Source organism: Mustela putorius, unplaced genomic scaffold (genome assembly GCF_011764305.1).
Source record: "Mustela putorius furo isolate JIRA1106 unplaced genomic scaffold, ASM1176430v1.1 tig00003859_pilon_pilon_pilon, whole genome shotgun sequence".
Lineage (NCBI taxonomy): Eukaryota > Metazoa > Chordata > Mammalia > Carnivora > Mustelidae > Mustela > Mustela putorius.
The window spans coordinates 319,728-442,012 of record NW_025422011.1 but is presented as its reverse complement, the minus strand read 5'-3'; the positions used below and the strand labels follow the sequence as shown (position 1 = coordinate 442,012).

Sequence of the window (122,285 nt, the reverse complement as noted above, 5' to 3'; positions counted from 1 at the left end):
TCTGACCTTATCTTTCCATCTTCCCATCAGGAAACCATGTTCGGATTTTTCTTTCGGAGCATTCATTTCTTCCCAAGGGTTGTTTTTGGAAATGTCTTCTGTCCCCACCTGTCCGTGAGCGCAGGACCTTCCGTTAATGCATTGCTGTCTCCTCTCGCCCTTCCACAGCGCCCGGACGGAGTTTAGCAAGAAGGAAAGGCCCCGCGGTCCTCCACTAACCGCAGCTCCTGTGTGGCTCGTCGCAGAGTCAGAAACGTCCGAACTGTCTCTGCCGGGGCCGGGCAGAGAGTCACCTACCTAGGAGAGTCAATGCCTTGGCCTCTGGCTTAAATCAGGACACAAGACCTCTCACCCCGGTTAGCCTGCACGTCCTCCCGCTCATTACTCCCTACGCCGACACCCCGCAGCTTTGGGGAAACCGTAGTTAGGAGCTGCAAGTTTCAACCACTCTGCACAGAGAAGCAGAGATTCCGGGCAGCTGAGGAAACAGAAGGACTCGATCCCTACGGCGAAGCCGGCTGGCGGGAAAAGGTTTGATTTCCATCGCGGGGGGTCGGGTAGCTTTCTACAAAGCTTTCTATCGCCAGAAACAGCCAATCCTAAAGCCCGAGAGGACCTGAACACCAATTAAAAGTCAGAGGAGGCGGAGCCGAAGCCTTGATTGGTACCTGGTCTCCTGGGGAACCAGCGGAGGCCGGGCAGCGCGGATTCTGAAGAGGCTTCAAGTTGGGTGGCCTCGCGGTGGCGGCCATCTTTATTTCTGGCAGATCAGCTGACGGGCACAAGTTGGCCCAGCACGTAGGCTCCATCCCGTTTCCCTAGGGAGCCCCCGAGCTCCTCCCCTCTCGTGCCCCGCTCTTCGCGGGAGGGGCGGGGCGTCTCCGAGAGGGGCGGGGCCGGAGCTAGAAGCCAGATTGAAAGCGGTGAGGCTGTTTGGCGGGAAGTTGGCTTATTTCCCTGGTCCCCGCCTTGTTTCTCCCCAGGGGCTTCACAGTCTTCCTTCCACGATCTCGGCATAGGGCACAGTACCCTTTCGCACGGAGGACGCGATGGCTCCTAGGAAGCGCCCAGAAACCCAGAAGACCCCCGAGGTGGCTGTGCGCCCCAAGAGCAAGAGGAGCAGAAGCCCCTGGGAGCTGGAGCCCGAGGCCAAGAAGCTCTGTGTGAAGGGCCCTGGTACTGCCTGCGCCTGCTGCTTTAATAATTCCGCCTTTTGGGGTTCTCACGCAGGAGGCTGGAGTGGGGGATGGGTGCTACTGGTTTCTCCAGGCTGTCCCAAGTTTTGGATGCCTCGGGCTGTGCATTTTTCTGCAGGTCCTTTGACATCATAGAGCTTGGGCTTAACCCCCCTCAGGTGACGGGAAGAGGCAGAAGAGCTCCATTACATAAGACACAACGGACCTTCCAATTCCTTGTTTTTCCCAGGATTTTTACACACGAGGACTGCTTAAAATAACCCTACCTTGCCTGGTGGTGTGTGTGCTGAATTTCTATAGTCATGGTTGCTAGCTGTGTGTCCTTGGTTTCCTCTGTAAGAACCCTCAATTTCCTTCCTTAGAAAACTCAGTCTCTGAGGTTTATTGGGGCTTGAACCTGGGGCGATAAGGAGTGTGGGGGAACACAAAAGACTGGTGTAGGGGGTTGCTGCTGAAGTGCTTTATGTCCATAAAAAGAAGGAATGGGTTGTCAAGAGACCAGATTCATAGAGACCAGGTCCTCAAATACATCTTTATCCCTATTCTGAGTGGATCTACCTCTCCAAAAGCAGCTTAATTAATTTCCAGCCACCAGACCCTCTAGATCCGCTGGTTTCCAAAAGAGCAGATTGGACTTGGGGCCAACAACTCGTCACCTCTACATTATGTTAATGCAGGATTTAAAGATATTTTTTTCCTCAGTCACTTCTACTGTGCTCTCCTAAAACCCTTTTATTATGCATCATATGTGATTTTAAAATTGTCACCCAACCCTAGCATGAGTTTCCCAGCCCACTAGGAAGAGTTCTGCATAAACTTTATTCCTGTGTGTCTTTTTGGCTCCCTGCTCAGAAACCCTGCAAAGGGTCTGGTTTCCTATGATTTCATATTTCATTTCACTTCAAAATTACTATTTCGGAGAGTGTTTGGGGCAAGGGGCTGGATCCTTACTTTATTTCTTGTGCTGAGTGAGAGTGAGCAGACCCTGGAAAGATCTCAGGAGGTGATGGGAGAGACTGGCTATGCGGCATGAAAAAACAAGGCTTGCTTTCTGAGATTTCAGCAGGAAACTCTTGCGTGCGTGAGAAGAGAGAGGAAAATATGTGTCTGTTCTGCTTGGCAGGTTCTAGCAGAAGATTTGACTCAGGCTGCCTTTGGGCGGGGTTGGCTAGCCTGCAGGTCCCGCCACCAAGCAGCATCGTCAGGGCCCTCCACCACCATAAGCTAGGCAATGCCGTCTGGCCATCACTGCAGCAGGTGAGGTGTTTCCTGGCTGAAGTGCTCCAGGGGTTGCCTGGTACCTTTTCATTATGGGGATGTTCTAAGGTTAGATGCTGGGTTAGTTCAGCAGATTGGTCAGATCACCTCTGTGTTGGGGACTGACCTACTGGGCATTCAGCCAGGTAGAAGTCTTATGCCGTAAAGGTCTCATCTGGAATGCACTCTGCCCCCTTGCTTTCCAAGATGAGTTCATGCATGTTGCCTGCACAGAGCCAGGCAGTTAGTTTTCCTTTGGTGGCAGGACTTGACCCTAGAGCTCATCTATAGAGGAGGCAGAGATTGGCAATTTACCCAGGACTTGGGTTTTAATTCAACTTAATTCTTTTTTTTTTTTTTTTTTTTTCTTCCTCTGTGTCAGGGTCTCCAGCAGGCCTTTCTGCACTCTCTGGCTTCTTACCGGATATTCCAAAAGGCTGCCCCCTTTGACAGGAGGGCCACATCCTTGACATGGCACCCAACTCACCCCAGCACCCTGGCTGTGGGTTCCAAAGGGGGAGATATCATGCTCTGGAACTTTGGCATAAAGGACAAACCTACCTTCATTAAAGGGGTGAGCAGTTCCCTGTACCAGTCAGTAGTGCTGAAGAAGTGTTTGTGGAAGGAATGAAAAGTTATCGGGGAATGAGGAGATGATTGGGATCAGAAGGAACTGGGTATTTTCAAACGAGTAAATGGTAATGCTATTCAGATCTGCCTTGAGTGCCAGCCCTTAAAACATTAGAAGGTATAAAATATTGACTTAGGTATAAAGGCATAAAATATAACTTACAAGAGGGTGCTCTTGTAAGTTATCACACAGAACAGAATCTGAGCCCCTTCTTACCTCTTGGCCTTGTCTCCTACTACTGTCTTTCCCCACTTCCTAGGCTTTGAGCCACACTAGCTATTTCTATTCTAAAATGGGGTCTTTGAACTTGCTGTTCTCTTTGACGGGGGGTGCTCTTTCCCATGCTTTTCTCATGGCTGGCTCCCCCTTACCACTCAGGTCTTGGCTTCATGTACTTCTTCACACAGATGTCACTGACCACTCTGTCTAAAGGAGCCTCTGCTTCACTCATTCACTCTCTCTCCCCTTACCCTGCCTCACTCTCCCCACCCCCTGAACAATGTTTATCAGTATCCGAAATGTTTTACTTATTTGTATGTCTCTGCCCATACAAATGTCTTAGGAAAGTAAGTTCCACATTAAGAGGGACCTTGCCTTTCTGGTTCACTACCATATGCCTAGTGCCTAGAACAAGGTTTGGTCTCGAGTTGCCGCTTTATATTTGTTTTTTGTTTTGTTTTTGAGATTTTATTTATTTATTTGACAGAGAAAGATCACAAGCAGGCAGAGAGGCAGGCAGAGAGAGAGAGGAGGAAGCAGGCTCCCTGCTGAGCAGAGAACCCGATCTGGGGCTCGATCCCAGACCCTGAGATCATGACCCGAGCCAAAGGCAGAGGTTTAACCCACTGAGCCACCCAGGCACCGCTACTTTATGTTTGTTGAACGAATGAGGGCCTTGAAGTGTAACTGGGAAGATGGGATATGCATACAAGGTAATTGACACTACCGATGCTAAATGCTGCAGAACGTGAGAGAAGGAAGAACCCCTTTTGAGTTAGAGAGAAGGCTCCTGGGTGAGTAGGGAGTGGGGAAGAACAATAATTAGGTAAATGGAGAGAAAAAGGAAAGGCAGAGTGTGTTCGGGGCAGTTTGGCATAGCATTTTCTAGGCATGGTTAGTATTTATCATGAGTTGCTGAGGCAGGATGGTGCCGCCCCGCCACCAAAGAGAAGACCTTAGTTTGCCCAGCAGGGGGTTAACAGTGGAGGGCTGTACCGTCAAAAGTGGCTTTCTGTGTTTAGAGCAGAAGCCACAGACTCACATGCTTAAAGAAGCGAAACAGGAAAAAGAATGATAGGGGGTGGGGTCAGAGGTACACTGGAGACGATTAACGTGTAAGAATCTAGGTCCCTTGGAGCACCTGGGTGGCTCACTGGGTTAAAACCTCTGCTCAGGTCATGATCCCAGGCTCCTGGGATGGAGCCCCACATCCTGCTCTCTGCTCAGCAGGGAGCTTGCTTCCCCCCTCTCTCTCTGCCTGCCTCTCTGCCTACTTGTGATCTCTGTCAAATGAATAAATAAAATCTTAAAAAAGAATCTAAGTCCAATGATGATATCAGATCTGATTTATTCAAATGAAGCCTGAAGTCCTAATTTTGTTTTACATGAAATGTTCTGATTTTTAAAGATGGTGATGAAATACACCAAAAATGTACTCTCTTACCCATTTTTAAGTGTGCAGTTCATCGGCCTTATGCACATTGGAGTTCTTGTGTAGCTAGTCTCCAAATCCCATCTTGCAAAAGGGAAACTCTGTACCCACTAAACACTTAACTCCCCGTTCTTCCGTCTCCCCGTCCTTGGCAACCACCATTCTACTTTCTGTCTTGAAGCTTTTGACATGCTCACAAGTATCTTGCATAAGTGGAATCACACAATTTTTATCCTTTGGCTTATTTCACTTTGCATAATGTCCTCTAGCTTCATCTGTGTTGTAGCAGGTGTCAGAATTTCCTCTTTTAGACTGAATAATTCCCCACTTGATCCATCCATCTTGCTTCCGCATTCACCTGCTGATGGACACTTGGGTTGCTTCCACCTTTCGGCTCTTGGGAACAAGGCTGCTACGGACATGGGTATGCAAATATCTCTTCAAGTCCCCACTTTTCAGTTCTTTGGGGCATATCACCATAAATGGAACAGAAGAGCTAGATGAGGCCAAGGGTGAACCCAGGATGACTTTTCTTAAGTGCTTCCTCAAAGCAGCCCATCAGAAAAGGCCAGGTTAGACAGGCTTGGGATGAGATGCGTGTTCAAGAAAACAGGTGCTTGGGGCACCTGGGTGGCTCAGTGGGTTAAAAGCCTCTACCTTCAGCTCAGGTCATGGTCCCAGGGTCCTGGGATCAAGCCCCGCATCATCGCATCATCGGGCTCTCTGCTCAGTAGGGAGCCTGCTTCCTCCCCTCTCTCCGCCTACTTGTGATAAAATCTTTAAAAAAAAAAAAAAAGAAAAGAAAAGAAAAAGAAAACAGGTGCTTAAGGCTTAAGGCCAGAAGAAAGGCAGCCAGAGGAATGCTGTGAACAGACCTAGGCTTTCTGCCCCTCTGGTGAGACAGGTGACCACCAGAAGGGGCAGTTTTTAAGTTGAAGTCAAAACCCAGAGCTCAGACAGGAAGAGATTTTTGTTTTGTTTTCCCCTTGGAATCTAGGACATGGGAATAGACAAATTTAAGAAGTAGCCTAAGGGTGTCCTAGAGGAAAGCCTCCTGACCGAAAGGGGAATGACATCTGCTTTTAACTTGTGCCAGGCTGAGGCTGCTTTGGGTTTATACCAGTCTCTAGTATAATGTGACTTTAAGTGACATTTTCTCATGCATGGCAGAGATTGGCCTGAGCATCTGAACTTTGTGACTAGCAAGAGGCTAGATGGGAGCAGAAGAAGGATATGGTAGCCTGGAGACCTCTCTGTCTTTCTTCCTAGATACTAACAGAAAGTTGATTTGAGAACAGGGACTGAAGGAGCAGCAGTGTCTCATTTTGCTACTTCTTTTTTTCTTTTTAATTTTTTATTTTTTAAAAATTTTTAAAGTAGGCTCTGTGCCCAAGGTGGGGCCTGAACTCACAACCCCAAAATCAAGAGTCACATGCTCCACTAACGGAGCCAGCCAGGTGCCCCTCATTTTGTTACTTCTTTAGTCCTCTGACCTTGGCTCTGATCTTTCCATCTTTCCGGCCCTTGGCAAGGAAACACGTGTGACATTTTCAAAATGAAGATTACTTGGTTTTATTCTTCTTGTAAAATGATCGATGCTTCTCAGAATTTCAAATAATACAGAGAAAAGCATGAAGAATAAAAATTACTTGAAATCTCCATTTGGGACCTCTTTCTCTGTGTGTATGCACTATTATACACACCCAAACCTCTACTTAGATTTTTGCGTAAATATTCTACCCTAGAATCTGTTGTATTTTACTTATTATATCAGATATTCTAGTTTAAGGTCATGTACCAGGCAACCACTAACAACATCCTATAATTCCCTTTTGTGTTTTGTAATTCCTTTGGTATCAGGGTATTGCAGACCTCGTAAACAGAGTTAGGAGTATTCCTACCTCTTGTATTTTCTGGAATTCTTTGTGTAAATTGATACTATCTCTTCCTTAAAATTTTTGTAGTATTTTTAGGGCTGGAGTTTTCTTTGTTGGGGAGTTAACTATGTGTTCAATATCTTTCATAGCTATGGAGCATTTTAGGTCCTGTGTTTTTTGTGAATGAGCTTGGTAGTTTGTCTTTCAAGAAATTTGTCCATTTTATGGGGCGCCTGGGTGGCTCAGTGTTAAACCACTGCCTTCGGCTCAGGTCATAATCTCAGGGTCCTGGGATGGAGTCCCGCATCGGGCTCTCTGCTCAGCAGGGAGCCTGCTTCCCTTCCTCTCTCTCTGCCTGCTTCTCTGCCTACTTGTGATCTCTCTCTGTCAAATAAATAAATAAAATCTTTAAAAAAAAAAAAAAGAAGAAGAATCCTGATGCCTACCCAAGTCAAAATGGATTCTTTCTTTAAAAAAAAGAAAAAAGAAAAAAAAAGAAATTTGTCCATTTTACCTAAGTTGTTGAATTTAGTCACATGAATTTGTTCCTGGTATTTCCTTACTATCCTGTTAATGTCTACAGGATCTTTAGTGATACCTACCCTCACGTTCTTAATATGGGTTATTTGTGTCTTTTTTTCAGCCCCAAAGTTTCCTCATACCCCTTTGCAATCCACCCCTCCCTACCTTTGAAAATTTTTGATCTGCTTTCTAACCCTATTGGTTAATTTGCATTTTCTAGACTTTTCTATAAATGACATAGTACAATATAGACCCTTTTTTTTACCCTGGCTTTCAGTCAGTATAATTGTTTGAGATTCATCTATATTTTTACATGTATCAGTTGGGTTTTCTTTTTCTTTCTCAGTAGTGTTCCATTATATCAATGTACTGCAATTTATCCATTCACCTTCAGAAGGACATTTGGATTTTTTTCCAAATAAAAATAATGCTGTTATGAACATTTATGTACAAGCTTTGTTGGCTATATGTTTTCATTTTTCTTGAGTAGGTACCTAGTTGTGGAATGACTGTGTTGTAGGGTAGGTATCTTTTAAGGATTTTTTTAAATGAGAAGAAAAACTTTAATATTTACATATTTGCCATTTCCAGTGATTTTCATTCTTTTGTGTGATCTAGATTTCCTTTTGGTAATATTTTCCTTCTGCCTGGAGAATTTTCTTCAACATTTCTTATAATGTGGGTTGGTTGGTGATACCATTTTTTTCTTTTGTTAGTCTTTTTAATCTTTGCCAGTATAGATATCTTTGCCAGTATAGAATTCTAGGTTCACAGGCTTTTTTTTTTTTTAAGATTTTATTTATTTATTTGACAGAGAGATCACAAGTAGGCAGAGAGGCAGGCAGAGAGAGAGGGGGAAACAGGCTGAGCAGAGAGCTAGATTCGGGGCTCGATCCCAGGACCCTGGGATCATGACCTGAGACGAAGGCAGAGGCTTTAACCCACTGAGCCACCCAGGTGCCCCAGTTCATAGGCTTTTGTTTTTGTTTTCTTGCTTTTACTACTTTGGAGATGATTTCTGATGCAAAGTCTTCTCTCATTCTTATGTTCCTCTTTACATTTTTTTCCTTTCTTTTTTCCTTCTGGCTGCTTTAAAAATGATTGTAACTTATCTGGTGTATTTCTCTGCATATTTCTCCTCTTTGGGGTTCATTGTACCTCTTGGATCTCTGGGTTTGTCATCAAATTTGGAAAATTTGGGACACCTGGATGGCCCAGTGGGTTAAGCCTCTGCCTTTGGCTTGGGTCGTGATCTCAGGGTTCTGGGATGGAGCCCCTCATAGGGCTCTCTGCTCGGCGGGGAGCCTGCTTCCCTGTCTCTCTCTGCCTGCCTCTCTGCCTACTTGTGATCTCTCTCTGTCTGTGTCAAATAATTAAATAAAATCTTTTTTAAAAATTTGGAGAATTTTAGGTCATAATTTATTCAAATAGTTTTTCTCCCCCCACTTTTATTTTCTGGGATTCCAGTTCTATATATGTTAGGCTACTAGGTATTGTCCGTCCTACAGGTCATTCATAAACTGTTCATTTTTTAATACCCCCATTTAATTTTGCATAGATTCTATTGCTGTCTTACATATTTACGATCTTCTGCATTATCTAATCTGTATTAGATGTATTTTTTCCCAGATGTTGTATATCATCTCTAGAAGTTTGCTTTGGGCCTTCCTAAATATATTCTATTTCTTTTTTCATGTTCACTAATTCCTCTACTCTCTTGACCATAAGAGTACATTCGTGATAGTGGTTTTAATGTTTGTGCTAATTCTATCATCTGTGTCACTTCTGAGGGTGTTTCATGCTTCTTTGCATGCCTGGTAATTTCTCACTGGATACCAGACATTGTGAATGGTACATGGTGGGATATTGGATTGTGTTGTATGCTTTTAAGTAGTGTTGGGCTTTGTTCTGGGATGCAGTTACTTCTAAACAGTTTGATATCTTCCAGGCTTGCTTTTAAGCTTTGTTAATCCAGTTACTGTATTAGTTTACTATTGCCTCTGTAGCAAATTACCACAGGCTTGGTGTCTTAAAAGAACACAGTTTTATTTCTTACAGTTCTGGAGATCTGGAGGTCAGAAGTCTGAAATCATTTTTTCTGGATTTAAGGTCAAGGTGTTGGCAGGGCTAGTTCTTTCTCAAGGTTCCGAGGGGAGAATCTGTTTCCTTGTATGTTTCAGCCTCTTGTGACCGTCTGAATTGCTGTGCAATGGCTGCTTCTTCTGTCTTCAAAGTACATCACCCTGATTTTTTTGCTTCTGTCCTCCATTACCTTCTCTTCTGCCTCTGACTCCTCCTGGGTACCTCTTATAAAGACCATTTTGAGTTGGATTATATCTATCCCACCCAGATAATAATCCAAGGTAAACTTCCCATCTCAAGACCCGTAACCACATGTAAGGTCCCTTTTGTCATCTAGTGTATCTATTGTTCACAGGGTCCATGGCTTAGCACATGGACATCTTGGAGACCCCAGTGAGCATGGTTATACCCCAATGGTCATGGGTTTAAGGCAGCCCATAGATATAACCTGTTCTCACCCTGAGGCAATACCCTTCCGATGACTCAATTTTTTTAAAAAAAGATTTTATTTATTTATTTGACAGAGAGAGAGAAAGATCACAAGTAGGCAGAGAAGCAGGTAGACGGGGAGGGAGAAGCAGGCTTCCCACTGAGCAGAGAGCCAATGCAGGGCTCGATTCCAGAACCTTGAGATCATGACCCAAGTGGAAGGCAGAGGCTTAACCCACTGAGCCACCCAGGCACCCCAGGACTCGATATTTTGCATATTAAGTCTTCCCTTTCCTGACCTTGAGAATACAGACTGTTCTGAGGATTTCTCCCCTACTGATGTATGATGTTTCTCTCCGCCTCCTCCTCCAGACTTGGGTAGTTTCCTCAGACACACGGATACATTTAATACTCCCCCAAAGACTTGAAGGGACCCTTGCGAAACTCTCCAGAATGCTCCTTCTGTGTGTGTCTCTCCTCCCCAGATTTTTGCCACTAATTCTTGCTCTGTTGGCTTTCCTAAAATTCTGTCTCCTCAGCTCCGTGAGACTGCTGGGCCGTGTGGTTCCTCCCTGTCTTGCTTCCTGAAGACGCTCTCCAAACAGTCACGCTGGGGCAGTTGCAGGGCGCTCTTCCTTCTTTCCCTCCTGTCTTGTGCCGTCTGTTGTCCAATGTCTGAGAACCTTGTTCATGTATCGTGTCCATTTTTTTGGTGGTTTAATACAGGAGGATAGGACATCGTTGGAAGCAAAAATCCACACTTACTAATTTTAACAGTTTATCTGAAGATTTAAAATTTTTTTCCTACACAATCTTGTCCTCTACAAATAAGGAGAGTTTGGTTTCTCTCTTTACTGTTCCTATACTTCTTTTTTGCCCTATTCCATTGGCAAGACCTCTAGCACGTTGTTGGTATTAAATATAGCAGACATGCTTGTCTTGTTCTTGATCATAGAAGGCTTTTCTATTTGACCAGTAAGTATGATTTCTTCTTATTATTGTGATAAAATACACCTAAGATACGATGTACCATTTTAACCATTTTTAAGGATTTTTGTTGTAGTTTAGTGATCTCTACACTCAACATGGGGCCCCAAACCACAGCCCTGAGATCAGCAGTTGCATGTTCTTCCAACTAAGCCAGCCAGGCATCCCCGCATTTTAGCCATTTTAAGTGCACAATTAAGCACACTGTGCCACTATCACCACCAACTGTTTGCAAAACTTTTTCATTTCCCAAAATAAAACTCTGTACCCATTAAACAATGACTTTCTATTACCCTCCTCTAGATCCACTAATCTGCCTTCTGTCTCTATGAAGTTGACTATTCTAGGTACCTCGTATAAATGGAATCACATGATATTTGCCCTTTTGGGTCTGGCTTCTTTGATTTAGCGTAATGTTTTCAATTTTCATCCACGCTGCAACTTGCATAAGCACTTCATTCCTTTTTATAACTGAATAATGGGCAGTCATATGGATATGCCACATTTTATTTATCCATTCATCTGCTGATGGACGTTTGGGCTGTTTCCACCTTTTGCTCTTATGAATACAACGGCTGTGAATGTTCATGTACAAGTTTTTGCTTGAACACCTGTTTTCACTTCTCTTACGTACACACAGAGGAGCATGTTTGTGTGTTAAAACTTGTCTGTTTTTGAATATCCTCTATCAGACTATGGAAGTTCCCCCTTTTACTTCTAAATAAAGGAAGGTACCAGAAGTTCTTGGCATGAATGATAATCGAATTTCATCAAATACTTTTTTGTATCTCTTGAGATCAGCATATGATTTTTCCCCCTTTATTCTGCTAATGTGATGTTACACTGATTAATTTTTTTTTTAATTTTTATTTATTTGAGATAGAGCTCGAATGGTGGGGAGGGGCACAGGGAGAGGGAGAAGCAGGCTCCACGCTGAGCAGGGAGCCCTAGGCTAGGCTCCATCCCAGGACCTTGGGATCATGATCTGAGCCAAAGACACTTAACCAACTGAACCACCCACACACCCCTACACGAAGTGATTTTTTATGTTTATTTTAGTTTTATATTCAAATTAATAGTTTCAGATGTGCAATATAATGATTGTCAATAAGTTCCACATTTTCCCCTTCCCTCAGGCCTTGGCAACCACAATTACACTTTCTGTTTCTATGAGTCTGAACCACTTTGGATATCCCTAAGTTTTGATGGTCTTATTGTGGTTACCCAAAAGCATGTTCTTATAGGAAATACACAGTAGTGTGTTTGAGGACCATGGGACATCATGTTGGCAATTTATTTTCAATGATACCAAAAAAGTAGGTGTTTTTTTCCCCCCAGAAAAGCACTTCTTTGTGCAATTTTTGCAACTTTTCAACTAAGTTTTTTAAACAAAGTTTAAAAAAAAAAAAAAGGACTGATATTATTTCTTCCTTAAATGTTTAGTACATTCAGCAATGAAGCTATCAGGGTCTGGAATTTACTTTGCAAGAAAGTTTTTAGTTGTCACTGCAATGTCTTCTTTTTTAAAAAATATTTTATTTATTTATTTGACAGAGAGAGAGAGATCATAAGTAGGCAGAGAGGCAGGCAGAGAGAGAAGGGGGAAAGCAGGCTCCCTGCTGAGCAGAGACACCTCCCCCCCCACCATGCAGGGCTTGATCCCAGGACCCTGAGATCATGACCTGAGCTGAAGGCAGAGGCCTAACCCACTGAGCCACCCAGGCACCCCCCACAATGTCTTTAATAGGTCTCAGACCATTCTGATTTTCTCTTTCATGTTCTGTCAGTTTGGCAGGTTTGCATTTTTCTAATGAATTTGTCCATTTCATCCAAGTTTTAATATTTATTGGCATCAGATTAGTTATATCCTCTTATAATTTTTTAAAATGTCTAGGATTTATATTGATGTCCCTTTTTTGATCTGTTACATTGGTTATTGGTGACTTCTGTTTGATCAGTCTCAACAGAGGATTATCAATTTTATTAGTCTTGCGTTAAACTGATGTGGTTTTTTTTTTCTTTTTAAAGTAGGCTCCATGCCCAGTGTGGGGCTTGAACTCACAGCCCTGAGATCAAGAGTTGCATGCTCTTGCATGCTAGCCAGGCACCCCCAACTTTTGTTGGTTAATTCTCTCACAGTATATTTGTTGTCTCTTTCATTAATTTCTGTTCTTTTTTTTCTCCTTTTTTTTTTTTTTTTGAGATTTTACTTATTTATTTTGGAGAGGGAGAGTGAGAGAGCGCGCAGGGGGAGCAGAGGGAGAGGGACAAGCAGACTCCACGCTGAGCACAGAGCCTGACGTGGAGCTCAATCCCATGACCCTAGACGAAATCTAGAGTCAGATGCTTACCTGACTGAGCCACACAGGCAGCCCTCTCCTACTTTCTTTTCCTGTTACTTTCACAACTTCTTGAGATGGATGTTTTGAGGCATTGATTTTTAGCCTTCTTTTATTATGAATGCTTCTAGGAATATTTGTATACAAGTTTTCATGTGAACATACATATTCATTTCTCTTGGGTATATATGTAGGAGCAGAATTGCTGGGACCTACGGTAATTTTGAGTTTTTGAGGAACTGTCAAACCATTTTCCGCAATGACTACTCCATTTCACATTCCCATCAGCAATGTAGGAGGGCTCCAACTTCTCCATATCCTAAACAACACTTTTCCAGCTTTATTGAGATACAATTGACAAATAAAAAAATGCACATATTTAAAGCATATAGGGTGAATTTTAACATGGGTACATTGCAAATGATTACCACAGTTGAGGCACCTGGGTGGCTCAGTGGGTTAAGCCTCTGCCTTCCGCTCAAGTCACGATCCCAGGGTTCTGGGATTAAGCCCTCCATCGGGCTCTCTGCTCAGTGGGGAGCCTGCTTCCCCCTCCCTCTGCCTGCATCTCTGCCTACTTGTGATCTCTCTCTGTCAAATAAATAAATAAAATCTTAAAAAAAATGATTACCACAGTCAAGCTAGTTAATATTCATCACTTCACATATTACCTTGTGTGTCTGTCTGAGAACACTTAAGATCAACTCTTGGTAAATTTCACACACACAACACAGTATTATTAACTATGTCACCACGCTGTACATTAGGTCTCTGGAACTTATTCACCCTGCAAGATTGACACTTTGTACCCTTTGACCTACGTCTCCCCATCTCCTCCATCCCCAAGTCCCTGGCAACCACCATTCTACTCTGAGCTTTTATGAATTCCACATATGTAGACCCACATATAATTGAGATCGTGTAGTGTCTGTGTCTGATTTATTTCACTTAGCGGAACTTCCCCCTGGTCGTCACAAATGGCAGGATTCCCTTCTCTTTGAGGGCTCCATGATACTCCATCATACATACATACCACATTTTCTTTATCCCTTCATCTATCAGCAGACACTGAGGCGGTTTCCTTTCCTGGGCTATTGGGAGTAGCTATAGTGAACACAGGAAGGAAGATAACACGGTGAGAAGCTCGTTTCATTTCCTTGGACTCTATACCCACAAGTGAGACTCATGGACCATATGGTGTATTTTCTGAGGAACCTCCATACTGTTTTCCACAGGGCGCCATCCAATTTACATTCCCATCAACCTAGTTCAAGAGTACCTTTTTCTCCACAACCTCGCTAACACCTCTTATCTTTTGTTGTTTCCATAATAGCCATTCTAACAAGCATAAAGTGATAGCATTGTGGTTTTGATTTGCATTTCCCTGATGTCAGGATTAGTGATGTTGACTGCCTTTTCATATACCTGTTGGCCGTTTGTGTGTCTTCTTCGAGAAATGTTGGTTGAGGTCCTTAGACCAGTTTTTAATGAGGTTATTTGGGGGTTTTTTGCTTGTTTATTTGTTTTTTGCTACTGAGTTCCTCATATATTTTTGATATTAACTTCTTATTAGATCTAGTTTGCAAGTGTTTTCTCCCCTTTCAGGGGTTATCTTGTCACTGTCCATCTTTTTTATCATTGCCCTCAGAGGGGTGTGAAATAGTATCTAGTGGTGACTAACCGTGCTTAGCATCTGCTCATGTGCTCCTGGCCATTTGCATGTCTTTAAAAAAATGTCTGTTTAAATCCTTCGTCCATTTTTTGAGAGGGTTGGTGGGGAGGCACAAGTAGGGGAAGGGCAGAAAGACAGGGAGAAACAGACTCCCTGATGAGCAATGGAACCCAATGCAGGGCTCAATCCCAAGACCCGGGGATCGTGACCTGAGCTGAAGGCAGACACTTAACTAACTGAGCCACCCAGGCACCCCAGGTCTATTTTTTTTTTAAATAAATTAATCACAATTATTTTCAAGCCTGTATCTAATAACTCTAATATCTGGATCTCCTATGTCTTTCAAATGTTTTTTCCTTAGTTTTTGGTTATTTGGCCTTATCTTCTTCTTTTTTTTTTTTTTAAAGATTTTATTTATTTATTTATTTATTTGACAGAGAGAAATCACAAGTAGATGGAGAGGCAGGCAGAGAGAGACAGAGGGAAGCAGGCTCCCCGCTGAGCAGAGAGCCCAATTCGGGACTCGATCCCAGCACCCTGAGATCATGACCCGAGCCGAAGGCAGCGGCTTAACCCACTGAGCCACCCAGGCGCCCCATTGGCCTTATCTTCTGATATGCAGGGTGATTTTAGATTCAATGCCAAATATTACATATGGAAACTTACATATGGAAGTTTTGAGTGGTGATATTTTCCTCCAGAGACTTTTTTTTTCTTTCTGACATGCAGGTAGGATGGAACCAGATCATCTTCATCCAATGGTATCGAAATTATTTGAATCTGGGGGCGCCTGGGGGGCTCAGTCAGTTAAGTGTCTGTCTTTGGCTCAGGTCATGATCCTGGGTCCTGGGATCCAGCCCCACATCTGGTTCCCTGCTCAATGGGAAGCCTGCTTCTCCCTCTCTCACTACCTCTGCTTGTGTTCCCTCTCTCTTGCTCTCTGACAAATAAATGAATAAAATCTTTAAAAAAAAAAAAAGAAAGAAAGAAATGATTTGAATCTGGACTTTTCAGTCTTTTGTGAGCATCAGACTAGTTCCCGTTTGCTCTTATCTCTAGCATGTCAGGGATTCTAACTAAAAGCTGGATTTTACCCCCCAGACCTCTCCTCTTGCCCTGCGAGACTGGCAAAAACCTCAGCCCAGCCTCTCAGCCTTAGAGCCACGTACCGCTTTCCATTCAGCTTCTCTGCAGTTTGCTCCCTCTGCTTCCCAACCACATCTTTCTGGGCTGCATAGGCTTCAAGGGGAAAGGTGGCATCCAAAGTCAGGCCTACCTGCTGCTTCTCCTCTCTCTAGGATGTCAGTCTTCAAATCCCTGATGCTTTCATAGCGCTCATTGACTTCAAAAGCTTCTCTTCAGAGATACTGATTTTGTTTCCCTTTTCTAGTTCTCAACAGAAGGCTGATGAACTAGCCATCATCTCTGGTATTGGAAGTTTCCAGTGTATTTGGTTATCATACTTTGCCCTGGTTTTGTTCTTCCTTCTCAATGAAAGAGTTGGTCGTAACCATTAAGTCAGCCCTTACTAGAAAGAACACACATGTATTTTAGCTTAAAATGTTTATGTATGTGTTTACTACTGATGCTCTGACATAGGACCCGTCGTCCTTTTCTGGGCATCATGGTCTACTGATGAGGGCTCACCTGGTTTTACAGAAATCACCCCCATAATGTATTTTTTATAGGGTCTAGTTTCCCTTTCCCTAAAAGTGGGGACAAATTTTTTTTTTTTTTTTAAGATTTGTTTATTGGGGGTGCCTGGGTGGCTCAGTGGGTTAAGCTTCTGCCTTTGGCTCAGGTCATGATCCCAGGGTCCTGGGATCAAGTCCCATATCAGGCTTTCTGCTCAGCAGGGAGCCTGCTCCCCACTCCCCCACCTGATTCTGCCTACTTGTGATCTCTCTCTCTCTCTCTGTCAAATAAATAAATAAAAGCTTAAAAAAAAAGAGATTTATTTATTGGGGCACCTAGGAGCTCAGATGGTTAAACGTCTGCCTTTGGCTCATCAGGCTCCCTCCTCAGTGGGGAGTCTTGCATCTCCCTCTCCTTCTGTGTCTCCCCTCACTTAAAAAAAAATCTTTTAAGATTTTATTTACATTTGAGAGAGACAGAGAGACAGAGTATACGAGTGGGATAGAGAGAGAGAATTCCAAGCAGACTCCCCACTGATCACAGAGCCCATCACAGGGCTCAATCCCACAACCCATGAGATCATGACCTGAGCCGAAATCAAGAGTCAGACGCCTAACTGACTGAGCCACCCAAGGGCCCCGTGAAGACATAATTTAAAGGCAGTTGTGAAGCAATCTGATTGTAGATTCTTCTTCAAGTTTTATTATTTCCCATGCTATGTGTTTATAAGTATCGCAGCCATGCTTAATTTGACAACTATCATTTTTAACAACTCATTTTTCATCTGGTTTTTCCAAAGTGTTCAACACGACTCTCGTAGAAATAACAGCGTTCTTCCTTTTTTTGCACGTAGTTCTTCTGTTTAATTAACTTAACATGTTTAAATGTTTCACTGAAATGTTTAAAGTTTATCATTTTTATGAAATGGTTAATAAATGACATGTAATTAAGTTACATGTTTAATTAAATTACATAATTACAACAAAAAGTACAACGGGCATATACGGGTTTAAGAACAGACACCACGAAGCCCGGATGAGCACAAGACTCAGCTGTTGGGAGCAGAAGATGATCCCAGCAGCAAGGGTTGGGCGGACGACAGGCACTGGTTAGACTGCTTTGGACAGGGACGGAACGTGCCAGTGAGCATGCTGAGTGAGCTAAGCGGGCGCTGGGTCACAGGCCTTGGGGAGTCTGTGAGTCTGGGAGAGCAGCTGCAGAAGAGCTGGAGACATTGCTGACGTTAGCATGATCATTTTCATCACCAATGTCGGGGATGTCTGGAAAAATTAGGGAGGAACTCAGATCTGACTCCTGCCCTCCTAATCCAGGCCCTGTACAGAGCTGGGGCTCTTCTAAAGAGCTCCGGGCAATAGTAAGTAAGCTGTGGTGCGTCCACGTTTCGGAACGGCCAGCAGGAGAATGTGATGGGTGAGCGATGGGTACACACAGCAACCTGGCCGCGTCTCGGGGGCACCATGCTGAGTCAGATGAAAGGAACCAGTCGCAAAAGGATGCAAACTGTGGGAGTCACTTCTAGAACGTTCTGTTCAAGGCAAAGCCATAGCATAATGATGGAGAGCAGAGCCACGGTGGCCAGGCTGTTACAGGTGGGGCAGGGGTGTGACCACGCCAGGAGGGCACAAGCAAGTTTTTTGAGTGTTAGAACTGTTCTGTGTCCCAATTTGGGTGGTAGTTATTCAGATCTCTGTGTTCAAATTCATAGAACTGTATTCTGAAAACAACCAAATGTACCGTAAGTTAGTTGTTTTTTTTTTTTTTTAACAATTTACTTAAAACTAAAATCTTAAGTAAGAAAAGAGCATCTTGGAGCACATCACCATGTCCAGACCCTTCGGCTGGCCTGGACGCACCTGCTGCCCGCCTGGCTCTCTGGTCTGCAGAGCCCGTGCGCCCAGGCCTCGTCCTCCACCTGGGCCGACGTCACTCACTGGCTTTTCTCTTCCTTGTGTTAGATTGGAGCTGGAGGGAGCATCACTGGGCTGAAGTTTAACCCTCTTGATACCAACCAGTTTTTCACCTCCTCAATGGAGGGAACAACTAGGCTGCAAGACTTTAAAGGCAACACTGTCCGAGTTTTTGCCAGCTCAGACACCTGCAAGTGAGTAGCCTCACTAGGAGGGTAAGGGCATCTGGGCTCTCGGCGTAGTTCTGATGAGAGCACCCAGGTCTCGTGTGTGTTCCCCACACCTGGCACAGGGGAGACCTGCAGGGGGGAAGCCACATCCCACCCTTCCCGCTGAGACTTTCCATAGTTGCTCTTGCTGCTTTCCGGGTGTGTTACTGCTTCAGTGAGGGGTTCTAGAACCTCCGCTCTTCCCAGCAAGGGAAGGGCTTTGGCTCTTCTGTAAAGCATTCCTGTATTAGACTAGATCTTGATTCTCACTAGTTCACATGGCAATGGCCGGGAAGCCACTTAAAGGTTGGAGCAGGAAATAAGAATTTAAGATTTCATTCCTGTCATGTCACTGGGGTGTAATGATGCAACCAGTTCCTTGAAGGAAGCTGAAAGGGATACAGTCATGTCCACAGAGCCCAGGGGATGCCCCAAGAGCAAGTGACTAGAGAAATGACAAAATGCTTGTCACTTGGATTCCTAGCAGAGACATGACTCTTACTGTTCTCTAAAGAGTCCAGGGTGTGTGTGAGGGGGTCTAATGGCACTGGCCACTATCCTGGGTGGCCCCACACAGGTCAGGGCAGAGACGGGTAGACTCTGCTCCACATGATTCTTCCACGAGAAACCCTCCCTCTGAAAGACATTTGTAGGTTTGTGGGCACTGTAGCAAGGATTTGAGTGTTTGAGAGAAAAGAATATGAACCTGAGCTCTCCTGGCCAGGTTTTAGGATCCCTGAAGCAATCCCAACCCAATGCCTTCATCCTCAAGTAGTCAGAGAGACGAAAGAGCAGGACAGAGCTCCGAGGTTGTGTGTGCTTTTTCTCCCTAAGTGCTCAGAAGGGGGCAGAAGTTCCTTTCTCACCAGCCCTGCGGAAGAGAGCTGGGCAGTGCGTTTGGTTTGTCATCTCCTTTGGCCCAAAGGGTAGAGAAGGGAGAAGCAATAAACAAGTCCTCCTCAGAACCCAGGGCTCTAGGGGGAGGCTAGCCTGGGGACTTGCCTTATGGCTCTGAGCTGTGGCTGCTTCAAGGACTCTTACTGGCTGAGTCACTGGACACATTTCGGAGCCCCATCACCCCATCCCCTCTGATGGCTGGTAGACAAGTCTGAGGGCTCCTCTCTGGGAGTCTGTGGTGAGACCGTTATTCCTTCAACGAATCCTGGTGGGACAGCTGTGGTACATTAGACGCCAGAGCTACAACAGTGACAGAAGGGACCTTGCCTCTGTCCCCAGCAATCTTACAGCTCAGTTTCTCCCTCCAGCGTCTGGTTTTGCAGCCTGGATGTGTCTGCCAGAAGCAGAATGGTGGTCACGGGAGACAATGTGGGGCACGTGATCCTGCTGAACACGGACGGCAGGGAGGTGCGTTCTCTGGAGCCCAGGTCCTCCCGTTCTCTCCCTTACCCCCTGCCCCCATCCCTGGGCCTCCCTGCGCCCCATCTGAACCGAGCCCTTCTCTGCAGCTTTGGAATCTGAGAATGCACAAAAAGAAAGTGACCCACGTGGCCCTGAATCCATGCTGTGATTGGTTCCTGGCCACAGCCTCCGTAGACCAAACAGTGAAAATCTGGGACCTGCGCCAGGTTAGAGGGAAATCCAGCTTCCTCCACTCACTGCCGCATAGCCATCCTGTCAACGCAGGTGTGATATACCAGACTTCATCCTTCCTGCAGACTCTGCCTGTCCAACCGCTTCTGGGTTGTTTTTTTTTTCCCTCGACGCTTAGGAGCTGCTAGGTTAAACCTCTACCCTGAGAACATCAGCCAAGTAGATGTCTTGGAAACTTTGAGTCTAGCTGCCTCCAACAGCTGCTAAGTTTCTAGAATTTAAAAAAAAAAAATTTTTTTTTTATTTTTTAGAGAGAGTACAAGCAGGGGAGGAGCAAAGGGAGAGGGGCAAGTAGACTCCCCACCGAGCGAGGGCTCTGAAATTACTAACCCCGAGCCCAGGCGTCGGCAGCTTAACCCACTGAGCCACCCAGGTGCCCCAAGTTTCTAGAATGTTTTTGTTCACAGTCCAGAGTCACCTCTTCCCTTCCACCTCTGTCTAGAGTGGAGTGGGAGAGAGGGTACCCCTGCAGGAGAAGGTCTGTGACAGCCAGGATAACAAGGGCCTGGGGTTCCTTCATCTCCGGGGCTTTTCACTTGCCAGCTTGTTTCAGTCCTGATGGAGCCCAGCTCCTGACTACTGACCAGAAGAGTGAGCTCCGGGTTTACTCAGCCTCCCAGTGGGACTGCCCCCCGAGCCTGATCCCACACCCTCACCGCCACTTCCAGCACCTGACGCCCATCAAGGTAAGTGATGGAGGCAGGGAGCTGTGATCACGAGGATGGACCAGGTCTGCCCCAAGTAGGGAGAGGCCAGATCTAAAATCCCTAATCCCAGATCTCATCCTGCACCCACAGGAAGCTGCCTCCTCTCCCGGTGCTCTCTGCAACTTCTGTCCCCCTGCTGCAGTCCCATTGTGCTGGGTTTTCTTTGTCTCCCATAAACTCTTTTCCTGGATTGTTCAGCTCAGCCCACCTCCCTGCTCTTTTGCCGTCACCTCCAGTTACCTGCGTGTGCTGCTGGCCCCCGAAGCTGACCTCAGCCCCCAAGGCTGACAGTCTTTAAGTCTTCGGATTCCTTCCTGCCCACACCCCAGGCAGCTTCAACTCTGGTGGTTCCTCTGCTCTCCTGGTTTCTGTTCTTTTTCTAACAATGCAGTCCCTCTCTAGACCTCCAGGTTTCATGCCTGGACTTCTTTTGTTAACATAGCATGGGGTGGGGTGGGAGGCACCAGCTTCAGGTAGGCCAGCAGCCCTGGTTAGAGACCTTGGGTAAGCTGCTTGACTTTTGGATCTTGGTTTCCTCCTCTCTAAAAAGTGAGTATCAGTATCTGATGGACAGGGTTGTTGGGAGAATCCATATGCTTACAGCACATGTCTAGTGCCTGGGAAGTACAACGTCAGCAGTGATCATTTGATATTAAAGTGTCTCCCCATACCTCAGCTCAAATCCAAGCTCTTAAGAACAAGCGTTCTTCACTGGCTGGTTCTTTCTGATCCATGTGTCACCTCCCACTTTGTATCCAGCCAGGACAATTTCCAGCTTCCCAAGTGGGACTTGTGACTTATTTCCAAGCCATGGCATGTGCCACTCTGTCCTTCCTGCTAACCATGGCTTTCCGCCTCCAAAGCTTCCTTGTGATTTCTTTTTTTTTTTTTTTAAGATTTTATTTATTTGTCAGAGAGAGAGAGAAAGAGAGAGAGTGAGCACTGGCAGACGGAGGCGGAGGGAGAAGCAGGCTCCCTGCCGAGCAAGGAGCCCGATGCGGGACTCGATCCCAGGACGCTGGGATCATGACCTGAGCCGAAGGCAGTCGCCCAACCAACTGAGCCACCCAGGCGTCCCTTCCTTGTGATTTCTTAAGAAAACCCCATCTGATTCTGTCATTCTGACTAACTGCCGGATTTGTTTTGAGTAGAGTCAGCTGGGGAACATAGGTTTCCTTCCCTTTCTTGGCCACTAGCCATTTTCTGCTCAACTCTTCCATCATTTGTGTTGATGCAGGAGGGACAGCGGTGGGATTCCTTCAGAACTTGTGTCCTACGTGGTGTTGGTTACCGGAGACTTTTTGCTTGGTTGGAGGCTTACATCTTTGGTTAACGTCTGGGTCAAGCTGATGTTAAAACATTTATTGGTTGGTATGAGCAGGAAACAGGAAAGAGAGAGAAGGACTGAAGGTGTCCCAAGGTCCAGAGAGAGGCCAGCTTGAGTTAAAAATTTGGGAGGGTGGATGCACATGCACTTGAAAGCTGTTCTTGTAGTTTCGTGTGGGTCTTATCTCCATTATTAAATTGCTGGCAAGTGTATTAACAGTTGAGAGTGACAAAGAATACTTCTGATGTCCCTCTTGATCATACGCTGCATTTACTCTCATGACAACTCTCCATCTCCTAGGCAACCTGGCATCCTCGGTACAACCTCGTTGTCGTGGGCCGATACCCAGATCCTAATTTCAAAAGCTGTACCCCCCACGAATTAAGGACAATCGATGTGTTTGATGGAAACTCAGGGAAGATGATGTTTCAGCTCTATGACCCAGAATCTTCTGGTATCATTTCGGTGAGGTTTGGGCCCTCAAATATTGAGGGGAGGACCCAGGGCTCCAACCTACCTTAACTGACCAAAAATGACCAGAAATTAATTCTCATGTGTCCTTCTCCTAACACCTCACCTCCTCCTGATGCTTATGCCCTTGTCTCCACAGCTCAATGAGTTCAATCCCATGGGGGACACGTTGGCCTCTGTGATGGGTGAGTGAAGCAGGTTGTATCTCAGATTGGCCAAGCCCTACCCTGCTCCCCCAAGTTGAGTGCAGGCCCCTCTCAGCTTAACCAGCCACCCCAGTAAAGACTTCCAGGAGACAGCAGACTCTTTGGCCTAGGCCCTCCATGCCTCATGCTTTGACTTGGTCATGACAATGCCTGGCTGTTGTCCAGTTTCCTGGTATTTCCTGACCAAGTCCTAGGTGCCCTGAGCTAGCCCCAAGTTCTCAGAGATGGATCATGGAAGGTGCAAGTCAGACTGGTCTCACTCCTCCTAGGTTATCACATTCTCATTTGGAGCCAGGAGGAAGCTGGGATGCGGACATGAGACCCATTAATGAAGGTGTGGACCAAGCCAGAGCTTGGAGCCACCTGAGAACACATCCTGTGTGAAGAGGCGGCTGTGTGTTAAAGGGCCAAAGGTATCCAAGTCTTAGGGTTGGAGCAGGGACACTGTGGCATGGGATGCTGTGGGACTGGGACACTGGCATGTTAACTGCTTTGGACTTAGCTCCAGAAACTTCTCCGGGGTTGGTACCCCAGGTGCTCCAAGGGTCTCTGCTATATCCAGCCTGGAGCCAAGCTTCTCCTGGGGCCAAGGGACTTCTCTGTTCTTTGACGTGCAGTGACAGAGGGATCAGGTAGTGGTCCTCGGTTTGTGCTCACGATTGGCGTGGCTAATAAAACCATACCCAACTGAGCTTCTGAGTGGATCTTCCAACACTGACCTGGCCGAAGCGCTCCCTGGGGCCCCCAAAGGAAGAAAAGGCACAGAAACCGCACTAAGAGTCTAGAACTTTCATTCTCCGGAAGTCACCTTAGCCCTGTTCTGGGCCACAGTCACAAGCTGGCCAGCTCACAACCTGCATGGGCCTCTGGTCCGTGGAGACCCCAGCCTCGCTGAGAGGGATAGTAGTGTCAGGTCTGTGCCGCAACTCATGCCCCCTCCCTCTCCCTCTCCCCCTCCCCAGCACCAACACCCTCCTGCCCTGCTCCAGCTGCAGGCTGACAAGATGCCTGAAGCATTATGTCTGACTCTGTAACAGACATAATGGCTTCAGGGGGACAAAGGAAAACTTGGCTGGCTGGCCTCTGGGCGATCCGGTTCCTTAGTGGCCAGTGTCCATACCCCCGATGTTGTGCAGTTTTTCCCACTACAGTAAGCACTGAGAGGCAAGACTGTGTCCTCTGAGCCATTTGCCGAAGAGTCCAGGCTGGAAGAGAGAGCAAGGCTGGGTTTGGGGGGTGGGGCGTGAGGCAGAACAAGCACTAACTCCTTCAGTTTTTCAATCCCGGGTCCTGAGTGAAGCTCGACTACTTGTCTACACTTCTGGTCCTTAGGAAGCATGGTGGAGGCAAATCTTGTCTGGAGAAAGCCGAAGTCCAACACAGTACTTGGTGAACAGGGAGGCACGTGAATGCTGAGTGACAGGTGCCAAGGGCCAAGCCGAGTCCCACTTGTTCATCTAGGTTGGGGTCATCAGAGAGAGGCCAACCCAGGGTCTCCCGTCCACGGGTTGGGGAGCAGCAACAGTCAGGAGCAAGGGCCCAGCCCCCCTCCCCTAGGAGGCAGAGGGAAGGGGGCTGAGTGGTTGTCAGGCATGATCTTCCCCATCTGCGACGTGGCGGTAGCCAGGAGGCTGGGCCTGTATCCGGAACAAGACAGTGAGGAGCAGCACGATGAGGAGGAAGAGGATGGAGCCACAGACAGCCAAGGCCACGATCACCTCTGGGCGGGGGAGGGGAAGAGAAAGTGCTTATCAGTGTTCGTCAGACAAAAACCCGACTGACTACCAGACACCACGTGCTCTTACAATGGGACATACCAGGTTAGTGACAAGTGCTATAAAGAAAAACAAAGCAAAGAGAAAAGGATGGAAAGGTAATAGGTCAGTCATGGAAGGGCTCGCTGAGGAAGTGACAATTTGACCAGAGACCTGGACTCACTGAGACACTTGCATCTGAGAGAAAGGGTCTGAGGACAAGGGCGGAAGGGGTGGGTAGACGGAAAGCAAGTACAAAAGGCACTGATGTGGGAATACATTTGGCACCTTCTAGGATCAGCTGCGAAATAAGTATCACTACAGCAGAGTAAGTGAGGAACAAACAGATCAGAGCAGAGAATCAGACCAGAAGCCCCTGGAAGGCCATGGGGAAGGACCTGGATTTTGTTCTCAATGTCATAGGAGGCCACTGGAAGATTCTGAGAAGAGTAGTGATATGAACTGGTTTTATATATATATGTGTGTGTGTGTGTGTATACATATATATATGTATATATATATATATAGATATATATGTATATATATATTTGTATATATGTATATATATATACATATATATCTATATATATATATATTTGTGAGTGTGTGTCTGTGATTTTATTTGACAGGGAAAGAGAGGAGAGAGGCAGGGAGAGGGAGAAGCAGACTCCCCACTGAGCAGAGAGCCCAATGTGGGGCTCATGGGATCATGACTTGAGCCGATGGCAGATGCTTAACTGACTGAGCCACCCAGTTGCCCCAAGAGGATTTTTTTTTTTTTAATATTTTATTTATTTATTTGACAGACAGAAATCACAAGTAGGTAGAGAGACAGGGAGAAGCAGGCTCCCCACCAGAGCAGAGAGCCTGATGCGGGGCTCGATCCCAGGACTCTGAGACCATGACCTGAGCCGAAGGCAGAGGCCCAACCCAATGAGCCACCCAGGCGCCCCAAGAGGATGAATTTTAAAGGTCAAGCTGATAAGATCTAGCAGATCCTGCTAGTGACCCGGATGTGGGGTCTGAGAAAGATGGTATTCAAGAGGACTCACAGGGTCACCCTATGTAAGGAGGTAACGAATGTGGCATTCGCGAAGATGCGCGAACCTGGAGGAAGAGTGGATGTGGGGGTAAGAGTGTCTGGTGTCAGACACTGGTCTGCAGCTTGTCTGGTGTCGGCAGCTTGGAGAGACCTCAAGTCAGCAGCTGGATATGTGAGTCTGTAGCTCAGAGGAAAGGTCATGAATCTGAATCATAAAAGGATGGAACTCTGCACGGAGGTAGTATGTGAAGCCAGGAGGTTGGGTGGGATCACCTTGGGCGTGGGCACAGATTGGGGAAGGCCAAGATGAGACCTGGGCCATCCATTGTTCTGTGGGGAGAAAAAGCCAGTAAGGAAGCCACCTACAAGTCAGAAGAAAGCCAGAGAAGCCGAGGAAGTGTCTCAAGAAGAACAGTCGATTATATCATGCCCCTAAGAGATGAGAGAAGCTGAGAACTGATCAGGCTTTGATAAGAGGAGGCCATTGGTCCTTTACAAAAGTGGCTTCACTGCGGTAGAAGGTGACACACACTGTCTAGCGCCAGTCTGACAGGACAAGCACTGAGCAAACGGAACCAGAGTCTAGGCAAAGGATTCCACTTTCACAGGGAACAGAGACAGAGCACAGCTGCAGGAAGATGGGGCCCTCACGGGTCTTCGTTACACTTTCAAGATGGGACTGACCCAGGAAACAGGAAACACTGGGGCCCCACAAGTCCCTGTGGAAGTGACAAGAGATGGACCCGGAGCACCCGTGGGAGCTCGGCCTCTGGTAGTGGCTTATGCCAGCAAAGAAGCTGGAAGAACTGCTGGTGGGAGGACGAGCCCATGCTCTCCTGGACACCCTGTTTCCTCAGTGATATGAGAAGGGAGGGCATCGCCTGAGAATGAGGAGGAGGGAGAGGGTGAGGAATGGTCTCGGGGTGGGGAAGTGAACTGTCTAGCGACAAGAGTCAGAGGATTGGAGGTACAGCAGCTCTTTGGAGACCTGTGGGAAGGAACTGAAACCTGTTCTGGGATGTTCCTCGCAGAGGCAGGCAGCAGCTCACCTGTGTCCGCGGGCCCGCTTGCCAGCTGGCACTCCTGCTGCCAATCCTTGGGCACGACCGGCTCTGTGAGGTGCAGAAAGTCCTGCAGCGGGCAGCGGTGAGGGCAACCAGGCAGGACCAGAGGCCAGGGAGCCTTGTCACTCTCATTCCGGAAGTACATCTCCACCGAGAAATTCCTGAGGGTTGACAGGAGACGGAAGCTGCTCCGCAGGCCGGTACCCGAGCCCTGGGGCCGCCCACAGCCACCACACAAGTATCCTTCCAGAGGGCAGACTGGTGGCTGCACTCACCCGTTATCTTCCTGGTACAGTTCAAATATGTGGCAGGAGGCGTAGGGGGCCTGTTCCCCATTGTAGACGTCCAGTGCCATCTGCAGCGCGACCAGCGTGGTATCATGCTGTAAGACAGCGGAGCTCCCCTTCAGCACTGCTCCCCCGAGCCCCACCCCCAGGTGCTGGAGAGAGAGGAAATCCAGCTCCTTGCTTGACGACTGCACCCCGGGGACTACGGGAGCTCACCGCGGAGTAAACCAGCAGCTTAGGGAGCTGGGAGGAGGTTGCCATCAGGGTCAGGTTCTTCCGTATCTGAGCCAGCAGGACTCCTGAAGGAGAAGAGTCCCCAGTGTCAGTGGCACCAGCTTCCTCGTCTTCTGACCAGACCTATGTGTGGCCCTTCACCCTCTACTATCCTGGGTCTGATCACCGGCACAGGGAACTCTACTCAGGGGCATAGGAATCACGCAGAAAACTCTCTAGCACCTCTGTTGTCTAAGAGCTTTCGCATTTACAGAGGGAAGCAAGATAAAACAAGATACCGGTATTTCAACACAGACAGAGAGAGACCTGCCAATTTGTAAAGGAGCTGCAAGGCCCTGCCGGCGTCTGGACAATTACTCCCGGTTGGAGCAAATATAAACCTAAGCTTGCTTCAGGACGCACAAGATGGTGGCCGCACATGGGCGCCTGGCCTTGGGTGGGCTCGGGCAAGTGTGACAGCCAGCCCTCCCTTGGGGGCTCGGATCAGGAAACTGGCATGTGTATTACTCTCAGCCTTCTGGTCAAAGTGGCCCCTGGTGGTTCTCTGGAGGGGACAGAGGGTCTTCTGACACGGGTGACACTTAAGAATGTGAATGCTAGACAAGAAGCGCACAAACTCGACAGTGGCCTTTCTACAGGGACAAAGGAGCTAAGCATTCAGAAGACTGGGGAGACTTTGGGGGCTAACAGGAGGTCTGGTTTCGAAGGAGCAGAGAGCACTACAGCTGGAGAAGGAAGCGTGGGAGAAAGCCTCCAGAGCAGATTTTTAATGCAGTAGGGTCCTGAGGAGGGGAGTGACGCGCTGCCCGCCACTCACCCCCCTGAAGCCGGGCCTTCTCTGCCTGCTCGTAGATCCCGAAGAGGAAGCGGAAGCTGAAGTCCTTTAGTCGGCTCAGACGCTGCATGGTTCGGGGTGAGGCCCAGGGCGGCAGGACCAGCCCGTGTGTTTGCTGTGTATCGCAGCGGGCAGGTTAGCTTCCCAGGCCTAGGCCAGAGCCTCTCCGGGGACAGCTCTCCTCCCCAGCGGGAAGGTGCCTGTGTGTGTGTGAGGGAGGGAGAGGAGATGAGACATGAAGCTGAGGGACTGGAACCAGGACACATGGCGGACAGGACGCAGGAAAGGAAGCTCAGGCACGGAAAGCGTGACTCAGCAGAATGGAGCCGGGTACCATGAGAGTTCTGGGTGGAGAGGCCAAGAACTGCTGACACAGAATAAACCATTTCCCACTCTGAGGTTCTTTTTCACCCATAAGGGAAATTCCTTGGTTTCACAAGAAGCGGCTTGCCTGGACCTTCCCGGTGGGAATGGTATCCAGGCATGGTAGGCTACTTGTCCTGGTCACCTGGGCCTGCGGAGGTTTGAGGGAAGAAAGGCCATACCTGGGAACCTAAGTGGGCTCACCTCACAGAAGAGTGTGTCATAGACATTCCAGACAGTCTCCAGTGTCACGTCTGTAAGCCCGGTCTCGTTGGCCACCATATCCAGAAATTGCTATGAAAAATGGATCAAGGGGATCAGTACTGCCCTGGGGGAAAGGGCCAGTGTGGTGACCTCCGCCTGAGCCCCACTCACTGCATTCTGAACACTCTCATTCTGATACTCTGGTGTCTGTCGGGTCTCGTTCTGCAGCTGCTCGTAACGGGGACATGGGCCCAACGGGAACTTCAGCAGCTGTAGACCGAAGTGGGGGGCATGGAACAGAGGCAGAGAAGGAGTTGGGGATCACAGCCAGGCTCACGGCCAGAGTCGTCCCTCTCACCACCTCCAGGGAAGGGCTGGCCAGTCTTACCCTATCCTCAGCGATGGGCACAGTGTGGACGGGGATAGGTTGCCAAGAGATATTTGGGTTGAAACGCTGCATCCCGTTGGGAGGGAAGAGTCCAGCCAGGTTGGCCTCGGCACTCATGAGAGTGCGGTCAAAGTCTGTGCTTCGCACATAAACCTGCAATGACAACACCAGTCTCACCTATGGGGGTGGGGTGAGAGCTTTGGCCCCTCAGAGGGGCCGTGGCAGGAGAACCTGTCCTTGATGGTTACCCAGCAAATGGTGGCTGTCTCTGACCTTCCTTGTCCCTCTTCCCAGCAAAGGTCCAAACACTCAGCTAGGGGCTGGCTGTCCCCAGTCTGTGAAGAACTCCTGTGGAAATGGCTCTAGCTCAAATGCCCTCCCAGTCCCAAGTGCTTAGTCACTAAGGCTGTCAGTTCTGTCTGTCGGTCTGGTTTCCTAGTGATGCCTATCTCCCTATCAACATCACAGTCCTTGAAGGCAGAAACTGTCTCCAAAGACATACACCCCTTTATGAAGTGGCTTAGAGATCAGGGAGAGGAAATAAGGAACAGAGATAATTCCTTGTGCAAAGGGAGTAGGATGCAGTAGGGCAGGGTCTTCAGTGGGGCAGGGCAAGACCAGGACAGAGCTGCCCCTCAAGGGAACAATAACATCGAGATGCCCGTGGCCAACAGTGGTAACCAGAGGAACAGCCAACCCCCTCCCTGGGGTGGAGGGCCTCAAGGAGCTGGAACACTGGCCAGTCTTCCCTGACATGCCTTCTCTACACGTGATCCCTGCTCTTTATCTCTTGGCCCTGGGTGGTTTATCATGTCACCCTCACTACAGTCTAAGCTCTGGGAAGACGGATATCCTATCTGTGTGCTGCACCATTAATGCAGAGTGCTAGCACAGCACTCTGCCCTTAGTAGGTACTCGAGAAGCATCTTGGATGGGAAATCCAGGTTATTTCACAGAATCAGAAAAGATTTCGCTAGGCCCTTAACCCTGAGCTTGGATGCTTGATCTATTTTGGCCCTTTCCGAGTCAAAGAGGGGCAACTTGGCCTCTGGGACTGTGCTACACAGCTGAGATGCCTTGTCCTGTAGGTGTAACCGAAAATGCACGGAAGGAGGCCAGAGTGGCCCAGACTCCTTGAGGGCAGAGCATGAGAACAGCAGGTTCCCCTCCCCTTGTCCCTTGGGCTCCCAGCCTTACCTCTTGCCGGTGGTAAGAGGTGTTGAGAAAGCCTTGGTAGCGCTGCCGCAGAGCCTGGCCCAGCTCCCAGTGCTGTTGCATCCCTTCCTGCGGACAAATGCAAGGGTTGACAGGGAAGGGGCAGCTCACACATCCCACAGGGCTTAGGCAGTGTTGCTTTCCAAATCTACCCTGGCTGGAAGTAGGAGTGGGTCAATCTGATCACAGAAGTCATTTATTAAGTGGCCCATTGTGTATGGCACCTGTCCTGGGCACAGAGGAAAGTAAGGTTGAGAAATCTGGTCAAAGTCAGCAGCCACGTGGGAAATGACAATTCGGTGGGGCCTCCAAGATCTCTGGTCTGCTCTTGAGGTCACTCATGCTACAGCAAACCCGGAGTGTGGCCCTGGCCTTTGACCCACCTTGGTTAGCTGACCAAACCCCTGAGGCCACTCATCTTCCTGATAGGGGTCCTTGGGATATGTCTTCACTGGTGAACGGTCTCCATGTCGGTATAGCTGAGGAAAGAAAATAGTTTGCCTCCAGGTCAGAAGGTTCCACAATGGGGACACACGGCCCACCTTTGCCCTGCTGGGGAGGGAAGCCCTACTCCTTCTGTGAAGCCTTAATTCTGCCCACTGCAAAAGACCCCAGCTCGGAAGTCACTAACTTTGAACAGGTTCCAGAGATTCTAATTTGGCCAACACAACGCCAGGGGAGACTATAGGCAACGCCAAAGATATAGGTGAAAAAGGAAAAGATAAATGAAAGCAATGCAAGCAATGCAGGTGGTGGGAGAAATTGGGGGGAAATCACCAAAGGCTTAAGGGTGAGTCTCTTGACCGTTCGTTCTATCACATCCCTTTCCCAAGACAGACTCACCCAACCTATGCCCTGATACAGAACTACTTACACCCTGTCTGGCCCCCGAAAATAACTGGGGCTCCACTTCAATTCCAAACCGGGCCCCCGCCCCTTCAGGCCCGGGGTCTCCTCCGAAACCCGATCATGAGCCTGGAGAGACCCCGACACCAGCCCAAGCCCCGCCCCTCCCTCTCACAGCGGGCCTGTGCCCTTCCAGCTCTCGGCGAGCCCTTGGGACATCCCATCTCTCATTACCAAGGTAACGAAGCGCAGACTCCGGGCCTGGGTGGGGGGCATCACTATCAGATTCACGCCAAGAAGGAGCTGGAGAAGAGCCGCCCCGCTCCACGCAAACTGTCTGCCCGCCATCACCGTTATAGACTATGCTGCAGAAAGAGGGTGGAACCCGCTGCGTGGCACCTCCAGCTGCCGCCCGGACGCACCCGTCAGGACACACGCCGGAAGTGCCTTCGCCGCCATCTTGCTAAAGGAGGGGCAGAGATGGTGGGAGAAGGAGGAATTTGGGAGGGAATGCATGTAGGAAGCCCGCGATGCGGCCGCGGCGGAGGAGCGTGGGAGTGTAGTGCAACCTCGCGCGGTAGAAGATGCTGAGGACCTCGTCTTGGTAAAGAGAACCCCGACCTCCGGTTGGCCCCCGCCACGAGACCGAATAACAAGGTGGCGCCAGCCGGACATCGGCTGGGAGAGCGAGCGCCCCCTCGGGCCGGGGTGCAACTAGGCCTGAGCTCAGAGCCAGAGCCGCTGCAGACTTCAGGCAAGGGTTGGAAGTACAGGGCACCCCGCTCCACGCCTCTACCTTCTGGTGGAATTTGAGCCTTGGCCCTGGCTCTTTGTCCCGGGGAGGCTCCCTCTGATACAGGGCACAACGTGTCAACAGTGCTTTGGACTCCCTATGCCCTTGAGGTTGGTCCCAGTGTAGCCTACAGCTCGTCCCTTTGAGCAAAGCTCCAGGAGACCTCTCACTTTCCGTTACAGTTTTTGCTTCCTCCAAAACGAGTGGGTTGCACAGTATGTTCAGACTTTGAAAAACCAAAGCAGTGAATCCACAGGGGAGGAATTTCAGACCAATGGGGAGGTAGATATTATAGGGATAAGGGGAAGGAGCATAACATAAAGTGGGAGTAAGTGGAGTTTCCGCAGAATCAGGGACCCTCCAGGCATCGGCCATTAGGATCCGGGTGCAGCCAGTTTGGCTTCATGGCTTGGTGACTGAGCTGGGCGTGACTCACAGCTCCAGAATCACTAGACCCTTGGGGTGCTTTGATCAGATCTGCCCCCGGAAGTAAAATGACTAAAGATGGTTGGAAAAATAAAACCTGATCAGAACTATATGGGAGAAAGCAGGGTCATAATTTTGCCCTAGGACTTTGGATCCAATTACTTATGTATACCTTACAGAGTTATTATGGAGGAGTGAATAGAAATTGAGAACTGAAGTATGGGTAGTCAAATAGTTGTTAATCTTACTTAGTCACAAGGACCTTTCTGAATCAGATGAAAATTTACCACCCCCACCCCACCTTCTGGGAAAAATGTCCACACACACAAATGGAATTTTGCATATAATCTCTAGGGTTCATGAAAAATGTCAGTAGTTTCCATAAGTCAGCATCTCTGAATCCCCAATCTAACCTACTGCCCTTACTTAAAAGGATAAGGAAACAAAATCAGAGAGAAGAGCTTGTCCAAGGTCACAGAGTTTAGGAGAACGGATTAAAACTCAAGTTTTCTGATTCCCAATTAGTCTTGAATATGGACTGCTTCTTGCAGGCCACTCAAACTGCATTGCTAAACCATACTGAGTAGCCCCCAGATACTTTCAATAGAGATTTCTGACGAAACCTTTTCACATTGGTGGGGTTGAATGGCGGCACAGCTAATGGGCAAAATTCTGCATATTAGTGGGCATTCTTGAATGTTTCTTCTAATATATCCCTTACTCTTCTTGCAATGTAGCCAGACCTTTATGAATTCAGAATGTAAATAAATCTTGGGCTCACTAAATTTTGGCGAGTAGAACAAATTCATCTTTTGCTTTTCTTCCCACTTGCTAAAGTATGTCTGTATCCTTTGTGCCTGCAAGTATCCTATGTAGGAGGGATTGATGGAGCAGATATTTCATTTCTGTAGGGAAAAGAAATCCAGGAGGGGTGAAGTACATGGTGGAATCAAGAGCTAAGCCCTGGTTTCTTGACCCCCAGCTTCTGCATATTTTCTACCAGATGATTCTGTGGTCTCCATGCCTTGGTTCCTTAACTATAGATACAAAAAACTAGGCATGTAGATAGATAGATAGATAGATAGATACAGGGGCCTACCCCAGACCAAATAAATTAGAATCTCTGAAAATGAGACCAGGTTTGGAAGCCACTGTTCCACCCTGTGTTGTCAGAAGCAAACCTAAATCCAGGTGAGTTAACTATTTTTTCCATCTGGGGAGGCAGTTTTGTGTAATGGAGCGAGGTGTTTTGTGTTTGTTTGATGATGAGCTTGAGCTTTTGAGTCTGTTATACCTGTGTTCAGATTTGATATTGGCCCACTTGTTAGTGACTGTCTCCTAGGGTTATATACGAGGATAAATAAAATAACACATGTAAAGATAAACGTATGTAGTAATAGATGTTACTTTTTTCCTTTTCACCTGGTATATCATCTCTGAACTTATAGGCCTGAGAAGCAGAAATTCCTGCGTTCTTCTCTGTCTTGTGATTGGAGGTTGGGCAGAGGTTGTTTAAGTGCCCTGCAAGATGACCCCCACACTGCATCTTTCCAGAATGGTGAAGGAGGGAGCAAGAACCCGTTTCCCCAGTCTGTCCCTCCGGACCATACCTTGTGCCCTGCCACATGGGAATTCACGTACTTTAAGGGGAATTTTCAAGTTTCATGTATGACTGTGAACTCGTGAATGCTCCTCTTTTTTACCTTCAAGGTTCCCCTTGCTGCAAGGAAAAGCCTCTGGTTCTAGGTTCTAGGGGTTCACAAATAGGACCTGGAAGATCCCCAGAGGTTCTAGGATCCCCCAGGAGCCAAAGAAACCTAGGAAAGGCCCCACAGCACTGGGAGGCTTTGTGCCTAACACCTGTGAGCTGGTGGGACCATTCTGTGGGGGTGGGTCTGGCAGAGTGAGACATGTGACCCCAGCTGCTGATCATCTGACTACTTGCTCTGTTTGGGAGAGAAGTCCCAGCAGTTGGCCTGCAGAAACTCTGTGGAGATAGTGCCAGCAGGTTTTGTCTCCCATTTTCCTCGCCCTTTCCCTTTTCATGGGGTGGGGGGCAGGGGGAGGCGGCGCTCCTGAACCCCTGTAACCTTGAAGGGTTGGCTCTGGCAGTAAAGGGCTGCTGATGCTTCCTCCTTCTCCACTTGAGACAAAGCGAACTGATTCCTGCCTTGGAGGAAGATGGCGCCCTGTTCGTTGAGCAACTGGTGCTGACCTGGGTCAAGAGGGCTCCAGGTGGGGCTCGCGTGTGGTCACAGGGTCCTGGGCCGACTGAGGTGTCAGGAGAGGGAGCTAAGGATCAGGAGTGGATGCGAGAGGTGTTTTCCAGCCCCCAGAAGATAGGTCATCAAGGCCCAGAGCACGTGCCGTCCCACGTTCCTCATAACCAGGTGCTGCGGTGGCATCTCTGGCTGCACTTCTGGGGGTGTGGGAAGGTGGAGGAGGGAACTGGTTGGATGGTGTGGGTGCTGGGACAGGATGGCTGCAGTTTCCCAGGGGTTGGAGTCCCTGGTGTCTACTTTCCCAGGACAGCTGGGGCCTTGTGAAAATCGGGAAAGGAACACATGCAAGAGGAATGGAGAGCCTTGTGCTCGTGACTCAGAGATGCTCAGACAAGGCTGGTGGCCTTAGGAGGGGATGACCTTGTGAAAAGACGGAACAAGAGCTAAAACTGGAGGCAGAACTTTGAGATGGGGGGTGTCGGAGGGGCTTTTCTGAAATGCGAAAGTGAATACATGGGCAGATTTTGCAACACCAGGCAGCCTGCTGTCTTCTCAAGTCTCTGCTCTCCCACCCCCGCCTACTCGCCCACCCCACCCTGTGCTTCCTCCCATGTCTCACCACGCTCCTTCCCTGTTTCTGCTTTCCCTGTCCTTCTCCTGTCCTGTTCCTCCACACCCTCTGTCCACTCTTTCCCTTTTGCATCTCTTCCCTGGTGCCCTGTTCATCTGTTTCAGTCCCTCTGGCTGCCTGCCCTGGCCCTCTGTCCTTCTGTCCTTTAATGTGGGGCCCATGGGAACTGGAGTTCACAGCAAAACAGGAAGAGCCTGGGAGCAGGAAACTGGGAGCAGGGCAGCGGGTGAACAACCAGCAGTAACCTCAGCTCCTGGCCTCCCACATCTGGACTGAAGCATCCCCTGTCTCTCCCGCTGCAGCCCACCAGCCCTCGCTTCTTCCGTCTCAGTGCTCCACTGGCCACTGGACTCCGTGGGGTCCAGACAAGAGTATTCCTGGACTCTGACACAGGAGAAAGGAAGAGCACAGGGACTAGAGCAAGGACATCTGGATTCTGACCCCAGCTTGGTCACTGTGTGTGGTCTTGGCAGGGGCTTTGCCATGAGCTCAGGGCTCTCTGTGAAATGGTGCTCCTGTTACTTGCCCTCCCTCCTTCCTGGGAGCCCAAAAGAACCGAAAGAGATAGTGAGGGGTTTGTGTGTGGAAACAAGCACTGGAAGGTTAACAGTGCGCAGATTCGAGGCGATGGGAAGACCTGTAGATGAAAGGATCGAGGGGGAAGGAGAACTGCTGCTCTTTCTTGAACACCTACTGTGTCCCACCCCTTGAGCTGTGTGATACGTTGTGTACCTCTCATGACAACCGTATGTGGCAAACACCATTATTCTTACCATCCCTATTTTAAAGGTAGGGAAACAGGTTCAGAGATATGATGTAACTCATTTAATTAAGATCACAGTTAGAAAGAGGCAGAGGCAAAGCCAGGCCCAGAGCTCAGGTGCTGAAAGCTCAGGTGTAGAAGAGGATCATACTATTTTTTTTTTTGTTCACCTGTTCATTTAACAATCAGGAACGTAGTTCCTGTTCTGTTGCCTGCTTTGTGCGAGGCCCTGTTCCATGGGCGACAGGGGAGATAAAATCAATAAAACATGGTGTCTCCTCTCAGAGATGGATCTCACGTTCCAGGCCGCAGGGCAGGATGGCTATGGCTGTAGTCTCAGTAGATGCTGGATAGAACCTACCATCACTTCAGATGAACGATTCCCAGATGTGAGAACCTGCATACCGTCCCAGGTCCATCCTGGGCTGGCACCTGGGTCACCTGCCGTCTCTGCCTCCACCCCCATCCCAGCCCTGCCATTGCTCCTCTCTCTCCGGGTCTCTTCCCATCTTGGTGGCCCCCTGCAGGGTACCGCCACTCGGAGACTCCCTGGAAGGATGAGCACCGGTCTCTCCACCCCTGGAGTTATTATACTAATTTGGCTGAGGCCTGGGGCTAGTAGGGAGAGCTTTTGGCCCTTCCCAGAGGCAGGGGAGGAGGAGGGAGGCTGGGAAAGCAGGCTGAGGCTCAGTGTTGCAATTCCAGGCAGTGCCGGGACCTTTGCTCTACGAGGTGACTCTGGAGGCTGCCGGGATTGGGGTAGGGAGTGCCTGGGAGGCAGCCCTTCTGTAAGAGCGGCTAAGAGCCACTGGGGTGAGGAGAGGAAGGGGAGAGATGTGGAACTGGGCAGGTCTACAGAGAAATGGGACTGTCGTGGTTGGGGGCGGCGGGGGCAGGGGTGAGGCTGGACTGAGGGGGCGGGCGGTCGCGCTGGGGAGGAGTCAACATGGTGGGGAAGCTGCCCTGTGGGTGTGGGGGATGGCGGCTAGGGCTCTAGTCAGTCGTCTCCGGTCTGCCTAGCAGGAAGGAGAAGTGGCCCGACCCCTTGGCAGTCCCTCCCCTCAGCCTTTCCCCACATTACTTCCCCGGGGCTCCGGTCCCTCACTTGCTCAGCTCCGGCTCCCAGTGCAAGATCTCAGACAGGAGATTGCACCGCCCTCCCCTCCCAGCAAGGGGGCTCCAGAGACTGCCCCAGCCGGGAAGTCTGGTGGCCTGGGGATTCGGTGGGTCTGCTCCTCAGCACTGGCCTGGGGCTCTTTGTGTGAGTCTGGGAGGGAGCGCGTAGGGTCTACGCGGGTACCCTGGTATGGGTCTACAGGGTACCCTGTAGATCTTAGGGGTCTCTGGGGAGAAGTGAAGGATGATGATGGTGATGGCAGCCCAGGAAGCAAGAGGATTCTATTTGGGTCCAGAATAACTCCTGAGGGGTTCTGGGGGAGGGGATCCTGGCTGTGAAATGGAGCAACTCCTGGAGGTAGGAGGTTTGTGCTGGGACGCTGGAAAGTGACAGCAGTGAAGTTATCTAACAAGCAGTGAGTCTTACTGGGTGAGTGAGCCTCAATCCCATGCCCTAGTCCTGGCCAACTTTGGCTGTCCTCAGTGCTGGAGGAAGGGGAAGGGGCTCTGACAGAAGCTGGGCAGATGTGCCCAGACACTCTGTGATGGCCTGGAGGTGTCCCTCGGGGAGAAAAGGTGGCAAGGTGGGCACCTTAGCCAACAGCTCAGACTTTGGAGTCAGACCAGAGTTGGAATCTTGGCTCTACACCGTTGCCTAACTGTGTGGCTATAGGCAATTTACTTAATCTCTTTGAACCTCAGTTCCCTCGTCTATAAAATGGGTTTAAGAATGAAGTCATGACATCATAGGCGTATCTAGAGGAAGGCATATAAATCTTTAGCACAGCCCGATATATACATACAGAGCAAGTAAGTGTTGGCGGGTATATGAGTACTCGTAGGATCAGGAGGAGAAGGTTGATGAGGCCAGAGAGGGCCCCAGTTCTGAAGACAGTAACCTCGGTCATTCCTGCAGGACAGCCGCCTTGGTAATGTCCAGGGCTCCAGGAAGAGATGTCCCTGTGGCTGGAGGCCCCCGTGCCTGATGCTTCTCCTGGTAAGCGTCTTCACTCCAGCCCTCTCCTCTGAGCTCAGATCCCAGATCCTCTCCTCCCTTGGGAATCAGCCTCCTTCAGTACTTGCCTTCAGCTGTCCCCTGGAGAGCAGTCCAGAGTGGTTCTCGGTATTGCTTGCCTCCTTCTGCCCAGACTACCTCTGTGCTGGGTCTGGTGCTGGTCCTTCTCAAGGTGGGCTTGCCGCTGGGGAGAGCTGGCTTGTCTGGTGCCTACCAGCACTGGCTTTGATTCTGTCTGACCTCTGAAGTGGATGCATGTCAGCCCTTCAAGGGGACAAAGGTTAACATCCTCATCTAAGGTACTGAGGTGCAGGGGATTACAAGAGACTAGCCCTAGAGCCCACATAAACCCCAGGGTCCTGAAGCCTGAGCCAACATTTTGCTGCCCTCTAGGGGTAGAGAGAAATGAGCAGTTTCCCAGAAGGACACTAAGGAAGTGGATGGGAGGGACCTGAGACCCCCTTGTGCCTCTTTTTTGGGGCTCAGACTCTGCAGCGGAGCTGTGGGAGCCAGATGCACAAGATGCCAGCAGCCAGTCGCTGGGAGGCAACACCTGTATCCTCAGGGAGGAAGCCAGCACTCCCCAGTCCGGTGGGGGCTCTCTGGGGGCAGGGCTGGAGGCAGCAGAGCCTGCAGTCCTGCTCCCTGGGGTGGATACCCCTCCAGAGTCTACAGGTGAGGAGCTGTTGGATTTGGAGGAGGAAGGGGCCCCCTGGATCTGGGAGGGGTACCATAGGGCTGTTTACCTTGTGAGACCATGGTTAAGTCCAAAGGCTTTGGATTCTACTAGACCTGAATGATCTGAATGTGAATTTTGTCTCTGCCTTGGGCCTTCCTGAGCCTCAGTTTCCTTATCTGTAAGATGGAAATAATAATAGTACGTATCTGTTACATTTGGGAGGATCAGTGCATGTAAAGGGCTCAGGCAGTACCTAGGACAGAATAGCACTTGGCACATGAGAGCTACTTTGTCATAACAGACTAGACAGCATGCACCGAAGGGGATGAAGTTCACTGAGTGCTCAGCGCAGTGGCCAACTGGGCACCAGGGGCTTTCTTCTTGGAGAGGAACATGAAGTCTCTCCTCTGTTTCCAGAGCTCCGTCCACAAAAGCGGAAAAAGGGGCCAGCCCCCAAAATGCTGGGGAACGAGCTGTGCAGTGTGTGTGGGGACAAGGCGTCCGGTTTCCACTACAACGTGCTGAGCTGTGAGGGCTGCAAGGGGTTCTTCCGCCGCAGTGTCATCAAGGGGGCGCGCTATGTCTGCCACAGTGGGGGCCACTGCCCCATGGACACCTACATGCGTCGCAAATGTCAGGAGTGTCGTCTTCGAAAATGCCGCCAGGCTGGCATGCGGGAGGAGTGTGAGTGTCTGGGGACAGGAGTCGGGGGGGGGGGATGACGGGAAAGGGCTGCCGGGCTGTGAGAGTAGACAGGCAGCTGAGCCTACAGGGTCTTCCTACGCGGTCCCTAAGTATGAGTTAAAATCTCGTCCTTGACTTTACCCAGTGCTCTCTGCTTTTCTAGAGCCTCAAACTACCCCTCTGTCCCATCCTTGCTTCTTGTGTCCCCCTCTTCTCCCCTCGTCATGTCCAACCCTGTCCTTAGGTGTCTTGTCAGAAGAGCAGATCCGCCTGAAGAAACTGAAGCGGCTAGAGGAGGAGCAGGCTCAGGCCACGTCCATGCCCCCAAGGGTGTCCTCACCCCCGCAAGTCCTGCCCCAGCTCAGCCCCGAGCAGCGGGGCATGATTGAGAAGCTGGTGGCTGCCCAGCAGCAGTGTAACAGACGCTCTTTTTCTGACCGGCTTCGAGTCACGGTAACCGAGGGAACCGGGGAGAGGTGGCCGTGCCCAGAGCACCCACCGGCTTCTTGATCGCTGACTCAGTGTAGTTCGTTTTCTCCATCCTCGCCCTGCTGGGTAGCCTTGGCCCATGGCACCAGATCCCCAGAGCCGGGAGGCCCGTCAGCAGCGCTTTGCCCACTTCACCGAGCTGGCCATCGTCTCCGTGCAGGAGATCGTTGATTTTGCCAAACAGCTGCCTGGCTTCCTGCAGCTCAGCCGGGAGGACCAGATCGCCCTGCTGAAGACCTCTGCGATCGAGGTGGCTGGCAAGGCCGAGGGGTGAAGGGAGAAGCAGGGCGGGACTGTCTCCCACACTTCCAGACAGCCAGGTGGGGAGCGAAGGGGCCCCATGCCAAGACCAGCCGTCTGAGTCCCTGTTTGAGGTCTGCTACTTGCGTGCAGGTGATGCTTCTGGAGACATCTCGGAGGTACAACCCTGGGAGTGAGAGTATCACCTTCCTCAAGGATTTCAGTTATAACCGGGAAGACTTTGCCAAAGCAGGTAAGAACTGAGGTCAGAAAAGGATTGGGTTGGATGGAAAGACACTTTCTGTCACTGGGCTCATAGTGACTACAGAGACACAGGCCCAGGGTTTGGGGTTGCTGTATGCGGAAGGATCCATTTGTTTTTCCAAGACAGAAAGTTGGAGTGGTAATAGGCCTCTCTCAGCTGCTACAAAGAGACATCTGACCTCTGTTGCATTTGGCCAGTGGTTTTCCGTGTTTCAGGGAGCCCGAGGGGGTTGGGGCTCCTCTAAGTGTCCCCTTAGAGGAGGAACAGAGAGGTACAAGACGACCTTCATCCTCTCTATAGCCAAACAAGAAACCCCACTTAATGCTGTGCTTCTACATAATGTTTTGCTTGAAGAAACAATATCACAGCGAGGGAAAAAGCTCGAAAACTGCTGCAATGAGCCTTTTAGTAATTAGTGATGAACTTGGTTGTGCTCTTTAAGGATCGTGTGGACTGTTCCCCCTGCCCGCCACTCTTCTTCAGTTGCTTTTTCCAAAAAGCTAAAATACATGTTGGAACATGGCAATTTTAGGGCAGTTTTAGGATAAGAGTAACTACCCCCATCCTCGTGCTGTACCCTGGAGTGTTTTCTCCAAGAATTAGTGCACACACAGTGCTGCTCTTTGCTACTTGCTAGGGGGCTAAGCGGTATTGGCTTCCTCATATTCAGTTGCCGGTAACGTTTGTGTTATGGGAGTGGGGGTAGAAAAGCTTGGGAGGCTGAGAGGATTTGGGAGGGACTAGAACTTCGACTTAACAGGAGACTGAGGAGTTGAGCACCTGAGGGCGTGGGCCTGTGAACTAGGGCTGAAGCAGTGACTTCATTCTCGGAGTTAGTAGGTTCTGGTTTCCAGGGCAGAACTCATAGTCTTCTCCGGTTTCTGGTGACAGAGCAGCTCACGTGCCTCTTGTTCCAGCACAGGCCCGCCCATGAGCTTTCTAGGAAGGCCTCCCTTAAACCCTAGCTCTGTGGCCATCAGTTGCCCCAGGTGCTGCTGGCGTATGTAGGCACCTGATGGGGCAATTTGATGACTTTCTCAAGCTTTCAAAGCCAAGCCCAGCTCCCTTTATCTGCCTGGTCCCCAAATGCTTATTATCCCCATTCTTCCAAAGCATGGCCACTGCCTCCTTCCTAGAACCCTCTTTTCTTTTCTTTCTTCCTTTTTTTTTTTTTTTAAGATTTTATCTATTTATTTGGCAGACAAAGATCACAAGTAGGCAGAGAGGCAGGCAGAGAGAGAGAGAGAAAGGTGGAAGCAGTCTCCCTGCTAAGCAGAGAGCCCGATGCAGGGCTTGGTTCCAGGACTCTGGGATCATGATCTGAGCAAAAGGCATAGGCTTTAACCCACTGAGCCACCAAGGTCCTCCAGCACCCTGCTTTCTGAACGCTTCGCTCTTCCCCTGCCTGGGCGTTCCTTCAGCACTTGCAGACTCGTGCTGTCTGAATCGGCACCTAGTTATCGATACGTTGACGTGAGCAGTTTTGCTGCTGTCCTGTTTGCCTCTCATTTCCTTCTGTCAGGGAGGTCTTGGGGAGGAGGGGCAGGGGCGATCTTTTGTCAGGTCTCCGTCCGTCTCTGCGTCCACTGCTGTGTGTGCACGGGGTGGGCAGCTCAGGATGCAGACCGAGAGCAGCGGAGGCCCGTGCTCAGTGACCAGGAGTGGAGCTGGCAGGGTGCATGGCCCAGCTCCAGAACCTCCTCATCCTCTCTGTTCGAAGGGGCTGTTCAGCACATTTTGAGGCTCAACAACCCTCCAAGAAAGGCTTTATAAAATGGCTCTTGTCCATTCAGTGTCTCAACTGTCTCAACACACACTTGATAAACATCAGGGGAGAAGTACAGGAAGTGACTAATCAGGGAGCATCGCCTGGAAAAGTTAGCAGAAGGCTGCTGAGAGACAGCAGACAGACAGACACGGGCGGGGTGGGACGAGGAGACTTAGTGATGGGAGAAGTGTTCTTTAGGTGTCATGTCTGTAGGTCACGGTTTGTTGAACTTCACTCTCCTCAGCAAGAAGACTGGTTCTATGTTTTGAGTTTATTCATTCATTCATTTATTTAACAAATACTTATATAGTAGTTACCATTCTAAGGACCCAATGAGGTACTATTATTATCCCCATTTTACAGACGGAAAAACCAAGGCTCAGGGAACTTAAATAACTTACCCCAGGTCACACAGCCTAATAAATGGTCAAGCCGGGGCTCGGACCCAGGCAGTGTGATGCCACAGCCCCTGCCCTCGACCACGTTGTGGTCTTCCTGCTGGGACATGAAACATGAAATGTATCTCTGGTATTCAAATAAGTAAGGCCAGTTGCCAGTGATAAAGCTTTCTTTGTAAACAGAAAGAAGCTTTGCCTCTATTTCTAGAGAATTCCAGTGACAGCAGTATTATCATTGAATCCAGCACCTCCTGTGTGCCAAGCACAACCCTACATGTTTTGCCTGCTTTATGGTTTCACCATCACAGCAGTCTTATACGTTCAGATAGGATTCCCAGGTCACAGAGGAGGCTTAGAAAGTTAAGAAACTTGCCTAATGTTACCCAGCAGAGCCCCGGGAGACTTCTTAGTGATTTCCTAACAGTTCCCTTAAGTTGAGGAGCTGGAAGAGAGAAGGAAGTTCCTGCTGCCTTTGCCGTGTGCCCCTGCCTCCCTTCTTCCTCCCCAGGGCTGCAGGTGGAGTTCATCAACCCCATCTTCGAGTTCTCCAGAGCCATGAACGAACTGCAACTCAATGATGCCGAGTTTGCTTTGCTCATTGCCATCAGCATCTTTTCTGCAGGTGCGAGCAGGGGCAGGAGGGAAAAGGAGCAAGAGATTTGCACCAAGCAGAGCTGCAGGCCCCATAGGGCAGGAATTGTGGGAGTGGAAGCCCTTGCTGTGCTACTTTGGGAGAGGCTGGGTGGGGTATGTCCCTATTTGGGGGGTTGTGATTTGGGGTATAAAACTAAGACCCTGGCCAGACCTGCTCCTCAACTCTGTTGGTGACCTATAGACCGGCCCAACGTGCAGGACCAGCTCCAGGTAGAGAGGCTGCAACACACATATGTGGAGGCCCTGCATGCCTACGTCTCCATCCACCATCCCCATGTGAGTCTCCCCTCCCCTCTTTTCCTCTTCCCCAGAGGCTCATCCCCTGACACACCTACTTTCCCTTCGAGAATCCTTCCCTGACGACATCTTGCACAGACAATTTGCTGCCTCTTCCACAATTCCCCTACCCTTGCCCCCTTCCCTGGGGAGAGGCAGAAACTGTACTTTGTCCCCTCCTTCCCCCAGGACCGACTGATGTTCCCACGGATGCTAATGAAACTGGTGAGCCTCCGGACACTGAGCAGTGTCCATTCAGAGCAAGTGTTTGCACTGCGCCTGCAGGACAAAAAGCTTCCTCCGCTGCTCTCTGAGATCTGGGATGTGCACGAATGACTGCTCTTCCCCCCCCCCCACCCCCATATCTTCTGTTTTCTGGGCTGGAAGGCTGATGCGCCCGGCTGCTTCCTAGAGGGGAAGCAGACTGAGAAGGGCAAACATTCCTCAGAGCTGGGCAAAGGAGTTCCTCGAGTGACATTAAAGGAAAGTCAAAGGGTTGGGAGTTTGGCTGCTGGGCAGTGGAGGGTCCTGCTGAAACTGCTCCATCTGAAGCCTGTACTGCCCCAACCAAATGGATGGGCCTGGGGGCCGCTTTGCACAAGGTTCTCCCAGGCCCTGCCCGTCCTGCTTCCACCACTTCCTGTGTTCCCCACAGGGCCCCCAGAGAAATTCTCCGTCGTCACTCTGTGGCTTGGCCATAAATGCCTCGGGGATGCCTCACTGATAGGCCTGGCGCTCTTTGTACAGAAAGACCAAAAGGAAGATAGGATGAGCGAAACCATTTCTGGGTTGGGGGTGGGGGCCCGGCCGCAGAGGAGGAAACCGTCGGTTAAGATCTGCTTCCAGACGCAGAGGAGGGAGACAAGTCACAAGTGACAGCCTTGGCCGTGAGAGGGGACCTCCTCTTACTAGTCCCATGAGGGTGAATGAAATGCTGACGGTTAGATGCCCTTTTCGTTTCATGATCCAGGTGGGATCGGGTTGTCTTTCTGAGGAGGAGCTTGGGTGAATTTTCAGAACTAACACCCCAGCCATGTACCTGTCTTCACACGCGCCTCCATAATGCCTCGGGTTTTCCGTTGGTACCTTAAAAAATAAATAAATAAATAAAAATTAAAAATAAAAAAAAAAAAAGGAGGGCACAACAGTCCGTGCTCTAGGGCCCCAGGCTCTATGGAATGGGGAGGCTGCCCCGTTGCCGTTCGGGCCTGTCAGAAGGGCTGGACTCCATTTCCCAGCGGACACCGCGGCTCCGTTCACGCCTCCCCCCCCTTCGCACGGCGCGCTCCCGTGTAGGTGAGACGGCGGCCGCGCCTTCCGGCATCGGTCCCCCCCGCCGTCCCTGAATTGGTAGGCTCCACCTCCGGGGCAGCCGGCTTTGCAGCCCTGGCTGCTGGGCACTTCCAAACCGCTAGCGGGGGGAGGGAGGGTGAGACGTGGGGGACGCTCAGAGAGTCTTGGGAGCAGTGTTATCTTGAGAAGTCGCCTCTAGATTAATCCACATCTCGTCGAGATAGGCTCTATTACCATGTAAAATTAAAATCTCTTCGTGCAACCTAGACAAAATGTATTCCTTTGAGTCCTCCCCGTGGCGCGCTTGGCACTGGGCTGGCCCAGCGTTCCCCGTCGCCCTCCCACTCCCACAAGGATAGGTGTGTGCGTAGCCGCCTTTCTCCCGAGGTTAGCTCCACCCTTCACCCTGGGCTTGGTGCAGCCCTGTCCCCCCGCCCGGTGGTGCGTGGTACAGCCCCCGGCCCCCTCAACCTCTCCCTCCCTCACTGGCTCCGAGTGGTACGCGCCCCCCGGTGCAGACACGGAACTGGCGCGCGCTCGAAGCTGCGCCGGAGCCGGCGAGCTTCCGACACTCCGCTGCCGGGGGCCGTCTGGCTGGGCCCGGCCGGTTCCCCTAGGATCGGGAGGTAGGAAGGTCCGGGCCACAGGGGGTCCTGGGAGGGTATTTGGGACGGGGCACCCCGGGGGAGACGGACTTTGAGAGGAAACAGGGGCTCTAGGGGAAAGCCACCTTTGGAGAGGCCCTAAAGGAGATGGGGGGCGTGGGGTCTGGAGGGGGACGGCGGGGGGTCCGGAGGGAAGGAGGCGGGGCTAGAAGGGAGGGCACGCTCGGAGCCGCGGAAGAGGTGCGGGCTGCAGGACTGGGCTCAGCTGGCGGTGGCTGGACTCGATTCCGGCCCGGCTGGCGGGTGGCGCTGGTCGGAGCGTGGGCGGGGGAGAACTGTCCAGCAGGTGAGGGGGCGGGCAGAGCTGTCTTGCCGGGGACGGAGCCGGGATAACCACCTGGCGCGCGCGCGCCGTGTGCACCTTATATTTGATCACGGGTTGGAGATCATGTTTGGGTTTTTTTGAAAAAAGAAAAAAAAATTTTTTTTTGGTGTTTCAAAACTGGCTTGTTAGAGAATCGAGATACCATTTCATCTTTTTGCAACTGCTTCCCTCCTCATCCTCGCGCATCTTTAAATTCTTCCTCTTCCTGTCCTCGCCTCTTTTCCAACCCTGCCTATTGCCTGCCTTATTGCTCTCGTTCTCCCCCACGCTGACCGGTCTGTGCTGATGCGCTAGCAAGGTCACTGCCTGGGTAGGAGGGGAGAGAGCTTTCTGTTGTGCTCACGTCAGCAAAGATGTCATCTCGCTCTCCGGTTCCTGTGGTTTTACTATGACATTCTGCCCCCAAAACGAGGGACTAATCCAAAGCGTTGCTAAACCTGGCCATTTGTAGGCTGAAAAGACATAGAGAACTTAACGTCTGTGGATTCTAAATCTGCGTCTGGATGGAGTGGATGGGGAAGCAGATAGGTACGCGTTTGATGCCTTTGGAACATAAGAGCTGAGAACCAGGGACTCCCTATTAGTAAATATGGTTGAGGCAAAAGGCAGAGTCTGAGTCTGGTTGATATGAAGACAGGATGTGAGTTATAGGTGATGTTAGTCTTTATGGGAAGGGGAGAGAATGTGGAGGAAAGCCTATCTTTGCAATCGGAATAACCAGAGGTAGTGGCTGTTGGTGAGATATGAAGTGTGGCTAAAAATCTATCCTATCACTAGGGCTGCAATAGTCACAAGATCTCAGGGTCCTTGTAGTTCCGGAGGGAGATGGACATGGTAGAGCATGATAATGACTTGAGCTTTATCAAATGATTCTAAGTGGCAGGGCTAAGATCCCACCAAAGCTAGAGGCCTGATGCCCTAATATATTAGTAGAAGACACTTCACATGTGATTGTTGAAATTTTGGCAGGAAAGGGCTCTTGGTTTTCAGTGTAAACATAGATTTCAAGGCTTCGCCTTGAGCTCTGGCCCCATAAATTGTTTTATTTTAAGATACATCGGCTCTCGCCCTAAGCAATTTTCATATAATTAAAGAATAACACTTTTTACACATGTCCCTTTTCATTTTTCTATTTCCCCTCCTTTTCTTACTCTGCTTGCAAAGACCAGAGATCAACTTTATAACAGTGCCCCACCTTCTGCAGTTTGCTCACGATTCCATGGCACTGGAGAGAACCAAAGGACTTTTTGGGTGGTAATGATAACCTAGAAATGGGCATATGGCATGCGTAAACTCGGGTTGGGTTGCATGGAAAGAAGAGATCTCTCTCAAAATCCAGAGCTTAGAACAAAGTATAATCTAAAAATAGATGGGGAGACGATAATGTAATAATTAGCAGGTGCTGTCAGTGGAAGAAGTGTCTTTAGATTCAAGGAGAATGAATTGTTATGGGCCCTGGACCACTCTGGAGTAGCAGCTGCTAGCACTCTGTGGTCACGGAGCAGGGGAGGGGCTGTGGCTATGCTATAAATAGTCCTGGTCGCTATAGAGACAATACTGAATCCTATTACCTGCAGCTCCTCTATTGGGAGCAAGAGAAGGGAGGGAGCAGTATTTTGAGGATTCAAGAGTATTGCAGAGCAGTCTATTTATTATTAAGCAGGGAAGACAAAGATAGAATTCATTATCTAAATCAAATAGAACCTTAAGCATACAGGGATTATTCATGTCTGGGTGTGGGAGTGCATGGGAGTTGCGTGTGTGTATGTAGTGTAATGGGAATATCTGTGTGTGTAGCAAAGGAGGTCTTAGTGTGACCTGTGTAGAGTATAGAAGTAGAATCCTGTATGCACTGAAGATAACCTTATAGTGGAGTGAAACATTTTGCTTAGAGAAGTGTATGGAGATCCAATAAATATGACATAAATTATAATTAAGACCATGTAAGCTTTTCCCGCTTTTTGGACTATGGTTTACGGTTCCTCTGAGCACCTCTCCCTGTTCTTGCAGGAATTCTGTTATTTCTGCATCTAATTCTTCATTTGTGTAAGAGGTACAAGGACAAAGTCTCATCTGTGTGCATTGTATCCCTGATTCTAGTCCTGGGACTAGAATAAAGACTATGATTCAGCACCAAGGGCAGAGCTAGTAGCGGTAACCCGTGGGACCCTTTCTTGCTTGAAGAGGAAAGGAAAAAATGGTTTAGGGAAGCAATTGGGACATAGATTTCCTTCATCTGAGAGTGCACAGGGTAGAGAAGCCCTCTGTTGTTATTGTCTGAGTGCATGAAGTATACGGTTTTTATGGTAGTTTCACATGAAGCTGAATGCAGAATGTTAGAACAGAAAATAATTAGGTTTTCATCCAGAGGTAGGAGTACAGATTAGTGCTGATTAGAGTCTGGTTGGATCCTCATACCCTGGAGCTGTCCTAAAAGTGACTTCGTTTTTGTTATCATACTGACTGAATCCAGATGAGACTAACGGGGTCTGTTTTTTCAGAAACAGAGCATCAGGAGTGAGGCTGGAAATGAGCTGCTTTGTAGGGATGGGGGAGGTGAGCCATTATTTATCCTACTTCTTGACATTTGGCTCTGTGAGTTCATCAGCTTTGATCAAGCTCTGGACTAGGAAAAGTGTCATGTTCTCTCATCTTTAGGATTAAAACAGAAGCCCTTCTGACCTCTGACCCTGGCTGGAATAAAGCTGAGGCAGATGAGTCCCTTGGGCACAGCAGTGGATTTTATCAGTACTTTTTTCCTATTGGACTTGAATTTTCAGATAACATCAGAATTCCTCCTGGGAACATTGACTCCTTGTGTGGTGCCTTGAAGTTTCTCTGAGATGAACTGGTGAATTTGGAACCATGGTGCAAAAGAAGAAGCTCTGTCCTCGGTTACTTGATTATCTAGTGATCGTAGGGGCCAGGTAACTAAGAAGAGACTGGTTTTCGTCTTGTCACATGCAGTGACCACAACACGTGTAATTACTTGCCTTCCTGACACCCACATTGTTTTGCATTCCTCACTCTTCCCCTGTTATTTTACCGTGACAGGTGCACTGGCGCCAGTTGTGGAAACAGCAGTCAGGTGGATTGAGAGTTTTGGCCCAGAGGAACAGAGACAGAGCAAAATTGCTCTTATCTAGCATCCCTGTGTTCTTGGGCAAATGTACCCTGTATACCTCAGTTTCCCAATTTTGTAAAAAAGAAAAGTAGGCTGTGCTCTTTACCTACGTACTCTCTGTTGGTAGTTCGTTAGCTAATACACCTTTTAAAGTGGTAATCATCTGAAGGCATTAGTAATAATTCTGTTGCTGCAGTTTTCTTTGCATTTCAAGATTGGTATCTTCATGACAGTACAGATCTCATTTAGCCTACCGGCTCAATGCTGTCAGCCACACCCATGTTTTCCAGCAGTTAGGTTACTTTATCCAAAATAGTATTTTGAGTTTCATTTCTGGACCATGGTGAACATCTGAAATGGCATCCTCTCCCTTCAGGCTGCTGAACTCGTCTTTATGTTCTGCAGGCACCCGAGCAGTGATAGTGTGGCCCAGACTCCTGAATTACTACGGCGGTACCCCTTGGAGGACCACTCCGAGTTTCCCCTGCCCCCAGATGTAGTGTTCTTCTGCCAGCCTGAGGGCTGTCTGAGTGTGCGTCAGCGGCGCATGAGTCTGCGGGATGACACTTCTTTCGTCTTCACCCTCACTGACAAGGACACTGGAGTCACTCGTTATGGCATCTGTGTTAACTTCTACCGCTCCTTCCAGAAGCGTATGCCTAAAGAAAAGGGGGAAGGTGGGGCAGGGTCACGTGGGAAGGAAGGACCCCGTGCCACTTGTGCATCAGAAGAGGTTGGCACTGAGACCTCAGAGACCGGCCTGTCCTTGCAACCCCCCAGTGCTGACCCCGCCCCCGATGTGAATCAGTCTCCTCGGGTCAAACCCCGGGCCAAGGCAGGGAGCCGTTCACGCAATAGTACTCTGACATCCCTGTGTGTGCTCAGCCACTATCCCTTCTTCTCCACCTTCCGAGAATGTCTGTACACCCTCAAACGTCTTGTGGACTGCTGCAGCGAGCGGCTGCTGGGCAAGAAACTGGGCATCCCTCGAGGCATACAAAGGTACAGTCTGCTGCTGACACTCAGAAGAGAGGGAAGCAGTTAGAGATGAGTCGGTCTGTGAGGGGCAGGAAATTTCCTCTGAAGCCTGAGGTCCTTCGTATGGCTAGAATGAAGTGATGTCTTAGACCATTTTGTACGTTTAAGAATAAATTTTTGTTAAAAGAAAGAAATCGGTCAATCATTAAAAAACATAGCCTGCGGTCCTTCATACACCTCTTTAAGCATATTGTATTAGTCCTGTCTAAGGAAAAAGTGCTACAGAGTTAGACTGCCTAACATAATAATGTTTGGAGTTCGATGTTTCATGCAGGCAGGAATATAGGTCCTCCTATGTATACATTTTTACATTTGTTCTCTTGGATATACCCTCCAGCCCTAGCTGAGCCCAAAGATAGGGCTTTTCCGATATCATTTTTACTGTGTGGCTACTGTATTGTGTTGCAGTAGGGTATCAGCTCCTGGTGCTTATGTGTCTGTTTCCTGCTGTCTGCTCCTCAGGGACACTATGTGGCGCATCTTTACTGGATCATTGCTAGTGGAGGAGAAGTCAAGTGCCCTTCTTCATGACCTTCGAGAGATTGAGGCCTGGATCTATCGATTGCTTCGTTCCCCAGTGCCCGTCTCTGGGCAGAAGCGAGTAGACATTGAGGTCCTACCCCAGGAGCTCCAACAAGCTCTGACCTTTGCTCTTCCAGACCCTTCTCGATTCACCCTGGTGGATTTCCCACTGCACCTTCCCTTGGAACTTCTGGGTGTGGATGCCTGTCTTCAGGTGCTAACCTGCATCCTCTTAGAGCACAAGGTGAGAGAGCCAGCTTTCTAGACCTTTAAGGACAGGGCCTACATCTTTTTCATCTTTTTGTCCCTAGAAGGTAACATATGCCAGGTATACAGGAGGCACCCTCTAGTTGTGGGCTGGATTAAGGTACTCTCAGTGGAATGTATTCAGAGGGTCTGCCACTCAGTTGAATTATCCTTAACTAGACTGACCTAATTCTCCGGAAATATCAGTAGTTCTGTTCCGAACCAGGAAGGTAAGGCATGGGGCAGAGATCACTGTGAAAGCTGTGTTCGTGGAGCCCTGTGCGTGGTGAGATGGAAATTAAATGGTAGCGCTGGAAACTGTTTTCTCATCCCTGTTATTCTTGCTGTTGAACCATCCTTGTGGGATGGCTTGCGGCAGGTGGTGCTACAGTCCCGAGACTACAATGCCCTCTCCATGTCTGTGATGGCATTTGTGGCGATGATCTACCCACTGGAGTATATGTTTCCTGTAATCCCACTGCTGCCCACCTGCATGGCATCGGCAGAACAGGTGAGTGCAGGTGCTTTCTGGCTTTGTTACCTCTACTTTCCAGCTCTGTCCAGCTCTGAGGGAGATCAGTGCTGAGAAGTTGTAAATCAGTACTCCTCTTTCTTCCCTTATAATAACTTACAGGTCCGTAAACCATGACCTAACTTGAACTGATTTGATGTCAAAACTTGTGTTATTTTTGGTTTTTACTTTCAAAGTAAATGTTGGGACGCCTGGGTGGCTCAGTCGGTTAAGCATTTGCCTTCTGCTCAGGTCATGATCCCAGGGTCCTGGGATCGAGCCCCATGTCAGGCTCCCCGCTCAGTGGGGAGCCTGCTTCTCCCTCTGCCTGCCATTCCTCCCTGCTCAAGCCCCCCCGCCCATGAATAAATGAAAATTTTTTTAAAAATGTAAATGCTAATAATTATAGGTTTCTGGCTACACTGTTGTAGGTGTTATATAATGTACAGAATATATACTATTACCTCTCTAAAATCTGAAAACTTGTGAATACAGAAACACACCTACCCTCAAGAGTTTTGGAAAAGAGATTATGGATCTGGATTTCCTTATCTAAAAAGATTCTGATTCTTTAAGTGATTGAAATAGATTTAGTTTTTGTTTCGTACCCTCTTTTTTCTTCCCACAGCTGCTGTTGGCTCCAACTCCATACATCATCGGGGTCCCTGCCAGCTTCTTCCTCTACAAGCTGGACTTCAAAATGCCTGATGACGTATGGCTGGTGGATCTGGACAGCAATAGGGTGAGGTTCTTGGCCGAGGGACTATAGATTCTAGAAGAGGATTGTGTTTTCTTTTTCTAGATCCTTCCCAGGAAGGTCCTCAGTTAGGTGATTTCTCTTGTGTGACTCATTGAAACAATTCTTTTAAATGCTTAGCTTTTGCTTTATTGGCTTAATACGCCCTGGTTAGAACTCAAAGGAGTGTCAGATTTAGTTTTGCCGGAGTGAAGTGCTGCCCTGCATCTGGGAGCAGTAAGGCGGTTGTGATCATGGGAACACGACATACAGTGTAGCTCACCTGATGGTTCTCCTGGGCTATGGTTTCTAGTGAGAAAGTGTCTTTCAATGCAGACTTAAAATGCATATTAATATTCTGTGGCACGAGTACATTCAGACTTCAGCAGTAACCCTTATATGTGTTCGTTGTAAAACTTTAAAAATCCAAATAAGTATAAATAAATAAAAACCACAGCACTAGCATGTAGAGATAGTCACTAGTAACACCGAGGTGTATTTCTTTTTATTTACGTATGTGTGTATTTTAAATATATGTCTATATATGATATACATACTCACATATGGGTGAAAATACCGTGTATACAACTTACTATTTTTGTTACCTCCTCTATGTAAGAGTAACTCCTGAGTAATTAATTCCAAGGTCATGCCTTTTTTTGTTTTTCTGGTGCAGGTGATTGCCCCCACCAATGCAGAGGTGCTCCCAACCCTGCCAGAGCCAGAATCATTAGAGCTGAAGAAGCATCTGAAGCAGGTGGGTGAAGAGAGAAGAAAAGGAAGGGAGCAGTGGCTACTCTAGGGCGGCCTGGAGGCTGTAGCTGTTCTAAGAGCCACTTTCCTTTCAGAGGTCAAGTGGATTAGATTTTCTTAGCTAAGAAGAGGTGTGTCCCATTTCTGGGTATCAGGATGAATCTCAAAAAGGGCTTTTAGATTTTTTTTTTTAAAGATTTATTTAGTTTGAGAGAAAGTGTGCATGGGGAGGGGGAGGAGCACAGGAAGAGAATCTCAAGCAAACTCCCCAGTGATTTCAGCGCCTAATGTGGGACTCGATCTCACAACCCTGTGATCATGGCCTGAGCCGAAACCAAGAGTTGGACATTCAGCCCACTGAGCCACACAGACGCCCCTCATATCTGCCATTCTTTATGGCCTTAGGGCATTCTGTCTGTCTTGTAAGGAAGGAGCTAGTCATTTGGACAATCTGACTCCTTTCATATTTTCCTTTTGAATTGATCCCTAGGTCCCCGTAAATGCTTTCTTCAAAAATTCCTCTCTTGAGTAATCCTTTCAATAAATTTTTCATTGATTGCTTTTCTTCCTCTTCTGCATGCCGAGCACAGTACCTGAAGGTAACATATGGCAGGGCCCCATTTCTTCTTCCTCTTGTATGTGTTATGTAGGACCACCAGTAGACAGCTCCATATTTCTTTATAGGAATCCTTGTTCTCATTTGAAGGGTCTTTAGGAACCTCTATGTTGTCTTAGCTGTTCAGCAGTACCTCTAGATATCTGTCTGGGCTCAAATGGGTCATTCTGTAGCATCCCTCTCCCTCTCACTTGCTTCATCCCCACTGAAGTAATACAGTGTCTTGTTACTGCCGGGACTGGTGAAGATTGCAAGTTGAGACAGTTCTCTGCCTGCCTTTGCTGTGTTTTCGTTCTTGATGATTGCTTTAGTATGGCTAATAAGATGGAGAGGTTGATATGTAGAATTGTACTTCAAATGTTTATAGGAATTAAGATCCCTGGGCTCATTACTCCTATGTTCTTACCCCTGCTACTTGAAATGTGATTCACGGACCAGGAGCATTACCATTGCCTGTGGTTGTTAAAAGTGCGGAATCACCCCAGATATATTGAACCAGAATCTGCATTTTTAACAATATTCCCAGGTGACTCCTGTGCTCGTTAATATTTAAGAAGCATTGCTGGTCTAGACTGAAAAACATTTCATGACTAAAATAAATTTGGAAACTATTGCCCTGGGTTCCATATTTGATTAAGTTGCCTTGAGCCAGGTTGGCTTAAACTGAAAGCCTGGGGGCGCCTGGGTGGCTCAGTGGGTTAAAGCCTCTGCCTTCGGCTCAGGTCGTGATCTCAGGGTCCTGGGATCGAGCCCCGCATCGGGCTCTCTGATCATCAGGGAGCCTGCTTGCTCCTCTCTCTCTCCCTGCCTCTCTGCCTGCTTGTGATCTCTGTCTGTCAAATAAATAAAAAAATCTTTAAAAAAAAAAAAACAAAAAAACAAAAAAAAAACTGAAAGCCTGTATAATTCAGATTATCTTCTGAAGGTTAAAGTATTTGGATTCTTATGTCAAAGACTCTTTCCTAGGAGATGACTGCCTAGCTACCCAGGAATCTGCTGCGCTCCATAGGGGATTTCCTCTTGTTCCACAGGCCCTTGCCAGCATGAGTCTCAACACCCAGCCCATCCTCAATCTGGAAAAATTCCACGAAGGCCAAGAGATCCCCCTTCTCTTGGGAAGGCCTTCTAACGACCTGCAGTCCACACCTTCCACTGAATTCAACCCACTCATCTATGGCAATGATGTGGATTCTGTGGATGTTGCAACGAGGTACGACCAAGTTGACTGGATAATCACGTGCTCTTCAACTGGGTTCTGCTCTATCAGTAGCTGCATGTGCCACCTTAGTGAAAGCAAAGAGAAGTTCTGGTTCCTCATACTCTCAGGCCTTTTAGACCTTGAGTGCAGAGAGATCAATGCTTGTTTAAGATCCTTCTCCCTGTGAAGTGCTGGCTTGGGGAGGTGGTCTGAGACCTCAGACTGCAGTCGTCCTTACGGTGCAGGGTGCGGGACTCGGATCATCTCACCATCCCCTTCTTCCCCAGAGTGGCCATGGTCCGTTTCTTCAACTCCCCCAACGTGCTGCAGGGCTTCCAGATGCACACACGTACCCTGCGTCTCTTCCCTCGGCCCGTGGTAGCTTTTCAAGCTGGCTCCTTTCTAGCCTCACGTCCCCGGCAGACTCCTTTTGCAGAGAAGCTGGCCAGAACTCAGGCCGTGGAGTACTTCGGAGAATGGATCCTGAACCCCACCAACTACGCCTTCCAGCGAATCCACAACAGTGAGCACACCTGCCCCACCTTCTGCCTTTGTCCCCTGATGGCCCTTCCCTTTGCCTTTTCTTTGGGGCAGCTTTGACCTGCCCCTTCCATTCCCATTTGGCTTCAGACTTTTTCCTTTCTTTCTTTTATGCTCTTCTTGTTTTATTTTTTTCCTCCTTGTTGCTAACTCTGTTCTTTCTCTTTGGGTAGACATGTTTGATCCAGCCCTGATTGGTGACAAGCCGAAGTGGTATGCCCATCAGCTACAGCCCATCCATTATCGAGTCTATGATAGCAACTCGCAGCTGGCCGAGGCACTGAGCGTGCCCCCAGAGCGCGACTCTGACTCTGAGCCCACTGATGACAGGTGAGCGGCAGAACCGATTTTTAAGGTACAAAGGAGGCGCTCACTGGCCTTTATTGAGCACAGTGGCAAAGCCTTGTGGGACTTAGATTTTGGTCTTTGAAGCTGTGGTTATATTTTTATTAATTGTTTTGTGTTAGCTTACTTATTTTATCTTGTTTCCTGGCCTCGAGTTAAGAGCACTCCTCTTTTTTTTTTTCCCCAGGGTTTTTTTTTTTTTTTTTTTTAAGATTTATTTATTCATTTGAGAGAGAGAGAGAAAGAGCACATGGAGGGGCAGAGGGAGAGGAGGAGAAGCAGACTCTGCAGTTAGCAGAGTGGGGCTTGATCCCCGACCCAGAAATCATGACCTGAGCCAGAAATCAAGAGTTGGACCCTTAACCAACTGAGCCACCCAGGAACCCCCCCCTTTTAAAAAGTTTTAAATTTTAATTTCATTGTAGTTAACATATAGCATTATATTAGTTTCAGGTGTACAATACAGTGATTCAGCAATTCAACACATTAGTCAGTGCTTATTGTGATAAATGTACTCTAATTCTCATCACCTGTTCCACCCCCCACCCGCCTCCCCTCCAGTAGCCATCAGCTTGTTCTGTATTAAGAATTTCTTTCTGGGGAGCCTGGGTGGCTCAGTGGGTTAAAGCCTTTGCCTTTGGCTCAGGTCATGCATGATCTCAGGGTCTTGGGATCTAGCCGGGCATCAGACTCCCTGCTCAGCGGGGAGCCTGCTTCCTCCTCTCTCTGTCTTTCTCTGCCTGCCTCTCTGTCTACTTGTGATCTATCAAATAAATAAATAAAAACCTTTAAAAAAAGATTCTAAGAATTCCTTTCTTGGTTTGTCTTTTTTTTTTTTTCCTTTGTTTGATTGCTTTGTTTCTTAAATTCTGCATATGGGTGAAATCATATGGTATTTTTCTTTCCCTGACTTATTTCACTTAGTATTATACTCTGGTTCTATCCATGTTGTTGCAGATGGCAAGATTTCATTCTTTTTTATGGCTGAGTAATACTCCTGTGTGTGTGTGTGTGTGTGTGTGTGTGTGTATGAGAGTCCTTGCTTTTTTATTTTTCCTAATGCTGATCACTGATTCTTTTTCTCTTCCCTTTCCTTCCATTGTATTTTTATTTTTGTTTCTATTTTTGGGCTCTTCACTCTGCAGTGGCAGCGATAGTATGGATTATGATGACTCAAGCTCTTCTTACTCCTCCCTTGGTGACTTTGTCAGTGAAATGATGAAGTGTGACATCAATGGTGATACTCCCAGTAAGTGTACTTGGGGACACTGGCTCGCTCCGGGCAGTGTTTGGGGCTCTGGGACCGTGCGGTCTATACCTGCCCCCTTGGGTTTCGGCAGATGTGGATCCGTTGACGCATGCAGCGCTGGGGGATGCCAGCGAGGTGAAGATCGATGAGCTGCAGAACCAGAAGGAATCTGAGGAAGTGGGCCCGGAAAGCGAGAACTCTCAGGAAAACCCGCCGCTGCGCTCCAGCTCCAGCATCACCGCCAGCAGTAGCCCCAGCACCGTCATCCATGGAGCTAATGCTGTGCGTGGCAACTTGGAAGGGTGGATGAGTGCGAGCTGTTACTGGGCACGTGGGCTGCACCTCTGTCAGAAAGTCGAGGCGGAAGCTGTTAATTTGCCGCTTCACATTCTTCCTCGCGTAGAGCCTAGGAGACACAGAAGGAGCTCATTGGGCTTTGTTCAGGACTTAGCTAAGATTCCCCCTTTGCATAGTTTGTGGGCACAGACACCAGGGGTGTCACAGAGATCTTCTCTCTCTCATTCCCTTAGGTTAGGAGATGGGAACCTGATAGGCCTGGCTTGGCCCTGCTAATCTGAGAATACAGGAAGGTATTGCTGGGCACCAGGTGACTAGTTTTTATTTAATGTGCCCTTTAGGAACCTGCCGATTCAACGGAGGTGGACGATAAGGCAGCAGTAGGCGTCTCCAAGCCCCTCTCTGCCGTGCCTTCCAGCATGGGCAAATCGAACACGGACAGGCGCCAGACAGAAATCGGAGAGGGGTCAGTGCGCCGGCGAACCTATGACAATCCATACTTCGAGCCCCAGTATGGCCTTCCCCCTGAGGAAGATGATGATGAGCAGGGGGAAAGTTACACTCCCCGATTCAGCCAACATGTCAATGGCAATCGGTGAGAGCCTGGGGATTCCTTCTAGATGGGTGACTGAAGGACCGCACTGCAGTGGACCCCGGGTGAGGGTTAATCAGATAGTTGGAGAAGTCCAAATGCTCTGGTTGCCCTCCATCCCAGGCTGGTGCTTTGATCTAGGCATATACGAGTTGTGGGAAGGGAGCCATGATGGCAGTGCAGGCCAGGCCCACACTCCCAAGACTAGGTACCCTTGCCTGGGGCTCACAGGTGCCACTGTGCATTCAAGGGCTCAAAAGCTGCTGCGGCCCAACAGCTTGAAACTGGCAAGCGACTCTGAGGCAGAGTCCGACTCTCACGCAAGTTCACCCACCTCCACCATCTCCAACAACAGCACCGAGGGCTTCGGGGGCATCATGTCTTTTGCCAGTAAGTGCCTTCAGCTCTCCTGTCTCTGTCCCGTTTGGTCTGCAATAGAGCCTGGCCATGGTGGGTGCTGCTTAGAACCTCAGGTGTAGGGCTGGACTGTTGGTATCGAGCCTCAGTCCAGCTTGTTCGGATGACAATGAATAAGGTATTTTCCAGGGAAGACAGTAAAGGACAGGGACAGATTAGTCTCTCTCCCCGGAGGTTTCAGTCTATCTCAGGTAAGATAGCAGTCAACTGAGAGTCGTTGTATTAAACGTCATATATTTTGTGGAAATACAATGGTCAAATTGGATTTGGGTTCTGTATCTAATACCTTTTTTGCCTGGTGAAGGACTTTTTCCATGAACACACTTGGAAATCTGTATGAGGAATGTATATGAGGTTGACTTTTGTGCCTAGAGAATATGGCCGGAAATGCGGGGTGGTGTCAGTTAAAGATTAAGGACAGACCAGGGACCGGAGATAGCCAGCATCAGGAATAATTATGACTGAGTTTTTTCAGAAGCCAGGTAAGGGCAGCGTCAACATCTGACCAAAAGTGCATAAAGTCAGCTTTCACACCGAGCTAGCGGTTGGTGAGAGACTTGGCTGTTACCAGGGGAGGTGGTCAGAGAAAGTTGTTACTGGATTTTGAACAATCCTGGCAGCTGCCCCTTTGGTTGCTCTAAATTACAGACTTGGTCTTTTCTGTGGTAGATCAGAGGTACCGGGGCTGTGCTTGAAAAGGAAGAAGATGGAGCTGATGGTGCAGTCATCAGCTTTGATTCTCTGTGCTCCTAACTCATCGCTCTCACACCCTCCCCTTGACAGGCAGCCTATATCGAAACCACAGTACGAGCTTCAGTCTTTCAAACCTCACACTGCCCACCAAAGGTGCGCGGGAGAAGACCACACCCTTCCCCAGTCTGAAAGGTAACTGCAGCCCTCCTTCCGCCGAACCAGGATTCTCCGGGAGATATCTCAGGCCTACGGGTGCTTGTCAGGAACCCTGTGTATGATGGCTCATTTGATCTGGCTGTGGCCCCTCATACTGCTTCTCATGGCTTTCACTGCACATGATGGGCTCTGACTGGTTTTCAGATGGGAATGGTCTCTGTAGCTGGAGAGGAGGCTCTGCTGTGTCATTTAGGATACCAGCGGCTGTGCCATAACTGCTTCTGGGGCGATCCATAAGGGGTCATGAGCTGCCACCAATCATCTGCCGGCTTCTTGCTGCATGAGCAGAGGAGGGCTCTGTCCCAGCGAGCTGGCCCGCCGGGGGATGGTTGCGAGAGCCTGGCACTGTTTACAGAGCCAAGAAGCCTCTCAGTTTGACTTCACGTCGATGGGCCCTGTGGGTGGGCCAGGTAGTACTGGTTGGCTTCTAAGAGCAGTTATGACCTTATTTGATTTTCGTTTGTGAGCTCGGAGGGTCTGAAGGGCTCTTCGGAATTTACTCTCTTGACGTTTGTTTGTTTTCTCTAGCTATTGGGCTGAAGTATTTAATTACAGTAGAGAGCATAGTGAGACGAGCTCCATATATATTTTAACTGACTTCTCTCCCCAGTGATTAAAAACTCCGGCAATCAAAGGAGTGTACTCTGATGGGGATGGGAACATAGGGTAGGTGGGCAAAGAGACGTGATAGCTAGAGGTGTAGGGGGCTAACTAGCACTGTGGCACGAATCCACACACAACTCAGTAGCTTAGGAAGAGGGTTAGTCACTGGCTTCATGTGATGTAGTTGGGGAGGAAAGCGGTTGAAATGCCTTCATCGCATGCGGACGCCTTACTCATCTGCTGCCCCTCTCGCTCCCATCTGCCTCCGGCCTCACACCCCCACCCCACTTCCCATGACAGCATCTGCAAGATGGGTCTCCTCTCTCGGCCTACTGGCAGGCCCTCTGGACCCCTGTGCGAGATGTTTCATGAAAACCAGCAGTCCCTCTTTCATGCATGTGCCTGTTCAGTACTTGAAGGTCCCTCGTGTCATTTACCCTGCCCCTGGCTTTTAGAGACCATAGCCCTAAGGACGGTCTTTCCTAGACCCTTGGTGGTTTCCTGATCTCTTGGCTTCCAGCTCTGAGGTGCCTGAGAACTACGGTTATGTGCACTAAGCTTTGGGAGAATCCTCAGGTGGTCTGACATACAGCTCCATTGAGGGGAACAGGGGTTGTGGTATCACGGTGCACCTACTAACTGTGTATTTTGTGTCCCAGTATTTGGGCTAAATACTCTAATGGAGATTGTTACTGAAGCCGGCCCCGGGAGTGGTGAAGGTGGGTCTTGCCCGTGAGCTGTGCATGATCTTTTTTTTTTTCCTAGCATCTTTCGTGCCTGCCTGAGGGCCATCCTCTGCACGGAGCAAGCAGTGTCCCATGAGTGACCTGCCTTGCCCCTCCCCCGTGATGCCCGTGCTTGCCCGTGGGGCGCTGCTGGTGCATGTGGAGTGGCCTGAGTCTCCATCCCCACCTCCTCCACATTGCCATGGCTGGTTTCGACCTATGTGTGATGGCCCGGGGCCACCCTCGCCCAGCCCTTCTGGGGAGTGGGTGTGGAACGTGGCTCCCCAGGGCGGTGCTGACACAGGCAGCGGGACCACAGTAGTGATGTCTGTCATTCCTACCTTCCTGGCTATAGGAAACAGGAGGGCCTTAGTGGACCAGAAGTCATCTGTTATTAAACACAGCCCAACAGTGAAAAGAGAGCCTCCATCACCTCAGGGTCGATCCAGCAATTCTAGGTAATAAATGGCTGGGCTGTTTCCAAAGTTCTGCGATAGAGGTAGCGATTCCTGTGCCGCCCTCTAGGGTTGCTCAGGAGTGGGAGAGCACCTCCCAGCTGGGCAGACGAAGTCAGGTCTTGCGCGCACTGCCCTTTCTGACTGACTCCCCGCGCGAAGGTAGTAGCCCACGCCGGCGAGGAGAATGGAACCGCAGTGCTGGGTACGCAGGGGGGTGGGGGGGACAGGGGGTGCAGGGGACTTGGACGTCCGATGACTTGGTTTGTGTTCCGCCCCTGGAGGCAAGCATCTAGTCTGGCGAAGGCCAGTGGGTCAGGGTTGGGGAGTGCTCCGCACAGAAGCTGATGACCGCAGAGGTGGTGTGTGGACCCCATAGTGAGAACCAGCAGTTCCTGAAGGAGGTGGTCCACAGCGTGCTGGATGGCCAGGGCGTTGGCTGGCTCAACATGAAAAAGGTGCGTCGGCTACTGGAGAGCGAGCAGCTGCGAGTCTTTGTCCTGAGCAAGCTGAACCGCTCAGTGCAGTCAGAGGACGATGCCCGGCAGGATGCCATCCCTGACGTGGTCAGTGTCTGGGAGCGAGGGGCGCTGGCATCAGTGGGAAGAAGGACCTGGACACCGAAGGCAGTTTTGCCAACACTAGGCCCTGGCTTATCGTTGCAGGAGGTCAGTCGGAAGGTATACAAGGGGATGCTAGACCTGCTCAAGTGCACGGTGCTCAGCCTGGAGCAGTCCTACGCCCACGCGGGTCTGGGGGGTATGGCCAGCATCTTTGGGCTTCTGGAGATTGCCCAGACCCACTACTATAGCAAAGGTAGGGATCCCACTGGCTGGGCCAGTGCCATCCACAGCTCTCCCACTGATTACGAGGAAAGGGAACTCATTCTTTTACAAGTTCCTCAGGGTCAAGCTTGCTTCCTATCAGGCTTTGGGATTTATTTTTTTAATGCACGTTTGTCTATAGTGGGTACTTTCCAGTCACGAAAAATAAGACATCCACTTTTCTTTCCTTGCATTTTTTCTGTTCTCCATCCTCCTGTAGACTTTCTTCTCCCACCTCACTCCCATAGCTCGATTCCCACTCACTGTGTCTGTTTCGACCTCTTCCTCTATTTGATCTTTTCCTAGAACCAGACAAGCGGAAGAAAAGTCCAACAGAGAGTGTAAATACCCCAGTCGGCAAGGATCCTGGCCTGTCCGGGCGGGGGGACCCAAAGGCCATGGCACAGCTGAGAGTTCCCCAGCTGGGACCTCGGGCACCAAGTGCTGCAGGAAAGGGTCCCAGAGAACTAGACACCAGAAGTTTAAAGGAAGAAAATTTTGTAGCATCTGTTGGTATGTATCACTGTGTTTGGTGTGGTGGAGGGAGGGTTGTGGCTTCTTAAATACCTCTCCCTCCTTTCAATTCATCCGGAATCCTGCCTTTCTTTCCCCCATGCTTTGCTTTCTAGAGAGGGAGACAGGTCTGCGTCCATTTCTGATGGTGTTTCTTTGCACTTCTTTATCCCTTACGCCACCTTTACTCGCCTCCCCGCCCAACCTACATCTTAAAGGAAGGAAGGAGGTTTTGCTTAGAAGGCCAGTGAGGCCTTCTAAGTAAAGGGAGTCTGAGCTCTGTGTCTGGTGCCTCTTTTTATTTATGTCTGAATTTCTTCATAGTGGAGAGCCATGTGAGCTCCTGGAAGCTGTAAGGAAGTTTATAGATACATCTTTGGTCTATAAAATTATGATTATCTGGGCCAGTTTACCTCCATCCAGCCATGACACTACCCTCAAATTTGCTTCGCTGGGGGGTGTCCAGCAACCCTGTTTCCCTGGGCTCTAGACCTCAAGGTATAGATTTCTGAATCCGCTTTTCTTTAACCCTCTCCTTCCTGGACTTGATAAAGAGCTTGTTTGTGTGGAGTGTTTCTCCATTCCCGCTAAGGCCGTTCTTTAGTGAGCTCTCTGGGTGGCACCTGCATTTGATTCTCTCTGTACTTGACCTTGAGTCATCTAGGTTGTGCGTCTTTCTTTGTCTGATTCTGTTTCTGCGGGCAGGATGCTTCTAACGGGTCCTTCTTTGCCATACCATTAGCAGTTGTTTTGTGTTCCCATAAATGAGGATGAGGCACCAGTTTCCTTCGTTGGGGAGCTCCCCTTCTCTAAGCCATTAGAACAGTGTCCTAGAGGCCGTCACCCCTGCCTTCCTCCTGTCTGATGCCACGTTTTAGAAAAGGCCCCCAAGCACAAGTCTGAAGGCCTGGGGTTTTAGTCCCATATCTGTTTCCAGCTGGGAATGAGACTTTGGGAAAACCACTTCCTCTCTCCGGGTCTCTACCTCCTCATCTGGGAAACTAGTAGGAGATCTGATTAAGTAGATATACTCAGGTTCTTCCAGGAAAAGAATCTATCATCAGTATTCTCTCTTCTTTACCCCAACAAAGATGCTATTCTTGAGTATTTCACGTTCTCTGTCCTTTACTGGAAGCGTTTTTCCCCATGACTGGCTAAGAATGGGTCACTTGGCAGGGCAGATGCTGATTCTGAGGGTGAATCAGATTTTTTTGGTAGAGGCAAGGAGGGATGCTGACTGCCTGCCTGAGTGGCCTCTGTCCAGTCCAGCAAATCACACAGATTGGTACTCATGCTTCTGAACCCCTTTGGCTGCTTGAGGTGATCATCTGTCTTGTCTGAAATCTTTTAAAATTGTCGTTGCCCAGCTCATTTGGCAGAGATAGCAGGGCACGATGGAAGTTTAAACTGGTCCTAAGTGACGTGATCTTGAGCAAAGTACTCCAGCCTCCAGAGGCGTCAGTTTCCTCACGCCAAGATGGAGGAGCGTGAGCGAAGGCAGCGCCTTCTCCAGTGTTCCGCAGGGTTCTTCCTACCACTTTCGGGTTCAGGCTAGGAATTTAGAGTCTTTAGTTCATGAGTGGGGATGGAAGGCACTAGATCTCTTGATTTTTAACCCCCCCCCAACAAAGATCTCTTTTTATCTCTTGATTTGTAATCCTGTGCCTGAGACTGAATCAGCTTGGGTGGGTGGGTTTCCATTCTGTCTGACCAGCCTCTGACTCTGTCTGTCTTTCTCTCCTGCTTACATTGCATCTGGGGTAGAATTGTGGAACAAGCACCAGGAAGTGAAAAAGCAAAAAGCTTTGGAAAAACAGAGTAAGGAACAAATGCCCCTTCCTGTTCCCAAATCTCCCATACCTGCCAACTCCCCAGGCCCAGTTGGGGCAGGCTCCCTTTGTCAGCCCACCCCCCCCCCCAAATTTGCTCTTGGGAGGTATTTGGAATGAAAGCAGGTAGGTGGTATGGGACTCACAGGTATGTGACTCGTAGGCTGTTCTTCCCCCCATCCTCCTAGCAATCAGGCTGTAATCAGGGCATCTACTGCGTAAGAACATGGTTTGCTATTGCTCCGGAGTTGGTGGGGAGAATGTTTGCCTATTTCAGTGCCCCTCATTGGCTGGTATCTCCCTCACCCGTTAGAAGGCCTGTGGGCACAGTTGGCAGAGATGGTTGCTGTCCCTCCATGTTGAGTCTGTAGCTTCCCAGCTCTCTCTGGCGGCTTGCCTAGGCACGCTTTCTTGCTTTCTGTCATTCTGTCCTTCTGCCATACCACTGTGGGTGGGTGGGGAAAAAATGAGGGTGGTTTTTATCTCAAATGTAGAGAAATGTAGGGTTGGGGTAGTCAGTATCCACGGAAACAGCTGGTGTTTCTGTATCTCGCTGGGCCTGTCCTTTTCTAGCTCCTTTCGACACATTTGTTGGGGAAGCACTGAGTGGCCTGGGGACCCTTAATTGGTTTCACACACCAGTGAAGCTCCGATCTGAGTATGGGGGAATGTGGTTTAGACATTTACTTGTGGAGCTTTCTGTTTTAGAATGATTTGCTGAGAATTTTCTCAGGTTGTGGAGATGGCTGCAGAACCCCTTGAGGCCAGGTTTCATTTGTCCTACTTGGTTCTTAAGGGCATCTGGGGACTTCTTCCAGTGGGGCCTGATGTGGGGGCAGTCCCTGGAAAGGTGACTGGGACATGCTGAGGTGTGTGACCTGGCTGTGTGCTGTCCCACTCCCTTCACCAGCCTGCCCCTTGCCTTTGTGTATGGAGTGACAGAGGTTTTCCCCTACCCAGGGCCCGAAGTCATCAAATCCGTCTTTGAGACAGAGGAGAAAAAGTCCCAGATCAGTGCGGACAGTGGCGTGAGCCTGACATCTGGTTCCCAGGTTTGTGACAACCTTTTTGGGAATTGTGAGCATTAAATTTGCAATCTCAGAATACTTCAAGTTAAAAAAAAAAAAAAATGCATGCCCAGTGATGGGAGAATGATGAAATAAGTGTAGTACATACACGGAATATTACGTTAGTATCTACTGAAGACTGTGTTTTCAAAAATCTAGTGACACAGGAAAATGTTTTACAAGGCTATGTGCAGTATGATTCCTATTTTATTTTTAAAATGTTTGTAGAGACGACTGAAAGGAAGTATACTAAAACCTTACCAGTGATTCATGTTAGTGGTAGGTTTATGGCTTATTTCTATTTCCTCATTCTTTCGTGTATTTTCTATAGTGAGCATGTATTTCTTTAGTGTTTATTATTTTTCATCAATGCAAGTCATGTATATTTTATATTGAGGAAAAAAATAAACGTCTCATGACCTGTTTAGGGATGACTATAGTAGGTTGGGGTTGAGGAGAAGGAAGACAGTACAGTATTTCTTAGGAAAACTGAGAGTGGGTGGGACACCTCCTCTAATGTGTCCGAGTCCCCGTGTCGTTTCAGAGGACTGATCCAGACTCTGTCATTGGTGTGAGTCCAGCCGTTATGATCCGAAGCTCAAGTCAGGACTCTGAAGTTAGCACCGTGGTAGGGGAACACCACACTGGCATCGTGTGGGTGGGGTGTGAGTCCCCCTTTGGGAAAGGCGGGTGATTTCTCGTTTGGAGGCTCTTAGTCTCATGTCAGCTTGGTTCTCACGGTGAGATGCTCACCTGGCATAGGTCTGTGTGTGCACGATCAGACCCTGAGATTTCACCCAGGGCTTCTCATCTCACAAAGAAGGTACTACCAGAGGCTCTCTGACACACCTTTGAAGTGCAGTGCTTTGCTTGTTTTTGGTTTTGTTTTGTTTTGTTTTTGTTTTGTTTTTGATGGCAGTAGAGAGCTCTAACAGCTGGGCATTTCTGGGAGCCCTTTGCTGGGGAATATCCCTTATTACCTTTCTTTCCTTTCCAGGTGAGTAATAGCTCTGGAGAGACCCTTGGAGCAGACAGTGACCTGAGCAGCAACGCGGGTGATGGTCCAGGCGGTGAGGGCAGCGCCCACTTGGCCAGCTCTCGGGGCACCTTGTCTGATAGTGAAATTGAGACCAACTCTGCTACCAGCACCATCTTTGTAAGTTTTGTTTATTAACAAAAGGAGGTCATTTCTTTCATGGGAGGGAGAGTGGGTTAGAAAAGAATGAAACATTAGGGACAATTAGAAGGAAAAGAGGAAGTAAGGAATGGATTATCCCCATGTATTTGGCTTCAAAGAAAATGTTTTTAAGGCTTTTTTCACAGTTATTTTACTTTACGATCTGGGGCTTTAAGGACCCTTTCTTGGATCACTGATGAGTTGGACTCCCCTCCCAGGCACATTAGGGCTTCAAATCCTATGTAGCAATTATTCCCATATTTACAGTTAGACCAGGAGGTAGGTGTCTTCGTGGCAATGTCAGGGCAATGACACCTCTCATTTTGTGTCATTCTGCCAAAAGTGTGGTTTTATTCTGGTCACTACTCTATTTATATAGCACTTTTTTTTTCTTTTTTAGACATTTATTTGACAGAGAGAAAGAGGACAAGCAGGGAGAGAGGGAAAAGCAGGCTCCCTACTGAGTAGGGAGCCCAATGCAAGGCTCAGTCGCAGGACCCTGGGATCATGACCTGAGCCGAAGGCTGACGCTTAACTGATTAAGCCACTCAGGCGCCCCTTTTTATATAGCACTTTAAAATAGCATTTTAGGGGCGCCTGGGTGGTTCAGTGGGTTAAGCCTCTACCTTCGGCTCGGGTCATGATCCCAGGGGCCTGGGATCGAGTCCCGCATGGGGCTCTCTGCTCAGCAGGGAGCCTGCTTCTCCTCATCTCTCTCTCTGTCTGTCTCTCTGCCTATTTGTGATCTCTCTGTCAAATAAATAAATAAAATCTTTAAAAAAAAATAAATAAAATAAAATAGCATTTTAGGGGCGCCTGGGTGGCTCAGTGGGTTAAGCCTCTGCCTTCGGCTCAGGTCATGATCCTGAGGTCTTGGGATTGAGCCCTGCATCACGCTCTCTGCTCAGCAGGGAGCCTGCTTCCTCCTCTCTCTCTGCCTGCCTGTCAAATAACTAAAATCTTAAATAAAATAAAATGAAATAGCATTTTAGGGATGCCTGGGTAGCTCAGTCGGTTAAGAGGCTGCCTTCAGCTTATGTCATGATCCCAAAGTCCTGGGATTGAGTCCTGCATCAGGCTCCTTGCTCAGCGGGGAGCCTGCTTCTCCCTCCACCTCTGCCTGCCACTCTGCCTGCCTGTGCTCTCTCTCTTTCTGACAAATAAATAAATAAAATCTTTTTAAAAATAAATAAATAAAATAGCATTTTATTTTCTCATATTTCTAACAGTTATTTGATATTTTCATTCATTAATAAATATTTATTAAGTGATTCACTAAGTGCTATATTCTGTAAAGAAAGAGAGTGAATAAGATATTCTCACTCTCAAGAAGTTTGGAGTTGAGCATGTTGCTGTATTCATCTCTTCTGACAGGTGAGGGGAACAAAGCCTTAGGAAAAAAAGAGCTCTCCCTACATCCTACCAAAAGGCAGTGATCAGTTGGAATTAAAGTAATTCTGTTTAGTCCTTGCCTTTAGACACACTGCATTTTGGTGTATGCGAGGCTCTTGAGGCAGCATTAAGCACTCTGATACACTTATCACCTTATTAGAGTTGAAAATGAATATCCTTTTTTGTTAAATTTTTTAGGGGCTCCTCGGTGGCTCAGTGGGTTAGGCCTCTGCCTTCGGCTTAGGTCATGATAATCAGGGTCCTGGGATTGAGCCCAGAGAGCCTGCTTTCCCCTCTCTCTCTGCCTGCCTCTCTGCCTACTTGTGATCTCTGTCAAATAAATAAAATCTTTAAAATAATAATAATTTATTTAAAAATTTTTATTTGAGTTAAAGAGAGATTGTGAGCAGGGGTAGGGAGAAGCAGACTCTCCTCTGAGCAAGGAGCCCCATGGAAGGTTTGATCCCAGGACTCTGTGATCCTGACCTGAACTGAAGGCCGACACTTAACCTACTGAGCCACTCAGGAGCCCTGAGAATGGTATTCCATATAGGAGCTTAAAGGTCCTTATCGTTGGTTTGTGGGGAGAAGGGAGGATGAAATTTAAATGAAATGAAGTATTTAACACCAGTGATCATTCCCACCCTCAGGGCTTTCCGAGTATGTGTTTCTAATAGGGCAAATGACATCCCTGAGCAAAGGTAGAAAATGGGACTGAGAGTCATCAGAGCCATTTGAATTAATGGCCTTAACTCTCCTTGAGTCTAAATAGAAATAGACCTTTAAAATGAGAGTATTTTGAATCCTTCTAGTGTGCCTCCATTCTGGATGTTAAAATAGACATTATGGGATAGAGGTCTTGCAAGAAGCCATTCAGCTGTGTGTGGCCTTTCCTGGCACCTTCCTGGGACAAATTCATGCTTGTTCTGTGCTGATGGGCAAGGGCTGTTTTTGTACAGTTTGGTTTGCCAAGAGCAATTATCTAAATTTCTTGGCTCAAAAAAAGAAGGCTGTTTTAGCAAGAAATAAGTTATATTAAGTCAGTATGGTCCATTGAACAAAGAATTGGGCTATGAACCCAGCCTGGCGTGTAGACACACTAATTAGGTGTTGCCTCATAACCTTTGATCAGTCGCTTCTCTGCTCATGCTATTGCATGAATTGTGAAATGGGCATGAAATTTGCCTCTTACCCACTTGAAATCTTTTTTGAATGAATAGAGAGTCTAATATTGCAGAAACGGCAGGTAAAGTTAGTGATTTTTCTAAGGGACAGATATTTCTAAGAGATGGTAGGAAGGAGGAAATTAACATTTATCCCATCCAGCCATGTACCAGGCATTTATATGTATTTTCTAATTTAATTCCCATAATGGTCCTACAAGGTAGATATATTCTACCCTTCCTTTGACAGGTGAGGAAAACAAGACTCAGAGAAGCTAAATTTTACGTGTCAGGTCACACAGCTAGTAAGAGGCAGGGATCTGAATCTTGGTCAGTCTGTCTTCAGAACCAGTGTTCTCTTCTGTTGCATCATGCTGCTACAGAGGATTCGCTTCTTATTTATTCATTTTAAAGATCAAAGAGTCTTACAGAGACTCTAGGGTAAAGACAAGGAAAATGAAAATGTGATTGCATGTTGTAGGAGGCAACAGCCCAAAACAGCATTATGAGATTGACATCTGGTCCAATCCTTGAGGCGAGCATCGAGCACAAGCAGGACTGCTTGAGTGCATGTTGCTAGCAGAGGTTAATGGGTGTGTGGGCCTCTTAATGCGCTGTGTGGTTCACGTTGCCCTGACCATTGGTACCTCGGGCAGCTAACCTGTCACCTCTTTGTAGGGGAAAGCCCACAGCTTGAAGCCAAGTGTCAAGGAGAAGCTGGTGGGCAGCCCAGTTCGCTCGTCTGAGGATGTAAGCCAGCGAGTCTATCTCTACGAGGGACTCCTAGGTGAGACACAGACTGGGAAGGCCTCTTGCACTGGAAGAAAGCCGGACTCAGCTGGGGATGAGGGTAGCGCTGAACATGTAGCTGCTTAGCTCTGGGCTGATCTCAGTGCTGATGTTAGAGGGTGTGTTATATCTGCAGAAGGTGACTTACTGGGTCTGGAAAAGGCAGTAGGTGAACACTGGAAGAGACTAGATTTTGGTTTTAATCAACAGCCTCTGTCTTTCTGTCTGTCTGTCTTTCCTTTCTTGCAACCATGGTTCTTCCTGCTCACAAATTGGCAGGAAGGGACAAAGGATCGATGTGGGACCAGTTAGAGGATGCGGCTATGGAGACCTTTTCTATAAGTAACCACCTTTCTTTGTGTGCTGTGTTCATCCCTCCTCCTTGGGAGGGGCTGGGCCTCACTTGGAGGAGCTGGGGCTGGTGGCAGGAATGTTAGTTTTTGGGTGGAGAGGCTCACATTTGCTTTGTCCTAGAATTTGTCCTTTTTATCTAGAGCTTACTCTTTCCTTTGGTTTGGCAGCTGTATTCTTTATATGTTAATGTTAAATAAGCCCCTAGAAAAATTCTGTTCCACACAGGCAAAGAACGTTCTACTTTATGGGACCAAATGCAGTTCTGGGAAGACGCGTTCTTAGATGCTGTGATGTTGGAGAGAGAAGGAATGGGTATGGACCAGGGTCCCCAGGAAATGATCGACAGGTATGAGACTTAGTGAATGCTTGAAAAATGCAAATTCAGCCTCTTCCAAGTTAGTTCTGTGGTCTCTTGCCTAAGAGCTGACTTTGCTGGTCTCCTGCTCAGGTACCTGTCCCTGGGAGAGCATGACCGGAAGCGCCTGGAGGATGATGAAGATCGTTTGTTGGCCACGCTTTTGCACAACCTCATCTCTTACATGCTACTGATGAAGGTAATGTCGACTTTGCTTGTGCCCAGCTACTGCTGATGCTGGAAGGACAAGGCCTGCTCCTATGACCTAAATTCTGGAGCAGTTGGGAAGCTGTCAGAGCATCTTACTAGGTCTCTCTTCCTGATTGAAAGTGTGAGGTCTCGGGGAGCCTGGGTTGCTCTGTTGTTAAGCGTCTGCTTTTGGCTCGGGTCATGATCCCAGGGTCCTGGGACCGAGCCGCACATCAGACTCCCTGCTCAGTGGGAAGCCTGCTTCTCCCTCTCCAGCTCCCCTACTTTTGTTCCCTCTCTCTCTATCTCTGTCATAAATAAATAAAATCTTTTATTTATTTATTTATTTTTTTGACAGGCAGATCACAAGTAGGCAGAGACAGGCAGAGAGAGGAGGAAGCAGGCTCCCCACCGAGCAGAGAGCCTGATGTGGGGCTCGATCCCAGGACTCTGGGATCATGACCTGAGCCGAAGGCAGAGGCTTTAACCCACTGAGCTACCCAGGCACCCCAATAAATAAGATCTTTAAAAAAAAAAAAAGAAAAGAAAAAGAAAGTGTGAGGTTGCTACAGCTCACACATGCTCTGTTTGTCTAAAGCTGCCAGGCTGTTGTACTGAGGAATGTTGTAAAGGTGATTGGTGATTCTATTCCATTTGTTCATTTTGAATTGTATTTTCTTATTTATTTATTTATTTATTTTAAAAATTATTTTATTTATTAATTTGACAGAGAGAGAGAGATCACAAGCAGGTAGAGAGACAGAGAGAGGGGGAAGCAGGCTCCCCGCTGAACAGAGAGCACAACGCAGGACTTGATCCCAGGATCCTGGGATCATGACCTGCGCCGAAAGGAGAGGCTTTAACTCACTGAGCCACCCAGGCGCCCCTTATTTTCTTATTTAAAAAGATTTTTTTGGAAGGCTCCTGGGTGGCTTAGTCAGTTAAGCATCTGCCTTCAGCTCAGGTCATGATCCCGGAGTACCAGGATCCAGCCTCACTTTGGGCTCCCTGCTCAGCAGGGGGCCTGCTTCTCCCTCTGCCCCTCGCCTTGCTATGCTCTCTCTCTCTAGCTCTTTCTCTCTCTCAAATAAATAAATAAAATATTTTTTAAAAAATAAATAAAAAATAAAATTTTAAGTAATCTCTGTGCCTAGCATAGGACTGGGACTCACAAGCCCAAGATTAAGAGTGGCACACTTGGGAGGTCTGGGTGGCACCATCAGCTGAGCATCCAACTCTTGGTTTCAGCTCAGGTGATCTTGGGGTCATGGGGTTGAGCCCTGTGTCTGATTCTGCACTCAGCGTGGAGTCTTCGTGGGACTTTCTCCCTCTCCCTCTGCCCCTCCCCACCTGTCTATCTCTCTCTCTCTCTCTCTCTTTCTCTCAAATAAACAGGGGCACCTGGGTGGTATTGTCAGTTGAGCATCTGACTCTTGGTTTTGGCTCAGGTCGTGATCCTCAGGGTCAAGGGATCGAGTCCCACATCGCGCTCCCCACTCAGCAGAAAGTCTGCTTCTGTCCCTTTCTCTCTCCCTCTGCCCACCTTCCCCACCCCGGCCCTCACTCACACATGCTTGTGTGCTCCCTCTCAAAAATAAATGAATACATCTTTAAAATAAATAAATAGCTCTTTTTAAAAAGAGAGTTGTACACTCTACCAACTGAGCCAGCCAGGCACCCTGTTTATTTTGAGTTTTATTTTCATTATTTATTTATTTTTAAAGATTTTATTTATTTATGTGAGCAGAGGGAGAGGGCATGAGCCAGGGGTGAGGGAGAAGGAGACTCCCCACCGAGCAGGGAGCCTGACATTGGGTTCAATCCCAGGACCCTGGGATCATGACCTAAGCTGAAGGCAGATGCTTAACTGACTGAGCCACCCAGGCACCCCCTATTTTGAATTTTAAATTGGCTTCCTTTGCTAAGTAGTTTTAGGATGCCAGTAGAACTCCATACAGAATACGATGAATTTAAAAAATAGTTTCTAAAATCTTCGGATAGTCAGAATTCATTTTTCAGCACTAGCCCTTTATCATATAGAATTTTCCATAGGTGTAAAAAGAGCTACTCGTTAAAAATTAATGGCACGTTCTGGGTTGACTTGGTTGTACTTGTTATAGCTGTGGAAGAACTATGTTATCAAACAGAAGAGTCCTGCTTTGAAAGGGAAGCATAAGTTTGGGGTTGATGGGTAGAAGAGAGTTGTTTTGCGAGTGAGTCCCTAGGTTTCTTCTCTTTCTCCTCTCTAAACATGCAGGGTTTAGTTGATCCGACACAGAAAACACCTGACAGGCTGACTTAGTTTGTTTCATCTCTCTTCTCTGGTGAACTCCAGGGGTCCCGGTGAACTCTGGTTGGGAAAGGGTGATGATCCTGAACCCCGGGAACATGTCTCTGCTACAGCCGAGCCAGAATGTTGCTCCTCTAAAGTCTCGTTTCTGAACTATACTCCAAGGAGCCCCACGAGTTCTTATGGCCCTGTCAGGGCTCAGTGTTACAGTTGGGGATAGGGAGGAAGTGTCTCCTTGAACCCCAGTCCATTTGAACCAGACCTGCTCTAAAAGCTACTTATCTACAGCAGCCACCCAGAGACAGCCAGGGTTTTCCTTCCCAGCCTGTTGGCAGAACAGTTGAATGTTTTCTCTCATATTCAGTGATGTAGACTCAGAATTGTCTCACATGGTACGAAACTTGCTTGTACAGTCCCCTCTATGTCATGTCTATGTCTATGTCATGTCTATGTCTATGTCAGTTGCAAAGAGAGCAGAGCCCTCATTAAGATCCCATTCGGCTTCGCAGGTAAATAAGAATGACATCCGAAAGAAGGTGAGGCGCCTAATGGGCAAGTCGCATATTGGGCTTGTGTACAGCCAGCAAATCAACGAAGTGCTTGATCAGCTGGCGAACCTGGTAAGCATGTCTGGGCTGTCCCCTAGGCTCCCCTCCCCCTGGCACTTGTCACCTTCCAGGCTAGAGCCTTGTCACCTAATGCAGAGGCTTCCCCACGGGTCACTTGTTGGTGTGCATATTTTTAAGACCCCCAGTTTTGAAAATAGGGCTTTGAGTCTAGATGAGGTGTTAGTCCCTCTGTTCTGTGACAGGATTCTCTGTACTGAACCATCCTGCACAACCACTTCTGCGTGTGGTCTGTGGACTCCTAAGGATCCATGAGCTGAAAACTATTTCCATAATAGTACTAAAATCTTTGCTTTTTTGTCCTGGGTTGACATTTGCACTGATGGTACAAAAGCAGTGATAGCTAAAACTGCTGGTAACTTTCACACAGTGAAGGCAGTGGCAGTAAGCCGTGCTGGGAGCCATGGGGCAGGGGGCACTCTCAGTTTAAAAAAGAGAAAGAAGAATAGTTGCACTTATGAATGTTCTCAATGAAAGCATTCAAATCATTAATTTTACTAATCTGATCATTGATGATACATCTTTTTAATATTTTATGTGACCAAATGAGAAATATACAGGAAGTATTGTGCTGCAGAGCAAAATATGATTGTTTCAAGAAAAAGTGATTGTAACAGTTTGAGTTGCAAGGTGAACTGTCAGCTTCATTCATGGGACATAATTTTCACTAGGAGGATTGACTAACTTTGGTTGTTCAGACTTTTAAGCTTGAAGCTTCCTGATATTTAAAGGCTTTTGTAACAAGATTGATGATATTAATCAGTGTGATTTTTTGATACTCTGTAATGAAATGTGTCAATATTTAGTAGAGCTACATTACTCCTTAAACCCATAGTTTTTGAAAGGCCATTATGTGGTGTTACAAATTCAAGTGTGAGTAAAGATCCAATCAAAATGCAAGGTAGACAAAAGGATTTCATGCCACAAAGTATGAAATGTTCATTGATGGGTTTTCAGATTTCATATTGCAACTATGACAAACTGTTACTTCTCAAGTTTTGTTATAATTACCAAAGAAAAATGATCATATTTATCTGGAAAAGCTATTAAAATACTCCTCCCTTTTCCAAATATATGTCTGTGAGACCAGATTTTCTTTATATAACTCAACCAAACCAACATAACACAGTGGATTGAATGCAGAAGCAGAAATGAGAATCCAGATATTTTTTAAAGACAAACATATGCAAAAATGTGGAACAATGCCAGTCTTCTCATTTTTTTGCTTGTTTTGGGAAATAACGTTATTTTAAAAAAATTACTTATATTACCATGTAATGGGTGTACTAATAGAATTCTTAATGACTTCAAAATTAATATTTACTTTTTTCAGTTTTAACTTCTAACATGGTAAATATCCATAAATATAACTCACAGAAACCTAAGCTCTCCGGAGTCATGAATAATATTTAAGAGGTATGGGAGTCCCAAGGCCAAAAAGTTTGAGAACGCATCCCTCCCTCGTGGCCTGTGGCCAGCAGATGGCACTGTGCTCAGTAAGCTGATAGGAATTTACTCGCTGAAGTGGGGGATGGGGCCGGAATTCTTGGTCCAGAGAGCTCTGTGAGAGAGATTTACCGATGTCCTTAACAGATCTCTCTTTCCTCAGAATGGACGTGATCTCGCTATCCGGTCCAGTGGCAGCCGGCACATGAAGAAGCAAACATTTGTGGTACATGCAGGGACAGACACAAATGGAGATATCTTCTTCATGGAGGTAAATGCTAGTTCCTATGTCTCACAGGAACATTTGAGAGTCACAGGGAAGAACTCCTAGACCGGATACTGGAATATTTCTCCCACTTAATCTCATTCATCTTCATGATCCAGTTATCATTAAATCGTCAGGCTCTTATGCAAGTAATATAATGGATAATTCACCTTCATTTCTTTTACATATGTGTTGAATAGATAATGTAGTCACATTGTCGGTAAGTCAGCTTGAAACAGTAGGCATTAGGAGTCTCGCTCTCTTTCTTATCCCTTTCCTTTCAATTTCCCCTCCCCTTCACCACTTCCTTCTGTAGGTAACCACTTCTGTGGTTTCCTTTGTATCTTTCAGTGGTATTTTATACAAACACACAAAAAAATATAAAGTTAAGTTCCTTTTCTTTTTTCTCATAGAAAGGTAATACATCATATCCACTGATCTGTACCTTGCTTTTCTCATTGAACATATCCTGAAGATCTCTATGTCAGTACAAAAAGAAAGTTCTTTTTTTTTTTTGATTGAAGAAGAGCTGACGTACAATGTTGAATTAGTTTCAAGTGTACAGCATAGTGATTTGGTGATTCTGTACATTGTGCAGTGCTCACCATGATAAGTGTGGTCCCCATCTGTCACCATACGTCTCAATGATGTCATCTGCTGTTTTCCCTGTGGCTCTCATTCTTTTTACGGCTGTGTCATGTTCCATGGTGTGGTTGTACCGTAGTTGACTCACCGGTCAGTATATACGTGCCCTTGGTTTTCTTCACGTCCGTGCTGTCGCTCACCGTGCTGTCGTGCGCGAGGCCGCACCTGCTTCCCTCCACACACGCACAGGCGCTGGAAGAGCTCGCAGAGGCTGTCACCGCACCAAAGGGAAAAATGCATAGATGGCTTTGGCTGATAGGACTCTGAAGTAGCTCTTAACATCTAACAGTTCCCCTTCCACTCTGCCATTTCTTTCATTGAAGAAAGTGCCGCACGGAGTACCTCACGTTCTAGACTTTCTGCTGGTTGCATCTCTTTAGTGTTATTAACACGTTTCTTCATCACTGGTATTTTTTATAAACACTAGTAGTTTTTCTAGGGGTCAGGTGAGTTTCAGATTCAGTATTCTGGCAAGAATACTTCATGGGTGGTGTGCATACTGCCTGTTGCCCAACTTGCTCACCTCTCTCTCTTCGAGATCAGTGGGTGTAGGTACGGGCTGCCTGACCTGTTCCCTGTGAAGTTCCTCATCAGTCCTTTGAATCTGCCTATGGGTTTTGCCATGCAGAATTGTTTTACTTTTTTTTTTAACCCCTCCCCCCAGCCCTTGGCAGAATCTTTTTACTTTTACGTAGTTGAATTAGTTAGTCTTTTTTTTTTAATAGCTTTGGATTTTGAGTCATAGGTAGAAAAACCCTTCCTTATTCCAAGATTGTAAAGGAAATTGGCTTTGGTTTCTAATTCTAGAATTAATTTTTAATTTTTAATTCTAAAATACTGGTTATTTTTAATTCTAAAATGAATGAAGGAACCAAGTATAACTCCTATATAAAGTAGTAAAATTAAATAATTTTACAAGTATTCTGTTTCCTTTTGGTTTATTTGAGTTTGATTTTTACACCCACAGCTTTCTGAATGAGTGGTTTATCAAGTATGGGGCAGATGTTCTGCCCTGAAGCCGACACACACGTGTTGGTGTAGCTGAGAAGAGAGTCATGTTCATGTCACTGTGAAGTTTTAGAATTTGGTTAGGTCTCTCCTCGAGCTGAGGACTAACGGGATATCTGTACCATAAAGAGGTGGCAGCTGATTCTCACCCTTTCCTTTTATTTTATTATTATTTTTAAAAAGATTTTATTTATTTGACAGACACAGTGATAGAGGGAACACAAGTCAGGGGGGTGGGAGAGGGAGAAGCAGTCTTCCCACTGAGCAGGGAGCCTGACACGGGGCTCAATCCCAGGACCCTGGGATCATGACCTGAGCCAAAACCAAGAGTCGGACGCTCAACCAACTGAGCCCCCCAGGTGCCCCTCACATGAGAATTTCTATAGACTTCTTAATTTCATAGATTCTTAATGTGAAATTTCTGGATCAAACTTATACAGATTTTAAATTTTTATAGATTCAGCCAAACACCATTGGAAAGACTATACCAGTTTCTATCTCCACCAACAGCATAGATGAGTCAGGTACATTGTTACTGTCATCTCTCTAGCCTGAGAAAACTAGAATCGAACTAGGACTAGATTTCTAGTTTCTACTCAGCTATTATATGACCTTGTTCTTCATAAGGCTTTTGAGCCTCTGTAACTTCTACATAGTAGACTAAACCTGGTAGTTTTTCATATTCCTTTTTCATTCACTTTAAATTATGGAGCACATACTATAGGCCAAGGTACTGTGGGTATGTGGTTGTAGCAGTGAGTAAGCGAGACATGGTTTCTGTTGCCCGTATGGGGTTGACAAGCCATTGGGGAAGTCAGCTAAGGAAACGAAGTGTCAGGAAGTATGATGAACGTTATGGGAGAAGATGCAGAGGGGCAGGCAGTGCAGGAATACATAGCAGAGGATCTAGGAGTAGTGGATGACCCCTTGGAAATGACCTTGGAGCTTACATTTAAAAGAAGTATGAATTACCAGCTGGAGTCGGGGAGGGGGACAGTTCCACGGGTATTTGAGGTGAAATGGACAGAACTTAGTGTAGTGAGAAGGAAAAAAGGAGTCTCACATCACTCCTTCATTTTTGGCTTGGACCGCTGGGTGAATGGCGACAGGGAACTCGGAAGGAGGATCTGCCCAGCAGAAAATGCTGACTTCAGATTTGGGCGTGATGAGAGCAAGGTGCTGCCTGTGAGCCATCCAGATAGAGGTTCAGGAACTCAGGAAAATGGGTCACATGTGGAGAAAGATTTGAGAACCATCAATGGGGTTGTGATAATCATTGTTACATTTTTTATATTATAATTATAATGTTATAGCATCTAATTATAGGGACTTCCTATGTGCCCAGCTTTGTTTGAAGAATTCTATGCACATTGACTTATTTAATCTCCATATGAGGAAATGCAGATGAGGCCAGCTTGTCCAAGGTGACCCAGCTAAGTAACGGGAAGCGGGGAACCTAATGCAGTCTGATCTGAGAGGGAGAATGTTGAATAAGAAGAGAACGTGAAGGGGGCACCTGCGTGGCTCTTGATTTTGGCTCGAGTCATGAGATCGAGCCGACATCGGGCTCCACGCCAGATGTGGAGCTTGTTTAAGATTCTTTCCCTTTCCCTCTGCCCCTCCCCACCCTGACTCACTCTCACTTGCATGCACGGACACACACTCTCTCTCAAAATAAATTAATTAGTTAATTAGTTAATTAAATACTTAGAGTATTAAAAAGAGAATGTGAAGGAGAAGTTTGCCTTTTAATTTATACCTCCCTGTATTATATTTTTTGCAATAAGCATTGCCCATGCGTCACTTAGGTGATTAATTGTTTAAAAGATTTGTGCAGAACTAAGGCTAAACCAGTATTAGAAAATCATTGATTCCCTTTTTCCCTCCTTGCTTAAGCCTGCTGTAGTCTCCTGCCTTTGCGCGTCCACAGAGATCATTCCTCAGGGTGGCACGTGGCGGCATGAGATCCTCTTAAGTTGAGAGCATATAAGAGGTGACAGACGTGGGTTGAAGTGAAAGTTGAAGCACCGATTGCGCCTCCTTCCCTGCCCACAGGCTCCTCTCCATGATTCCTTTTGTTTCAGTAACCTTTCTAGCAGACAGTACGTCCGGCAGGTCAATGTCTGTGTCCCTACAAAGGAAGACGGTAAGCAGGAGGCCGAGAAGCTGACCGTGGGGTTGCTCCCAGGACCAGCCGTCCTATCCTTTCCCCCCAGAGACAGGGCCGTGCAGCCTGGGCTGACGGAGAGTCCAGGCGACAAGGCCCGCTGAGGCTCCCCATGGCCTCCGCAGGTGTGCGATGACTGCGTGGTCCTGCGGAGTAACATCGGGACGGTGTACGAACGCTGGTGGTACGAGAAGCTCATCAACATGACCTACTGCCCCAAGACCAAGGTGCTGTGCCTGTGGCGCAGAAATGGCTCTGAGACTCAGCTCAACAAGTTCTATACCAAGAAGGTACCCAGGAGCTCCATCCGGACGGGGGTGGGTGCTGAGGGCGAAGCGTCGAGCTTCTTGCAAGGAAGTTGAAGTTCCACGATCCATGTCGAGAGCCCCCTTTATGTCTGGCTGTCATGTGGGATGCGGCAGGCTGTCCCCGTGGCCTGGCCCTGGCTGACGGTAGAGAGTGGAGCAGGGGGACCCTGGGAGGCCCAGATGACGGGATGTTCTGTCCCCCGTGCCGCAGTGTCGGGAACTGTACTACTGCGTGAAGGACAGCATGGAGAGAGCCGCGGCCCGACAGCAGAGCATCAAACCCGGTGAGAAGACAGTGACTCCCCGAGCAAGGGCCTTCTGCTTGGTTCTGTCCGTCCTGAGGGTCAGAGGCCTAACCAGGAGCTCAGGCCCGGGGTCCCCGCCCCAGTTAGCTGACGACCTCCTCCCCCACCGCAGGCCCTGAACTGGGTGGCGAGTTCCCTGTGCAGGACATGAAGACTGGTGAGGGCGGCTTGCTGCAGGTCACCCTAGAAGGGATCAATCTCAAGTTCATGCACAGCCAGGTAGGTGGGAGGGGCAGCAGCGGCTGCCTGGCCCTGTTCTTCCATCCGCAGAAAGGCTCAGTGCCCAGGTCCCAGTGCTTTCCCAGTGAGCCTCGGGGCCTTCGGGGTTAGTGGGAGGTTGGGAGCAGCTGGACCAGAGACAGAAATCAGAGGGAGGGCGCAGTGACGTTGGCCACCACCCAGAAGGTGCAGGAGGAGCCTCCGTGGGAGGTGGGGAAAGAGAGGGAGCCTTGGTGGCTAGGCTGCCTCCGTCCATTAGACCCAGCACAGTGTGAGTGGGAGCGTCTCACTTGGCCCTTCTTCGCACAGTGTCTGCCTTGTTCCCTTGTTCCCAGGGTGTGCTTCTGCTTGGTGGTTTTGCTTTGAGAGTCTAGACCAGCTGATCTCCTCACGTGTTTCCGGTGTGCACGAAGCTAGTGTGCGTGCGCGTGCGTGCGTGTGCGCGTGTGGAGCTTGTGTCTGTCTTACCTGGAGTATGTGTGTTTATTTGCCCATTTCTCCTGCTGATTCTTCTTCCTATTCTTTCCGTTCCTCTGAGTGTCCCCACTCTGTCCCCTGCTCCACAGGCCCCATTCCCCTTCTTTTGGCTGCGGAGCACTTCAGAGTCCATCTTTCTCTCATTGTGATCCCACCATAGGAGCTGACTTTTTTTTTTCTCTTGGTCTTTTAACACAGTGTTACTTTTTCTCTCAGTGGACAGTCCTTAAGCTAATTCCTTTCTGAGGCCAGCGCGTCATCCCAGGTCCGTTCCCAGTTCTGTCTCTTCACACAAGTGCCTTCCCTACCCCTTCCCTGACATCCTGGTTCCTCCCCTTGAGGCTGTGAGCCAGGTCGGAGTGTGCGAGCACCACAGCCCCGGGCCAGGCTGCACACACTCGGGGGAGGTGGCCCTCTGGACTCCGTGGCTTTCTTCCTCCCCTTGCCATTGTAGTTTCTTCTTTCAGGAACCCAAGCGGGCAGCTTTGGTGTGATGGGAAACAGCTGCTCAGGCAGTCTATTTCCAGCAGTATATTTCCTGCCTGTGACTTTAATATATTAAATAGCATACCTGAGACCTTAGGGTCAGCCCAAGGAGAGGTTTAGTGAAGCTCTTTCCTGGAGCACGAAGGTGCCGGCACTTCTTGGGGAACAGGCTTCTGACCGCCTTTTAGTGCTGTGGCTTCCCCTGATGCCTCACCTTCCGAAGAGGAGGTCTTATTAAACAGCGGCCAGCCCCCTCCTGGGTCCCCCCCCACCCAGACCGACCCAGTGTCTAACCAGTCCATGGATAGGTACAAGCTGCTGGTCTGTAGTTTAAGGCTTTGCCCTAGAAGAGAGATCCTGCTGAGAGGGGGAGTCAGGCCCTGACTGATCACAGGAGAACGGCCGTGGGGTCTGTTGGAGTTGAGGACGCATTGGCCTCTGGTGGAGTTCTCCAGGGCGGGGTCACAAACGGATCTTCCGGGTCAGGATGTGCTTGGACTCAGAGCCCAGCTTCGTTACTCGTGAGCAGATAGATTGCTTGATCCTGTGTCCTTCTCTGTAAAACGAGGGTCGTGCTGCACACTGGGCCGCATGGATGTGAGGCTCGCAGATAGGATTGTAGAACTCGCAGTCGGTGCTCCCAAGCGATAGCCATTGTTCTCTGCCGCGTACCTCTTGGGAGAGCCTGGATTTTGTTTCAAGGATGATATCAACACCTCCCACCCCGAGGACAGTCCGAGGGGAGCTTTGCGCCCGTGCCAGCCCTCTGCGCCGGAGGAGGATGCATGGAAGGGTAGAGAGCTGATGGGCTGACGGGGGAGACCCCCGGGGCACCGTGTCCTCCAGGCGCTGCCCTGGGCAGAGGGTATGGGCGGGCAGCCCAGGACAGCAGAGGGGCCTTCGGGTGGGGTCTGACCATTAAAACTAACACCTTCATTTCTCTCCCATGCTTTCTCCTCCGGCCAGGAGCGGAAGGTACATGCCCTTTCTGCTGTCTTCGCTTCTTAGCGCTTTGAGTTGTGTGTGTGTGGATTCTGCGGCCCTCCCTCTGGGAACTAGGTCTTCTGTGCCGGGGGGGCGGGGCTGTAGCTGGGGGAGCGGGCAGCCTGGGCAGGGGGAGAGCCTCCGGGCCTGACCCCGCCCTCCCTCCCTCTCTTGCAGGTTTTCATAGAGCTGAATCACATTAAAAAGTGCAATACAGTCCGAGGCGTCTTTGTCCTGGAGGAATTTGGTAATTACACTATTTTGCTCTTAGGTCTGGACTCACATGGCAGTAACTCAAACCTCGGCGCTCCAGAGGAGGGACTAGAGGCAGAGAGAAGAAGCGCCTCTGCAGAGAGGTCAGGAGGCTTAGGAGTGACAGGGAAGCAAAGGGAAGCCACGAGGTGCCAGGGGAAGGAGGAAGAAAGAAGAGAGAGACAGTGGCTGCTAGGGAAGGGGTCGCAGAAGAGCAAGTGGCCTTAGATGGGTTTAGAGCTCAGAAACGCTCCAGTGGTGCCTCCCCCTTCTCGGCCAGCTGGTGGTCAGAAAGTTCTGGGGCAGAGCAGACGGGCAGTTTTCAAGCTCTGCTGTGTTCATGTCGCCTGCTGAGCTCCTCCTAGCAGCCCAGGGCTCCCTCCAGCCACCCCAGTGCCCCCCTGGCATCCACCTGGCCTCCATGCTGGAAGAGGGACGTGCGGGGGCCGGGTAGCCACTCTAGAGGGCAGGGAAGCCCCATGGGCCTCCGAGGCAGGCAGGGCAGCTGTCGCCGGAGGCTGGGAGCCGGCCTCCCCGCAGCCAGGCGCTGCTGCTGAGCGGTGGTGCTGTAGTGGGTTCTCACCCTGGGGCTTTGAGTTCCTGCTGTGTTTGTGCTTCATTCTTTTGTGCCCCTCATCGCTGCTATGAAAACCTTCGTTCTCCAGCAGGTAAAGTGACCTCGGCTCGTGCTGCCTCCCACAGGACCCTGCCTGGGCCCCGCCGTGGGTGGGATGGGCCCCTTCAAGCAAACTAGCTGCTCACTCGCCAGTCTGTCCCATCCCTTTTCTCCTCACCCTCCTCCTCCCGGCCTCCCTCCCCCCTTGTGCTGGCTTACTGGTTCTGAGTTTCCCCCCTGTGTGCTCCCTTCCCTGTTCTGCCAGAGAGATGTTTGGGGGAATCTTTCAACTCAGGAGAAGGACCTGGGCTTCTTGCTCTACCTATGATGAGTTTATCCCCTGGTAACCCTGGGTCCCCCCACAAGTTCTACCTCCCAGGGTCAGTAAAAAGGTGTGGCCAACTCTCATCCTACCTTTTCTGGCCCCCAGGGGGACACCACGCCCCTCTGCTCCTACCTCCAGGGGCCATCAGGATGGCTGAGCCCCGGGGGGGGGCCTTCCTCCTTCCTCTGGCCAAGCAGAACCCCTGCATGGCCAGGGCAGGGGTGACTTAGTCTTGCATTCTGGGCTGTGGACATGTGTGTATTTTGCCTGATGGTCCTTGTCACCTCCCTCCCCGGGTGCTGTACTCGCCTGTCTTCTGCTCGGTGTGTCTGCTCCAGAGCCCTCTGACGCTCTCCCTCACACAGGCAGGCCTGGGCCTCTCCTGCCACTCAGGGAAGGACGCTTACAAGTCTGCTGGGTGTTAGGGTCATGCCACTTCCCCGTCCAGCCTCAGGACGCTCTGCGTAGGGGCTGGGGGTACAGGGAACCATGCTGAACACAAACAGAGTGTTGGGCTGGGAACGGGGAGGAGTTCTTGGGCGTCTCAGGTGATGGCACAGGCTAGAGACGACTCTCTTCACCCGGCCGACACGGGGGGACACCCCACAGCAGCTCCTCGGGGCCGTGGTGAAAGGCCAGCCTGCTCCCGTGCTGAGGCTCTCACAGAAGTGGCTAGAGTTGCAGCCATCGAGCAGGGAGCCACGACAGAGCGCACAGGCCTGGCCGAGGAGTCTGGGGCCGTGTCCTCTCACCCGGCAGCGGCTGGGCAGGAGCTGTCCGAGCAGAAGCCGCTGCAGCCATTGGGACAGGCCACCGTGGGGAAGGGGACCCCGGTACCGGGCGCTGCCGCCTGGGGGAGCCTGGCACTATCGCTCTTAGTTTTGAACTTTCTGTTTTGTCTCTTGCCCGTCCGGTTTTAGTTCCTGAAATTAAAGAAGTGGTGAGCCACAAGTACAAGACACCAATGGTGAGTGTGCCCCCCAAGTCCGGCAGGCCGGTCTGCACAGGGCTCCCCGGGGACCTTCCCACAGGAGTGGGGCGGGCCCGCCGAGGGCACGGGGGCAGGCCGACCAGGGATGGCTGGAGAGCTGAGCTTGGTCTAGATGCCGCAGGTTCAGCTGAAGCCAAAACGAGTCTTCAGCTCTGGGAGAGACCCACGCACACAGATGCCCTGTCCCACCGGCCAGCCGCGAGGGCAGTTTCCTGCTGGGCGCATCTCCCCACGTGGTGATGTCGGGAGTCTCAGGAATCTGATCGGTCTGGTTTTCCTCTCCCCTCTAGGCCCATGAGATCTGCTACTCTGTGTTGTGTCTCTTCTCATACGTGGCTGCAGTCCGCAGCAGGGAGGAAGACCTCAGGACCCCGCCCCGGCCCGTCTCGAGCTGATGGGAGGGGTTGAGAGCCCCCCAGTCCAGGGGATGCCCTTGCGTCTTCTGTTCGCAAGGACACAATGCTGCGCGTGTGTTCTCTGCAAGCCCCTAGCCGTGGCTTAGTTGGTTCACAGTTGTGTGTCTCAGCGTGTCTTAGTGTCTGTCACAGGGCTCCGCTGGTTTCCTCTACCTGCTCCCTCTCCATTCCCTGGAGACCAGTCTACTCTTCCCTCAGGGCTCAAGAGTGATGTCTGTCTGTCTTTTGGGCCAGTGGCTTCTAAACACTCTGAGTAGAGTAGGAGCCCACCGTTGCGTGTCCCTGAGAGTTGTGTTGTGGTTCCTCATCCTTGGCATTCTTAACCCTCCAGGGCAGGGCTCTGGCTCTCCGTCCTCCGGGATCCGGCATGATTGGGTGCTGGGCGAAGTCCCACTTGGTACCGAGGGAGGGAAGCTTGAGGCCTGTCTGCCCAGACAAGCGGTGGGCAGGGAAAGGCAGGGAGAGTCACGGGGTGGCAGAGTGAGTGGCAGCCTCCCTCGTCCTTACGCCTTTCCCAGGCTGGTGGGGGCAGGGAGCGAGGGCTCCTTTTTGCTGAGCAGCAGTTTCCCTAAGGTCGGCCTTGCCTTTGGCCTGAGAGAGCAGAGTGGTTGGGCTTGGAGAGGCCCAGCGACCACTGGCTGCCAGGCCCAGGAAGCCGGGTGGGATGGGGCCAAAGTCAGTGAACACAGCCAGTGTCTGCAGGCGGCGTCTCCTGGCACCGGGTGTGGGCAAGAGATGGTTGTACATAGTTCAGTGCTACATTATTTATAGAAAATGTACAGATGTGTGAATGTGAAATAAATATCCTCAGCTCTCCTTGGGCCCCTGACTGCCTTGTATTTAACGATGCCTCCTCTCAGCCCGGGCCTGAGGAGGTCTGTCCATGGACTCCAGAAAGGCCACTCAGGCCTCGAAGGAGAGAGATGAGACCATGCCCCTCTGAGTCCTGATATGCGGAAGCCCCAGCCTCGCACCCCACTGACCCAGCAGGGCCCCTCACTCGGAGAGGTTAGGAGAGGGGCTTCCTGCCCTCTGCCCCCTCGCCCTGCAGGGAGCGGCTGTGCTAAGAAGTGGCCACTGGAGAAAGCAGCCAAATGGGGCTAAGACACCTGAGCAGAGTCCCGTAGCTGTGAAGGAGAACCAAGGCTCCCCTGGCCCTTCATGGGCAGGGTCAAGCTGGGCTATGACTTGGCCAGGGAGTCCCACAGGGCCTGGAGCCCCGGGCTCTGAGCTCTTGGCCAACAGTGCCTTGGGCTGAGTAGAACTCTGACAGGAGCAACCCTAGGACCAGCCTTCCTGGAATTCTTTTTTCTATGCCCTTGGGAAACTTCTGACACTCTCTAGGCAAGAAGACCAACCGCTGTTTTTGAGCGAGCAGTGCAGGGGGTGAGGGGAGGAGGAGACTCTGAAGCAGGCTCCACCTCCAGCGCAGAGCCCCACGTGGAGCTCCATCTCACCACCCAGAGGTCCTGACCTGAGCCAAAATCAAGAGTCAGGTGCTTAACTGACTGAGCCACCCAGGCGCCCCAGACTATCCACATTCTGTTAGGGCATCTCAGACCCCTTGGCCTCCCCTTCCCAAAAGTAAACTGGTGATTGGATTTAGGCTTCCAGCAGGGAGGAGCAGAGGAAGGCCCTGGTTCCCAGTATCTCATGCTGGACAGGACCACCCTCTCCTACTGGGAAACAGGTGTGGGAGGGTCATGGGCTTGTTGTGCACTGGGACCCCAGGGCAGCCTGGGGCAGCTCCTCTCCAGGCCGTATGGGCACAGAGCCACGCTGAAGTTCAGCTCCGCCCCACATCCAGGCTGCTGTGAGCACAGGTCAGCAGGTCAAAGACCATACAGAGCACAAGGTACCAGGCAGGAGCGCCCTGGGTTACTGCTCTGTTGCTAATGCACTTTCGTCACTGCCCCTTCCTTTCCTCATTGGAAGAACATACGCGGGGGGGATGATGGAGGTTTCTTCTAGTGTTCTATGAATTTGGGATTCCCCTCTCAGCCTCCTTTAACTCATCTGGGGGACAGAACACCTGCCCCAGTTTGCTCAGAAGGTCAAGTGTATTTCCCTGTGCTTTTTGTGAAAACCAACACTTCGGACAAGAGCCAGCTGTGACTGCACTCATCTTTTATTGTCCTTATCCACTGAGAAGATGTGGCAGGCCAGAAAGGCCTGTCCCCAACCACCATTTCCTGAGCCCACCAACTTTTTTCCAAAGACCTGAGAACTTCCGGGGGGAGCTCAGGCGGTTCGGTCTGTGCAGAGCACCCCCTGCTCATCTTCCTGGCGCCGCCCCAGTGACGCTCTCCCAGCCCAGCCCCGGATACACACTCGTGCACACACAGCCAACAGTGGGAAGGCAGCTTGGGCAGCGTCCTTCCAGGCTCCCGGGACACCGGCCGGCATCCCTTGGCGCCTGCAAGACAGGTTCCCTTATGAATGTGCTGGACTGAGCCCTGTGAGAGGCGCTTCCATTTCCCGATGGCTGCCCCCAAACCAAGGGCCGGGGCTTGGCCTCTGACTCGGGCCGGGGCCTTGGGGTGACTTGGGAGTACGTACCTGGCCTCTGGGGAGCCAGTCGGTCACTGAGGCACTGCAGGGGAGAAGGAGGCCGCGCCACATGAGTGTTTCCCCTTCCAGTACCTTCCATGTCCCCCCAGCCTCCCAAGGGAGCAGCTGTGGCAGCAGAAGCCAGTGCCCATGTTGGACGCAATGGGGTCACTGCTCTTTCAGCCAGAGCAGCTGCGGGGGCCAGGCCAGCAGAGTCCCAGCTGGTTCCCTGCCTGCTCCGCCACCCTGGGCCCTGGTCCCGCAGGCTCCTCACCTCGTACTTCTAGGCGGCACTCACACTGTGCCTCGCCTTGTAAGTTGGTGGCCCTACAGACATAGATGCCCCCGTCGAAGGGGCAGGGCTTTCTAATCTCCAGCGTCAACACTCCCTGCTTGCTGAACATGCGGAAGCGGGCGTCCTCCCCCAGATCCAGGCCATTCTTGAACCAGGAAATCTTGGGCTATAATCAGGTCAAGGGAGGAAGGCAGACCATCTCAGGTTGACGGGAGGCCTGGAGAGAACCTGTTTCTATTCTACGGGCTCCCACTAGGGTCCACATGATGCCCAAGCAGGGAATGACCAGGGAGCCAATGGAGACTGCCAAGGCCCTCTTCAGGGAGAGGAGCCTCGCTGTGAGCCCCCGTGAGACAGAATTCAGGGAAAGGTTGGGGCGAGGACCAGTGGAGGTTGGAGCCTCTGAACCCTGCCTCCTGAGTCTGCCTGGCTCAGGGCCCCAAGCTCTCTACCTTGGGGCTACCCCGGACGGCACAGCAGAGGATAGCGTTGTAGCCGGCGATGACTGAGCGGTTCACCAGGGGGCGGGTGAAGCTCGGGGCCTCAGAGAAGTCCAGGGCCTTATAGTTGGGTGGCTCATACGTGATGCCTGTTGGTGATAGGACTTTGTACCGAGAGTGTCACGCCACACTAGGCCCCCTCCCTGCTCCCACCCTTCCCCCTGCCCCGGATCCTCCTAGGAGTGAGAGTAAAGGTACAGCACCTGGTTTGGGGATAAAGACAGGCTCCTTAGTGGTGGCGGCTTTGTCACTGGGTCCCACCATATTATGGCTGAAGACCCGGAAGTAGTAGCCGTTGCCAATGATGAGCTCTGAAACCACGCAGTGAGTGCGGCGGTAATGTTCCAAGACAGTGAACCATTCCTGGGGGTGTGGAGGAAAGGGAGGCTCTTGGGGGCCTGGCCCTACTACCCGTCAGGGGCCTCTTTTGGGGGCCCCTGGTGTCTGCACCCCACCTGTGGCAGGAACCAGGTCAAACAGGGAGGATGAGCAGCAGACCCTTTCTAAGATCAGGGGAGGGAGTCTGAGTGGCCCTAGGGAGGGTCTATATGGGGCGCCCAGAAACCCAGGCTCACCATGGTCTTCTTGTCGGCTTTCTGTACTGTGTAACCCCAGATCTCTGTGTTGCCATCATCCTGGGGTGGTTTCCACTCCAAAGCCACGTTGAAACCCCACGCTTCCACGACCCGAATGTCCTGGGGAGGGCTTGGCTTGTCTGCAGGAGAGAGTCCAGCTGGAAGGTGCCATCTGCTGGGGGGGCTCCCCCCACCCCAGAGGAGGGGGCCCAGCGCCACGCACCAACAATCTGCAGGACCAGCGTGGCCTTGTCCTCCATGTTCTCGATTCGCAGCGTCACCTGGTAGGTTCCAGAGTGGGCACGGCAGGCAGCCCGGATGAACAGGATGGTGTCTGTGGCGCTGTTGCGGATGCTGACCTCCTCACCTGCCAGGGGCTGCCCCTCTTTGGTCCAGGTCACCTGAGGCCGGGGCTTGCCCTGTGGAGAGGGACAGCTCACCCCCGAGCCTGGCACGACTGGGTGACATTTCAGGGTCTGGTCAGCCCCGAGACACGTCTCCCCGCTAGGCATAGATGACACACGGCGGGGGCACAGGGAGGGTGGCCGGCCCTACCTGGAAAGGAATGAGGAGATTCACAGGCTCCCCAACCTTCCTCTGGATGGTCTGGCGCAGGTGCCTGGGCAACTGGAGCCGTGGCCGCTCTGTGGGTACCGAGTGGGTGGCTTAGCAAGGGGAAAGCCCCGCCCCAGGAGCGCCACAGCTCCTCCCTTCACGGAGGCGGGGCCAGGAGGCTGCTGAGGTGGCCCTGCCCCTAGCTCCCCAAGCCTAGCCCCAGAGGGTCTACAAAATCCCTGCTTCCACCGCGGCCTCACCACACCCTATAAGAGGCAGGGATCGGAGAGGGTGAGCTAGTGGTTCAGGGTCACACAGCTAGCAAGTCACAGGCCAGAATGCAAACGCAGGATCTTGGTCTCTACCCTATCCCCCAGGCTGTTTGCACCCCAGGCTGCTGCCTCTTTCCAATCTTTACGTGATTGAGCCTTTGCTGGGAATAGAGGAATGAGAAGTGGATCCCAGAGGGGTTAATCTGATACCGAGTCAGGGGCACAGGGACAATACCCGTTGAACTGAGAGGCTCATACAACAGAGCTCAAGGACAATGGTGTGGTGGCCTACATGTTCCTGTCCCAGAACCCGTGCCAGAAAACCGCAGGGAGCCCTCTCCGAATATTTGCCCTGGGCCTGGGACATGAAGAAAGGCTCTCCTGTCCCCTCCTCCCGGCAGGGGCTCTCCGGATGTGCCCCCCCTTCCGCCGACCCCAAGGGCCAGGCCGTCCGTGGCAGGTCTGTCCCGTGACTGCACAGGGGCCACTCACGCAGTATCTCCTGCACCGTCACGGCCTCCTTGGTGGCCACGGGCGCTCCGGGCCCGGCCATGTTGTGGGCGCGCACACGGAAGAGCAGCCGCGCGCCGGTGGGCAGGTCCTTCACCAGCATCGAGGTGCGCTCCGTCAGCCCCTGCAGGGCGGCCGTCCACTCCGAGCCTGGTCGGGGAGCAGCGTCGTCGGCGTCCGCAGCCCCCGCACCCCCGCTCCCGCCCCACCCCAGGCTGTCTGGGACCCAGCGCGGGGGCGATGGGCCTGGAGGCTGGGCCAGGGGCGGTGCGGCCCGGGGCACTCACAGCCCTCGCGGCAGTACTCCACGCTGTAGCCGTCCAGGCCGCCCGCTCCCACGCGCTCCGGCGGCCGCCACTTGAGGGAGACGGTGGTGTCCGACACGTCCTCCACCGCCAGGTGGGTGGGCTCGCTCGGGGGGCCTAGGCACAGGGGGAGTCCGAGAGGAGCCCCACTGGGCCTGCACCACCAGGAAGACCGAAGGGCCGTGATCCAGCCCCCCAAGTGACCACTGGTCCCACGGGGGCGCTCCCCCCACCCCGTGCTGTCTGGGTTCCAAGCCCTGCCAGAAAGAGCTCTGCTCCGGGAAAAGACCTGTCTCTGCACAGGCTTAAAGACATAAGCAGAGGCAGCAGGCCCAAGAGAGCTGTAAATCGGAAAAGATACCCCAGAGAAGGAACATGCTTACAAGGAGCCACTTCCTTAGACAATGGAGGAAATGCTACAAATTGTAGCATTTCGGGAAAAACTGGGAATTTCCTGGCACTGTGAGGTTAGATGAGTCCACTAAGAGTTAAGCAAACTGGAAGTCAGTCCCTGAAGGGAAAGGCCTGCAGCTTGCTTCCCCATAGGCATCACCCTCCCTCCCTGGTTAAAGGGAGCAAGGAAGAGGGGTCCACTGAAATTTATTGAGCACCTGTTGTATGCCATCCTAGCAGCAGTTCCATGAAGTAGATATTGTCATCATTCCCATTTTATAGATGTGGAAAGTGAGGCCTGAGGGGCACCAGCAGTCAGAGTAGTGTGAGTCTCGGCTCCACCCCTACCTACCAGCTAGGTGACCGTGAGCAAGTCATTTAACTGTTGGGAACCCCACTTTCTCCATCTGTGAAACGAAGATGCTTAGCCCCAACTGAGGCTTAAAGGGGACCCTGATGTGGTCTCGTATGGTGGCCGCCCACAGAGCAGCCTGACCAGGGAGGGCGTAGGCCATGCCAGGCCAGGCAGCCTCACCAATCGGCATGAAGGGCTGGGAGGCTGGGCTGGGCCTGGACATGCCGATGGCGTTGACCGCGTAGACTCTCATCTCATACACGACGCCCTCGATCATGCGCCGGGCCTCGTGGCTGAGCTCTCGCAGCAGGTCAAAGTTCAGCCGCATCCACCGGTAGCTCTTCTTCTTCTTGCGCTCCAGGATGTAGCCTGAGGAGGGCCAGGCAGGAGCTCTGGTCTGGAGCCTGGACACCCCCGCAACCTGGCCCTCGGCTCTAGCCCTATGCCCTCCACTCACCCAGGATGGGCTGGCCTCCGTCGTAGGCAGGGGGCTCCCACTGCACCGTGCAGGAGTCCTCACCCACGTTGCTGATCTTGGGGGCCGCAGGGGCATCTGGCACATCTGGGGGGGGGGTGGACCCACATCAGCCCTTCCCCAGTCCTAGGGCCAGCGCTGCTAGTTCCCTCACCACCCCAACCAACAGCTAGTGCCTGCCTCCTCTGCCCCATGGACATTTCTAGAATGCAGCTCTGATCATGTCACCAGCCTGTGATTGATGCTTTATGGTTCCCCACTGCCCATGTTCACCCTGTGTCCTAATCCCAGTCCTCTCAACAGAGCTGAGAGCACGCCCTATGATGTTTGTCAAAGGCGTAACTGAGTGATGGATGGGTGCTCCCTGCTTGCCCCTCTGTCTTCCCCTCTTGGCCCTGGGCCAGCCAGCCTCACCGATGACCTTGACTGTGAGATTGACCTGGTCCTCGCCCACAGGGTTCTTCACCGTGACAGTGTAAACACCCTCGTCTTCCTTCTCTGCCCCCTCGACAGTGAAGATGCTGCGGTCCTTGGTGGTCTCCACGCGGACCCGGCCCTCGGTCTCACACAGCAGCTGGGGGGGGAGGGGAACTTGGGGAAAAGGGCCCCAGTCGGACCCCGCAGGCTTTGACAGCGTCTGCAATGGCTGGAGGTGGGAACAGAGCTCAGAGCAGGGTCCGGGGAGCAAATGCGGCCTGAGCGGAAACCACTCATGTGAGCGCCTAGTCCAAAAACCTCGATGTGGGGCCCGCGGGGGGCAAAGCACTGGGGCGAGGCTCTTGGGCTCTAGCTCCAGCTTTGCCGTGGAACTTCAGGTGATCACCGGGACGCCTGGGTGGCTCAGTTGGTTAAGCAGCTGCCTTCGGCTCAGGTCATGATCCCAGCGTCCTGGGATCAAGTCCCACATCTGGCTCCTTGCTCGGCAGGGAGCCTGCTTCTCCCTCTGACTCTGCCTTCCACTCTGTCTGCCTGTGCTCGCTCTCACTCACTCTCTCTCTGACAAATAAATAAATAAAATCTTAAAAAAAAAAAAAAAGGAACTTCAGGTGATCACCTATTCTCTCTGTTCCTCGGTTTTATTATCTGCTGAATGGGAATAACGTGACCTTACAGAGCTGAGGGTCCTGAAAGAACTCAGGTAGGTGGAGGAGCTGACTGTGTTGGAAAAGCCGGCCTGAGTGGTGCCCAGGCAGCTAGTCTTACAGGGAAACCCACTCCCTGGTCGGGAAGAAGTACAAAGTGAAGGTCAGCCCTGAAGACGGGAGCCAGGGAACAGGAGCCAGGGAACAGGAGGGTGCCCCAGCAATGTTAAGGGGACTTGTGCCTGATTGCAGCATGAGGGTCCCCCAGAGACCATGCCCGGGCAGGAGCACAGCTGGCCAGATGTGGTGCCTTCACGGAGACCTCACTGAAGGGTGGAAACCGTGTGGGCAGAAAACGACAGAAGGTCAACAAGCCTGAGCCCACCATCAGCCGCACTCACCTTCTTGTCAAACACCCACTCGTCACTGGCACCAGCATCCCCTGTGGCGTCAGGGGCTGGCCCTGCCGGGACCTTGTTTTTCTGGGAACAGAGCAGGAGGGAAGCGGTGGGGCTGACCTGGCCTGGAGGGACTCCCTGCCCAGCAGCCCTTCTGTCTCCCCTTGCCCACCCCCATTCTGCTGCCCACCTCGCCCACCTCCCTCCAGGGACCAGCTAGCTGTAGGCCCTGCCTATGTGGGTGGGGAACAGACGCCAACATCCTTTGGTCCCACGCACCCATTTGGCAGCTGGGGAAGTACAGGAGGGAGTACCTGTGGGATGCTCTTCTGCCAAATCACAGTGGGAGCCGGGTCCCCGGAGATAGGGACATCCAGGCGTAGCTTGTTCCCAGCCACAACCACAATGGTGTCTGGTTTGCGGCCCGGGCAGTCCAGGTGGATCTTGGGAGGTTCTGGGGGAGGGGATGATGGTGTAGGTCAGAGAAAGCCCCCTGAAAGTGGGGGATCCTGGAAGGAGCATGTGTCCCTAGTTGTTGATTCTCAGTCACTCTGAGGTATAATTTACACACAATAAAATGCCATCATTTGAGCATACATCTCGACGGGTTTTGACAAATGTGTACACCTGAGCCTCAGTCAAGATGTAGAACGTTTCCACCCCCCCCCCAGGAAGTTCCCGGGAAGGTCTGTAACCTCAGGTCGCCTGCTGTAGCATTTCTTACACTGTGTTCAGAGGGAACACCAATGTCCCGCCAGAAGAAAGAAAAAAGATGTTTCTGCGGCCCAGTCAAGTAGGAAACCCTGGATTAGACAAAGCTAAGCACATTTTTTTACCACGGGACTTTCTAGAGCCTTTGACATGCTGGCACACCTTCTAAATCAGCAAGAGGCTGAGTAAGGGTTCAGTGTTTCCCAAACTTACTTCACCAGGGAATCCTGTTAAGATGGAGTAACCTAGTCCGTGAACTTAATTTGGAAAGCACTGACCTCGAGCATGCCTCAACCTCGGACTGTTCTGACATTAGGATTCTAAATGCCTGATGGGTGTTTAATCTACAAGCGGGAGGGGTATGTCTAAAAGCAGAAAAGATTTGGAGCATCTGGGCGCTCAGCGCACTAAGCATGTGACTCTTGCTTTCGGCTCAGGTCATGATGTCATGGTGGAGATGGAGCCCTGAGTCGGGCTCCAGACATAGAGCCTGCTTGAGATTCTCTCTCCCCCTCTCCCTCTGCCCCTCCACCCTCTAAAATATAATAATAATAATAATAATAATAATAAAATAAAGGTAGAAAGACTTAATAATGAAGTCTCACATCTTTTTTTCTCCTTTCCTGCCCCTATGGAGGAGGCCCTTTCAGGATTCCCACTTCGTTTTATTATTATTTTTTTTTTTCAGGATTCCCACTTTAGAGATGAGGAAACAGGTTTCTAGAGATTATAACTGGCCCATGGTTATGAGTGGTAGGGCTGGGCTGGGTCTTGGGGTCCTCACTCCACGTTCCTCACTCTTCCTGCTGTCTGGGACGGGAGGGGGACATGTGCGGAGGGGGCCCAGGGAAGAGGTCCCGACACTCACCTTGCCTGGGCACGAAGTCGATCTTGACCTCTGTGAGAGAAAGAAGAGCAAGTGGCACGGGGCGGGGAGCGAAGGCAGAGCCCAGCCACAGGGCCCCCACCCCGGCCAGGTGCCAGCTCACCCATGAAATGGAGCTTGGCCGACAGGTTGCAGGCAAAGCCCTCAGGCACAAAGCTGTAGTCAGCCTCGTCCGCAGGTGTGACGTCATCAATGGTCAGTTTGTGGACCCTGCCGAGAAGTGGGGGCTCAGGGGACCCCCCCCCAGGCCACCCACCCCCCAGCAGCCTCACCATAGTCAGGGCGCCAAGGGCCCCTGGCCCACCCTTGGCTCAGTGGTGGTCTGGTATTTTAAATGCTTTCTTTCTCTATTTTTGACTTTCTAGTCCCTCACGTGTTTTCAGAGGTGAACAATACACAAGTGCCCCTTGGCTGGGCCCTTGCAGACTGAGCAGGGGCTGGTCTCACTAATCTCTGTGAACTTGGGCCCAGCACGGGCCAACCCAGATGCTCGAGGCATGAGTAAGAGAGTGGGAGAGAGTGAGGGCCCCTGGCCAGGGCTGGCGTCCAGGTGGCCTCCTGCCCTGCCCTGGTCATGAGCTGGGGGCCGGAGGCCGGGGCGCTCCCAGCCTGTCTCTCTCACCACTTCCCTGTCTGTCCGTTGCCTCGGCAAGACTCCCTTCTGTATGCTTCTGTCTCTCTGTCTCTTTACTGCAGTCTCTGTCCTGGGTCTGCGTGTCTGCCATTCTGTCCTTCTGTCTCTCTGTTTCTAGCTCTCTCCGTGTCTCTGTTTTTCCCTGTCTCTCTATGTGTCTCTCTCTCAGTCACTGTCTCTGTCTGCTCTTCTCTCTGTCTGTCTCGGTTTCTCCCTGTCTCTCTGTCTCTGTCTCTCATCCCCCTCCGCGATGGGGCTGAGCCCCCACACTCACCGCCCGATGTGGGACACCTTGATGCGGCTGTCGGGGACCAGCTCCTTCCCGTTCTTCAGCCACACGCCCCGCACATTCTCGTCAGACACCTCACACTTAAACACTGCCTGGTCCTTTGCGCCCACCGTCAGGTCCGCGATGCTCTGGTACACCTCTAGCTTTTTCTCTGGGGGGCAGGGCAGAGCTGTGAGCTGGGGGCGGTGGGTGTGGGCGTGAATCCTCGAGGTGATCACGCGGATATGGGGGAACACACATGTGCAGGCTTGGGTGTGATGCGAGCGTGCCTCCGGTCATACAGTGCCCGCGGGGAGTCTCGGGGGGTGGGGGGACGTTAACCAGGCCCACGGGACCCTCCAGAGGAGAATGGTGAGGCTCCGTGTGTGCCGGGTGACTGCCCAAGGTCACAAGGGCCATCATCCTGGGTTTGCCCAGGTCCTGTCTGCAACATGCAGACAGGGCAGGCATGGGGCTGAGCGGCCTCACCCTGCACGATGAGCTCGGCCAGCGCCTGGCCCCCGCTGGTGCGCAGCGTGTAGTGCCCGGCGTCCTCCAGCGTCGCCTCATTGATGATCAGGTGGTGTCTCCGGCCGTCCTTCTTGAACCGGTATTTGAAGGTCTCCTCCCGGGTCAGCTCCACCCCATCCTTCAGCCTGGCCGGTGGGTGGGCAGGAAGCGCTGTGGCCTCCTCCAGGGAGGCCCCCAGTGTGCCCCCCCCCACTGGCCCTGCCCATGCCCCCATTGACCCGGACCCCGTCCTGGGACACAAGTGACCTTTGGCACTCACCATTTGACCTGGGCCCCCTCCTCGGACACTTCGCACTCAAACTCCACCCGCTGTCCCACCATCACCAGCTGGTCTTCCAGGGGCCGAGTGATCAGCACGGGGGGCTCTGTCCCATGGGGAGAACATGACAGTCTGTCCTCTGCAGCCCCGCCCCCCCCATCCCGGCTGCAGGTTCCCAGGGTCCCGGGTGCAGGCCCACCTTTGACAAAGAGCTCGGTGCTGCACTTTTCCCCGCCCACCACGCACTGGTAGGCTGCGTCGTCCGCCAGCGAGCACTGGCTGATGGTCAGCGTGCGCTTGGCCCCCACAGACTCGAAGATGTACCTGGGCCCGGGGCCGCGGGGGATGGAGGTTCAGCCACACTCACCCCCTGGGCCCTGGTGCCCCATCCAACCCCCTGTTGGGGTCCCGTGCCCCCACCCCAAGCCTTCCCTCCAGGAGCCGGCCTTACTTGCTGTGGAGCAGAAGGGGTCACGGGAGCATCCCGGGGAGCGGAAGTCAGACGAAGGGGAAAAAAAAAAAAGGGAAAAAAAGAGAAGAACAGAGATTGGAAACAGAAAGATGGGAAGTTAGAGCCAGAAAGAAGGACATGGGGAGAGACAGACAGAGCAGGAACCAGCAGAGATAGAGAACACAGGCAGCGAGAGGCAGGGAGAGCAGGCTGGGAGCCTCCAGGGTCCCCGAGCTCCTGCACCTGCCCCCACCCCCACCCCCACCCACCGCACCTGCCGCTCATCTGGATCTCTTGTCCATTCTTCAGCCACTTGACCTCGGCGTCGGGGTCGGCCAGCTCCACGGTCAGCCGGATCTTGTGGCCCTTGCTCACCTGGTAGGCGGGCTCCAGCTTCTTCTGAAAGGCTGAGCACCACCGCCACTGTCCCCACTGCTCCGCCGCCCTGCACCCCCGAAGGCTCACACCCACCTTGGGGGCCGGTGGCTGTGCCAGAGAGCTATGTCCTCCCACCACCCCCTCCTACCTCCCCTGTGCTCTCCGCTGTGGTCTCTTGCTAAGCTGGGCTCTCCCCCACCCCAGCCTGCCCCGTGTGTGCCGCTCAGCCTCTCCTCTGCACCGCAGGGGCGGGCTCACCTGTGCTCTTCTTCTCATCCCGCTTCATGCCCTTCAGCCTCTTGAGCATGCCCCGCAGGTCAGTGACCCCGTGCTGGAAGGCGATGCGCTCGTACTCCGACGGGGGCGCCTGCCGCAGGATCTCCCACACGTCTTCCTCAGCTGGGGCCTCCAGCCTTGAGTCCCTGCATCCCAGTCCCGCCGAGAGGCCTCAAGGGATACCCGGGGAGGGGGGGGGCCACCCCACCCTCCCCTGGGGCCCCACCAAGGAGCCCTATCGGCCCCAGGCTGTCTGCCCCTTCCCCTCTGGTGGTGCCACTTGAGCTGGCATTGGACTTGAGTCCAATGTGGGGGCGTCCCTGAGGAAGACGGGTGACAGGGGTGCAGGCATCATCAGGCACTCACCTCCGGAAACTGCTGCTCCAGGCGGGGCAGAAAAGCAGGGGACAGTTAGAGGCGTGGCCACCTGCCCGCAGGGACCTGGGGCCCTAGCCTCCTCCCTCCCTGCCACACCCTGTCCCTCCATTTACACTGCCCCGAACACGTGGCCTTGCTTGTTCCTCCTGAGCTCTGGCAGGTGGGTGTCAGGAGAACCCGAGGTGCAGAGACGCCCTGGTCAGTGGGGCTCCTCACCAGGTCCGTGTGGGTCCCAGCCCTGGCTCTCACCGGAGCCTGACAAAGTCCCACCAGCCCCCTGCCGCCCGAAGCGCCCACCCGCGGAGCTTACTCTCTGGGCCGCAGCAGCACCAGCCATAACGCAGGGTCCGGGAGAGAGAGAGGGAGAGGACACGCAGTCAGCTGGGGGAGCTGGGGGAGCCGTTCCCAGCTTCTCTGGGTCCCCCGGAGCCTACTGAGCCGAGCTATCATAGACTCAAGTTGTCGGGGGCTGTGGGCGACCCCGTGAGGATGTGAGTTCATGGGGTACAATGTCCACAGAGCCCTCTGCTATTCCCAACACCAGGATGGTCCCGTCCGACTGACAAGAAGACCAGCTCAGGGCCGCACAGCTGGAAAACCGCACGGCTGGGGTTTGAACCGGGGCCTCGCTGTCTGCCCTAGGCCCTGCTGCCCAGGGGCTCACCTCTTCTTCAGCAGTGAGCTGAAGTCCAGAGTTCCAGTGTCCTCGTGGCTGTCACTGTGGAGAGGGACACCCAGTAAGGCTGCAGTCAACTGGAATGGGCTTGGGGATGGTGGGGGTGGGGGGAGGTACTGAGGGAGGAAGGGGCACTGGCTGGATGGGAGCTCCCGGGTCTGTGTCCTGGACAAGTAGGGGCTGGGACAGGGTACCTGATCCGCCGACCACTTCCTGCCAGGCTCCTGTGGGGGTTAGAACAAGTTCCTCACTGCCCAGGGGAGCTTGCTGTCCCCCATGCCTATCAACTTCATCCTCCCCCACATCTCTCCCAGCCCTGACCCCGAGGGGCCTCAGACCCCAGCGCTGGCCTCCCCTGGGCCCTGAGGAGAGGGAACCACTTACGTGCGACGGAAGGCCGATCGGAGGTCCAGTTCTCCAGGACCAACGGCCTCTGGGGGCAGAGAGGGAGGTGAGTCCAGGAAGGGGCTTAAGGGGAGCAGGCATGGGGGCAGACATGGGGAACAGGACCCATGGGGACCCTGATCCCAGGACAGATGCCAGGCTCCCCTCACCATGGACAGTGAGATTGAAGTTGCAGCTGTCAAATTTGTCCTTGGTGGACACCTCACAGCGGTAGCCGCCTGCAAAGGTAGCCTGGGCATCTGTAATGTGCAGCTCAAACAGGTAGACCTGTGGAAGTGAGTTGTCAGGGGAGACCAGGGAGGCCCTTCACTCCTGAAGGAGGCATGGCCACCAACGTTCTCAGCCCCCAGGGTTTAGTTAACCCAGAGGGTTTTGTGTAAATAGGAAACCCCTTTTCAAGACATGACTGCCATCTGCTGGCACAGGGTGATGATAAAATATAAATCTGTGATGCCTACAAGGCAAATGACATTCACTTAAGATAAGGCACTTTTGTGCAGTGCACAATCCACACAACTGAACATGTCGGCCCTGCCCTGCCAGAAGCCCACTTGCCTGGGCCAAGACTGTGGAAGAGTGGGAGAAGGAGCAGAAGCAGGGAGTCAAAGCACAAGTTCAAGGCATGGCTCTGAGTGACCTCAGACCAGCAAAAACAACCTCTCAAGCTCTGGTATCTTATATATAATGAAGGGCCGCTTGGGCTCTGACACACATCTATCATGGGCTTTTCATCCTCACTGGCTGATGCTCCCCCCCAGCCTTCTAGAGCTCCTTGCCCCCTAGCTTTATACACCCCCCTGACATGATCATGCCCTGTGAGTCCCCCAGGTCCCACAGGTCCCCTGGGCCTCCTCGTTCTCCCCATGTACCCCCGGCCCTCCAACCTACTTCCCAGCCTCCCCAGGTTTCTTCTTTGCATGTCCCGTGTGCCCTCAGTGTCAGGGTGAGCCCCAGCACCGCCTGTGTCTCTGGGGCCTCCCAGCGGCTCCCTGCCCTTTTTCCGCCCCGTGCCTCCAGCCCTGTGCCCACCTTGCTGGCGCGGTCGTAGCTACTGTGAAGCTGCAGGTGCTGACCCGCTTTGCTGCTCAGGTCCACCCACTTGCCTTTGAACCACTTCACCGTGGGCGGCTTCAGGAGGCTGGCTCCGGCCACACGTGCCGAGAAGGTGATGCTGCCACCTACACAGAGGGGCGACAGGCTGGGCTGGGGGGATGCCCTGCTGTCCCCTTCCCCAGCCCACCCCCGGGTGCCTCAGCCCACACTCACCTGCGGTCACCTCGCCATCCTGTGGCCTCATCACAAAGAGGCCGATGGGGTCATCAGGGGCACCGGAGGCATCAGGGACCGCTGAGCTTGACCCTGTGGGTGGAGGCCTTTGAGATCTGTGCTGGGACACCCCATCCAACGGCCCTGGCCTCCCCTGCACTGCCCCTCTCACCTTCGGGACTCAGGGAGCCTCCTCTCTCCTCAGTGCCTGAGGCCGGGGCTTCTCCGGGGGCCCCAGGAGCCTCAGCAGGGGCAGGGGCAGGAGCAGGGCTCGGTGCAGGCGCTGCTTTCTCTGGAAGGGGCAGGGGCAGCGGTCGTGGGGCCACCTCTCACCAGAGAGCCGTCCCCCGTCCCTGGTCCCCCTCCATCTCTGCGGGCTGGCGGAATCAGCAGTATGCGTCTTGCCTTCTCTTCCCCCTTGCAGGTCCTGCGCCCACGTCCTGGCGGGTCTGCCCCAGCAGCTCTGAGCTCCGTCCCTCCTCTCCATCCCCAGGCAGGGCTGGGGCTCCCTCCACACCCCCAGCAACCAGGGCTTCCCCGCCCGGCACACACACAGCCGCCAAGTCCCCATCTGTGAGTGGGTGTCCTGAGGACATTGTGCCTTCGTCATCCCCAAATGGCCCCTACTTCCACCAAGGCTGGAACAGGCCAAGGAGCCACAAGGGAGCCTTCAGAGGGGTCTTGCTACAGAAAAGAGGAGGGAGGGCATTCCTGGCAGACAGCACAGCCAAAGCAAAGGCAAGAAAGTGGAAAAGCACTTCCTGCACGCTGGGCCATGGGGAGGTGGCAGGGCTGCCACCGGATGCTGAAACCTCATGGAAGGCTGGCCAGGGTCTTACCTGCCTCTTTGACCTTGAGGTCAAACTTGACCTTGGACGAGCCGGCGATGACTGCATAGGACCCCTGGTCGGCAGGGCCCACGTCCCGCACAGTCAGAGTGTGCCTCGTGCCCTCGGCAGTCAGGCTGTACTTGTCGCTGGCGCTGATGTCACTGCCCCCTCGCTGCCAGCGCACCTTTACTCCTGACCGCTCTGTCTCGGCCTCGAACACGGCAGGGTTTCCGGTGGCCACCTCTACTGACCTCGGCTTCTTGCTGAAGGCTGAGACTGAGACAAGCCCATGGAGGCTGCAGGAGCCCCTGCAGCCTCTCCTCCTAACTACGGTGATAAACACTTTAATCTATCCCTCATTGAATGGTCCCACGGTTCTGTGAAGTAGATGCCATTATTATGCCCATTTCTCAGATGAGGACACTGAGGCTCAAAGAGGTTAAGTGACTTATCTAAGATCACACAGCCAGGCCGCAGGAGAGCCAGAGCTGTGCTCCTAACCTCCACACAAGAATTCTACTAGATGTGTCTCTGGATACCCCACACTCCCTGCCAAGGGGGGCATGGGGGAGCCCAGCCCCCTCTCTCCCCTACAATCCAGGGCCCTTAGCACGAGGCAGGTACTCTGCCTACTTAAATGTGGCTAAATTTGTTTTCCAAGGGCCTCAGGCTGAGAATCAGCAACTGAGATAAAGCTGGCCTGGGAGGGGCTGGGGGCCTGGATCCCTGCCCTGCGTGACCTTGTAAGAGCACAGGCCAGGACCCGGTCCCTGGGCTATGACTTCTCTGCCCTTGGCCCAGGTTGGCCTTGGTCCTGGGGCCTCTTAACCGTCCTCTCCCAGAACAGACGGGCTGCATCACCTCAATGTGGGAGTCCCGCCTGGTGTGGGGGCCGCAGGGGTGCAGGCTCGTAAAGCAGAGAGTCGAACCAGCCCAACGCTTCCTTGTACAGAGAGGGAAACTGAGGCCGGGAGAGGTCACGGCCCTGCTCAAGAGCATTCAGCGAGATGAGCTCCAATCTAGACTGAACTTGGGCTCTTGCCTGTGGCAGCCTTTTCCCAAAAGGCAAGCCCGGCCTTAATCTTGCTAATCTTGGTGACAGGGATAGGGTCCTCTGGTGTGCCCTCACTCTATCAGAAGGATGGAAAAGAGAAACTAAGAGACAGAAAAAGACCTGGAAGACAGCCCCCACTCTCGGGAACTCACTCTGAAGCCTGCGTCCCAATTGTAGTTGTCCCAGCCCTCCTGCCCCACACCCGGGCCCGACCCCAAGCCTGGAGCTACCTGGCTTCTTCCCTGGCTCAGGCATCTTGAGAGAGGTCACACCAGGAACGGAGCAGACACAGGCCACCCGAAGAGGATCTGAGCAGGACCGTCCCCCCACACTATATAAAGGGCCCTCCCCCTCCCCAGAATTTCTTATCTGCCTCCTGCCCGGCCACCTGCTAAATATAGACAAATTCCAGGGAGCGAGGCTCTCCAGGGAGATAGCGGGGCCACATTGTTCCCCGATAGCTCCCGGCCCTTCCCCCTCTAGTCCTATACGATGGCTTCTGCCCCCCAAACCTTGGTGAGCCTCAGGGGTACCCCACAGCCTGTCTGTATGTCCACCTGGCGGAGAAATGGTGGGACAGATTGGTATGCACCCAGATCCTGGGGCCGGGCCGCCCCGAGTCCTGGCACTGCCCCTTCCTTCACCTCTGGACCTTAGTTCCCTTGTCCATAAAGTGGGGTGATGGTAGCAGCACCCACCGCGTAGGACTGTTCCGAGTGAAGTGGGTTATAAATGAAAATGCTAGAGCAGGTGTCAGGCACGTAGAAAAGGCTGGATGACAATGCCTCTGCCACTGGGGCTCGCAGGGCCCTGGACTGGCCGCGTGGAGTCCTGGGTGGGCTCAGGCCAGGGCCAGGAGGGCAGCCCCCAAAATATTGGGTGCTGGTGTCACCCAGGGGGAACGGGGCTGGGCCTGCAGGTGAGGACATGGGGCTAATCTTTAAATACACCCCAAAGTGGAAGTCAGATTCACACAAAAAATACTGCCAAAATTTTGTGCACCCCCCGCCACACTGTTCCTTAATGAACTTCTGCCTCCCCCTGCCCCACATCTGGGTCATCAGTGGCTGCACGGAAAGAAGAAAATTATGCGGGAATCTCTCCATGCAAGATCCAGTATCAGGAATGCTCATGCGCCCCCCCACGGCAGGAGGGAAGGATTCTCTACACAGGCATCGCTGCTACCATTCCTTTTCACCCGGATTAGGAATAGGATTATTGGTCTCTGGCCCTGCCCACGGTTTTTCAACTACTGAATCACCTGCTCCTTAACCTTCTTTAAAGAGGACTGAGCACCGCTTACCCTCTCCAGGGGCTTGGAGACCTGAGAAAGGAGGTCACAGGTCAACCCTCAGGGCAAGCAGGTGTTTGGGGGTGTTTGCCCTGATGCCACCCCACCCCCACCCCCAAGTCTGGGCTCTCTGAGGCTTGCTGGCTGCCTTGGGACGTTTCCTCACTCCCAGGCTGTCTTGCACCACACCTCACTGCTTACTGTTGGAAGCAAGATGCTGGAGGCTTCCAGGCTCCTCTTTTTCTAGGTCTCCCATGTCGTGGACCAGAAGCCAGAGAGCATCAAGACACGAGCTGGACCCTGGGGGTCCCTGCTCACTAGCTCCCCATTCCAGATACGGCGGGAGAGGGGGCTTCCTGCCTTATGCTGACCTAGCAGCCAGCATGCAGCAGGATCTGCTTGCCCCTCACCCAGCTGTGTGACCTTGGACAGATCACGTGACCTCTCCAAGTCTCAGTTTCCCAGTCTGTAAAAATGGGATGATATTTGACTTTGCCTCTCAAGCCTGACGTGTAATAAATGGCCGGAAAATCCAGTGTCGTGGCCTTGATTACGATCCTCATCCTCACGGGGGCCGTGACCTAGAGTTTAAGCCTCACTGAGGCATTTTTTAAAAGCCCATTTATCAGATACAGAGGGCTTCTTACTGATTTATTCCCCTAAGAACAACCAAGGACTTCTTCCACCAGCTCTAACTCTGGGCTTGGCACCGTGTGTCATTTGTTCTGATGTCCCCAGCGCCCAGCCCCAGGTGAGGTCCTTGGCAACACCCGGAAGGACAAGCGAGAAAAAGAGAGATCAGATAGGGGCACCCAGACAAGATGCACAAAAAATCGTAAAAGAGACTCTGCGCTACAGGAGAACTCACGGAGAATAACTTTAATAACTTTGCTCCTTGAGGAAGCTAACGGGGAAGAAAGAGGTCGGGGAAAGGAGAGACACTTAAGAAGAAAGGTTCCATGTACACAAATATGATGACTTCCAACTTCCAAGGTAGCACCCTGGGTCACACTAAGCAAGGCCGACCCCTCCCTGGGGTCAGACGCCCAGGGAGCCCCCTGGAGCCGGGGCTGGAGTCCTGGCGGGAGGGGAGGAGAGGTGTGGGTAGCGGGCTTGGAGGAGGGAGTGGACGGGTGAGGCGAGGCCCGGCCCGCCGCAGTCCTGCCCCCGGCCCCTGGGAGCTTGCCTCCCTGTGTCCGGGCCAGGCGAGGGGTTAATGCTATGGCCAGCGGGGAGGCCTGGCGGGCCCAGTGGGGTCGGCGGGCCTGGGCTCAGTGGGGCGGGTGGCGCCGCTCGGCCAGGCCCCCGCGGCCCAGCACCTCCCCGCTGAACTGGTAGGTGAGCTTCTTCTTGACCTTCTTGACCTCGCCTGTCTTGCCATAGTTGCGCAGGGCGCGGGCCATCTTCTGGTAGGTCATTTTCTTGCGGTTTCCCTTCTGGATGCCCCAGCGGTGTGCCAGCGCCTCCTTGTGCTTGGACGAGAACTGGAAGGTGCCCTTGTCCTTGTCCACCCACCAGATGCTGTCCTTCATGTCTCCGCTGCGGAGCAGGTCCAGCAGGAACTGGTACAGGCGGATCTTCTTTTTGCTGCCTGCAGGCGGGAGGCGGTCAGCCACCCCCACACAGGCACCCACCCTCCCCTCCCCAGGATGTAGCCCCCCCCCCCCCGCCCCGGCGTGGGGAGGGAGTGCTCCCTGGAGAAGGACTGGAAGGAGGGGGTGGTGTACAGGGCCCTGGCACTCACACCTGCTCACACCCACTCACACGCAACCCAGAGAGGTATAGACGCACATGCACGGTCCCAGGCTCGGTCGCAGAGATGCCTGTGCGTGTCTGTACCGCACTCATGCTCTGGTGCTCATCGACACACGGACAGCACAGATGGTCACAGACACAGCGCACACGTGGGCAAACGTTCACACGCTCACAGATACGGACACACACTCAGCTCTGTGCCAGGACCGCTGTGGCCTTGGCTGGGGTGCCGGGGGCACATAATGGCCGGGGCCGGGGCGCACGGCTGAGCCACCCTACCTGTTTCCCCATGCAGGAGGCCAGGCCCTGGCTCCAGGCCATCAGCTTCCCCGTCAGACACCTCCAGCGGTGGGCTCTGCCTCTCGCCTTCCTCCTCGTCCGAGCTAGGCTGGGCCGGGGACAGGGAAGGGTATGGGAGGCACATCCGGGGTAGGTAGGAGACCTAGAAAGACAGGGAAAGAGGGTCAAGTTCAGCGAGGCCCAGTTCCCAGCTCAGGACTTCTGGAAAGAGAAGTAGAGAGGGTGGCGAGGCCAGCAAGGGTCAGAAAGATTTGGGAGAGGGCTGGGGAAGTTGGAGGTCAGTCAGGTTACAGGGGTCCGGCAGGGTGAACTCCCACATGGCGTGGGTTGTGGGGGGCCAGGGGCTGCTGAAATCCAGCCCGCTGTGGGCCTCCTAGTTGGTGGCGGCATGGCCCAGGGAAAGGGCGCCCTCTCCCTATATGCACAGAGGTACTATATGGCCTGGCATTCCTGGGGTCAGAGGGGGCAGAGCAGAGGGGCCGAGGGGTCGGGTAAGGGAGGGAATGCGGTTTCTAATAAGTTGGTGAGACATGAGGGAAGGGTCCGTGGAGGTCCGCGCGGGGTGGTAGATGTTAACGGAGGTCACTGACTGGGATTAAGGTGCGTGGGGCTGAGCAGGATCAATAAAGGGGGTCAGTGGAGATGGGGAGGCCGGGGGAGGCCAGCGGAGATCAGTGTCCAGTGAGATGGGGCCCGGGTCGGTGAGGGGCCCGTGGATGGGGTGGGAGGCATGGTTGGGGTCGGGAGGGCCACCGTGGTCAGGCGGATCAGAGGAGGGTGGGAATTATCGGGGCTCTGTCTGGTGTGGGGCCAGAGCCGATAAGGGGTGCAGGGTCACGAGGTCAGTCGGAGGGTCAGGAGGCAGCCGTTAGGGCTCCGGCCGCCGTTGGCGCTGTGGGGCAGGAAGCCAAGTTGAGTAAGAGCCTGTGTCAGCTTCCTGTGGAGCGCCAGCCTCACCACAGGCCGGGTCCCGCGGGACTGGCGGCCGCACGCACCTGGTGGCCAATGCCCGCGTGGGTCGGCGCCATGGGGGTGTCGAGCACGTGCATCTGCTCCAGCTCCATGTGCCGGTAGAGCTGCTGCAGCTGCGGGGGCTGCACGCTCTGCAGCTCCGTGAAGTGGTTCTCCGCGAAGCTCTCGAACTCGCTGTGCACGTGGTGCGGGTGGAAGTCCCAGTAATGGTCTGCAGGGGCGGGGGGTGGCGTGCGGTGAGCCCGGGGTACGCGGGCAGGGAGAGCTCATGGTGACGCAGAGCACAGTCATCCGGGCCGTGGAGGGGCGGTGACCGCCCACCCGGCTGGGCTCCCCACGATCTCCCCACCTGCCTCGTTAGGTACCACCCCATTTTACAGATGAGGTCACTGAGGCTTGGCCAGGCAGTTGGAGGCCCTGGCCTGAGCTAAGACCCGGGTCCGAGGCAAAGCCTGCACTCCCAGCAACCATTCTAGCCTGCCTTCCCCGCAGGCACAAGGACATGGGCATAATCTGAATCCTGGCTCAGCCAGAGTCTGAATCCTGGCTCAGCCGTTTGCTGTCCATGCGACCTCAGGCATGGGCACCGACCTCTTCATTCTCAGCTGTTGGCTCACTAATAAAATGGGGATCATAGTTATTGGGAGCATGCAAATAAGTTCACATTTGTAAAAACTCCCAGCCCTGGAGGAGGCCCTCGGGGAATGCTGATTCCCCCTCTGCTTCTCTGGAAACCAGAGTGGTTCCTGAGGCCACAGTCACACACACATGGTCCTGTCCCACCGTCAAGGTGTGATCGTGAAGTCACACGGCTGACGTTCCTCACCCACCAGAACCTGTCCCGGCCCATGGCACTGCCCCTCCGAAGCCATGCCTCTGGGCGGCTCTGTCTGTCTCCGAGCCAGGATGCCAAGACACAGGGCTACACTGGAAACTCCCCATAGGTGCTTTCAGAGTCTGCGGTGGGGGGGATTCGAGTTTGGGGAACAGCCACGTGCCATCGGGAGCTCTGTCTTGGGACTAGGACATGATTTCGCTGAACATCTTTTCCAGGAAGAAAACAAAACAAAACAAAAACCTGCCACACGTCTGTGGAGTTCCTGGGGACAATCTGGGGTCCAAAAGAAGATGTGGTGATAAAGGGACAAGAGGGATTTTCTCATGTGACCCAAGAGGGAGTGTCCAAGATTCTAGGCCAAGGCAGCCTCTCTGGGATGCTACATGGAAACAAATACCAACCCCGTGTGTGTGTGTGTGTGTGTGTGTGTGTGTGTGTCTGTCTGTCTGTCTTTTTTGCTTTCACAAAAGCACATAGTCATTCATTCACACACCCCCAAAAAATGACATGCGCTTTTTTGGCTTTGGACGGGTTCTCAGAAGACTTGCTTCCTAATACCGCTCTGCGATGGCTTTGCTCTGTGACCCTAGACAAGACATTGTATTTCCCCGAGCCTCCAATTCCCTAATCTAAAAGTCAAAGACCCGACTGGGTAGTTAACAGAGGTCGTGTCCACACATGAAATCACCCAAATCCACAATCCAGGCAGCCCACACTCCCACCTCTGCAAAGCGATATGGCACAGAAGAGAGAAAGTACATGATCTGGGAGTCAGGCAGAGCTGGGTTCAAATCCCGCCTCTGCCATTGGGCAGGTTACTGCACATCTATAAGCCTCAGTTTTCTCATCTGTAACATGGGGCTAATAATGACAGATATCCCATAGTCTTGTGCAGGTTGAATGAGCTAATGTCTGCAAGGTGCCTAGAGGAGAACCGGGCACAAAATTCCATTCAATAAACATTACTACTACTAGGACCGCTGTGTTATTCTAAAGAACCTAGATTAGCACTTCAGCAAATGACAGATATTTTCATTCATGTTTATCTCCTCTTCTTCCTCCCACTCCCTGCCAATCAGTCAGTGGACCACTCAAATCAGGGGTTTTTTTTCGGGGGGGGGGTAGTAGGTGTCTCTTTCTCCCAAAGGCTAGATCTGGGGCCTCAGCATTGCACCATGAGGACAGTGACTGGTGTTGGTCTCCCTTCACCCCCAAGGCTAAACACAGTAGTCACTCAACAAACATTTCCCGAAGGAGTGAACAAAGGAATGAATGAATAAACCCTAGCCTCCTGAAAACTCTCTCTGACTCTCCTCCACAAAATTATCCAAATCTGACAGGAAAACAAAACAATGTTTCATTGGTACTTTCATCTTGCAGCAGATTAACAGGACCCAGAAGCTCTCCACTGGCCTGGGAGAGTTGGCTCTGTGCTTTAGAGATGGGGCCCTTTGGGGGGCTCTGGGATTTGGTGAGCCAATCCCGGGTCCTCTTTAGGGGTAGATCCGCCCCCTGGCCCCACTCCTGACCCCTCCCATGTTTGCCTTCCACACTCAGTTTGAACCGTCCAGATCTTGCCAGAATGCCTTATCTTGCCTACCAACCCCCACCTGCACACCCACTTCGGGTCCAGGGTTTGGAGGAGCCTGCCTGTGTGCAGTGCTGCAGGCGTAGGGTGAGGTCCTCCGATGGCTCTCTTTCCCTCCTGCTCACCCTTTCTGTTCTAGCTCTGCAGAAGACCCCTAGGCCAGCATTTCCCATGGGATTCTCAGGACACCTTCATCAGAGTCACTCTGGGGGGCTTGGGGCTCCACTTGGAGACCCAGGGAATCAGAAGCACCGAGAGAGGAGCTGGGAATTGGAATTTAACCAGGTCCTAAAGAGGTTCCTTTGCTCACTGAAACCCTGGAACCCTGCTCCAGGATCCCCTGAAAGCTGCAAAGGGGACTCGAGCTACCATTAAGGTTTCAAAAGGCCCAACGGAAACCTCGCCTTTACCCTTGATTTGGGAGCTCAGGCAATTATGTAATAAACGCTGCCTGGTAGGCAGAGACGTTCTAAGCATGGGGCCCTCTGAAGGAGCACAATGCAAAGAATCCTTCCTAGTGCAAAGGTCGGCAGTCCTGGGCTCTTTGGACCTCACTTCTAGACGACTGTTCACGAACACAGTGCTTTACCCCTTCACTGGGTTACCGGGATCATCCTGCACAATGTCTCCTTAGCATGACTCTGCTCCTCAAAGGAATATGATGCCATTGGCATATCTGAAGTTCGACCCCTCCTTTTCATAGCCTGGCAGGCCACCCAACACATAGTGGGCCTTAACCAATATTCAAATGATTGGTAAAAGTTAGCTTTTAATATGCATTTTTATGTACTGCGCGATGCTGAGTCCTCATACCACATTTCTCATTGAATCTCACCTTAGCTCTGACCAGGTGGCCATAGTAGTGTGACACTTCTTCTTCTTTTTTTTTTTTTAGTATAATCTTTCTTTTTTTAAAAAAAAAAAAAGATTTTATTTATTTACTTATTTGACAGAGAGAGATCATAAGCAGGCAGAGAGGCAGACGGTGGGGGGGCGGGGGTAAGCAGTCTCCCTGCTGAGCAGAGAGCCCAGTGTGGAGCTTGATCCCAGGACCCTGAGATCATGACCTGGGCCAAAGGCAGAGGCTTAACCCATTGAGCCATCCAGACGCCCCTAGTATAATCTTTCTTTTGCACATGAGGAAACTATGACACAAAGAGATTAAGTCCCTTGTTCTCAGGCAGGCATTGGTAAAGTCACCTGTGTCTTCCTTCAGGGACTGAACTCCTATCATTACATCATACAACTTCTGAGAAGCAAGGCTGTTAATGAGAGCTGTAATTAAGACCCATGCTGCCACCAGCTTTCCTGCCTGCTTTTATCTCTCTGTCTGTCTGCCATCGGCCACTCTCACCCATGGTTCATCATCTGTCCTCCCTCCATCCAGTCTTCATTCATCCATCCATCACTGGTCCCTCTTCCACTCATCCATCACAATCCATCTATCCATCCATCCCTCATCTAGCCACCCGTTCATCACCCGTCATTCCTTCCATCTGTTCCAGACAGCCAGCAAGAACTCATTCATCTTGATCTTTCATTACCTCCCTCTAAGCCAGCTCCCAATCTGGGACCAAAGTCCTACCCACCCAATCACTATTCTGACTTAGTATTTTTGGTGTCTCTAATACCTGTAAGTCACCAGGACAAAAACAAAATGATATTCCAAGCAACTCCACACATACACAAAACTTAAGCCCTAAGTGTCATTCAGTTGACCTTATCTCCTCGGAACAGAAATCCCAGTCTTAAACTCAGGGTTCCCCCCCCCAGGAGAGCAGAAGTAGGATCAAGACAGAGAAGGATCATGAGGAATTAAGAAGACAAAGGCTGAGAAAAAAAAAAACTTTAGGAAATCACAGACCACTGGACAGGGGCTCCTGCAGCCCAGCCCTCCTGCCCATTGCTCCTGTAAGGGAACCAGAGGTCAGAGAGTGGAGCTCTAGGCTTCATATACTTGTTACTCTCCACCTTGTATCCTAATTATTGAAGTTTTAGTTATTTCTCCTCTTAAAATAATAAATCTGATAGGACTTGTGTTTCGTTGTTTCCTTAGCACCTAGCAATGTGCCTGGAGTACAAGAGATGCTTGGTAGACATTGATTAGATGGATAGGTCCGTAAGAAATTGCTAGAGGGTTTGGCGGGTGAAGGGAAGGACAACTGGAGAGGTCAATGAGTGCATGATTAGATGGGTGTGTGGATGCACGGGGTAGAGGGTCAGCGGGAGGATAAAAGAGTACTTGGAAAGATGGAAAGATGGAGAGGAGTCATGCCTTGGAACTCTAGTTCCTTCACCAGTCCCCTCACAGAGAACAAATCCCATCACATCTGTTGCGATGGCTGCTATCAAAACCCAGAAACTAACCAGTGTTGGTGAGGATGTGGAGAAATTGGAATCCCTCTGCCCTGGGGGTGGGAAGGTAAAATGGTGCAGCCACTGTGGAAAACAATCTGGAGGTCCTCAAAAATTTAAAATAGAACTACCATTTTATATTATGCATATTTGGCCACAATTTAAAATAATATGAACAATCATTAAATTTTATGAGCCCTGCCTTCAAAATCTGTCCCAGATCTGTCCACTCCTTTCTGTCTCTAGGGCCACCACCCTTGGCCAAGCCACTGTCATCTCTCTCCTGGATTATTCCAGGAGTCCCCTCACAGTACTTTCTCCCTGCTTACGGTGGCCCCTACAGCAGCCAGAGTGATTTTTTTAAAAGCTTATTCATTGGAACCCCTGAGTATTGGAAGAAGGTACTAAAAACTTCCAGAGAGACAAAATGAAACTAAACAAGCAGAAAAACCCACAAAAACAAAAAACAAGGTTACATTCCAAAAAGAGGACATAAAAAGAGATCCGACTTCGAAGAAAAAAACTCCAGTAACCAGAAGATAGAGAAATGCTTTCAAATTTCTAAGGGAAAATGTGGGTTTCAACCTAGATTTCTGTACACGGCCGACCTACTGTTAACCATGAAGACATGAGAACAAGTAAACAGCAAAACCCTACCTCCCACACACCCTCTCTTAGGACGCTCTGGCGAGAAGAGTAACAAGTCCTGTCCGCGGTACGTAGCATTCACCGTGTGCCAGGCACCTTTCTAAGGATTGGACATACAGTGACTCACTCAACCCTTGCAGCAATCCTGAAAAGTCGGTAGCATTTTGAAGTTGAGACAGAGAGTTAAAACACCTTGCCCTTGGTCACCCCAGAGAATAGTGGGGAGGGCGATGGGGCATGAGTCTCATCAACCTGGCTCCAGAACGAGGACGCTACCTCCTTGTCACCATGCCCCTTGTCCTCTTTTTCGGGGACGAGCAAGTACAGGTAATCAAAGTGTCCCATGTGGCTCAGCTGAGTAACCTTCACATGGTCCTCATACTGGAAAATGTAGATACTGAGGCCAAAAGTCAGTACACGGAGAAACACAAATATTGTGTTATCTTACTTGTATGTGGAATCTTAAAAAAATATATCCTGAGCTTATAGACAAGGAAATCAGATTTGTGGTTGCCAGAGGCTGGGGTTGGGGTTGGGAAAATTGGAGGAATGTGGTCAAAAAGGAAAATTTAAAAAAAAAAAATGGGACACCCTATGGTTATAAGTACCAGGACACAACGTACAATGTGGTGCTGCAGTTAACAATGTGGTGCGGTATACTGGAAAGTTGCCAAGAGATTGGATCCTCAACGTTCTTTCCACAAGGAGAAAATCTTTTTATGTAATCTCTATGAGGTGAAGGATATTAACCGAATTTACCGTGGTACCCATTTCGCACTGTCTGTGGCCGTCGGGTCATTAGGTCCTGCACCTTAACCCTACACAGTATCCTATGTCGGTTCCATCAGTAAAACTGGGAAAACATTGCTGTAGAAGCATTTGGGAATTTGTGAAGTGTGAGAGTGTGTGTGTGTGTGTGCATTCGGAATGACTCTAATTAGAGTCTTACACAGAACAAGATGGCCCATTCGGTAGTACCTCAAATTGAAGATTCAATCTAGATTCCTTGGCATTGGAATAGGAAGCTTGGGAAAATAGCTTTCCTCTGTCTCTGCTGTGCCATGTATGTCACAAAGACATGTCTATGATAAGCTTGGGAAAAAGGTAGCAACTTGTGGGACAGCGTGATGCTACTGTTCCGTTGTGGCGGGAACAGAATATACACACGTGCGTGCACACATTGACAGACATACAAGAGGATATATACACGGAATAAAACGTCTGCCTGGGTGGATGAAGGTGCTATCAGAGGGGAAGGAGCTCGGGAAGAGGGAACCATCTTACGTGATAAGTATTTTAAAATTTTTGCAATGTTTACCCTAACAATCAAAAATTGACGATTTAAAATGTATTTAGATTTTCAACACACACACACAGAGGATGATTCAGATCATGTCATTTCTCCGCTCAAACCCTGCAATGCCTTCCCATTGTTTGCAGGATAAAACCCAAACTCTGGCCTTCGGGCCCTGTGTACTGTGCCCTTGGCAGGCCCCTCCGGCTTGCTTCAGTCTCCACCCCCAAGACCCCCGCCTTGGGCCGCCCCCGCCACTCTGGCCCTCTGTCGGAAGTCTGCGCTGCTTTGCGCTTGCTGTTCTCTCTGTCTGGTGCGTCTTTCTCCTCTGCATCCACTGGCCTAATCACCTCAACTGCCCCCTCCTCAGAGGCCTGCCCTGACCTCCCAAGGGAAAGTAGTCGTCGGCGCTCTGTGTTACATGACTTTGCCTTTCATAGGACTTAGTATTGTGTGTCTGCTTATGTGACTGTTCATGGCCTCTTCCCTCTCTGGAATGTAAGCTGTCAGGAGAGCTCATCAAACTCGTTTATCATGGAGCCTCTGGTGTCTAGAACAGTGCCTGGCACACAGCATCTTATCAGGAGCTGTTGGGTAGTTGGACAAATGAGGAATGAGTGGACATATGGAAAAATGATTCGTGTTGGAAGGTTGAGTGGGTGGCTACAAGGGCGGGTGGTGATGGGTGGGCGGCTGGCTGGTTGCCTGGCGCCTGGGTTGGCTGAAACTGACGCAGTGGGTCTGTTGCAGACCCCTCCGGCTTCTCCCACTCTCCCAGCCACTTCCTCTCTCCCGCCTGGCTAGGTCATAAAGCTAATATACTACGTCTTGAAAGCTCCCTGGGCCCTTGCTGGATTCAGGAGCTTGAGCATTTCATGCATGACCTCAGTGAATCGCCACAATATGACGAGGTAAGTGTTTCCATGCTCTCACTTCCATATATGAGGGACCGGGGCCTCTGAGAGGCTGTCATTTGCTCTAAGATCACACACTGGTGGGTGATGAAATCAGGAGCAGCCCCAGGTCCAGCCCCAGTGTCTTCTTAGTAAGTTTCAACCACCATCTGAAAACGCAGACACAGAGGACGTCCAGGAACTGATTGGAAAATGTGGGGTGTCTCTACTCTTGAGTCTCCAGATAGTACCTTCCAAGAGGTATTAGGAAAGGACAGAACGGGGTACCCAGGTGGCTCAGTCCATTAAGCATCTGCCTTTGGCTCAGGTCCTGAGGTCCTGGAATCAAGCCCCGCATCAGGCTCCCTGGTCAGTGGGGAGTCTTCCCCCTCTGCCTCTCCCTCTGCTCTCTTGCTCTCTCTCTCAAATAAGTAAATAAAATCTTTAAGAAAGAAAAAAGAGGGACAACTGGGTGGCTCGGTTGGTTAAGCCACTGCCTTTGGCTCAGGTCATGATTCCAGGGTCCTGGGATCAAGTCCTGCATCGGGCTCCTTGATCAGCGGGGAGCCTGCTTCTCTCTCTGCCTCTGCCTGCCACTCTGTCTGCTTGTGTTCTCTCTCTCACACACAGATAAATAAATAAATAAAATCTTTAAAAAATATAAAAAAGAAAGAAAGGAAAAAGGAAGAACCAACAGATGCCCAGATCAGCACAGATGCCCAAATTGGAAATGATAGGAGAAGGGGTGCAGGGAGTAGGGGCCGGGACACTTGGGTATGCCAGAGGAGTCTCTGAAGAAATTGGAGCATGACCAAAACAGGGTACTCAGGCATCTGATCAGGAGTCATTGCTAGAGCCCCAGCCCAGATGTAAGGGACCTGCCTGGGCACTGGGCCAGGAAAGTGCAGGTTTCCCTAAAGCACTCACTCCATCAGTCCCCGGTCTAACTGGTTTCTAGATGTATGAACACACCCTCATATTGCACGAGGGGAAACTGAGGCTGCAACAGGCCCAAAGGAAATGCCCCCAAGCCCCGTGAAAGTGAGAGGAGGTTAGGCCTGAGGGGAAAGCATCCCTAAGCAACCCAAGGCCAAGCTGAGTTTGCGGGGACCTGCCTGTCCTGCTGCCTGGAGCCACGAGGGGGAGCCAGTCCTTACATCCCGAGGGACCTTGCCGGGTCCTGACCGGCTAGGTGCAAGGGTCACCAAGGGCTGGTGTCCAGGTCAGGGAGACCCCATCCCTGATCCTGGCTGGGGGTGCTGAGAAGACAGGTGGATGAGGGAGACTTTCTCTCTAAATTGTCCAGCTTTTTCCACAGAGAGGACACATTGCTTGCCGAATCATGAATAAGCTTTGAAGGATGAAAAAGCAGATGTTTAAAACCTTCCTGCCAAACCTGCCCCCAGACTGGGGGAGACGTCTTTGTGTTCCCACATGCGGACTTGAGGCTCCTCCAGCACCTACACCCTGAACGTGGCTCCCGGGCCTGGCCTTTATAAACGTTGCCAGCCTTGTTAACCCCAGTGCCACCGTTCATAGGATTTGGCATCCAGATGTGGGAGTCCTTCCTAATAAGGAAGGGGCCTGTGCCATCCCCGGGCAGGGCCCTCATGTTGAGACTGGCCTCAGGTGTGCCTGAAGGATGAAGCGACAGGTGCGGCTGGCCCCCAGGTGTGGCCTCACTGTGAGAAACCTTTCTCTGGGGCTGCAGACACCCCGGTATCTGGCCTGCCCAGATTTCGGACTCCTGGAGAATTCCTCAGGGAAGACCTACTACCTAGGCCCTCTCCCTTTGGCTCCGGGGTGCCCCATCAATATACCAAGATCCCCTTTGGGTAGCCTCTCTGACTGCCCTGCCCAGGTCCCAGGCCCCTACTGCCTGTCCCCATCAACCCTGAATGCGCTCCGGGATCGCAGCTGGGCCTTGGGATAGGCAGTGAGCTCGGACTGAAGGCTCACCTGGCTTGTACTCTATCCTCACTCCTATCCCTGCAAGCTAGGGCTCCACTCTGCCTCAGAGCCTTTCCCTCAGTGAGCGGTTCTTAAACAGGGGTGACTCTGTCCCCCAGGGGGTTATTTGGTAACGAATAACGTGTGGGAACATTTTTGGTTGTCGTGACTGGCGGTACTTCTGGCATCTGACAGGTAAAACCAGGGATGCTGCCGGACATCCTGCAGTGTACAGGGCAGGCCCCACGACAAAGAAATTATCCAGCCCCAAACGTTGAGAGAGCTTGAGAACACAGCAGGGAGCGGGGGTGACACCAACGTGGAATTCACGTTGGGTGAAGGGGTGACAACACCAGAGAGGAAGAAGGGGGTGAGGGGAGCAGGGGAGGAAAGCAGGAGAGGTCCCCGGCCTGGAGCAGACAGACCGGGCTCCCCTGACCAGCTGTGTGACCTTGCACAAGTCTCTCCCTGAGCCTCTGCTTCCTCGTTTGTGAAAAGCCACACGGATTGGACCAGAAGATAAACCTGGATGAAGCGGACCTCGGGCCCTGGCGCACACGGGAGATGCTCGGTAAATGCAGGCCGGGGGTGTGGGGCGTGGGGCGTGGGAAGGCCCAGTACTCACCGCTGTGGCTTTCTCCATCGCTGCTGAGATAGGGGTAGTATTCGTGTGTTTGGCGCTGGTACAGGTCCGTGTCATAGGTAACCAGGTCTTCCGATGGCTGCTGAGAGAGGAGGCTGTCAGGGCTCAGGTGGTGGCGGGAAGACTCCAGCCGGCGTGGCAGCCCCCCCCGCATGTTGGGGCCACACCACCCTCCCGCACTGAGGGACTGCGTCAGGCCTACAGCCCTCTCTCTGCCTGAAACTGTGAGAGGCCACAGCAGGGACGGGGGACCCAAGAGAGCAGAGTCTTGGCTCCTGCGGAACGGGGCTCACAGGGACTCCAAAGGTCACAGGTCAAAAGAGGACCCAGGCTGAGCGGAGAGCATGGCTCCCTCCACCCCCTCCCCTCACAGCCGCTCCTGAAGCCACACTCCCACTCACACCTGCACCCCCAGGTCCCCATCTCACGCACGAACTCTCACGTTCACACCAACACACCTACACCTCCCAATGTACAAATATTCCCCGTGACACCCACACTCCCACACATGAACTCACACTCACGTGCCCGCCCACACTCACTCCACAGGTCACCCGCACCCACACACCTGCGGCCACATGTGTACACACGGCTGTACACTCACACCGTAGGCACATATGGCCCCTTGAATGAACACACATCTCTTCACGCTCGCTCTCAGGCACCTTAAACACAGGCTCAGGCCCACACCATCAAGGCCCCTCACACATCGCTTGCATGCCAACCCTCAGCACACACACGTGTCCTCCTGCCAGGGTCTCCACAGCCTGTGCCCGGGGCCCAAGGCACCCTCAGGGCCCATGACGACCGATGGCCACTCACACTCATGGGTTCCACTGTGGTCACCAGGCAGGACTGGGGGCCATGGGCCTGCCAGAGCCTTGGTCCTCTCGCTCTCCAGCCTCCTCCTGACACGCCCCCTGGGATACTCCCTTCTCTTCCTCCCTTTGCTCTGCCCTCACCCCTCGTTCTTCCTCCCCACCCCCACCCCGCCCTCCTCTTCCTCCCTGCTCTCCTCTGCCCTCCTCCTCCTCCTCCTCCTCCTCCTCCTCCTCCTCCGCCCCCTCACCCCTCCCCGTCCTCTCCCCCTCCGCCCCCTCCAGCCCGCACTCCTCCCTGTCCCGGGGCAGAGGGACAGCACACCCAGTCTTCACAGTCATCAGGCCTCTCCCCACCCCCACAGTGTGTGCCCAGGGATTGCACAACAGCTACTGGGCCCTTAAGGGCTTAGGTGGGCGGGGGGGGGGGGCTTGGCGAGGGCCCTTGGGAGCCCACCTTCCCAGGAGTAGTCCCTGAGGGGTTTGGTGCCCCCTGCCTAGCTGTGTCTGGATTTCAGGGATTGAGAGGTCAAGGGTCAGAGACAGGGTGGCCAAGCTTCTGGGCCTGTGGCTTTCTTGAGGCAGACTTGGCTCTTCCTGGGACCACCTCCATCCCCTGCCCCCTCCCCCAGCTTCTTGGTGGTGGACCGAGGCTGGGGCTGGGGCGGCTGGCTGGAGCTGTCTGTGTCTGACCAGTAAGAAGGCCAGGAACCCAGCACCGGGTTTCCAGCAGCGGGATGTCAGGCCTGGGGTGCCTCCTGGGGCTCAGAGGCCTGGCTGGGGTGGGGCGGGGGAAGGGAGCTGCCATTAGGCCAGGAAAGCTGAGTCAGGTGGGCAGGCCCTGTCAAGCCCTGCCCGGCTCCCCCAGCGCTCCCCAGCCCTGCTGAGTGGGGATGGGGCGGGAAAGAGAGAGGGGTCCTCTCTGAGGGGCGCAGGTCTGCAGCTGCCCGAGGCTGCAACTGTCACGGAGCGAGGGGCAGCGGTGATCGCCCGGGCTGCTGCCCTTGCCTCCGGGGCTCCCCTGGGATTCCTGCCGCTTCACGTCCAGCCCTGGTCCTTGTCCCACCCTCAGCCCCCGCCCTTGCTCCTGCCTCTACTCTACTGGCTCCTACCATGCCGCCCTTGAGCTCAGCCCCAGATGGGCCCAGCTCTGGCCCTGACCTCCCCTCCAAGCCCCCTGGCCAGTGCCCCAGCACAACTGCCGTCCTAGTCTCCGCTCCATTTCTTGCTGTCGTCCAGCCCCTGGGGACCTACCGGCCCCAGGCCCAGACCCTTCAGTCAACAACCCTGTCCCCTGTGCCAGGCCCCAGACCAGGCACTGGGGACCCAGACATAAATGAGCCTCTGTTTCCAGGAGCACCCAGGCCATGGGCTGAGACCTCTGGCCTATTGCCTCCTGCCCTCAAGCCTTCACCGTCCGGGGACCAGCTTCCCCCCACACCAGTCACCCCAGCCCCTCCACCGCCACCGTTCCGCCACCGTCCTCACCATTCTCAGCCCAGCACCCTGCCCAGGAGCTCAGCCTGCCACCCAAGCCCCATCTATAAATAACCGTTCAGGCCCCACCGATCACAGCCCCACCGTGGGCCCAGCCCTCAGCCCGCCGGGGCGCGCTCAAAGAAGCTAATGGCCCCCTCGCTGGGTCTCAGGCCAGGAGCTCCAGGGAGGAAACACCAACTTCCCACTGATAGCGAGCCTGGGAGGGCAGCTGGCTGGTCGGTGGCCTGGTGGGCAGCGGGCGGTCGTCTGAGGGCCGCGGGTCCGGCTAGTAGAGGAGTCCCGGTACTCACAGGGGGGACGAGGGGAAACCCTTCCATTTTGCACGCCTGTAACATCCAGCCGAGCTCCGAGCCGGTCAGGTCCCCTGCCTCAGTGGGGGCCAGTGCGGAGCCCCTCAGGATGGGGCGCCCCGTCAGGGGCCGGACGGACTCAGGGCGGGCGCAGGGCTCGGGCCTGCCCCCTGAGCTACAGGAGCCCTGGGTGAGCCCCCTCCCTTGACATTGCAGGGCCAGCGCAAGTTCCTGATTTTATCGAAGGGCCTGCCACTGGGAGATAGTCCCCTTGGGGTGACATCACCGCCCCAGCCCGTTTGCATAAATCTCTTGCGCTACATACAGGAAGTCTCAGGCCGGCTGGGGCAGGTGGTGCTCAGAGGGCTGGCCTGAGAGGCCATGGGGGCCAGGCCCCCTGCCCAGAGGAAGCTGGAACTGTGAGGGGCGGTCTTGGAGGCTGGGGTGGGAGAGAAAGAGGGGGACAGAGGAAGCCTAGCCCTACCACAGGGGGACAATGCTGCCCCCAGGCCCTGCTGAGGCCCCCTAACCCCACAGATGCCCACTGCTCTTGAGATCCCCATGTGGTCAACAGTCAGTTGCTTGGGGTCAGAGCCGGTAGCTTCTTCGAGTCAGAAGCGGGGTGCCTTCTCCAGGACTTCACTTTCTGGGCTCAGCCTGGCTGGCTGAGAGCTCTGATCTAGCAGAGTCCCACGCCTGGCTCTTCTGGGACTTGGATCCTCAACACCTATGTTCTGTGCAGCCTGGGGCTCAGCACAGGCTGCTTTCCCCCTCCCTCAGAGCCTCCCTGCCACCACAGGGCATCCTGGGTTCTTACACCCTCCACTCCCAGTTTCCCAAGGACCGCTGGTTCTTCCATATCCCTAGCAGCTCTATTCCCAACCCAGATTTCCCAGTTTCCCCACCCCTTAACGATACCTGAGAATCAATCTAGTCTTCCTGGTTTACAAACCTTTCTTGTGGGCACATCCATTCATTTTCCTACCCATTATTTATCCATCCATCTCTTCACCCGTCAAGCCAATCAGACATTCATTTCTTTATCGTTTTATTTAGCCATCCATTCCTTCATCCATTTATCTGTTAGCCCATTCATCCAGCCGCCTATTGTTCATCTACTTGTCCATCTAGCCATTGATATGCTCATATATTAGCCCATCCACCTGTTATTGATCTATCACTTTATATCTTCATCTGCTTATCTGCTGTATATCCAGCTCTCGATCTGTTCATCCATTGGCTCACCCATCCACCCACCCATCCATCTACTTACCTGCCCATCCAGCCAGCCAGCCAGCCATCCTTCTACCCACTCACCATCCATCCCTCCACCCACCCAACCATCCACTTACCCACCCACCCACCCATCCATCATCTACCCACTCACTCATCCATCCATCCATCCATCCATCCATCCATCCATCTATGCAGCCTACCAATAACTGAGCTTCACGTTCTATGCTGAGTGTTGGGAAAATAGATAAGTATTGGACAAGATCCCTGCCCTCAGAGAGCTCCTGATCTAGTCTGGAAGACAGGGATGAATAGAGACTTTTTTAAAAAGATATTTATTTATTTGACAGAGAGGGAGAGAGAGAAAGCACACAAGAATGGGGACCTGCACGCAGAGGGAGAGGGAGAAGCAGGCTCCCCACCGAGCAGGAAGCCCAATGTAGGGCTCCATCCCAGGATCCCAGGACCATGACCCGAACTGAAGGCCAACACCCGACTAACTGAGCCTCCCCAGGAGCCCCAATTAGAGACATTTTTTTGATCCATTGATCTCTGGTGAGTCTACTCCACTGGGGAAGAACTTCTTGAGCATTCGGTTTCCTTCCATGTGTAGTCTAACCCTTTGTTTTATATCCCTTTCCCACTAAGACTAGCCTGCCTCCTTCCCATCAGTGGAATCCCAGAACCCCATGGTTCTGGTCCACAAGGTCTGGGTTCACCGTTAGATCTATTTCAGTTCCATCTTCACTGGTTTTTTTGCATCTGCACTTGGGACTCTCCAAGGGGTCCAGGTCATAAGCCCTTAGGACTCCCTAGGAGCCTGTCCGATGCCCCTCCCAGGGTAGGGGCGAGGCCGCTGACTTGGCATCAGTTCCATCCCTGCTCCCTACTCCCCACCAAGAAGGCCATGTCCCAGCCGACTGCCTGTCGATGGGTTAGGTTTACTTCATGAGACCCAGGTCCTGCTTCTTCTGTTCATTCATTCATTTGTTCATTCTTCAATCATTCATTCATTCCTATCTTAGTTTGGTTTGTTTATATGTTTATCTATTCATTCATTCATTTAATCACTAACTCTTTACTGAAGTTCTTCCGTGGGCTGGGCCTGGGGAGGGGGCACAAATATGAATAAGGTGTGTCCTGGTCCCCCGGAGTTCACAGGCCTGCAGGGAGAACACGCATGTAAACAGATAGCATGGTCTCTGCGGAGGTGAGGGGACAAGAGAGCGGTGCTAGGTGCACCAGGGAACGATGGATTTGGTCAGATTCCCAGGTAGGAAAGCATGTGAGGAAAAGGGAACATCTGGCTGAGGAAGCAGCCTGAACAAAGGCAAGAAGGTGAAGAAAACAAGGCAACAGGGAGCCCCCATCCTGTGGCAAGAAACAAGACAAGAAAGCAAAGTTTGCACCCCTGGGGCAGACAAGGAGCCCATGCTGCTTGTGAGCAGGGAGTGTGATGCAGACAACGTACCCACCACTGATGTGTTCCCAGGGCCCAAGTCTCCAGGCGCCCCAGGAGAAGAAAGAGGTTCCATTATCCCAAGTCTGGCTGAGCCCAAGGGGCCTGGATACGAAGCCCCAGAAAAGATCCAGGGCCGCCCCTCTCTGAAGATGGGCACAATGTCTCTCGCTCTCTGTGCAGTAAGTACCAGTGACTGTGTCCATTCACAGAGCAGCAAGCCCTCCCTACCCCCCCTTCCACTTCCCCTCCTCCCAAAATGCACCGGGGGCCTCTTCCTGATTCTTCCCCTACCCCCGCCTCCAGGGACCCACTATTATTGAAAGCCTTTGGAATCTTAGCACCCAGATTCTAAGCAATTCAGAGCAGCAAGAAGGGTCTGATAATCTGATAATCCACCACCCCAGGGCTAAGAGATCCTAAAGCGGGTTGGGAGGGGGGTGGGCAAAACTTTTCTGAGTGCCCAGCCCCGTGCTGGGTACTTCTACCCTTGAGATCTCACGTAACCAAGACAACCATCTGTTAAACTGAGGCCCAAGAGGTCAGTGACTTGCCCAGGGTCCAGCGTGTGCGTGGAGAGCTGGGGCATCCGATCTGCCTCCTGGGTCCTTATGGAGAGAGAGGGAAGCAGAAGAAGAAGGAGAAACTAAACACAGAGAAGGGAAGGTGGACAGAGTTGGGAGGGAAAAGGAGGATTGGAGAGGAAGAGAAAGAAAAAAAAATGCGGGAGAAAGAGTCAAGGAAGGGAGCAGAGAGAGGTGATAGAAGAAAGAAAACAAGCAAGGCTGGTGGAGGAAGGGGAAGGCAAAGGGGAGGGAGAGAGGAGCCGGGACAGCCTCCTCCTCCTGCAGCCAAGGAAAGGGGACCAGAGAGGGTCCACGGTGTCTTGGGCCTGGGCTGTGGCTCTCATTATCAGTAAGAAATAGATTTGAGGGGCGCCTGGGTGGCTCAGTCATTAAGCGTCTGTCTTCGGCTCGGGTCATGATCCAGAGAGTCCTGGGATCGAGCCCCGCATCAGGCTCTCTGCTTAGCGCGAAGCCTGCTTCTCCCTCTCCCACAATCCCTGCTTGTGTTCCCTCATCTTGCTGTCTCTCTCTCTCTCTCAATAAATAAATAAATCTTTTTAAAAAAGAAATGGACTTGAAACAAAAAACTTGGGAGCTCC

The 122,285-nt window shown here is 51.5% G+C and overlaps 6 protein-coding genes across 68 annotated transcripts; 3 read left to right on the top strand and 3 right to left on the bottom strand.

The window, feature by feature from the left end:
* The first annotated feature begins 768 nt into the window (after positions 1 to 768).
* DDB2 (damage specific DNA binding protein 2) lies at positions 769 to 23,428 on the top strand. Of its 2 annotated transcripts, XM_004763067.3 has the most exons (11): positions 769 to 923; positions 1,020 to 1,176; positions 2,320 to 2,453; positions 2,836 to 3,027; positions 18,255 to 18,400; positions 19,681 to 19,780; positions 19,882 to 20,059; positions 20,570 to 20,712; positions 22,361 to 22,525; positions 22,671 to 22,716; positions 23,007 to 23,428. In XM_004763067.3, exons 2-11 carry the CDS (start codon positions 1,050 to 1,052, stop codon positions 23,054 to 23,056), a joined length of 1,281 nt encoding a protein of 426 aa, XP_004763124.1. In that variant the 5' UTR covers positions 769 to 923; positions 1,020 to 1,049; the 3' UTR covers positions 23,057 to 23,428. The 2 variants fall into 2 exon arrangements, with proteins under 2 accessions (XP_004763124.1, XP_004763123.1); XM_004763066.3 differs by lacking the exon at positions 769 to 923 and having other exon boundaries at positions 931 to 1,176.
* Positions 23,429 to 23,511: 83 nt separating this feature from the next.
* Positions 23,512 to 31,376, bottom strand: ACP2 (acid phosphatase 2, lysosomal). Of its 2 annotated transcripts, XM_004763071.3 has the most exons (11): positions 31,204 to 31,372; positions 30,507 to 30,602; positions 30,106 to 30,192; positions 28,909 to 29,061; positions 28,692 to 28,790; positions 28,521 to 28,610; positions 27,936 to 28,068; positions 27,101 to 27,183; positions 26,873 to 26,979; positions 26,583 to 26,758; positions 23,512 to 24,457 (listed from the first exon to the last, which is right to left on the bottom strand). In XM_004763071.3, the coding sequence occupies exons 1-11, from the start codon at positions 31,315 to 31,317 to the stop codon at positions 24,324 to 24,326; spliced, it is 1,272 nt and encodes a 423-aa protein (XP_004763128.1). In that variant the 5' UTR covers positions 31,318 to 31,372; the 3' UTR covers positions 23,512 to 24,323. The 2 variants fall into 2 exon arrangements, with proteins under 2 accessions (XP_004763128.1, XP_012917170.1); XM_013061716.2 differs by lacking the exon at positions 28,692 to 28,790 and having other exon boundaries at positions 31,204 to 31,376.
* Positions 31,377 to 31,417: 41 nt separating this feature from the next.
* NR1H3 (nuclear receptor subfamily 1 group H member 3) lies at positions 31,418 to 44,947 on the top strand. Of its 11 annotated transcripts, none has more exons than XM_004763077.3 (10): positions 31,418 to 31,573; positions 37,837 to 37,917; positions 38,422 to 38,610; positions 39,032 to 39,298; positions 39,543 to 39,751; positions 39,858 to 40,037; positions 40,181 to 40,280; positions 42,967 to 43,080; positions 43,294 to 43,388; positions 43,578 to 44,947. In XM_004763077.3, exons 2-10 carry the CDS (start codon positions 37,875 to 37,877, stop codon positions 43,722 to 43,724), a joined length of 1,344 nt encoding a protein of 447 aa, XP_004763134.1. In that variant the 5' UTR covers positions 31,418 to 31,573; positions 37,837 to 37,874; the 3' UTR covers positions 43,725 to 44,947. The 11 variants fall into 11 exon arrangements, with proteins under 11 accessions (XP_004763134.1, XP_044921875.1, XP_012917167.1 ...); XM_045065940.1 differs by lacking the exon at positions 31,418 to 31,573 and adding an exon at positions 31,604 to 31,626; XM_013061713.2 differs by lacking the exon at positions 31,418 to 31,573 and adding an exon at positions 31,634 to 31,872.
* Positions 44,948 to 45,049: 102 nt separating this feature from the next.
* Positions 45,050 to 84,841, top strand: MADD (MAP kinase activating death domain). Of its 50 annotated transcripts, none has more exons than XM_045065911.1 (37): positions 45,050 to 45,307; positions 48,452 to 48,598; positions 49,201 to 49,797; positions 50,296 to 50,599; positions 50,981 to 51,112; positions 51,741 to 51,854; positions 52,525 to 52,605; positions 54,249 to 54,427; positions 54,703 to 54,938; positions 55,129 to 55,285; positions 56,446 to 56,549; positions 56,641 to 56,831; positions 57,188 to 57,312; positions 57,689 to 57,828; positions 58,639 to 58,740; positions 60,027 to 60,086; positions 60,448 to 60,550; positions 60,927 to 61,113; positions 61,213 to 61,363; positions 61,678 to 61,884; positions 63,649 to 63,702; positions 64,674 to 64,765; positions 65,325 to 65,396; positions 65,778 to 65,936; positions 69,191 to 69,299; positions 69,581 to 69,643; positions 69,881 to 70,001; positions 70,104 to 70,209; positions 72,999 to 73,109; positions 74,725 to 74,832; positions 78,772 to 78,936; positions 79,166 to 79,238; positions 79,372 to 79,478; positions 81,408 to 81,416; positions 81,603 to 81,672; positions 83,539 to 83,585; positions 83,900 to 84,841. In XM_045065911.1, exons 2-37 carry the CDS (start codon positions 48,537 to 48,539, stop codon positions 84,002 to 84,004), a joined length of 4,803 nt encoding a protein of 1,600 aa, XP_044921846.1. In that variant the 5' UTR covers positions 45,050 to 45,307; positions 48,452 to 48,536; the 3' UTR covers positions 84,005 to 84,841. The 50 variants fall into 50 exon arrangements, 49 of the variants coding, with proteins under 49 accessions (XP_044921846.1, XP_012917159.1, XP_012917156.1 ...); XM_013061705.2 differs by having other exon boundaries at positions 65,325 to 65,408; XM_013061702.2 differs by having other exon boundaries at positions 57,188 to 57,441; positions 57,716 to 57,828; positions 65,325 to 65,408.
* A 1,294-nt stretch (positions 84,842 to 86,135) lies between these two features.
* Positions 86,136 to 101,631, bottom strand: MYBPC3 (myosin binding protein C3). The gene is made up of 35 exons (XM_013061711.2): positions 101,524 to 101,631; positions 100,249 to 100,515; positions 99,582 to 99,701; positions 99,410 to 99,502; positions 99,173 to 99,321; positions 98,293 to 98,410; positions 98,123 to 98,171; positions 97,933 to 97,962; positions 97,727 to 97,780; positions 97,373 to 97,375; positions 97,051 to 97,062; positions 96,667 to 96,830; positions 96,305 to 96,437; positions 96,031 to 96,033; positions 95,779 to 95,903; positions 95,580 to 95,685; positions 95,279 to 95,445; positions 94,796 to 94,961; positions 93,991 to 94,097; positions 93,870 to 93,899; positions 92,605 to 92,744; positions 92,294 to 92,374; positions 91,225 to 91,384; positions 90,793 to 90,897; positions 90,516 to 90,704; positions 89,570 to 89,704; positions 89,265 to 89,432; positions 88,501 to 88,589; positions 88,169 to 88,364; positions 87,946 to 88,085; positions 87,574 to 87,733; positions 87,323 to 87,459; positions 86,850 to 87,036; positions 86,585 to 86,618; positions 86,136 to 86,441 (listed from the first exon to the last, which is right to left on the bottom strand). Exons 1-34 carry the CDS (start codon positions 101,546 to 101,548, stop codon positions 86,608 to 86,610), a joined length of 3,819 nt encoding a protein of 1,272 aa, XP_012917165.1. The 5' UTR covers positions 101,549 to 101,631; the 3' UTR covers positions 86,136 to 86,441; positions 86,585 to 86,607.
* Positions 101,632 to 103,448: 1,817 nt separating this feature from the next.
* SPI1 (Spi-1 proto-oncogene) lies at positions 103,449 to 118,686 on the bottom strand. 2 transcript variants are annotated; one of them, XM_004763063.3, is made up of 5 exons: positions 118,429 to 118,686; positions 115,803 to 115,902; positions 105,635 to 105,822; positions 104,619 to 104,781; positions 103,449 to 104,175 (listed from the first exon to the last, which is right to left on the bottom strand). In XM_004763063.3, the coding sequence occupies exons 1-5, from the start codon at positions 118,471 to 118,473 to the stop codon at positions 103,856 to 103,858; spliced, it is 816 nt and encodes a 271-aa protein (XP_004763120.1). In that variant the 5' UTR covers positions 118,474 to 118,686; the 3' UTR covers positions 103,449 to 103,855. The 2 variants fall into 2 exon arrangements, with proteins under 2 accessions (XP_004763120.1, XP_004763121.1); XM_004763064.3 differs by having other exon boundaries at positions 115,803 to 115,899.
* Between the last annotated feature and the right edge of the window lie 3,599 nt (positions 118,687 to 122,285).

Bases quoted from the DNA above. Each gene is read 5' to 3' on its own strand.
- DDB2 (XM_004763067.3), top strand. From the start codon at position 1,050: ATGGCTCCTAGGAAGCGCCCAGAAACCCAGAAGACCCCCGAGGTGGCT. The intron at 19,781-19,881 runs GTGCGTTCTCTG...CCTTCTCTGCAG, and splicing joins TGAACACGGACGGCAGGGAG to CTTTGGAATCTGAGAATGCA. The intron at 22,717-23,006 runs GTGAGTGAAGCA...CACTCCTCCTAG, and splicing joins CACGTTGGCCTCTGTGATGG to GTTATCACATTCTCATTTGG.
- ACP2 (XM_004763071.3), bottom strand. From the start codon at position 31,317: ATGGCGGGCAGACAGTTTGCGTGGAGCGGGGCGGCTCTTCTCCAGCTC. The intron at 28,791-28,908 runs GTAAGACTGGCC...TTCGGTCTACAG, and splicing joins TGCCCATCGCTGAGGATAGG to CTGCTGAAGTTCCCGTTGGG. The intron at 28,069-28,520 runs GTGAGCCCACTT...TGCGATACACAG, and splicing joins ATGACACACTCTTCTGTGAG to CAAACACACGGGCTGGTCCT.
- NR1H3 (XM_004763077.3), top strand. From the start codon at position 37,875: ATGTCCCTGTGGCTGGAGGCCCCCGTGCCTGATGCTTCTCCTG. The intron at 38,611-39,031 runs GTGAGGAGCTGT...CTCTGTTTCCAG, and splicing joins TACCCCTCCAGAGTCTACAG to AGCTCCGTCCACAAAAGCGG. The intron at 43,081-43,293 runs GTGCGAGCAGGG...GGTGACCTATAG, and splicing joins CATCAGCATCTTTTCTGCAG to ACCGGCCCAACGTGCAGGAC.
- MADD (XM_004763092.3), top strand. From the start codon at position 48,537: ATGGTGCAAAAGAAGAAGCTCTGTCCTCGGTTACTTGATTATCTAGTG. The intron at 57,442-57,688 runs GTGAGAGCCTGG...TGTGCATTCAAG, and splicing joins CAACATGTCAATGGCAATCG to GGCTCAAAAGCTGCTGCGGC. The intron at 57,829-58,638 runs GTAAGTGCCTTC...TCCCCTTGACAG, and splicing joins GGGCATCATGTCTTTTGCCA to GCAGCCTATATCGAAACCAC.
- MYBPC3 (XM_013061711.2), bottom strand. From the start codon at position 101,548: ATGCCTGAGCCAGGGAAGAAGCCAG. The intron at 99,322-99,409 runs GTGAGTGTGGGC...CCCTCTGTGTAG, and splicing joins GGATGGCGAGGTGACCGCAG to GTGGCAGCATCACCTTCTCG. The intron at 88,086-88,168 runs GTGCGTGGCGCT...TCTCTCCTGCAG, and splicing joins GCTGGTCCTGCAGATTGTTG to ACAAGCCAAGCCCTCCCCAG.
- SPI1 (XM_004763063.3), bottom strand. From the start codon at position 118,473: ATGTTACAGGCGTGCAAAATGGAAGGGTTTCCCCTCGTCCCCCCT. The intron at 105,823-115,802 runs GTGAGTACTGGG...CCGCCCCTGCAG, and splicing joins CGATGGAGAAAGCCACAGCG to ACCATTACTGGGACTTCCAC. The intron at 104,176-104,618 runs GTAGGGTGGCTC...TCCCGCCTGCAG, and splicing joins CCTCCTGCATGGGGAAACAG to GCAGCAAAAAGAAGATCCGC.